Genomic DNA, 126996 nt, shown 5'->3' with positions numbered 1-126996 from the left:
CTGTAACTGATCATATATTTTTCAAAGAAATGCTTTGCCTTGTTCATGCTTCCAAGCATTTGAAAATGTGGGCATTTTTAGTAGTGTGATGCTCAATGGATACTGTTCAGTAAATGTTTTAAGATGAGTATATTATAATTTATAATTAGTATTTACTTAGTTACATCTGACTGTTTTAGTGATTCTTATTTTTACATTCAGGTTATTTTTGTAGTATACTGGCTGCAACTCACAATTATTATTTTTTATAGGAGGATCACCTTGTCCTTGCAGGTGTATTTTCCTCCTCCACCCCTAGCCTTATCTACTTATCTGCAGAACGCTTCTTTCTCTTTGGGGCACACTGCATTCTGACATTTACTTCCTTGATTAACTTAAGAAGACTGAAAACTGAATATTTTGTAAAAAAAAAATTATTAGCAACTTTTTAAAAAATGCTTTCAGACTAGCATAGAGGCGAGGTGATATTAAACTACTTCTGCTATTTGTAGTAACAAGAACTATACCATTGATGCAAATGAGAATTGTCATCATCCTGGATTGGGAACAAACCCCACCCTCTCTGTGGCCTGAAGCTATGATTTACTTTAAAAGTAACCACAGTCATTCAGAGAACCGTCAACTGTGTGAAGGGTCACTTTTAATGTAGCCGTATGTTCAGCCTTCATTTCATGCTTAACTATGTGACCGCACCTGACCTTGATGAAATTATGAGCATAAGAAGACATGATCATGTAACGGCCTACTTTGTTCTGGGAACAGGCCAAACTTTGCGAAAGCAGAGGGATGCTTTGGAGATTTGGCAGGAGAGAAGAACACACACACAAAAAGTGAAATAGGTTAACAAGTGAGAACACAGATATAAGTATGACTGCATAGCAAAGGAAAAAATGTGAGAAAGAGCAAACCAAAAACATTAAGTGAAGCAGCAGACCAGGAGATTCTTTATGAAGCAAAATAAGAACAAAAATGCTAAAAGCTAACCATTGGTGGGGTTCTTTTTCTGCCTGGATGGTAAACTCTTTGTCCTTTTAATTAAAATTTTTTCTTACTGTCACCATTACTAATTGTTCATGGAATGAACTGCTAATATAAATACAGGGTTGTTGGACTGGTAATGCAAATTAATTATACTGTTGTTTTTCATGAGATTTAATGGGTTATTTTTTATTTTTTAGATTTCAAAGATGAAGAAATGGAGAACAAGTAAGCTTATTTTAATGATATTCTTGGAGAATGTGATCATCTTTGCTTATGGATTACTTTTTTTCCCAATAATACGAATGAGAGCTCTTCAACTCTGTTATGTGTTTGCTGTTATTAGGCTTTCCTTAGTTGCAGACTATGGAGATACTTGCTTGCTGATTTCACACGTTCCTCTAAACCATAATGTAGTTGGTTTGCATTGGACAGTGTGTGAATGTAACTACTGTGGCTTATAAACCAACATTTATAGTTTAGCATAATATGTAAAGCCAGCTATTGTGGCTTATTCAAATCCTGTTTAAAATTATGTTTTACTGGAATAAACTGACTCCAGTTAGGATAACATTAGAATTCTTTTCAGAGTCAGACTTCACAGAAAATATAAAAAAATAGGAGGGAAAAGGTTTCAAGGAAAGCAATGCACATCTACCAATATCTGGTAGAAGAACAAGAACTTGGAATATAGCTTCCAGGTATACTTGATATCAATATTTGAAATTTAGGAGGCAAACCTTTTGCCACACAATTGAGAAATGCCCAATTCATTCATTTCATCTAGATACTTTCTCCAGATTCTTCAGATACTGTATTTCTCTGGTTTTATTTACAAGTATAAGGCTAGTAAAGCCAAGATGCTGGCCTGGGTCACCAAATAATATTTATGACTGAGCAGGAATTTAATTCATCTAAGTAATTTAATTCATAGCTGAAATGTAACAAAATTATGGAGGCCCTTTCCCATGCCCTCTCTGTTGCTCCTTCTTCCTGGATGAAGTCCCCCTTTTCTTGCAGGAGAAAGCAGGAACAATTATTCTTAATCTCCTCCTGGCAGGAAAATGTTCTCCTTTTTCTGACTAGAGAGAGAAAGTAAACATAGAACAAGGGTGCTTTGCGTACAGTGATGAAAATTTAGCTTCCCCAAACTTCCATGCCTTAACGCAGGGGTCCTCAAACTTTTTAAACAGGGGGTCAATTCATGGGCCCTCAGGCTGTTGGGGGGCCAGACCAGTTGGGTGGGCATGGCTAGGTGGTCATGTGACTGGGTAGGTGTGACCAATTTAGCAGTCCATTAAACAACACGCACAAATTAAACTTTAATTTGTTATGCTCCTGGGGGTGGAAAGCGGGTTAGTGAAGGGATGTATGTGGCTGCCTGGGGGGGGGGTGTTCTTCTGTTTGCGTGTGTGTGTGTGTGTGTATGTGTTTCTCTCTCTCTCTCTCTCCCCCTCCCTCTCCCTCTCTTATCTCTCTCTGGAGGCTGGGGAGGCCCAAAACAGGCCCTTTTTTGGCCTTGGCCTCCAGAACTACTCTGCCATCCAAAACCGGGCCCAGTTTTGGCTCCTGAGGCTTCTGCATCTCCCATTTTTGGCCTCCTGAGCCTCCAGAAGGTGGGTGGGGCCGGTGGGTAGGTGGGGCTATGTGGGCGGGGCAGCCTCGTGGTCCCTTGCGGGCCAGATTAATGGCTTTGGCAGGCCGTATCCAACCCGCGGGCCATAGTTTGAGGACCCCTGCCTTAAAGGGATGGGTAAATTACCTAAACTGCTTCCCACAATGAAGCACAATAACAATGAAAGCAAGGAAAAGGATTTTATTTTCATTGGTTTATTTACTTGTGACTTTCATAGAGCAAATTTCACTTAATCCTGGTATTAGGATCTGAGATAGACAGATGAGGACAGAGGCCAGGCTGCAACAACTAACCTTTATTAACTTCAATACACAACTGAACTCAACTTCCGAGCTTGCCAGAGAGTTCTGACAAGACCGAGCTCGCACTGACAGCTAAAGGAACCCGGCTGTCAGGGAGGAACCAATAGGCGCGCTTCCCACTTCCCGCTTTTCTTGTTGCCTGCGCCGCAGCCAATCAGAACATTTTCTCTATCCTGGCTGCGGCAGACAGGTCGTAAGGGCGAGGACTTAACACCCCTCAACCCCCGGACCGCGCAAGCGTAGTCGGCTAAATACGCAGGGCGTCGTCGACTCCGCCCCGAGCGCCTCAGTCCTGAGGTCGGGGCGTTCGAGGGAGGAGCTGGAGGCAGGCTCTGAAGAACTACCGGAGGAGGCGTGGATGGAGGAGGAGCTGGACTCTCGGGAACCGGAACCGATGGATTATCAGGTATGTCAGCCGCCGAGAACGCTCCGGTGTTGCGCGGTGATGGGCAGTTGGCAGGGAGTTTTGGGAAGTCGCATGGGTTTGGTGTAAGCGAAGCCTGTGCCGTTGGCAGCTCGATTTGTGGAATTTCATCGGTCTGCGCAGGCAGCTGATGTTGTTGCTGTTGGTTTGCGTCGCCTATTTCTCTGCGCCTTAGTTGATTGATGTGTCGCCTCCAAATCCTTCCATCGGTGAGCTGGACCCTATAAGAGTATGGTCCCGTCAATTGAATGACGTAACCGGGTAGCCACTTTGTTCGCCCTTCAAAGTTTTGGGCGAATATAGGGTCCCCATTAACAAATGCTCGGGCCCCGCTACGGGGTTCTTGGGGCTTCTCTGGCATGTAAGTGGGGTGCAATCGGTCAAGCACAGTCCTTAATCGTCGCCCCATTAGTAATTCTGCGGGGCTTACCTTGGATATCGGGCACGGGGTAGTGTGTTGGGCTAGCAGATACCTGTTTACCTTCTGCTGCCAATTTGAAGTGCCCAGGCGGCCTAAGGCTTCCTTGGCTGACCGTACGGCCCTTTCTGCACGGCCATTAGCCGCCGGATGGAATGGGGCCGTGGGGGCATGCTGGATCCCCCATAATGCCAGGAACTGTAGGAAAGAGGCCGATGTGATTGCCGTTTCAAGGCTGCCACTTGCCGCGGTGTGGGAAGAAGGGCCATCTCGCCCGCGTCTGCCGTGCCGCATTGCGGTTTCTGACCCTCCAGCGGAACCTGCAACCCGTAAGAAGATGACTTGAAGACCGCCTCCGCCGGAAGACTGTTTACCATTGGCCATGCATCGGCGGCCCTCATGGTAATAAGATTTACCTCACAGTAAACCTGGAAGGCTCTCCTTGCAAGATGGAAGTGGACACTGGGTCCTCCAAGTCCTTAATTTCCTGGTCCACCGTCAAACGACTTTTGCCAAATTTCTCAAAATCTCAATTGTGGCCATGCCCCATCACCCTAAAAGATTATCAGGGGGGCGCTATTCCGGTTTTGGGGTGCCGCGACTTCCATATTCGCCATGGGGAGTTCTCGGGGTATCTGCCTCTCATTGTGGTTAGGGGGTGCCTGCCCACTCTTTTGGGGTTGGATTGGTTTGCCGCCCTCAAACTTAATGTCCTAGGGGTCCACTCCACTACCCCCTGTTCTTGGGAAGGCATCACCCGGGAGTTCGCCGATGTCTTCAGTGATCACCTGGGGAGATATACGGGTTCTCCAGTTTCGTTTAACCTGGATCCCAGCATTGCGCCTATCCGTTTGAAGTCGAGAAGGGTGCCCCTCGCATTGAGGCATAAGGTTGACTTGGAGTTGGATAAACTTCTCTCAAGGGGTTATTGAGCCAGTGGATTATTCCCCATGGGAGACCCCTATTGTTCTCTCCCTTAAACAGGACGGCTCACTTAGAATATGTGCAGATTACAAGGGCACGATTAACAAGGCGCTGCAGGCGAACCCATACCCTGTTCCGGTGGTGCAGCATCTGCTCCACTCCTGGGACAGGGCTCTATCTTCGCCAAGCTTGACTTGGCGCAGGCCTACCAGCAGTTGCCGGTGGACGATGCCACGGCGCTGGCACAGACCATTGTTACGCACCGGGGGGCGTTTAAGTGTAACCGACTCCAGTTCGGCGTCAGTGTAGCCCCCGGGTTGTTCCAGTGTTTAATGGAGAGGTTGCTACAAGGGTTAGAGGGCGTCGTCCCTTATTTTGACGACGTCCTCATTTCCGCTGCCGGTCCTGAGGACCTGGCCGCGAAGTTGAGGGCTGTCTTGTCCCGGTTTCGGACCGCTGGCTTGAGGCTTAAGCGGCAGAAGTGTCAGATAGGAGTCTCTCAGGTGGAGTTCCTGGGATTCCTGTTGGACTCTCGGGGGATTCACCCTACCCCTTCGAAGATTGAAGCTATCGTGGGGTCCCTGTCCCCACGAATAAAACGGAGCTCCAGGCCTTTTTGGGGCTCCTAAACTTTTATGCCGTTTTCTTGCCGCATAAAGCCTCCCTTGCGGAGCCCCTGCACAAGTTGCTGTCAGCTAGCACGCCGTGGTGTTGGGGGAAGGAGGCAGCTGCCTCCTTCGAGGCTGTCAAGAGCCTCCTCACCTCTCAGGCAGTTCTTGTCCAGTATGATCCGCGCCTGCCGGTCACTCTGACGTGTGATGCCTCCCCTTTTGGCATTGGCGCGGTCCTGAGCCATGTTCTGCCTGGCGGAGCTGAGGCGCCAATTGCCTATTATTCCAGGACGCTCTCGGCGCCCGAGCGGAATTATAGTCAATTGGACAAAGAGGCTCTTGCGGCCGTGGCAGGAATCAAAAGATTCCACCACTATATTTATGGCCGTTTTTTTTCGCTGATTACAGACCATAAACCGCTCCTTGGCCTGCTGGCCGGGGACAAACAGTCCCCTCAAATCCTATCCCCCAGAATGTCACGCTGGGTGGAGTTTCTGGCCGCCTATAATTACAAACTACTCTATCGGCCGGGGAAGGCGATCGGGCATGCTGATGCCCTGAGCCGGTGCCCTCTACCTACCCCTGTTGTAGACCCAGCACCCGCAGAGCTAGTCTTGCTCATTGATGAGTGGCAGTCCCCAATATCCTCTTCAGATATTGCGCACCACTCTGCCTCAGACCGGATCCTGTCTCAGGTTCTGGACTGGGTGCGCAGGGGGTGGCCAAGGGACCCAGTTCCAGAAGAATTCCTTCCGTTCCGGCGCAGACAACATGAGCTGTCAGCGTTAAAGGGCTGTCTCCTGTGGGGGAATAGGATAGTAGTCCCACAAGAGCTAAGGGGGAGCGTTCTTACGACGCTCCACGAGGCCCACCCGGGCATTGTTAGAATGAAGACTTTGGCCCGTAGTTATGTGTGGTGGCCAAAGGTAGACCAGGACATCGAACGATGTGTGGCTGGGTGTCTGAGCTGCCAGCAATCACGGGCAGCGCCCTCAGCTGTACCCATCAGGGAATGGGAGGCCCCCCACTCACCCTGGTCTCGAATCCACCTGGATTACGCGGGACCATATTTAGGGCAGTCAATTTTGGTGGTAGTTGACGCCTACTCCAAGTGGGTGGAGTTGGCATGCATGTCATCTACCACCGCGGAAGCCACCATTAGGGTGCTAGAACGATTGTTCGTGACCCATGGGCTACCAGACCTTGTGGTTACCGATAACGGGCCACAGTCGCATCGGCACCCTTCCAGATGTTCTTGGCCAAGCATGGCATTCGCCATGCACCAGCGCCGTTCCACCCGGCGAATGGCGAGCAGAACGGGCCGTTAGATCGGCCAAGGAGGCGTTGGGTCGCATGGGACCCACGAATTGGCATGACAAGATCTGCGGTACCTGCTGGCACAACACTCGACACCGTGCCCGGTCACCAACCTCAGCCCAGCCGAGTTACTGATGGGGAGGCGGTTGCGGACGACTCTGGATAGGCTACACCCCAATATGACACAGGCGGGGCCAGACAATTCAATCACAACTAGGGGTTCAAGGAGGGACACCGTGTTTATCCGGAACTTTGGGTCATCACCCAAGTGGGTGCCAGGCACCATTATACAAATAACCGGGCCCTATTCCTACAGGGTCCGGCTGGCCGACGGACATGAGTGGCGCCGCCATATAAATCAACTCAGGCGGCGGACAGCCAGCACGGAGGGGCCCATCTATGACCAGGACTACCCAGGAACATCGGAGCTGGCCGCTCCAGCTACACCTTCCAGGCCACCAGCCCTGGGCGGGAACCACGACCACGCCCGGCCCGTTTGGGAACCCGGCCTTCCGGACTGCAGGCCAGGGAGGGACTCCAACCCTCAAGGCGGATCGATCTCGCCGAGAAACGTACCTGAAGTTTCGAAGTTCCCGCACGGGCCAGGCCTCCTTTAGGGGTGGAGTTGTCGTTCCCAGCAGAAGACTCAGCCACTCCTCCTCCTCCTCCTCCGGCAGCTACCGCCCCTGAACTAAGAAGATCTGGGCGGAGCCGACGGCGGCCTACATACTTGGCTGATTACGCATGCGCGGTCCAGGAGGGGAAGGGTGTAAAGTCCTCAGAGTTACGATGCGTCTCTAGCCTGGCAACAGCCAGGCGTCCGCTGATTGGTTGAGACGCACCACAAGAAAGGCGGGAAATTTGGAGCCCTGTCATTGGTGCAGCCCTTCTGGCAGCCGGTATATAAGAGCTGTCAAGGGTTTTTCTAGTTAGTCAGAGTTCTCTTGTTGTTATCACGTTGCTTAATAAAGTTGTTAAAGCAGTCCCTGACTGGACTCTTCCTGGTATCGGACACCAGACTTAATATCCTGGATTTACCAAGATTAATCTAAACCATGATTTCCAAATCCATTTCCAATGATGGATTCACGTCCTGGTTTGCAGTTCTTAGCAGCAGCCGCCAGTCATTGGGCTTCCTGAGACTGAGGCAAACAAACCAAATTATATCAACCTCTGTTATCCAATGTTATGTTAACTTACTTGAATCAAATTCTATGGGAAGGAATGACGCACATATATATTCAAATGTACACAAAGGTGCCCAGTTCACTCGTAATTGGAGGCTTAAGAGCATCGAATGGGCTGTTGGGACAGGTGCTGTTTATTTCCTGAAGCATCCAGTTCCAGGTGTTGGCCAGCTTCACTTGTGATCTATGGTTATTACTGGCTCCCAGCAAGCAGACAAGTAGTCTGAGCTAATCCCTAAGAGTGGCTGATATGGAGAATGAGTCTTGGCATGAGGGACGACAACAGGAGACTTTATCATGAAAACCCTTGTTGGTTTGTTTAATTCACCAAACTGTATTTACTCAAAATAGCAACTGTGGCTGGGATTAATTTTCAGTTCCGTAAGGTCAAATTGTTTCCCTTCCACGATAAGAGGAAGGAAGAAGTAGGGAGGAATGGAATTGAATGATCTGCTCTGTTCTAATTCACCAAATATTCCTTGCTAAGAGAATAGACATAGTTCATGGCACTTTGGTAATGGGCCCTGAAACATACAAAACAAAGCTGACGATTAAAAAAAAAAAAAAGAGCACAAGCCCAGCACCCAAAGCCGCAGGAAAGTTAGAACTGTGAAAACCTGTTTCCTAATCTTATGAGGCCAACTCTTGTTTAGCATAAAAAAAAATATTCTGCATACGCTCAGGGGAACTAATCTTTATGATCAAGTTTGTGGACTAAATCTTTGTATTGAAAAATAGGCTTTGACTGATTAAATTCAGAATAAATCACAGTGACTTTTAAGAGGGTGACAGCAACTTATCTGATAATAAATCAAAACCTTGTCTGTTTTTATTTGCTCTCAGTTCTAACTTCAGCCATAGAAAATTTTATCTGAAGTAATAACAACTGTGTGGATTTTACAGAACAAATGGGATTTTTCTTGAATCAGGCAGTATTAAAAATGGCTGCTTCACCCTCTAAAAACAAATCTGGTGTGATTCAAAACTTTTGTGTTAGTGTTGGATTTTTCAAAACATTCTGGACTTGCTTCAGTAGATTGCCCAAAACAAATATACCTTTACCTGCTAACAGAAATAAATTTAATTACTGGTAGTTCTATTACATTATAATGTTTACAGCATATAATGTTATAAATATATAATGTTACAGCATAATGGACAGTGAAATGGAATGAATTGCCATTTAACACTATTAACACTCCCTTTCACTTTCTCTAACTAAAAATGTGTAACGATCTTTTTGAACAAGAAAAGCAAACACTAAGCCATGCAAAGATTGGCCTTGGGAAAGCAAGCCATAGAGTGTAAATCCATGATCTAGCATATGGTGGACTAAAACTCTTACGACATATACAATCCCCCTACCTGTTATTTTTTGGGATGGGAGGAGTTGCATCCTATTACATGTAGCTTCTTTAATTCCAAATTTAGTAAATTTCCAACCTGAAATATAAAAATTTACTTAAAATATTATAAGCACTTAGGTCTTATCAATAGGTTGTATTAAGGCAACACTTAATTTTATTATGTTTTGGGAAGTATGTCTCAGTTTTCACTCAGTTCACTTCAATCAGTTCCCTAGATGACTTTGAAAAAAATGTTAAAGATTGTTGAGTCAAAATAATTACTATTTTTCCTCACTATTTTAAATATATATATATATACTGGACATTGCTCACTTCCACCTGCTGCCAGTAATATTAGCTGTAGGTCAGTCGATTCATTTTTCGTCATAGCTTCCTCCGTTTGATTCAGCTTCCTACCCTTGGTGACATGATTCTCATCAGATATTGTAATTGTTTTCATAAGTGATGTCTACATTAGTTTTTTTGCATTTGACAATCTAATATTCAAATTCCCAGTTCCTTGTGCACATTAAAATCTTTTTTACCTGATTTTAAAGTTCTGTTCCACATTAACTTTTCTTCCACATTTCTAGTCTGTCTCTACTTTGGCAATTTTAAGATGTGTGGACTTTAATTCCCAGAATTCCCCAGCCAGCGTATTTGGGAATACTGGGAGCTGAAGTCCATACATCTTAAAATTGTCAAGGTTGAGAAATACCGGTGTAGATAAACAGCCATTCTCGACATTATTTGTAAATATACTGTGTATAAAGAAGCAGAGCCTATGGTCCTGTAAGTATTGTTTCAGTACCTCGGCTTACCCTTGACGATGATCATAATTATTCTCCATCTCTGCTCCAAAGTTTGATCTTTTCTAGCATATTTCACAGGCAAAAGATATTCCCCTTCTACACCTTGTCAATGAGACCAGAGTTCAAACATGATTCCTTGCGTCTTCCTTTTCTGCTGCAATTATAGTTTTCCAACAAAGCTAGTTATCTGGATATCTTAGAGGGTAAATCTGCAACTCAAACAGGCAAGTGTCCTGTAAAGGAAGAACTTTGTACCCTGTGTCCTTTGCCAATCAGAGTGGCCAAATTTTAAAGTTGGTAATGGAAAATCAGCAGTTCCCTAGTAACACATGGACATTTATTTAACTCCCTTGTAAAAGTCAAGCTTTTTAAATGCATTTTAGGTGTTTCTGAATAGGTTACAGAAGAAATGTTTAACCTGAACAAAGAACCTTTTATAAGATGCTTACTTATTGATTCTGAATCTTTTCCTCAACCAAATAATACTTCCTTTAAAAAACTTCGTTGCTCTCTTTGAAGCTTTGTGACAGAAACAAATTAGATATATGTGGCTTAATAATCCTATCTTTAAAAAGCAGGACTATGAGATTTTATATTTAAAAGAAAAATGAGGGTGTGAGGCAGAAGAACAAATCTTTCCAAGACCAAACCTGCCAGGCTGAAAACAATGCTACAAGTTAAAATTGTACAGATGCAGGGAGAGTTTGGCTCATTTTTCTCAAGGTGTCCTGTGTTAGAGGTAACCTTATAAGGACTTTTCTATCATAAGAATGTTGGTGTTTATTTGATCACAGTTTTGACAGATAAAAGGAATTTTTTCCAGGTTCATTGAAATATAGAATAACAGAATAACAGAGTTGGAAGGGACCTTGGAGGTCTTCTAATTCAACCCCCTGCCTAGGCAGGACACCCTACACCACTTCAGACAAGTTATCCAATATCTTCTTAAAAACTTCCAGTATTGGAGCAGTCACAACTTCTGAAGGCAAGTTGTTCCACTTGTCAAGAAATTTCTTCTTAGTTCTAAGTGGCTTCTATCCATGATTAGTTTCCACCCATGGCTTTTTGTCCTGCCCTCGGGTGCTTTGGAGTATAGCTTGACTCCCTTTTCTTTGTGGCAGTCCCTGAGATATTGGAACATTGCTATCATGTCTCCCCTAGTCCTTCTCTTCATTAAACTAGACATACCGAGTTCCTGCAACCGTTCTTCATATGTTTTAGCCTCCAGTCCCCTAATCATCTTTGTTGCTCTTCTCTGCACTCTTTCCAGAGTCTCAACAACTGTTTTACATCGTGGCAACCAAAACTGAATGCAATATTCCAAGTGTGGTCTTACCAAGGCATTATAAAGTGGTATTAATACTTCACGTGATCTTGATTCTATCCCACTTTAACGCAGCCTAGGACTGTGTTGGCTTTTTTGGCAGCTGCTGCACATTGCTGGCTCATAGTTAAATGGTTGCCCACTAGGATTCCAAGATCCCTCTCACAATTACTACTATTGTGCGAGGTATATACTGTACCTGTACATTTTGTTTTCCTTGCCTAAATGTAGAACCTTACTTTTTTCACCATTGATTTCATTTTGTTAGATAGCGCCCAATGTTCAATTCTGTCAAGATCCTTCTGTGTCTTAAGCTTATCTTCCAGAGTGTTGGCTATTCCTGCTAGCTTGGTGTTGTCTGCAAATTTGATGAGTTCCCCATCAATCCCCTCATCCAAATCATTGATGATATTGAAGAGTACTGCACCTAAAACAGAGGTTTGGGATACTCCACTGCATACTTCCCTCCATGTAGATGCAGTTCCATTGAGGACTATAAGTTGAGTGCGATTGGTTAGTCAGTTATGAATCCATCTGGTGGTGATGCTGTCTAACCCACATTTTTCTATTTTATCTAGTAGTAGGTTATGGTCTTCTTCATTAAATGCCTTACTGAAGTCCAAGTAAATTATATCGACAACATTCTACTGTTCCACTAATTGTATCACTTTGTCAAAGAATGCAATAAGATTAGTTTGGCATGATCTGTTTTTGACAAACCAATGTTGGATTTTGGTTATTACTTTGTTTGCTTTTAGGTGTTCGCTGATTCGTTGCTTGATTATATTTTCTAGAATCTTCCCTGGTTTTGAGGTTAGGTTGATAGGTCTGTAGTTTCCTAGATCTGTTTTCCCCCCCCTTTTTTGAAGATGGGAACTATATCAGTGCCCCGGTGTTCCAGGATCTTTGAAAGATATAGTTCAGTAGTTCTGAGATCTCGTCTGCCAGTCCTTTCAGAAACTTGGGTATAGTCCATCCGGTCCTAGTGATTTGAATTCGTCGAGGGTAGACAGGTTTCACTTACCATTTTCTTCCCCATTTTAACTTGTGTTCCTAATCTGTTTTTTGTGATGCTGTTTTTGATAGGTTGGACTATTTTTTCCCTTTGTGTAAAGAAAGATGCAAAAAACAAGTTAAGTAGTCCTGCTTTCTCCCTGTTTCTTATCACCTTCTTGCCACATTCTCCCAGCAATGGACCAATAGACTTTTTTCTTGTTTTTAACATGTTGGAAGAAGCTTTTTTGGTTATTTTTTACTTTTGTCACAAGCCTTTGTTCATTGTGAGCCTTAGTTTTCCTCACTTCATCTTTGCAGCAAATAGCTCGGGCTATTTGTTGATATTCTGCCTTAGTTATGTGTCCCTCTTTCCACTTCTTATACTTGTCCTTTTTGTCTTTCAATTTGTCAGAGTATTCTTTATGCAGCCATGCTGGTTTCATTTGAGAGCTGTTATTTTTCTTCTTCATTGGTATCTTCCCAAAATCCCCAAAGCTTTAACCAAAGACTATCTACTGTTGATCTCACCCCATTCCTAAGAGGTCTGTAAGGGGCGTCCATAAGAGCACCAGCATGCCTACAGTTCCTGTCCTAATGTTCCCTTTGATTGTATCCAGTTCGTATGGTTATTTCATGCTTATACTTATATATATTGTTGTGTTTGACAAATAAAATAATAATAATAATAAATAATAATAATTGTGCTAGACTGGGCTTTTATAATCTCACTTTTCAAAACTTCCCAAACTTCTTGAGTTGTTTTCCCCTTGAGGATTCTCATCTGTGGAATCCTTCCCAAGCTCTCTCTAAATTTATTGAAATTAGCTCTCTTAAAGTCCAAGACTCTAGTTTGACTTTATTCTATTGCTTGTGCTTGCATAATGTTGAATTCCAATATTGCATGATCACATGCCCCCAAGGTTAGGAGGTTGAACACCTTCTATTATTTCATCTCTGTTAATGAGAATTAAGTCCAATATGGCTGATCTACCTTCTCTACTTTTTGGGAAACAAAGTTGTCTGCTAGGTTTGTTAGGAACCTGTTGGATCTTCCATTTGGGATAATAAATGATCTTCAAAACTACAGTCATCTTGATTGAGTAGGTTAATGAGATACTACCAATTGATTTAAGAGGATAACTTATATTCTTTTGTCTGTGGAGAGTCTTAGTCATTAGGTAATAGTTGTCTCAAAGGTGCTTTTTCCCCCCGAAAGGCAACTGGACTGTTTTTTCCTTGAGGAAGAAAAAGAAAATGTTTTGCTTCTCATCCATCTCATTCTAATTCATGAAGCTTCTTGGATGAGAAGTGAAATGTTTTCTTCTACCTCAAGGGGAAAGAAAAGTCCAGCTGCCTTTTGAAGAAGAAAGCACCTTTGAGACATATATTCTTTTGGGGTTCAGGTTTGCCTAAATTTAATATCACTTATAAGTTCTATAAGTTCTAGATTGATGAGACTGAGCTGTGGCTTTTAAAGACTAATAAAAATTAAAACAATATATAAATTGTCTCAAGCTACCCCATCTATGATCATATAGCAGGAGGAAATTCTACGGAACAAGTTTTTACTATTACATTTTTCAGGTTAAGCAGCTTCAATCACATGGCAATGAAAAATATCTTGTTCACAATTGTTTCAGCTTGGATGCCATGATTAAGGCGACCATGTTAGATTTAAGTAACAACTACTGATCTTACCAGTCAATCTAGCAGGAATAATACATAATAATACAAATATGTCCCAATTGGTTATGCTAGACTTTTCAGCAGCTTTGATGCTTGACAACCTACTTGGTATAAGATTCAGGGAGATTTTTTTTTCATGATTCCTACTACTCTTTAGTAAGTTAACTCTAGACAGTAATTTCAAGAGATTCCTTTATACAACTTTGACCATTATTCTTTTTGGACCAGTAGATGCATGTAGAATATTTATTCTTTGTTAACAGATAATAGCTTGTGTATACTGTTGTGACCAAAAAAAAAACAAAAAAAAAACCAAAAACCCAGCATACACACAAAATGTTTGTCTAGAAATCCATTTATGAGAAGATCAACTGGTAAAAGTTATCTTTACCGTTTTATAAAATAGCTCTTGGATTCTCTCTACTACTTACCTTCTTTTTTTTGCACATTGGTTTACTTCCAAATAAAACTGGGCTGCAGCCACTCATATTTATTTTCTAAGAACGCTTTCACAATGTAGGTTGAGCCTACAGGCATTTGTGGAAATACAGATTGTTCCTGAGGTTGCTTCTTTCATTTGCAGATGCTAGCTATTCATTAAAAAAAAGTTAAAAGACTCTAAAAGTAAACAACACCCAGAGAATACCAACAATCCCACAGTTTTACCTAGAGCTACAGTATTGTCTTCTATTGGAGACTCTAAAGCCCAAAAAGATCTAGTGGGACTAGGTACTAAAGGTACTAAAGGAGATGTTGCCAGATGTGCGCACGTTCATATAGAGCATGTTGGAAAGCATATCAAGATCAATATTCTTCATTCTATGTCACGTAGAATATCATTAGTGGATAAAATCCACCAATATCATGGTAGCAAAACTTCTGGAGGTTACATGGAAGGGTAGAACTTGCAATAATTGGGGCAAGGAAAAGGCAAGATGGAACAAAAGTAGTGAGGATCAAGGCGATTGTTTTCCTATTACTAATCACTAAGAAACAGTAGTCCTAATCTGCACTTCTGGCTCATGTTTAATAAGTTGACTAGTAGAGAGGAATGTAGGTAGGATACCCCAATAGGCAAGAATTATGTATAGTTCACAAACTTGGGTGTTCCTAGAAAATCCATTGCTCCATCACTTGTCAGCTGGAATACTGCACTGCAGGGCATTGCCTTTGAACAGCATTTAGAAATTTTAGCTATCCAGAACACTATAGGTAAACTATTAGCCAAAGGTAGTTTTAGAAATATCCAACTTTAGTAAAACAGCTGTATTGGAATCCAGTGAATTTCCAAAGCCAGTATAAAATGCTGCTCTAGGGGCTTAATGTTCTCATAAGAAAATACATATCATCCTAATTGTCTATTTACTAAAGTCTTCTAGAACAGGGGTCTCCAACCTTGGCAACTTTAAGACTTGTGGACTTCAACTCCCAGAGTTCTTCAGCCAGCTTTGCATGTTGGAGGCCCCTGTTCTAGAAGAACTCTTTTGTCAATGTAATTGTTGAGGTTACGAAACAGAAATCTCTCCTAAATTATTCTGCTGCATACTCACCGTGATGACTATAAACTACTTTATAAAACTTTTTCAAAGCTATTCGACCTAACAGTTGACAAAGTTTTTCCATTTTATGTGAACTAGGTTAGGCTACAATTTTATTAACCTGTATTGAATGTATTTATTTATTTAGTTGATGTTGGAGAAAACTCCTGAGAATATTGTGAACAGTGGAGAGAAAAAAACCCAAACCAATGGCCAATAGACCATTGAACAAATCAACCCAGATTTTTTATTCAAGGCAAAAATGACCAAAGTTAAATTATCCTACTTTGGGTACATTATGCAAAAACCCAGTTCCCTGGTAAAGATTGGCAGCATGGTGGTTAGATTTAGTTATTGTGGTGATGGGAGCACCGTTAGGAGACTTGGAAAAACATATTATGGATAGAAAATTATATTGATAATGACTTGATGGCACATAATCAATAAAGTGAATTAATTAGGTAATCCATTCAAATAAACCGATTTGAGCACATCTTTGATGGAATGGCTGAAACCAGTTTATGAAAATAGTCTAGACAAGGTATTTGTAATTTGTTGGTGAATATATCTCTAGTATATGGACATAGCATTTGTTCATAAATCATAAATTTAGAAAGGCTTCCTAAAAATATAGTTTATCCATTAATTAGTATACAGATTTAGTGGGGAGGCTGACTTCTTTTTAAATAAAGGAACTTCAGAACCAGATGGCAGCGTGAATCATTCATCCAGATTATATTTTAGGAACTTGATTGTTATTACTGGGAAGACCCATATTCAAGACCGTGTTCAGCTAAGAAAGCTCACAGGTGACTTTCAATTAGTAACTTTTCCTCAGCCAGGTTTACCTCAAAGACCGTTGTTGGGAGGAATAACACCGGAAATGAAAATGCTATTTGTAGTCTGCCTTCTGCAGTTAAGACAAAATATAAAGATGAAGAAAATAAAAATAAAGTGTTGCTTGTAAATCATGCCTCAGTTATCATCAGTAGCAGTTCTGTGACTTGTTCATTATTTACAAGTCATTGAGTAATTTTTGTAGTTCATTCCTATAAAAATGTGAATAAATAAATAAATAAATAAATATCTGAGTTAATTACCAATCATCCCACACTCCCAAAAAGATACAAATATAAGATTGTAAATAGCAATAGCACTTAGATTTATATACAGCTTCACAGTGCTTTACAGCCCTCTCTAAGCCATTTATAGAGTCAGCATATTGCCTCCAACAATCTGGGTCCTTTTACCAGCCTCGGAAGGATGAAAGCCTGAGTCAACCTTGAGCCGGTCAGAATCAAACTGCCAAACTGCTGGCAGCCAGCAATAAGCAGAAGTAGCCTGCAGTACTGCATTCTAACCACTGTGCTACCACAGCTCTTAAATCAGCATAAGACTTTTTTTTTAACCATTTACCATTTTTATTGAATTATAAAATAAAATAAAATAAGATACAAAATAAAAAAGTAAATAGGGAAGAGGGGGAAGAGAAATGAGAAAGAATAAGAAAAAGAAACACTGACTTCCGACTTTGTTGCAGTAAAATAAGGCATTAATATCAAATCACAACTTTTTGTTTTTTCGTAACAATATGAGCAAGCCATTTTTATTAAGATCTATCAATCTAATAGGTAAAAACGGAAATCAAAGTTTCATTCTTTTCCACTTCAAACACAAAGTTCAGAAGTGGTCTCCATGTGGAAACAAAAGTACTTACATTCTTTTCTGTAATCAAAGTAGTCAATTTTGCCATTTCAGCCAACTCCATCAACTTCTGCAACCATTCATCCATGGTTGGAATCGAAGTGTCCTTCCATTTTTGTGCCTACAATAGTCTTACTGCTGTCAACATATATAGTAACAAAGTTCCAATTTTTTTCTCCAGGTCTTTTTTTATTAGGCCCATAAGAAAAAGTTCTGGTTTCATCTTTATCATTTTCAAAATTTTCTGTATTAAATATGAAACATACTCCAAATTTTTTTTGCTTTAATCATGGATGATAAAAAGTTCCTTCTTTACTTTTACACTTCCAATATTCATTTGACATACCTTTATACCAAGGGTAGGTTCTACTTACCTTTACTACTGATTCACAACAGGAGCATGGGCACTTCTGCACTTATGACATCCGGGCGGGTGGGCAGAGCCTCCCACCACTTATTACTGGTTCACAAGAACCAGACAGAACTGCGAGCAACCTACCACTGCTTTAAACATCTTAGATAACTTAATAAAGTTATTAAATACCAATGATACATCATTTTATAGACATTTTCTTTTAGATTATAATTTAATGTAAATTTTAAACTCTTCATCCACATATTTTCCCATTGTTCAAGCATCACATCATATCTAAAATTCCTTGCCTACTGAATCTTATAATGTTTTACATATTCATTTCCAAATTCAATTTCAATAACATTTTATAGATCTTAGCAATAATATGTTCATCGTTTCCACATTATAAAATTATCAATTCATTTTTAACAAACTCAAATCCATAATACTTTTTATCCGGTTTAAATCTTTCAGTTGTTGATATGTAAACCAATGGCGAACATAACCTTCTGATTCAAGTTTCTTCCCTCGGCTTTAATATTGGGTCACCAGAGTTGAGAGATAAAATTTTATCATACATCAACCAATATGATTTTGTCACCATTTCTTTTCTAAAAAATGGTTTCCTGGGGTGACACCCAAAGAAGCAACTTCATAGAGAACCTTGTTTTATATTTATTCCAAACTCTTAGTATGGCACAAATCAGCATAAAGCTTAATACATTTGCTGAAATAGATTTCAGGCCACAAAAGCAGACGCCTTAATAAATATTTTTGGTTTTGAAGTGCTGCAATATCTTATTTTTATATAATACTGTGCAGAATTTTAAGTTTTGAATAATTGTGAATAGGATTTTTATTCCATTGAAACTAATAATTATAGAAACTAGGCATTTATATATTAAAATTAGAACTTAGAACTAAGGAGAAATTTCCTGATAGTTAGAACAATTAATAAGTGGAACAACTTGCCTGCAGGAGTTGTGAATGCTCCAACACTGGACATTTTAAAGAAAATGTTGGATAACCATCTGTCTGAGATGGTGTAGGGTTTCCTGCCTGGGCAGGGGGTTGGATTAGAAGGCCTCCAAGGTCCCTTCCAACTCTGTTGTTGTTGTTGTTGTTGTTGTTATTATTATAAAATATAATAAATAAGATTATCCAACTTCAAGATTTTAAAAGGGTATGCCTTTAAAACTGCATTTCTTGAATTAAAATATGTTTGTTGCAGTAATAAAAATGTTTAAATGATTTCAAAATGATTTTAAATCAAATTCTTAACTAACCATACTTAGAAACTTGTTGAATGAATATTCAATGAATATTACGAATATTTTTTAGCTATGCTGAAAATTCACATACAAGTAATTCTGCTGTAAAATTATTAAATATCAGTTGAAATATTTATTGTACTCCGCTTAAAACTGCATTCCAGTGAGCCTCAAAATTACTTCAACATTATTCAGTAGGAATAATAGCAATTATAACAAACTTCTTGAAAATTTTCTTGCTTGCCAAAATCAATAGAAAAATATTGAACATCTTTTTGGATATCCCTCTAATTCCCAGGATTGTGACTATAAAGTATACCCTAAAATATATCTTGAAAATCCTTTGCTTTGCACAGAATTCTACAGCCAATGTAGAAATGTAGAATCCGGCCCCTCAGACTTTTCCCGTTTCCCGAGTGGCCAGTATCCTCAGGGCTTGGACCTTCGGCTGATGTTATGCAATGCTAGGTCCGTAGTAAATAAAGCCTCCCTGATTTAAGATCTTATACGGGGGCTGCGGACCTTATGGGCATTTCAGAAACTTGGTTGGGCACTGAAGGAGGGATACCCCTGGTGGAGATGTGCCCACCAGGTTTTCGGGCATTTCATCAGCCGAGGGCCCAAGGTAGGGGTGGAGAGGTGGCGGTGGTTATTAGAGAGAGTCTGGAGCCGATGGAGGCCACTGTTCCTCAGATAGCCGGTTGTGAATCCCTTTACGTAAAGTGGGGGCGTAGGATGCAGGTGGGCTTGTTGATCACGTACCTGGCTCCTTGCTGCGTGGCAACAGCCCTGCCCAAGTTGCTGGAGATGATAGCCGGGATGGCAGTTGATACCCCTAGGCTTATGGTCATGGGGGATTTCAACTTGCCATCAGCCGGTGTGTTGTCAACGGCGGCTCGGGAGTTCATGGCCTCCATGGCGGCCATGGACCTGACCCAACTAATTGACAGCCCCACCCACGTCGGGGGAAGCACACTGGATCTGATTTTTGTCTCTGGACAGTGGTTGAGTGATCTGGAAGTACGAGAATTAGTCACTGAACCTTTGTCATGGTCAGACCACTCTCTCCTTCATCTGAACTTTCGGACCACCGCTCAACACCGCAGGGAGACGGGACCAATACGTTGGTTCCGTCCCAGGCGACTGATGGACCCGGAGAGGTTCCTGATGGAGCTTGGGCTGCTCCCTGGTGATCTGGCCCACAGCTCGGCCGAGGAGCTTGTTGCGACCTGGGAACAGGCCGCGATGGGCGCTTTGGACCGTGTCGTGCCTTTGCGGCTTCTGACCCAGCGTAGGTCTCAACCAGCTCCTTGGTTTTCCGAGGAGCTGAGGGAGATGAAGCGCGGAGAAGATGCCTAGAGAGCGCTTGGAGGTCCAGCCGTTCTGAAGCTGACCGTACACTAGTTAGGTCTTTTACTCAGACCTATCTAGTGGCATTGAGGGAGGCCAAGCGGGCCTATGTCTCTACCCTCATTGCATCAGCAGAGAACCGCCCAGCCTCCTTGTTTAGGGTGACTCGCTCCCTCCTTCACCAGGAGGGGTGCGATGATCCCTTACAGGGTTGCGCTGAGGATTTCAGCAGGTATCTGTTTCACAAAATCGCTCAGCTTCAGGACAGTTTGGACCAAAATTGGGTAGTTTCGGGCGAGGTGACGGAGGCTAGTCTTGTTGAGACCATCTGGGAGGAGTTTGATCCTGTGGCTCCCGAGGACATGGACAGGTTGCTGGGGCAACTGAATGTTTATTGGACCCATGTCCCTCCTGGTTGGTGCTGGCCACCCGGGAGGTTACACGAGGCTGGCTCCAGGGATTGTCAATGCTTCTTTAAGGGAGGGTGTTGTTCCCACCGCCTTCCTCAAGAAGCCCTCCCTGGACCCAGCTGTTTTGGGCAACTACCGTCCACTCTCCAATCTTCGCTTTGTGGCGAAGGTTGTTGAGAGTGTGGTGGCACATCAGTTACCCCAGTACCTGGATGAATCTGTCTATCTAGACCCGTTCCAGTCCGGTTTCCAACCCGGGTACAGCACGGAGAAAGCTTTGGTCGCATTGGTGGATGACCTCTGGAAGGCCCGGGATAGGGGTTATTCCTCTGCCCTGGTTCTCCTAGATCTCTCAGCGGCTTTTGATACCATCGACCATGGTATCCTGCTGCAGCGGTTGGGGGGATTGGGAGTGGGAGGCTCCGTGTTTCGGTGGTTCTCGTCCTATCTCTCCGACCGATCGCAGACGGTGTTGGCAGGGGGGGCAGAGATCGACCTCGAGGCGCCTCCTTTGTGCTGTCTCGGTGTTTGGAGGCTGTGCGGGTCTGGATGGGGAGAAACAGGCTCAAGCTCAACCCCTTCAAGACTGAGTGGCTGTGGATGCCGGCATCTCGGTACAGCCAGCTGCAACCGCGGCTGACTGTTGGGGACGAATCATTGGCCCCAATGGAGAGGGTGCGCAACCTGGATGGACGGTTGTCTTTTGAAGATCATTTGGCAGCCGTCTCCAGGAGGGCTTTTTACCAGGTCCGCCTGGTCCGCCAGTTGCGCCCCTTTCTAGACAGGGATGCCTTATGCATGGTCACTCACGCCCTCGTCACTTCTCACCTGGACTACTGCAATGCTGTCTACATGGGGCTCCCTTGAGGTGCACCCGGAGACTTCAGTTGGTCCAGAATGCAGCCGTGCGGATGATAGAGGGAGCCACTCATGGCTCCCATATAACACCGATCCTGCGCAGGCTGCACTGGCTACCTGTGGTTTTCCGGGTGCACTTCAAGATGTTGGTTACCACCTTTAAAGCACTCCATGGCATAGGACCGGGATATCTTTGGGACCGCCTTCTGTTACCACATGCCTCCCATCGACTGGTACGCTCCCATAGAGAGGGTCTTCTCAGGGTGCCGTCAGCCAAACAGTGTAGGCTGGCGACCCCCAGGGGAGAGCCTTCTCTGTGGGGGCACCTACCCTCTGGAATGAGCTTCCCCCAGGACTTCGACAACTTCCTGACCTCTGGACCTTTCGCCGCGAGCTGAAGACATATCTGTTCTTCCGAGCAGGACTGGCTTAATAGGGTTTTAATTGGATTTTACTGGGGTTTATTTTATATTATGTATTTTATTTTAAATTTAGGCCATATTGAATAAGTTTTTTAATAGTGTTTTTATTGTAATATATTGTATTGTTTTATCTGGCTGTTCACCGCCCTGAGTCCTTCGGGAGAAGGGTGATATAAAAATTAAATTATTATTATTATTATTATTATTATTATTATTATTATTATTATTATTATTATTATTATTATTATTATTATTATTATTATTATTATTATTATTATTATTATTAATGAAGACCTACCTACCTGATATGCTTGCTTGCTTATTTATTTATTTGTCACAACAGTATATATAAGCATAAGCATGAAATAACTATACGATATATAAGCATAAATATAATCATAAGTATGTAATAACTATATGAAATTGGATACAATCAAAGGGAACATTAGGACAGGAAAGATGGGAACATTGGTGCTCTTATGCACGCCCCTTACAGACCTCTTAGGAATGGGGTGAGGTCAATAGTAGATAGTTTTTGGTTAAAGCTTTGGGGATTTGGGGAAGAGACCACAGAGTCTGGTAGTGCATTCCAGGCATTAACAACTGTGTTTCTGAAGTCATATTTTCTGCAGTCAAGATTGGAGCAGTTCACATGAAGCTTAAATCTATCATGTGCTCGTGTATTGTTGTGATTGAAGCTGAAGTAGTCTTCAACAGGAAGGACGTTGTAACAGGTTATTCTATGAGTTAAACTCAGGTCCTGTCGAAGGTGGTGGAGTTCTAAATTTTCTAAACCCAGGATTTCAAATCTGGTGGCATAAGGCATTTTGTTGTAATCAGAGGAGTGGAGAACTCTTCTTGTAAAGTATTTCTGGACACATTCAATTGTATTGATGTCAGAAATGTGGTATGGGTTCCAAACAGTCGAGCTGTATTCAAGAATTGGTCTAGCAAATGTTTTATATGCTCTGGTTAGTAGTGTAGTGTTTCTGGAGAAGAAGATTAAGTTTACAACTTTTAAAGTCTGTTTTTCGATGTAGTTGCAGTGAGTGTTGGCACTTAGATCATTTGATATGAAAACTCCAAGGTCTTTGAACGAGGTGAGGGTCATCTACAAGGTAATGTCCATTGAGCTTGTATTTAGTGTTCAGATTCTTTTTTCCAATGTGTAAGAGCATTTGCTGGTTGAGATTTGGAGTTGCCAAGTTTTAGATCATTCCGACACAAAGTCAAGGTCTTTTTGAAGGGTAACTGTATTGTTGCTAGTGTTAAATAGTTTAACATCTTCAGTGAAGAGAACACAATTACTTATAATATGGTCCCAGAGATCATTAATGTATAATATGAAGAGTGTTGGTCCAAGAACGCTGCCTTGGGGAACGTCGCTATTGACAGGAACTGGATTTGATAGGGCACTGCGTATTTTGGCCACTTGTTGTCTGTTCGACAGGAACGCTGTTATCCATTGTGGAGGAGTCTAGAGATGGCATAGAATTTTAGTTTTAGGAGAAGTTTGAATGCACCACTGAGTCAAAAGCTTTACAGAAGTCTATGTAAATTGCATCTATTGCTTTGCCTTGATCAAGGTTTGTATTCCATATGTTTTTGCAGTGCAAAAGTTGTAAATTACAGGATAGTTTTTTTCTGAAACCAAATTGTTTATTAGAGATCTGTTTCTCTAATAAACTGTAATAAACTACTTCTGCAGATCTGTAATTATATCTTTTTTCTATATCTTTTAGCAAAAAATAATTGCAGATATAGGCTCAAATTGGAGCTGCATTTGGAACAAGTTAGACCTATATATGGGTAGTGGAGGGGATTGTATATTTTTCTTGGGTTTGAAGGTCATCAATCTTCCGCATGGGTTGCAGCCTTACATAACATAAAGAAACTCTGGGAGATGAATTGTGGACCCTGCATGAGGACACCACAGAAATGTGTTTCTTGGCATCAGGATACATATAGTCAACTTTTTAAGGTTTGCCAGAACCAGTCATAAAAGTTGTATTAGAGAGGTACAAGGCATATTTTAGTCTGGAGCGGTATAGGATCTCCTGCCACGGGCCGAGGGTTATACTGGAAGACCTCTAAGGTACCCTCCAACTCTATTATTCTATATTCTCTGTCCTACTCAGTGGGTTGCTAGTATAGGTCCTCCTTTAGACCTGAAAATATGTGGTTAAGTGGACAATTAAAACAATTTAGTTGGAAAAAAGATACTCCTTAAATCCGGCTTGTTCTACCCATGGGCCACATGCAGCCTGGACAGCTAGTAATGTGACCCCCAAGATCATAAAAATTTAACATTATGATGTGATTTTATATACATTAATACATTATATACATTATATACATATATAATACATGTATATTATATCTTTTATAGGTGACCCAAGACAATTCTTCTTTACACAGTGTGGCCCAGACAGGCCAAAAGGTCAAACACCCATTCCCTAAATAATATTCCTTCTTCTAAGAATTCCACCCTGAGTTCTTTATGTATAAATAGAGCCAAGAGATAGACTGGGTAGAAAAAGCTCCATCATATTCATGAACATTCTAACCTTAGGGATTGGAATGATCTTCCATCTGTTACTTCCATCCAGAACTGGATGCAGTAATGAGTATTCCAACTATCTCACTAGTACAGCATAAAGTGCTATAATTTAACGTGATCTTGAAAGCATGCCTCTGTTGATGCAACCCAGGACTGCACTGGCTTTTTTGACAGCTGCATCACACTGCTGGTTCATACTTATGTGATAGTCAACTAGGATACCAAGATTCCTCTCACAGTTACTGCTATTGAGCTAGATACCACCTATTTTATATCTGTGCATTTGGTTTTCCTTGCCTATGTGTAACACCTTAATTTGCTCAGCACTGAATTTTGTTGAATAGTGCCTGTTGTTCATGTTCATCAGGATCCTGAATCTTAAGTCTATTTTCTAAAGTTTTAGCTGTTACTCCAACTTGATGTTATCTGCAAATTTGATAAGTTCCACTTCTGTCCCCTCAGCTAGAACATTTATGAAAATGTTAAACAACACTAGGCTTAAGACAGAAAGCAGAAGACAGAAAGAAGGCATACTTTCTTCCATGTAGATGTAGTTCCATTGAGAACATATTGAGTGTAGTTGGTCAGCCAGTTCTGAACCCATCTGATGTTGATGCTGTCTATCCCACATTTTTCTATTTTACAAAGAAGTAGGCTGTGGTCTACTTTGTCAAATGCCTTACTGAAACCTAAATAAACTATGTCCACTAATTTAGTTACTTAGTCAATGAAAGCAGTAAGTTTTGTCTGGAATGACCTGTTTTTGATGAACCTATGCTGACTTCTAGTAATCATTTTGACTGTTTCTGTGCATTGCTTGATTATCTTTTTCAGGATTTTTCCAGGTATTGATGTCAGGCTGATTGATCTGGATTTGCTAATGTTTAATGATAGATACAAGCTTCTTGTAGTGTTTCAGTATCTTGTCTAGTTCATGTGTATTTACCGATAAAAGTAGAGAAGATTCCTTTAAGAACTGCTGCCTAAGCTATTCTGTCTTTCTATATGCCCTCATAGTTTTCACTCCCTCTGAAGAGTGCCAGAAACCACAGGCAAAAAAACCCCAAAACCAGATCCCTTTCCTCAGACTTCTGAAGTGAACAGGAGTCAATCTGTTTGAAGTGCAGAGACAGCCTCAAGGTAATGAGCCCATCCCATTTGCCTTTAAAATGGGACTGGCACTGTATTTTATAGGAAATATGGTGGTAACATGATAATAAATACCTTCCGGGCTTAATCTGAGTTCAGTTCTAGAACTGGTTTCCAACAAAAACAGCCCTAGAACATGTGAATTATCCTTGTGCACATGAAGAACAGATTTCCTTTATGGGAAATGTAGATTCCTGTTCTTTGCAGATGCAGAATAAAGGTTGGCATCTAGAAGGATTTTTTTTCCAGTGCATTGAACAGGGACAATGCCCTTTTCTCATTAATGATTTCAATATTTAACTTCACTAAACAAAATAGTAAACTTTGTCCAGTAAGACCAAGGAGAGGACCTCATCTGCAACTGCAGTTTTCCCCATAATGAAGGAACAGCACTTTGCCCTGCTGTCAAAATACTGACAACTGATTTGACTAGAAACTTATATAGATTTTTTGCTGAAAAAAGAAGAAATGATCACTTATGGATTTAAAGAATTAGAAAGAACCGAGTTAAATGAGTGGCTGAAGGGACTTGTATAATATCTAAAGGGAGGAGATATTATAAGACTGTAACTATCTGTTGAAAAGAAGGTCAGAAATCATTTACTTAACCTTAGCTTTTTCCTACTTCTTTTTTATTTCTTGCACTTTTTCCTTTCCTTCCTTTTTATTTGTCTTTTATTCTATGGAAATTACTTATTAAGTATAAAACCACTTTTAAAAACTTTGAAATTAAATAACAATTGTTTATGTATGTCAAATAAATTTGGGGATATAGGCATTTCTGAAGATGTAAGGTCAACTAACTGTATTTGTGATTTATATATTCTGGCTAGCTGACTGACTAGGGAGAATGATACAGATCTCCCTGGAGAAAATGTAGTTCCCAGAAGTTTTAAAGAGACTTCATATGTGCACCCAAATATACAGTATACACCAATTTACCTTAATCCTACTTAACAGGTTAGAAGTTGGTGTGTTTGAGTACACATGTGAAGTCTTTTTAAAATATTAAACTAGTTTCTATTATGCCATTCTTTCAGCAAATGCTAAGAAAGCTTTGCAGATTCTTTTTTTTTTTGGGTAGAGGAAAGAGATGGTTTTAGACTCAAGTTTTAGGATCTAGACAGTTTTGTCTAGTGTTTGGTGGATGAACATTTTGAAGGCCTGAACAAATACAGCATATCTCTATTTATATGTGAACCTCTCTGGCTTTTCATACTGTTGACTAACAAATCAACATCTTGATTATTGACATCCCTCAGACTTCCTTCCTTCCTTCCTTCTTCCTATATACCTATGCTATCTAATATGAGAATGTTTATATATGAGATAAAACTTGATTGTGGAAAAATTTAACTTAATGTTGAAGTCTTAAGGTATATATGCAAATTTATTTCCCAGCTTAAGATAATTGCATTGTTTTCATAAAGTTAGGGTTTTTTTTCAGTTACATCCCTTGTGTTATTTAGGGAGGTAAGGCGCTGCTTATAGATTGATACTTCAATCCTACCTGTGGAGATACTGGCTACATAGAGCTAAAAATGATCATAAATTTAAATCCAACCAACACGGAATGGGTAGTTTCTTAAAAACCCAGGAAATCAATTTGGGGATTTTTCTGAAGCTAACATCTGATCTCAGCTGTAGCCAGCAGTGCCTTATAAATATCATTAAATAAATTCAAGTATCTTTGGAATTATCTATAGTTCTGTTGCATTAATTATATTCATTAATGGAAAGTACAAATTTGTAAATTCCACTTACGTCAAGCCTGGATTAGGGTAATATACTTTGCATGAAGCTGTCTTAAAAATATCTGCAAATTACAAATGTAATAAAGAATTCCCTCACCAAAATCATTACACTGGTACTAAATTGTTTTTTTGGCTCAGTTCAAAAAACTTATGGTGATGAAATTTTGAAAAAGCAAATGGGTTATAGCATAACAACTTGAAAGAGACATTTTCATACAGGGCTGCAAAGTAAATGAGTTAGTTTTTAGAGGCCTTCTTGGATATTCCAACAATCTCAGATACTGGAAATTGAGATTAAGTAGAAAATCCTTGAATATCTTGGAAATTAATTAAAGTTTCAATTCAATTCAAAATAGAACTGGAAGGAATCTTAGAGGTCTTCTAGTCCCCTGATCAAGCAGGAGACCCTATACCAGGGGTGTCCAAACTTGGTCCCTTTAAGACTTGTGGACTTCAACTCCCAGAGTTCCTCAGCCAGCTTTGCTGGCTGAGGGACTCTGGGAGTTGAAGTCCACAAGTCTTAAAGGGACCAAGTTTGGACACCCCTGCCCTATACCATTTCAAACAAGTGGCTGTCTAGCCTCTTCTTAAAAACCTCCAGTGATGACACACCTACAACTTCTGAAGGCAAGCTGTTCCTCTTAGGAAGTTTCTCCTTAATTCCAGGTTGTTTCTCTCCTTGACTAATTTCCATCTATTGTTTGTTGTCCTGTCCTCTGGTGCTTTGGAAAATAAGTTGACTCTTTCTTCTTTGTGGCAGCCCCTCAAATATTGGAATGCTGATATCATGTCACCCCAATCCTTTTTTTCCTAGACTAGTCATACCCAGTTCCTGCAACCATTCTTCATATGTTTTAGTCTCCAGGCTCTTAATCAACTTAGTTGCTTTTTTCTGTACTTTTTCCAATGTCTTAATATCTTTTTTTTAATGTGGTGACCAAAATTGGATGCATATTCCAGGTGTGGTCTTACTAAGCTTTTATAAAGTGGTACTTATACGTAACATGATTTTGATTCTATCCTCTATTTATAACTAAGAATTGTATTAGCTTTTTTGGCCGCTGTCACATACTGCTGGCTCATATGTAAGTGATCATCCACTAGGACTTCAAGGTCCCTCTCATAGTTACTGTTTTTGAGCCAGGTTTCATCTAATTTGTACTTATATCTATGGTTTTCCTGCCTGTATAAAATCTTCCTTTTCTCCACATTAAATTTCATGTTGTTGAATAGGGCCCATTGTTCAAGTCTGTCAATATATTTTTGGATCCTGAGTTTGTCTTCTGGGGTGTGGCTATTCCTGTCAGTTTAGTGTCATCTGTAAATTTGATGAGTTTCTCTACTATTCCGTCATTTAAGTTATTTATGAAGATATTGAAGAGTTATGGGCCTAAGATGGAATTTTGTAGTACCTCACTGCTTCCTTCCTTCCATGTAGATGTAGTATCATTAAGCACTACTTGTTGAGTATGGTTTGTTACCCAGTTACAAATCCATTGTGATGCAGTCTATCCCACATTTTTATAGCTTACCAAAAAGTAGGTTGTGGTCTACTTTGTTGAATGCCTTACTAAATGTAGGTATATTAGATCCACATGATAGCTGTGTTCCAATATCTCAGGGGTTGCCACAAAGAAGAGGGAGTCGGGCTGTTCTCCTAAGCACCTGAGGGTAGAACAAGAAGCAATGGGTGGAAACTGATCAAAGAAAGAAGCAACTTAGAACTAAGGAGAAATTTCCTGACAGTTAGAACAATTAATAAGTGGAACGACTTGCTTGCAGAAGTTGTGAATGCTCCAACACTGGAAATGTTTAAGAAAATGTTGGATAACCATCTGACTGAGATGGTGTAGGGTTCCTGCCTAGGCAGGGGGTTGGACTAGAAGGCCTCCAAGGTCCCTTCCAACTCTGTTGTTATGTTATGTTATGTTAGTCTACTAATTTAATTACTGTGTCAAAGAATGAAATAAGGTTGGTTTGGCATGATACGTTTTTAACAAACCTGTGGTGGCTTCTAGTTATAACTTCATTTGTAAGGTCCTATCTCAATCATATTGTCATTAATAGCAGTTTGGGAAGGCATGCTTGCAATTTTAGGATATTTTAAACACTTGTTTAGGGTTTTTCTCCCCTGGGGAGGTGAGATAGGGATATTTTGATTGCCATTATATCACAGTTTTCTTGGCTATTTCAGATCTGAATTTTTAATATTAGTTTGTAAACTGGCACAAATATTAGTTTGTGAACTGTGTAAATATAGGGGGATAGGAATGTTTAAAATTAGTTTAAAATGAGGACCCAGATTGTTGGGGGGGCAATAAGTTGACTTTGTAAATATACAAATAGAATGAGACTATTGCCTTACACACTGTAAGCCGCCCTGAGTCTTTGGAGAAGGGCGGGATATAAATGTAAATAAATAAATTTAAAAAAAATTATAATAGCAGAATGAAAAATAGTAAATAGTAAACTATTAAGTAAAATAGTAAAACAATAATAATATTTAATAAACCCTTGCTCTGAAGGACAAACATTTATTTCTTAAAAGGAAAGTAGGGCTTCCCAATTTAAAGTCATCCCAGGCCATAAAGAGATTAGGAAAGGGTTAACCAAATACGGAAGGAATTAACACAGCTACTGTCAGACTATGTTCCCCATCATTTGTGCTGCAGTGTGCCATAATCTTGAGAGGGAGAGGAATTGGAGGGGGGGGGCTGGCTAAGACTGCTGTTTGAAAAAAGGGGGGAAATGGGGAAAGACCAGCATGAACAGGAAGCAGATGTGTGAACCAGTTTCATCCAGCCATTTGAAGGACTTTTGGGTGCTCCCAGGTCCATTCCCAGGACCTGGGAATGGAATGTTGAGAATGACACTTCTCAAAATGTCCTATTCTCATAACATTCAGCTACCATCCTGAGGAAAACTGATAAACTGTTCAAAGGAGAGAAGGCTAAGAGTTCGAAATAATGTAGCACTTTGTACGGGTTTTCTTTAGATTTGGCCTTGTTTTCGCTGCATCCAGTTATCTCTAGTAAAAAAGTCTTATGACCTTCTGATGGAGCCAAGCATCATTCTTTCCTAGAGACGCAGCTAGAACAGCTACATAGACTTGCAGAAAATCTAGAGTCATGCTTGATTCCTGTTACTATTGCATAAAAGAAGTTTTTGTCCTCTGTAGTACCCTGTGACTCAGCATCTTAATGTACATCATAACTTTCCATGTATTTATTCTATAGTACTAGATTGTTCTGGCAGTGGGAGAACTAGATCACATAGAGGGAGAGGGAGTACTACAATAGTAAAAACAATAAAGATATCAAGTACATTAATTAATACATCAATGGTTTCAAAAATAAATTCAGGAGTCTTTTCTTTAGGATACACATATTTATTTCAAATGACATGATCTCAAATTCAAGTGCTTGTGGGCCAATGTGGATCATTTTTATCCAGAAAAACATTTTGACAATTCTGTCATTTACTGAAAGGAAAACAGATATTTCAAACAACAAATTTGGTTCATTTTAAAATCTATTGACCAGTTTAAATCATACAGGCACACATTCACAAACCATACAGGGCAAATCCATGAAATAGGATACTTCTGAGTTTGAAACGCTAAGGAAATGTTGGCTAATCCCATATTTCCACTTTAGTACTATTTGTCTCCTAAGAATTTGTTTCAAAAGATTAAATGGTCTAGTGGTGGAGGTGAACAGGGTATAATTGGCAAAAAATGTTCTTCTCACATTCTGCCAGTAGAGACCTAGTTGGGATCAAAGATGCTCTTTCATTTATGGAAGAATAAGCCAGAATCTAAGATGTTATAACTCCCCCCACCCCATGAAGTGTATTTCCACACAAGGGGAAATGTGAATATTGCCTGTTGAAAATATCCTATCCCGATAACATATCATTTTAAATTATGCCTGTTCACACAGCAACATTCCACAAGAGATTTATTAACGATCCTTCTACTGAAAGCTTATACATAAAATCTAATGTTTTTTAAAAAATTAAACATCTCTTAACTATATTAAAACTCTCAGTTAAATTCAGTATAAGCCCTGAAAAAATAAAGAAACAAAAAGGGGAAAAAATGACATACAATATCCTTGATATGTAACGGAGAAAGATGTTTCATAAACAACTTTTTCTATTAGGTCTTCAAGTTAATCTCATAATAACTGGAGCATCTTTAATAAGCCATGGTTTTTCTTTTGGTTCCTGGAATACTCTACATACTTGCTTTATTGGTGAGATATATTATACCTTCTTCCAAAACCAGCCCCAGGCAGTTACTTCTGGTTAGAAGATTCTGAGATTCTGTTACAAAACAAAAGAAAGATTTTAACGCAGAGAAATTCTTATACAGGAAATCCTTATTTAGCAATCATAATTAGGGCAGGCAATTTGGTCATTAAGCAAATAATTGCAAAGTAAAAGAGCAGTTGTAGTTTTTTTTTAAATTTATTTACATTTATATCCCGCCCTTCTCCGAAGACTCAGGGCGGCTTACAATGTATAAGGCAATAGTCTCATTCTATTTGTATATTTACAAAGTCAACTTATTGCCCCCCCAACAATCTGGGTCCTCATTTTACCTACCTTATAAAGGATGGAAGGCTGAGTCAACCTCGGGCCGGGCTAAGTTATGATCTTATTTCAATTTTCGTTTGCTTTATAAATTTGCAGACCATAAATGTGAGATTGATTGTAAAGTTACTCTTTCATCACCATTGTAACTGTGAATGGTTGCTAAATGAAGCACTTGTTTTCTTTCCAACAAGTGAGGATTACCTGTACATATGTACAATGTATTCAGAAAGTATTCAAACTCTCTTCACTTTTGTCAATTTTGTTATGCTGCAGCCTGATTTTACAAATGTTGAAAATAATCTTTTCTCATTAACCTACACTCATTATCATATAATGGCATAAAACAGAATTTTAGAAATATCTGTAAATTTATTAAAAAGAAAAAACTGAAAAATAACATTGGAATTCAGACCATTGTAAAAATACTCTGGTGCCATGATCATTGCTGACATGTTTCTAAACCTTGATTGGAGTCCACCTGTGGTAAATTAAATTGATTGGAAATGATTTGGAAAGGCACATACTTCTCTATAGAAGGCATCACAGCTGACAATGCATACTGCAGCAGAGCAAAAGCCATGAGGTCAAAGGAACTGCCTGCATAGCTGAGGCAGGATTATTTCTGTTGCACTGAAGGTTCCTAAGAGCACAATTCCTAAGAGGCCTCCGTCACTCTTCATATTATACATTAATGATCTCTGTGACCATTTTACAAGTAATTGTGTTCTCTTTGCTGACGATGTCAAACTATTTAACACCACCAACAATACAGCTATCCTCCAAAAAGACCTGGACTTTTTATCTGAATGGTCTAAAACTTGACAACTCCAAATCTCAACCAACAAATGCTCAGTCTTACATATTGTAAAAAAGAACCCAAACACTAAGTATAAGCTTGATGGACATTACCTTACTGATGACTCCCACCCTGTTAAAGATCTTGGAGTTTTCATATCAAATGATCTAAGTGCCAAAGCCCACTGTAAACTACATCACAAAAAAGGCTTTAAAAGTTGTAAACCTAATCTTGCATAGCTTCTTCTCCAAAAACACTACACTACTAACCAGAGCATATAAAACATTTGCTAGACCAATTCTTGAATACAGCTCGACTGTTTGGAACCCATACCACATATCTGACATCAATATAATTGAACGTGTCCAGAAATATTTTACAAGAAGAGTACTCCACTCCTCCGAATATAACAAAATGCCTTATGCCACCAGACTTGAAATCCTGGGTTTAGAAAATTTAGAACTACGCCACCTTCGACATGACCTGAGTTTAACTCATAGAATCATCTATTACAATGTCCTTCCTATCAAAGACTGCTTCAGCTTCAATTGCAACAATACACGAGCACACAATAGATTTAAGCTTCATGTTAAACGCTCCAATATTGATTGCAGAAAATATGACTTCAGTAACAGAATTGTTAATGCTTGGAATACACTATCTGACTCTGTGGTCTCTTCCCAAAATCCCAAAAGCTTCAACCAAAAACTATCTACCATTGACCTCACCCCATTCCTAAGAAGTCTGTAAGGGGCATGCATAAGAGCACAAGCATGCCTATCGTTCCTGTCCTATTGTTTTCCTTCGTTGTATGCAATTAATAAAGTTATTACATACTCATATTCATATATATGCTTATATATTGTATAATTATTTCATGCTTATGCTTATATATACACTGTGTGACATAAATAAATAAATAAATAAATAAATAAATAAATAAATAAATAAATAAATAAATAAATCTCAGCTGGAAGAGGTTTGGCACAATCAGGACTTTTCCAAAAGCTGGTCACCTGGTCAAACTGAGGAAGCGAGGGAGAAGGGTCTTAATAAGAGAGGTGATCAAGAACCTGATGGTCACTCTGAGCTCCAGAGATCCTGTGTGGAGATGGGACAGATTTCCAGTAAGATAATCATCATTGCCGCTCTCCACTGCTCTAGGCTTTATAGCCAAGTGGCTAGACAAAAGCCTCTCTTCAGTGCAAAACACACGTAAGCCCACTTGGAGTTTGCAGAACAAAAAAAAATCACCTGAAGGACTCTGTGAGGAACAAGATTCTCTGGTCTGATGAAATCAAGATTGAACTGTTTGGCTTCAATTCTAAATGTTATGTCCGGAAGAAACCAGTCACCCTCATCACCTGCCCAACATCATCTCAATAGTGAAGCATGATGGCAGCGGAAGCATCATGCTGTGGGGGTGTTTTTCAGAAGCAGGGACTGGAAGACTGGACAGGACTGAGGGAAAGCTGAATGGAGCAAAGTATAGGGATATCCTCAATGAAAACCTGTTCCACCGCGCTCAGGACCTTAGATTGGACCGAGGTTCACTTTCCAACATGACAACGATCCTAAGCACACAGGATGTAGCTTGGGGGCAACCAAAAACTTTGCTTCAACCAAAAACTCTCTACTATTGACCTCACCTCAAAAACTCTCTACTATTGACCTCACCCCATTCCTAAGAGGTCCGTAAGGGGCATGCATAAGAGCACAAACATGCCTACCGTTCCTGTCCTCTTGTTTTCTTTCGTTACATCCAATTAATATAGTTATTACATACTCATACTTATATATATGCTTATATATTGTATAGTTATTTCATGCTTATGCTTATATATACAGTGTGACAAAACAAACAAACAAACAAACAAACAAACAAACAAACAAACTAGCTCTGTGAATGTCCTAGAATGGCCCGGCCAGAGCCTTGACTTGAACTCTATTGAAATCTCTGGAAGGACCTGAAAATGGCTGTCCACTGACAGTCGTCATCCAACCTGACTGAGCTTGGGAGGATTTGCAAGGAAGAATGGCAGAAAATCCCCTAATCCAGGTGTGCAAAGCTTGTCGGGTCATACTCCAAAAGACCAGAGACTGCAATTGCTGTTAAAAGTACTTCAACAAAGTACTGAGTGAAGGGTCTGAATATTTCAGTTTTTTTCTTTTACATAAATTTACAGACGTTTCAAAAATTCTGTTTTCCTTTTGTCATGGGGTACTCATTGTAGATTAATGAGGGAAAAATTGAATTTCAACAACAGTAGAATCAGGCTGCAGCATAACAAAATTGACAAAGGGGGTCTGAATACTTTCTGAATGCACTGGAAGTCCAGTGCACAAGGATTCCTTGTGTCTTCCAAATGGAAAGAACAAACCTTCAAATGACTGAACCATTTGGTTTTAGATCTTTGCAGATGGACTGCTTCCAGCACTACTAATCAAATCCATTGCATACCTCCCCCAGTTTGTGTTTGGTCTCTAACTGTATATCTTAATAAAAAATTAATTACCTTGTTAGAGATTACTTTGTGGAAAAATACTTCAGGCTTAATCTGGAATCATCCTGTAATTTATCAAGAGGTTGAAAGGAGCTGAAGAGGTTCATAAAGTTGTCCTGTCTTTCTTTTGGGTGTGCAGCTTTCTGATAAGTCTGTCAATGATATCTCTTCCACCACAGCCCTTTTTTTACTCATCTTGTAGTGTAATCAACCACCACAGCTGTAGATGTGACTTCATTGCACAAAATAGGCTCCCCTAAAGCTAAACGGGGCCTTTTTCATTGTTTTGCAGCCCTCTTGATGGCCAATTCTTTAGATGTATCAGGAAAGTGGATTGGCAGAAGAGTTTTTAACAGCCTTACCCCAAAGGGCAGGAAAGTTCTCTGCCAAAACCCCACCCCAACGAAATCAGCTTTCATCACACAGCTAGGGGAGAAATGTGGTTTGTAACTGGATTCACATCTGTTTCCCTATGCAGAAGGTTCAACATCTCTCCACTTTGAAATATATTAAAAACAGAATAAGCACAATAATTAAACATAAGCCTATTAGTCATGTATGAAAAATAAGGTTAGAAACCTACTAATCTCTCCAGCCTGCTATCCAGTGTGAGACCATTCTTATTTTCATGAGTATCAATGTGCAGGAGGAAGCAAACTTGCTTTTGCAGAGAGGTTCTCTCTCTCTCCCTCTCCCTCTCCCTCCCTCCTTCTGTCCCTCCCCCTCCCCCTCTCAGTCAGTCTGTCTGTACACCTCCTGCTTGTGCTCGTGGTTAAGAAGGGAAGATTTTGGAGTCTATCTGCCTGCAAGTGAGGGAAAAACTCAATAGCGAAGAGGCAGGAGCAATGCAATTGTAGAGTTGAATTTCATATGAAGTGGCTGCAGGTTTAGCAAATATTTATTAAATGTACCTGGAAGGTTAAGAATAGAGGAATACTATCATTTATAGTAAATTAAAAGACTGAGGAAATATAAACTTGTGGAACTCTCAAAATAGGAGTAGTAAACAGGATTGAAATAAAAGATGGTTGTGAGCCCCTTTATCTTATCCTCTATCAGCTGTTTCCTCATGAGGCAGATTGTTTAATTAAGAATTAGAATTTCAGTCAAAGAGAGCAAGGGCAGATGGAGAAGGTGATTTTGGCAGGAATGCAAAGCCCAAAGGCAGGGCTAAGCCAGGGCGTGTTGGAAAGACACGCAAGGACCTTGAGTGCATGTTAAAGATTTACTGCTCAAGGTCAGTGAGATATGGAAGGAGGGAGCTCTTGCTTGGTAAAAAGAATAAGAAGACCCACTTCAAATGCTGCCCAAGGCAGTGCTGTTCCCACAGTATAAGGGGAGGAACTAAACCTGAGGAAAAAATAGCCTAAGGGTCACAAGAACTTGGGTAGAAATTTGATTTCTATAGAAGCTTCAGCTACAGAAAGCCAAAGTTTGAAGAATCTACTTCTGAACATCTGTATAGTTGGGTTAACTGCCTTACTTTCCCACACCCCATACTTTAGCTCTAGGAAATGTCATCAGACTTCCAAGTTGTATTGTAGTATGACATCCATCATACAACATATATATGTATGTATGTATATGTATGTATACATATACATAGATATATGTATATGTATATATATACACATACATACTCTCTGTATCTATGTATATATATACACATACATACAGAGAGAAAAATAGCCAGTGGCAAGTATCATCTATGTACAGTTCCTTTTTTATTTTAAGTTTGTTGTTTGAACTTAGCCATGTTATTTGTAAGCAGTGATTCATGGTTTATCATAAAGTATAATTCTCATAGTTTCACCACAAAACTATGACAATGTATGCAGAGGAGTAGCTAGTTCATAAGTGGCATCATTCAGAGAAAATACATGGAACTGTTACTAATCAGAATGCCTTGTTCCTCAAACATGTGGTGATGCATTAAAAATCAAATTGGAAACTGCTAGGAAAGAGCCACTCTTCTCAAATTATCTATCTATCTAGATAATTAATTAAATCACTGCATCACTTTTTTATCTGCTATTCTGTTTGTTTCATAAAGGCTGGTAACATACCAACCTGTCTGAACATAAATTTTGTAAGAAATGTCAACAATCATCATGTAATTAATTGGATGCTTTTCCCGTGGGGATGAGCAGTTGGGGCTTTAGAGGCTAAGTTGTACTTAAAAAGACAATGTAAAATTTCAGTGGGCTGAAATGCAATAATTGAAAGAGGAAAATGGATAGCATGTAGTCAGTAATGTCTATTACCACTTTTACAGTCCATCAGAATGGTTCATAGTCCATCAGAGTGGGTCATAGTTCTTCTTTGGGCTTGAAATAATGATTTTATTATTGCGGCATCTCCATGGTCTCATGATCAAAATTCAGACGCTTGGAAATTAATTCATATTTATAATGCATGATAGCATCATGTGATCACCTTTTGCAGCCTTCTGACAAGCAATGGGGGAAGCCAGGTTCACTTAACAACCATGTTACTAATTTAAATTGCAGTTATTCACCTTAACCAATTTAGCAAGAGAGGTAATGAAATGGGGCAAAATTCACTTAACAAATGAAGCAACATTGTTGCTCATTTAGCAACAGAAATTTTGGGCCCAATTGTGGTGATAAATCGAGGACTACCTGTATTGAGTAAATTTATATAGATAGATTTGTAGAGAGAGATTTTCTCCATGGTGATCTATCCTCACCTGATCTTTCATACTCATTACTGCTGTAGTCTATTCATTTTGTGTAATGGACTGTGAGCAATGGTTTGATAAACCATTCTTAGTCCAAAGCAGGAATATAATTTAAATAAGTACCGTATATACTCGAATATAAGCCGATCCGAGTATAAGCCGAGGTCCCCAATTTTACCCCAAAAACTGGGGTAAACTGGGGACTCGAGTATAAGCCGAGGGTGGGAAATGAGGCACCTACCGGTTGGGGAAACCCTCCCTCCCTCAGCTGAGAAGGCTGGCGGCTCCCCGCCCGCCTCTCACTGCACCGCAGGGCTTCAGTCCGTAAAATGTGAAAAAGAAAAAAAAAAACCTCGAGTATAAGCCGATATACTGAGTATAAGCCGAGGGCTTAAAAAAAAAACTCGAGTATAAGCCGTATATACTCGAGTATAAGCCGAGGCTTAAAAAACAAACTCGAGTATAAGCCGTATAGACCCGAGTATAAGCCGAGGGGACGTTTTTCAGCACAAAAAATGTGCTGAAAAACTCGGCTTATACTCGAGTATATACGGTACTTCAGAATTGACCTTCTCTAGTTCTCTGGAATGCAAAGGCAGACAGGGAGAAAGTGTTTTCAGTTTTAAAAGAATAATAATTTTTGTTTCGTAATTTGTTAAATTGTTTGTTAATTTGTTAAATTGTTTATTCATTTGTGCCTTAGATGAGAACTCTGGCTTGTTTTGTTTTCTTGGCTGCCCTTGTATTGCAGAAGTCTTCTCCAACACCAAATTTCAAAGGCATCAATACTCTTCCTACCTTGCTTCTTCAAAGTCCAACTTTTGCTTCCATGGCTTGCGTTATTCTGATCTTTGTAGCTATAGACACATTCCAACATTTTAATGTTTTTTCCTAGGCCTTCTTGGCTGTTCTACCAACTGTTAGTGTGTGGCATATATTTTGACTACGTATTTCTTTATTGTTAATGGTTGATTCTAAAAGGTGAAAGGTAGCTATCTTTTTGATATCTTCCTTTTGTTAGTTCTAAGGATGGTTATTCTACCTATTGTAATGTTGATCTTTATATTTAATTTTAATATTTTAATCCTATTTTTTTCTTTGTGCTCCTTGACTTTTATTAATACAGTTTATAGAGTAGTGTCATCAGTATAGTATTGTTGATATTTCTTCCTTTTATTTAAAATCATGCCCATTTTCTTTCAATCCAGCTTCTCTTAATATATATTCAGTCAGTTGTTTGAATACGATAGTATATGATATGATAATGATAGTATACAGTTTTGCCACACAGCTTTCTCAACCCCGGAGTCAGTCTGTTTTACTATGTTCTATCTGTATTCTGATTTCCTGTTCTGCATATAGGCTTCTCATGAGGACAAGGGATGTTCTGGAGTTCCCATTTTTGAGCATATTCCACATCTTGATGTGATTTACACAATCAAGGACCTTTCTATAATCAGTGAAGTACATATTGACCTCTTTTTGATATTCTTTTGCTTTCTCAATTTTCTAGCATGCCAGCTTGAACATCAGCACTTTTTTTCTCCATGTAGGATTTTAATCTGCATTGGATAATCCTAAGGATTATTTTGCTAGCAAGTGAAATTAACAATATTGTTTTTTGTTTTTTTTAATTTGAATTTATATCCCGCCCTTCTCCGAAGACTCAGGGTGGCTAACACTGTGTTAAGCAATAGCCTTCATCCATTTGTATATTATATACAAAGTCAACTTTTATTGCCCCCAACAATCTGGGTCCTCATTTTATCTACCTTATAAAGGATGGAAGGCTGAGTCAACCTTGGGCCTGGTGGGACTTGAACTTGCAGTAATTGCAAGCAGCTGTGTTAATAAGAGACAGACTTAGTCTGCTTGTTTGATAGTTTGTACACTTTATTTTCTTTTTTAGTGCTGGAATTTAAATTTTCCTATTTCAATCAATGGAACTACATTGTTCATAAAATCTGCTGCCATAGTTTGATTATTGCCTCATTGTGAGATGGGTGGCAAACAAATTTAGGCAGGCAGGCAGGCAGGCAGTAGTTTACTTAGAAGCTTGACTGATTCTTCTTCTGTGACTTGCCATATTTTGGTGGGTATTCCACCATTTCCTGTAGGGTTGTGACTTTGTAATTATTGGAGCGCTGGCCTAACTTTATCTTTTAGTACTACAGTTTCTTGTAATAGGGAATATCCTTTATCTTGGATTTTAATATCTCTGCCATACAGAATTTAGTTATACTCTTTTACCCCCTTTGAATCGGTTATTGTCTGTCTAATGGCATCCTTTGGCAAATCAATTTGAGGTTGGAACCTCATTCTGAATTTAGAGTTCTTTTGAAAGACTTTCTTTGTTTTTCTATGACTGTTTCTAATGCATTTACAGATGTTGTTGAAATATTGTTTCTTATCTCTTCTAATAGTTGTCTAAAATTTCTTTCTTGAGATGTTTGTCCTTAGTTTTGGCTTCTCTTCTCTTCTTGGAAATTTCCATGATTTTTCTGAAATCCAGTTTGCTTCCTTCTCTTTCTTCATTTTTGGCAGTCTCTTTTCCCATACATTCTTAATAACATCATGCCATAATTCCTCTGATTCTCTTATAGTGAGCTTCAGAACTTCAAAGTGATTCCTGGTGTTCTCCTTGGAAAAAAGATATGTATATGTTCAAGATGGTTTTGTGGAAATTGGCCTTCTTCTTTAGCTTACATTGGAGCTTGAACATGAGTAATTTATGATCTGTTCCATAGTTAGTACCTGGCCATGTCTTTGATGCTATAATTGAACACTTCTTCTACCTTTAAGGTAGAAACTAGGAAACTGAGTAGAAGTCCTGCCTTAGACATTAAAACCATCTGAGTGACTTTGGGTCATCACTCTTTTTCAGCCCACCATACTTCATGGGATTGTTGTTGTCGGGAAAATAGAAGGAGGAAGTATTGGGTATAGTCACTGTCTTGAATTAGTTATAAAAATAAAGACAAGGTTAAATATAAATATGACTATAAAAGGAAAGGTAAAGGAGTCCCTGCAGATTTTATTCTGCTAGTCTTTGACAACTGTGGGGGCAGTGTTCATCTCTGTTTCAAGGCCATTGAGCCAGTGTTGTCTGAAGAAATGACTTGTCATGTGGCCAGCATGGCATCACAGAACACTGTTACCTTCCCACTGAGGTGGTACCTATTTATCTACTTGCATTTGCATGCTTTTGAACTGCTCGGTGGGGAAGAGCTGGTGCAAGGACAGGAGCTTATCCCTTCCTGTCTCAAATACACACACTCAAACATATTCTTTGTATGTATCAGGGGTGGTATTCACTTACTTTCGCTACCAGTTCGCAAATGTGAGAGCGCGTGCATCATTCGCATGCCCCACCTCCACGCATGCGCAGGACCTTCCGCGCATGCACAGAACATCAAAAATGGGACGTGATTACATCTGGGTGGATGAGCAGAGCCTCCCGCCACTGCTGCTACCAGTTTTTATTTTATTTATTTATTTATTTATTTTTTATTTATTTATTTTTCGCATTTTTATACCGCCCTATCTCCCAAGGGACTCAGGGCGGTTTACAGCCAAATAAAAATACATATAAATACAGAATAAAACCACAATTAAAAAACTTATTAGATAAGGCCGAATATTTAAAATAGAAATACAAATACTAAAACCCCATTAAAAACCAAATTCAAAATTTAAACATTCTAATCCAGTCCTGCACAAATAAATAGATGTGTCTTAAGCTCGCGGCGGAAGGTTCGAAGGTCGGGAAGTTGGTGAAGTCCTGGGGGAAGTTCGTTCCAGAGGGTGGGAGCCCCCACAGAAAAGGCCCTTCCCCTGGGTGTCGCCAGTCGGCACTGCCTGGCTGACGGCACCCTGAGGAGTCCCTCCCTGTGAGAGTGCACAAGTCGGTGGGAGGCAATCGGTGGCAGCAGACGGTCCCGTAAATAACCCGGCCCTATGCCATGGAGCGCTTTGAAGATAATTACCAAAACCTTGAAGCGCACCCGGAAGGCCACAGGTAGCCAGTGCAGTCTGCGCAGGAGAGGTGTCACATGGGAGCCACGAGGGGCTCCCTCTATCACCCGCGCAGCCGCATTCTGAACTAACTGGAGTCTCCGGGTGCTCTTCAAGGGGAGCCCCATGTAGAGAGCATTGCAGTAATCCAGACGAGATGTCACAAGAGCGTGAGTGACCGTGCATAGGGCATCCCGGTCTAGAAAGGGGCGCAACTGGCGAACCAGGCGAACCTGGTAAAAGGCTCTCCTGGCGACGGCCGTCAAGTGGTCTTCAAAAGACAGCCGTCCATCCAGGAGGACGCCCAAGTTGCGCACCCTCTCCATTGGGGCCAATGACTCGCCCCCAACAGTCAGCCGCGGCTGCAGCTGACTGTACCGGGATGCCGGCATCCACAGCCACTCTGTCTTGGAGGGATTGAGCTTGAGCCTGTTTCTCCCCATCCAGACCCGTACGGCTTCCAGGCACTGGGACAGCACTTCAATAGCTTCGTTGGGGTGGGCCGGTGTGGAAAAGTACAGCTGAGTGTCATCAGCGTACAGCTGGTACCTCACACCGAAGCCACTGATGATCTCACCCAGCGGCTTCATATAGATGTTCACCCAAACCAGATAGAGCCGGCTGAATATCACCACTGGTATGTATGTACGTACGTACGTACGTATGTATGTATGTATGTATGTATGTATGTATGTATTGGATTAAATGCTCCCAGTTCCAACCAGATCTCATGATCCGGTAGCGATCGTGGTCAACACCCGCCATCCGGGTGTCATTACTTCCTGGTTTTAACCAGGAAGTAATGTGTATTTTGCGTATGCACAGAAGGTCTGCACGCACATGTGATACGTGTGAATGAAGCAAGCGCACACATGTGGCATGTAAACTTCCAAGCCGGTAAGGAAGGTACGTTTATTTCACCCCTGGTATGCATGTATACTTACATACTGTATTCTGCTATAGAGTAGCAGATACACCCATAGGTATATGGACAAAAACTCCTCAATTCCATTGGTAGACTCTGGTAGACTCATGAAAATCTAGTCATTATATGACGTAAAACATGAATGCCCTTTTAAGGCTGTCAGTTTATATGGCTGTCTATCATTCAGTTGTTTATGTTAAAGCTATGATTCCCAAAGTGGACTCTGTGACACTCTCAGCACAAATGCTTAGGATGCCATGGAATATTTTAATTTTTCAAAAGAAACAGAGAAATAGTTAGACACTGCATGAATTAACCTAGTATTGCTGTTTCCCTCGGTTTCTGTTAATCCTGCAGTTCTCAAACTGTGCACTGTGTTCAATTTTTGTGAAATGAGAAAGTTTGGGTTAAAGGCTAAGCCTAATATGAATAATTCCCAAGCTGTTCAATAGTGTATTTTGAAACTGTTAAGCTTTTTCTATGAATAAGTAACTTTTGACAGTGTCAGAGTTCTCAGTCTTGGGTCCTGAATGCTGCATACAAGGGGAATATTGTCTTTATGGTTTCCTGATGGACAATTAGTGAAACATTGTTCTTTGCATTCATTGCAAAGGAATTATCATGTTTGCAGAGACAGGTGGGTGTTATAGGACTGTGGGCACCCATATCAGGTGTTATTGGGGCTCGATGAAGGAACTAATAACCTACAGAACTAAGCATCTCTTTTGAGATATATATTACTGGCAACTGGAATTTCTAAGTAAGAAGGATTATGGAATTCTTTGTTCCAGTTGGTCATTTCTTGGACAGTTATAGTTTTTTTTTATAACTTTGGCTCTTGGTAATTTGTGAATCAAGTTTGGAATGCAAGACAGTCAGTCGTCTGTTTCTGATGTTTTCTTCTTTTCCTTTAAAGTTTTAACTGTGTGTGAAATTGCAGCAGTAGAGATCAGCATTCTGTTATCAAGAATGCACATCAGAAATCTTTGTAATTTCAAAATCATTTATTGGAAACTATGGGACAGAGAGGTGTTTTTTTTAAAAAAACATGTGTTTACTTATTTTTTCCACCCAGCTGGCTTTCACACAGGAAATTATTCTTTATTTATCATATATATCAGAAGAATTACTCTGCAAGAAATAACTTTGTCATAAATTTGGCTGCACAATTCTAATATTAGCATTTAACACAAATCAAACGCAGATTTCATAATCAGTATAATTTTAGATGAATTTAAGACACAGAGTACAGAATATTAAATATATGAAATAAATATTGTATATATTTTTCTATACATTTTTATAATTCATAAATAAAAGACTTAAATTGCACAATATTATGTTATTTATCTAGGTATGAACTTAGGCTCAGATTGATAAAGATCAATCCTGTTAATTTGAAAGAACTTACTCACCTCCACATGGAATGTTTAACCTCAACCTCTTATTCATTTATTATGCTGTGTATAAAGATTCCAAATTCATAATTGATAGTATTAATTGGAAACATTTAATCAACCTGCTTTTTAACAGCTTATTGGTAAAAAGTGAACAATTTTACTTATTATTATTATTATTATTATTATTATTATTATTATTATTATTATTATTATTATTATTATTATTTTATTGCTTTTATATTAGATGTTTATCCCTGTAAGCCACCTGGAGTCACTGAGAGTGAGTTGTTGGTCACATTAATTTTTAAATAAATAAATTACACCAGACCAGCACCATCTTGTGGTCTCTTTAAATAATGGCACTTACTTTTATATGTTTTATCATCAGGGCAGCTTTGGAATTTACCCTTCATATTTTTATACAATATAACTGTTAGATAATAAGGGCTTTATACTTATTTATTTATTTATTTAATTAGTTTGTCAAACATGTACAAGATAGCAGGTATAAATATGAACATGGACATGAACGAAGGAATGAATACAAATAAATGGGGACAGTAGGACAGGGATAGTAGGCATGCCCCCTTTATGCCCCCTCTTAGGAATGGGGTGAGGTCCACGGTAGACTGTTTAAGCTGTGAGGGTTTGAGGCAGGGGTGAAATGCTCCCGGTTCAGACCGAATCGCCTGATCCTGTAGCGATGGCGGCGGGAGGTTCAGAGAACCAGTAGCAAAAATCCCTGCCCCTCTGCATGCCCAGCTGAGCCATGCAATCATCAGAGGGTTTTTTTTAAACTTTTAAAAGCATTTTTTCTTCAGCCGAAAAAAATGCTTTTATAAGTTAAAAAAAAAAAGCCTCTGATGATCGTGTGGCTAAGCTGGGATCATCATACCCTTTTAAAAGCATTTTTTCTACAACCTCTTCAGCTGAAGAGGTTGTAAAAATGCTTTTAAAAGGCTCTGGTGAACCCAGCTGAGTTGCCTGCTCACCAGAGCCTTTTAAAAGCATTTTTACAACCTCTTCGCCAAAGAGGTTGTAGAAAACATTCTTTGGCGAAGAGATTGTAAAAATGCTTTTAAAAGGCTCCTTGGACGATCCCAGCTGAGTTGCCTGATCATCAGAGGCTTTTCTTTTCTTTTAAAGGAAAATGCTTTTAAAAGAAAAGAAAAGCCGCTGACAATCAGGAGGTTGTAGAAAAAATGCTTTGAAAAGTAAAAAAAAAAAAAAGTTGGCCATGCCTACCTAGTCACATTACCCCTCACTGCACCAAGCCAGGCCCACAGAACCGGTAGTAACAAATTTTACATTTCATCGCTGGTTTGAGGATCTAACAACTGAGTGGGGTAGAGCATTCCAGGTGTTGACCACTCGGTTGCTGAAGTCGTATTTTCTGCAATTGAGTTTGAATCAGTTTACCTTTAGTTGTTTAATTTTTTTTATTTCTTTTTGTCACAACAGTATACACAAACAATTGTCATAGATAAAACAACATATTTTGAAGAAAATGTACATATATGTAAAAAAAATATGCATCAACTATATCAATTTGATATGATGAAGGGAACAATAGGACAGGAACAGTAGGCACTTATTATTATTATTAAACAATTATTCAATTATTTGCCTTTGTATTATTGAGGTTGAAGCTGAAGAAGTCGTTGACAGGTAAGATGTTATAGCAGACAATTTTAGGTACTATGTTTAGATCAGACAATTTCAGGTTGTTCAAGCCCAAAATTTGAAACCTGGTGGCATAAAGCATTCTATTGCAAGTAGAGGAGTAGAGTACTCTTCTTGTGAAATACCTCTGCACCCGCTCAATTGTATTAATGTCCGATATACAGTGTGTATTCCAGGCAGATGAGATGTATTTGAGAATTGGTCTGGCAAAGGTTTTGTACGCCTTAGTTAGCAATATAGAGTTACCAGAGAAGAAGCTTCACAAAATCAGATTAACAATTCTTAATGCCTTTTTGGTAATGCTGCAGTGTTTGTAATTAGTTACAGTGAGCTCTGGGGCTTAGATCATTTGAGATGAATACTCCTAGGTCCTTGACAGGGTGAGGGTTGTCTACAAGGTCATTTCCGCCCAACGTATATTTGGTGTTCTGATTTTTATTGCTAATTTGAAGGTCAGAGCATTTATTAGTTGAGATTTGGAGTTGCCAATTGCACAACCATTCTGACACATAGTCGAGGTCGCTTTGTAAAGCAGCAGCATTGTCAGTGGTGTTAAATAATTTTACGTCATCAGCGAAGAGGACGCAGCTGTTTTTAATGTGATTGCATAGGTCGTTGATGTAAAGCAGAAAGAGTATGGGTCCTAGAATGCTCCTTGGGGCGTTGTTAACACCACTGTTAACTGGTGCCGGATTTGATAGGGTCTTCCCTATTTTGACTACTTGTTACCTGTTTGACAGGAATGGGGCTATCCATTTGTGTAGGGATCCAGAAATGCCTTATTCAACTGTTAAGTTTTGACAGTAGTTTGTCATGCACCACTGAATCAAAGGCTTTGCAGAAGTCTATGTAGATTGTATCTATTGCTTTATCCTGGTCAAGATGTGTGGTCCAAATGTTTCTGCAGTGTAGGAGTTGCAGATTACAGGACAATTTTTTCTTGAAACCAAACCACTTGTTAGAAAGCAGGATGTTTATCTCTAAGTGGAGGGTAATGGATTATAATTGATTCCATGTCTTTACAGGTGATGCAACACAAAGAGATTGGTCTGTCATTTTCTACTAGACTAGGGTGTCTTTTTAAAGATAGGTATGACCATGGCTAATGACCATAGGTCGGGCAATGAGCTGGTTCTGAAAGATACCTTGTAGATTGTGCATAGAGGTTCAGCTATGGCAGTGGCAAGTTTTTTTAAGAAGTAGGCACATAATCCATCAGGGCCAATAGATAGAGATGACTTTACGTTATGTAGTGCCATTTCAACATTATCTACTGTAAAGTCAATGTGCAGTAAATCGTTACAATTAGTTATGGTGCGATTAGGAAATGTGGAGTGGCAGCAATTGCTGTCGACAAAGACTGAACTGAAGAACATATTGAAGAGGTTGGCCTTAACAGCTTTATTGTTACAGTCTTCCCTGTTAGGCCCTTTTAGGGGTGGAATAGTTTTCGAGTCTAAGTTTGGCATTTACGAAATAGTAGAAGGCTCTGGTGGATTTTGAGTGTAACAGCTCTTCCTCCTTGCAATGGTGGTTGGTACATTCTACCTTTATCTGGTGGCATAGGGCTTTATAGCAGTTTTTAAAGTTAAAGTTTTGTTTTCTTGTCAAAGAGATTTTTTCTTGAATTGTAGCTTTCTTATTGTTATGGGTAATTTTTTGGGGGGGGGGCTTTAGGGGTTCTTATTGGTACATATAGGTTAATGACTCTATTGACATTGAGTAAAAAAGTGTTATAATGGTCTTCTGCAGTATTACAAACTGTGAACAGAAGGTGCCAATTGAGATGTGAAGTCAGCAACTATGAAATCATAGTTGGCTTTTTTAAAGTTGTAATTTGGGGTCCCATCATTATGACCCTTTTTGTGAGGACCTAAAATGAGACAAAAATCAATCATGCTATGGTCACTGTTGGAAAAAGGTTCTTTAACTTGTAGGCTATAAATTGAGTTTAAACTATTGCAGAAGATGAAATCTAAGCAGTTATTGAGCCTGGTGCTGTTCATTACCAACTGATCCAGCCCCAGAATTGTAACAGCATTGTACAGGGTTGCATGTATAGGTTCGATTGTACATTCATTTAGAGTCCAATTAATAAGAGGCAAACTGAGGTCACCAAGAAAGATAAGGGGGTGCGAGCAAGAAGCTGCCCACGTTAGTAGTGCAATTAGCTTTTTCGTATGACCAAGGTCGTAATCAGGGGCTCTGTAACATAACAAGAAATGAACTATGCTATTTAGGGACAGTTAGCAGACAATGGTCTCAGGAAAAGCAAGCTCTGTGTGACTTTAATCTTTTTCAGATTTAGGGACTTTTTTTATAGAAGATAGCAACACCACCCCCTCTACGGTTTTCATGGTCACACCGGAAAACGTGATAGTTACTTACTGTGATAATGGAATCTGGAAAGGATACATTCAACCATATCTCGCAGACAAAAATAAGGTCAAGTAGGGCCACATTTAATAGCAGGAGGAATTTGGGTATTTTGTTTGCAAGGCTTCTCGTGTTAAGTAGCTTGCATTTAAGGTTTGTAGGGGTGGACCTGGAGGAAGTTGGGGGCGTGCATGCCTACTTTTGGTTTTTTTGGGGGGGGCGGTTGTTGGGCCGCTGGCCGCTGATTTTGCATTTGATGCAGTCAGTGTGGTAGTCTATGTACAGGTCAGGCTCTCCTTAGTCCTGGTGTCTTTTGAGCTCCAAGCAGAGCTTGCAAGTGCAGGCATGTTGTAGTATGAACAGGTCAGGCCACGAACGAAGTTTCTTATGGTTTGTGCAGCTTTTGGCGAGTGAGTTTATTGTATTGTGTTTGCTGGTTTCGGTCTTGCAAACAATTCTGCAGAAGTGGGGCCACCGAGCCGTCACTGTTCTTGAGCTCAGGGCCATCACAGGAAACGTCAATGATTTCATTGGGGGAGATGGTTGATGCCTGGAAGTTGTTGATGATGTTAAGAACCTTTGTGATGCCATCAGATTTGTTGGTGTCCATCAGTCCAAATAAGATAGCTTTGGGATGCTTCTGTTCACGTTCAGTTGCATCTTTGACAAGAATGGAAATGTTACTCAGAGGTTTACTGGTTTCTTGCAGCTGGGGTAGTTGGGTTGGGATAAGATTTCGGGATGTTGGAGCTTCGCTTTTCTTTGTTATTTCTTTTTCTTCGAGGGATGCTAATAGTGCTTCTATGGTGTCAACCCGTTCAAGTAGAATAATAGATTTGTCCAGTCTGGGCTTGCATGATGAGCAGAATAGTGGAAACGCAAACTGGGAGGTTTTAACTGAAGGTGATTGTAGAAACTGGGCTACGCCTTTGGTTAACCTCAAGCACTTGTGGTGAGCATACGTGTCGCATCGGGAGCACTTCATGGTACTCTCATCCTCCTTGAATGCTTCTGTACAGATGAAGCACACACAGGAATCGTGTGGGTCATAATCTTTTTGGGTGGGGGTTTGGCAGTAGAGTATTTGCGTGGCATGGTAGATTTGCTGTGAAGGCACTGGTGCGGTCAGTGAGGAAGTTTCTTAAAAAAATTAAATTATTTATTTATTTTGTGCACTCACCATGGCGTTTTTTGCAGGTTTGCAGAGTTGCACCTCTTGTATGCTGGATTGAACTGGGCAGCCAGATGGTAGAATTCCCTTCTTCCCTGATTGACTCACGTGCTCATGTGCATGTGCAGCCTTTGGGAGCTTCGCCTTTGGTCTTAGGGAGATTGACCTCCCTTCGTTGTGGCTAGCCTGGCTTGCTCCCTGCTCTCCCTGGCTTCTCTGCTTTACAGTGGCTATTGGATAGTCTAGTCCCGTGATGACGAACCTATGGCACGCGTGCCAGAAGTGGCATGCAGCACCCTCTCTGTGAGCAAGCAAGCTGTTGCCCCAGTTCAGCTCTGTCACACATCTGCGTGCGCCTGCCTTTGGCCAGCTGGTCTTCAGGTCACTTATCATGCATGCACTGGGGGTGGGGCATGTGCAGGGAATCACATGTGCATGCGGGGGACTGCATAAGCATTGCATTTTGGGCACGCACATGCGGATTCATGCCTGCGCATGCACACTTTGGGCACTTGGTCCAGAAAAGGTTAGCCATGACTGGTCTAGCCGCTTATTTATTTATTTAAGTTGTGGGGGTTCTCCGGCTCGCTCTGGCTTTCCTTATTGAATACTTCCTGTGGGGAATTAGTGATCTGTCTATCAGCTTCCCAAATATCTTGTCTTCTCCTTAAATACTTAACTGTTTATCACTGCTAAAATTAGCCTACTTTTCAAGCAAAGAAAAAAGGTTAAACATCTAGTCACACTTATACAGTAAAGTCTACAGCTGGGAAGTTACACTACTGAAAATTTAAAGTGTTTTTTGTCATTTAGCTCTCATCAGTTAGCCATACTCTCTTGGGATTTGAATCCAGACTACTTGCATATTAGGGAGATGCATTATTAACCTCTAAGCCATGGGGTTTAAATCCCACAAGGGTATCGCTAACTGATGAGAGCTAAATATCTTAAAATAGATCTTTACTAATCTCCTTTTATTTCTTTGTCTGTAAAACATAAATTCAACACAAAAATAGTTATTTGCAAAAGTGACTGCCTGTGAAGGCTCTAGGATTGGGGCTGAAAGGTGAAAACAGAAGCAGGATGCTCGGTCCCATAATTGGATAAACCAGGTTGCCCTGACAAAAAAACGTGAAGACACAAAGAGATTCTGGGAGAGGAGATTTGAGATAGTAGTGGGTTCCACTTACCTTTGCTACCGGTTTGGAATTGGGAGCGCATGTGCAGAGCATCCGTGATGACATCCAGGTGGGTGGGCAGAGCCTCCCACCATCGCTACTACTGGTTTGCCTGAACTGGGGTGAACTGGTAGAAACCCATCACTGATTTGAGACCCAAGATATTCCATCCTAAGTCTCAGCCATTGTGCTTGAACTTGGCACTTTCAAATAGTTTATGAAAAATTGATGCTTTCAGATGATTTTTGAAAAACTTTCTAAATTGTGTATTAAGTATATTTAATTTGCTACATTTCATATAGTTTGATTCTTCAGTAAACCAGAATGCAGCACAACCATTCTGTAACTATGAGATCCAGTCTCAATGTAATACCTGTTTGTTCCATTCTAATTTTTCCTAGGCTTATATTGTTTGCAATGAAATGCCTTCTTCAGTTCTGATGTATTAGATCAGTGGTAGTCAACCTGGTCCCTACTGCCCACTAGTGGGCGTTCCAGCTTTCCAGGGGTTTTGTCTGATACTGAAGCACTTTCCTTTTCCTTTAATTTAATTGACTTTGAAAAAAAATCATAGCATTATTTAAAAGCATTTTCATTAGGTTTTCATAAAATTCCCCGTGACAATTTAAATTTCTGAAAGTATACTATTTATATCGCCTGGGCATAAGTTTAGTTCACGTTTTTTTTTAATTTGCATTTATATCCCACCCTTCTCCGAAGACTCAGGGCGGCTTACACTATGTCAAGCAATAGTCTTCATCCATTTGTATATTATATACAAAGTCAACTTATTGCCCCCAATAGTCTGGGTCCTCATTTTATCTGCCTTATAAAGGATGGAAGGCTGAGTCAACCTTGGGCCTGGTGGGACTTGAACCTGCAGTAATTGCAAGCAGCTGCTGTTAATAACAGACTGCATTAGTCTGTTGAGCCACCAGAGGCATTACATAAGTGAAACTAAATGGCGCTATAGTGCGACTGCAAACAAAAGAGCCAAGTCCAAGAATAGCTCGTGCATCTTCCCCCGAACCAGTGGACGCTTAGAAAATTTTACTATTAACAGAGATACAAAAGTGGGCAGTAGGTATAAAAATGTTGACTACTGTATTAGATGTATTCTGATGTTAGTGGAGCACCAACATATTTGATGCTGTATCCATAACAGCTTAGTCCCAGTACTTTCTGGCAAGTTTTTTTTGCCTCCAGGAAACTCCTATTTTATATGCTTATTCGTCCATCCATCCACAGACTCCCATGTCATGGTAATTGAAAATAATTCAGTTGGCAACAGTAAAGCCTTTCATCTCAGCTCTGGAATGCTGTCAGGAACAAGATTGGGAAACTACTATTCTATCTCAGGCCAAATTCAGAGGAATTTTATTTATCTGTATAAAAGCCTTATATGGTTGCCCATTTTTAAGAAATACAATTGGAGTGGCTCGTAACAGAAGCTATACAGAAGTTATTTCATACAGAAATAACATAAATAACAAAAAGCATTACAAATAAAAACAAAAATCTGGCACTACAGCCTATCTTCTTCAGTGCAGCCAACATAACTCCAAGCTCCAACCTTATCCCATCTCAGCCCTTTGGGAAATTTAAAACAATTCAGGAGCCACCTACAAATAAACACCCCTTCCATATGGATGCTGCCTTGAAAATGCCAGTAAGTATAATGATCAGACCAGCTGCCTACCTGCCTGCTCCCTGTTTTTAATTTTTTTCTATTTCCTTGGCCCTGAAGTCACACATTTTGGAACCACCACCAAATGACAGATATGAGCAATAAAAGCAATGATCAGGAGCATATGTGTACAGCCCCTTTTGGCATACCATTGAATCTTCAATTGGAAAAAGCATTCTCTCAGTACCAGACACATTTAAATCATATCTAGTTCATTCTCTATTGGGATGTATTTAAAAGTTATTTGAAATATTCCATTGATGTAAAATGCACAGACCAGAATTTGATTGGAATCTTATACATTTATTTTATAATTGGCTTTCCAGTATTGACACTAAAAGCCTACTTTGGAAGGTTTTTTTCCTGCTCCGTGAGTTGTCCATTATTAGACTCCTCATTTATTATCCAGATATATATCACATTGCTATTGAAAGCTGGACTAATTGGGATATGGGCTAAAGATCATATGACTGCAGCACTGCAAGTTGTTAAAACTTTTTTCTGCAACAGGTTCAATCTCTAAATCATTTTAGCAAACCTTGGCCCCTCCTATCCACAAACTATATTCTACAAAATTAGTTTCTGTCACCAGTTGTTGCCATCTCCTCAGAACCAATAAATGGGTTGGCCTATTTCACTACTTTTTCCCCACAACTTAAGCTGCAAAGGGTGGTACTAGCCAGGGGTGTTATCTACTTACTTTCCCTACCGGTTTGGAAGTGCGCGCTCCATGTGCGTGCATCACATACAATTTTGGACCCTCTGTGCATGCGCAAAATCTTCTGTGCATTTGCAGAGGGTCAAAAACCGGTTAGTTTTGTGTTAAAACCAGGAAGTAACATCATCCAGGCAGGTGGTGGACCTTTGTGCTGCTGCCGCTACCAGTTCACCAAACCATATTCCACCGCTGCTACCGGTTAGCCTGGACTGGTGCGAACTGGTAGCACTTCAGGCCTGGGACTGGCAATATAATTAGTTGAAGAACTATGATATTTCTGACTATTTATGCAACAGATATACATTTGTCTGCTGTTTCTCAGTTGTGAATCTTAAGCTATTGGCTGAATAGCTATAATGTTGTGGAACTATTTTATTGATTACATTTGAAGCCAGGTGAAAGCATTTAGGACCAGGAAAAACTGAAAAACCAATGGATTAAATATTTTTAGACCTACTCAATAGGACATCCACAGTTGATCAAGCTGTCCTATGGCAGATTCTTCAGCTGCCAGTTTTGGATGCTCTAGACATGCCTTCCTCTACTGAAATCAAGAAAGCATAGATGAATTTAAATAAGCAACAGGGCAGGATGGCATCCTAAGCCCCTCACTGTGGCTGTCAAACATAAGAAGCAAATCAGACTACAGAAACAACAGTATCTCACTGAGGTCCATCATAGGCAAGTACAGACTTGTCACTTTTTCAGAAAGAAACCTCCCAGAGGTGTAGGTGGCTTTTGGCCAGAATGGATATTTGCAATGTTATTTCCCATAAGGTAAATTCAGGAGAAGTGCATGAAGTAGAACAAACCTCTTTACTCTGTTTTCATTGACCTTTCAAAGGCATTTGCCCCTGTAAACAGGGAGGCTCTCTGGGTCATTCTGAGCCGTTATGGAAGAAATTCATGAAATTGATTCATGACAGAATGGACATATGTTTTTTATAATAGTAATAAATCAGCTGCATTTGCCATTTCATGGGATAAAACAGGGTTGTGTGCCTAGCCCCAGTCCTATTCCATCTGTTCTTTGCTTGGATGTTACGTGCTATCCAGGATCTGAAGGAGAGCGCTACTTTAGGTACCAACTGGACAGTTCTCTCTGATCTTTGATGCTCGAACAAAGTCCCTCATATAGTTATTCAGGAAACCCTCTTTGATGATGACTTTCTACTTCAGATGCAAAGACAGTGATTTCTGTAATATTGAACGAATTTTCAGATGTTGCTATGCTCTTTGGCCTATCAGTTTGAACAAGACTTTATCGGTCCATTCCAAATTCCAAACCCATAGGACCAAAAATCACTGTTGATGACATTCAGCTGACAAATGTTTCAAATATTTGGGAAGCATCATCTTGAGTGATGGGTCTCTGGACAAATAAATTGACTCCAGGATCAGCAAGGGGAGCCAGGATGGATATGTAGATGAGTGCTCAAACAACACATCTGTATCTTCCCAAATGTGAATGTCTACAGAACTGTGATTATCCCTTCTCTCCTATATGGATCTGAATCCTGAACTCTGTCAACTAGGCATATCAAACAACTCTAGAAATTTCTCTCTGAAATAGAGAGCTATGTGCTTTCTGCTCCATCCTTGGCATTTGTTGGCATGTCTCCAATCTGAAGGTCTTGGATCGTACCTGGTCCATCAGCATTGTGTCCCCGATTATTTGGGTTAGGTGGCTGGGAAACATCATTAGAATGGATGACCATTGTATACCTTGCCAGTTGGTGTGTAGTGTATCAAAATCTGGAAAGAGCTGCTTAGACAGACCATGGCAACGCTACAAAATTGTTATGAAAGAAATTGTATTTCACTGTGACATTCCGCTAAGAACACTAGAAACTGCCACTGCTGAAAAGAACCTGTGGTGGTACCCTATGAAGCCTCCACTGATTTTGAAGACAGCTGCTGCCAAAATCTGATACAAACCATGAATAGCATCACAGAGAAACATCCAGTTACTGCAACAACGGACTTCTAGTGCCCCCCTCGAACTATTCTGTACTTCCAAACAAGAACTACGAGGCTCCTCCATGCCCAAGATGAATTATACAACAGCGTGTCTTCTTCAAACCTGAAAAATCATTATATCTATTTGATGCCAGATGAAAGCATTCAGATTGCTTGAGTTTAAATAAATGTATTTTATCTGGTTGTATAATATTTGTAATCTAAATGCTAGTGGAGTGCTGAGGATTCCACAGCAATTTAGCTAGATAATTTGTTTGGTAAATTATAACTGATGTTAATAATAGCAAAAGCTATTAATGACCTTGTCTAAAAAACAGTTTCAGCATTCTCCAATTTCGCAATACTATGGTCCCTTATGATGAAAATTTAATTTGGGCAACATCCCTTGATTGCTAATTATTTCATTGTAGTTAGTAATACTTTGAAATCTGGGCTTGATAACCATGTCTGAGCCAACATTTTTAAAAAGTTGGAACTCTCTTCTGAGTTGCACATGATTCTCCCAGAAGATTCCAACATATAATTTGAGAACCTCTGCACTAAATCACATCACAATTTAATAGAGATAGTCCTTGTTATATCAGTATGAAAAAGTAATTTTTTGAGCAATCCTCACATTTGCAATCTTCACAGTTCTGGAAAGGAAAGGAAAGCTTAACATCATAAGCACAGCTGCAGTTTCACTTAGTGACTGCTTTGCTTAATGACTAAATTGCTAGTCCCAATTATGATGGCTAAACCAGGACTACCTATATTGTCCAAACATAGATCTCTGGAATTAAGTTTCTTAACAAAAAACCTGTTCTATGGCTTACATTAAGCATGACTTAAAAGTCATGATTAAATAATTCTAGTCCTCCTTCGAAAATGAAGGAGGTATAAGAGCATTCATTAATTTGTAATGCTGTAATTAGTAGTTTTGCTGGCTCCATTTTGTTCTCATCCTATGAAGTTCTTCTTTGAAATCAAAGAGAGTGGAAGAAGTGGAATCTCCCCTTATGTCAATTTTTATGGTCTTCATATCAGTCTACAACAGTTTTTCAAATTGTTTTTGAGAGCAGGGAGAAGGAATAGAATTATTTAAAAAAATAATAACAGAGTTGGAAGGGACCTTGGAGATCTTCTAGTCCAACCCCCTGCCCAGGTAGGAAACCCTACACCATTTCAGACAAATGGTTATCCAACATTTTCTTAAAAATTTCCAGTGTTGGAGCATTTACAACTTCTGCAGGCAAGTTGTTCCACTGATTAATTGTTCAGGAAATTTCTCCTTAGTTCTAAGTTGCATCTCTCCTTGATTAGTTTCCACCCATTGCTTCTTGTTCTACCCTCAGGGGCTTTGGAGAATAGTTTGACTCTCTCTTCTTTGTGGCAACCCCTGAGATATTGGAACACTGCTATCATGTCTCCCCCAGTCCTTCTTTTCAATAAACTAGGCATACCCAGTTCTTGCAACCATTCTTCACATGTTTTAGCCTCCAGTCCCCTAATCATCTTTGTTGTTCTTCTCTGCACTCTTTCTAGAGTCTTCACATCTTTTTTATTAACACTTCACATGATCTATCTTGATTCTATCCCTCTGTTTATGCAGCCCAGAACTGTGTTGGCTTTTTTGGCAGCTGCTGCACACTGCTGGCTCATATCTAAATGGTTGTCCACTAGGACTCCAAGATCCCGCTCACAGTTACTACTATTGAGCAAGGTACCACATATCCGGTACCTGTGCATTTTGTTTTTTTGGCCAAAATGTAGAACCTTACTTTTTTCACTGTTGAATTTCATTTTGTTAGATAGCGCCCAATCTTCTAGTCTGTCAAGATCTTTCTGTATCTTGAGCCTATCTTCTGGAGTGTTGGCTATTCCTGCCAGCTTGGTGTCATCTGCAAAGATTCACCCAACAGTAAAATTAATAGAATATTGACTAAAAGAAAGGAAATCGATAAACATTCATCTCTCTTTGCTAGTCATTTCAAGCCTGTTCAGTAAAGAATGCTGTAATACAATAGTAGTAAATATTAAACGTAGGACTACCATATCTGAACTGCAAAATCCAGACAACCACTAGATGGAAGCAGAGATCTAAAAACTATGCAGTTTTTATTTCCATTTAATGGTACAATGATACAATTTTGCAACCCAAGTATGCCTGTCCTGGTTAAATTATACTTAGTGTGTTCAGTAAATAAGCGACTAGATAAATGGGCAAGATGCATAAATTCATTCAAAAGCTTAGAACATCACAATGCTAGAAAGAATTGCATGAGGATTTGTTTGTGTTCCATGCAAATACATTTCTTGAAAGGTTGCACAACTGATTTGAAGACATTTTTACAGAAAGTCACAGTCCTCCTACAGGTCACAGTAACCATCCAAAGGATTAATATAATACCATAATACTTCATTTATTAATTTTATTAGAACTACTATCATCATCTTGAATATTCCCTGAGCTTTTTTGTAGTTTCTAGAGATTTACAAAAAACAAAAAGGTAACTGCTATATATGCATGTTTTATCCCCCCCCCACTTTTTTTTATGAGCAGAGTTTTCAAAGTACAGTGATGAATTAGGTACCTGAAGATGTCCCATCTCTGCATGGGGTTTATGATGCTTTCAGAAGGATACTTTTGAATCCTGCTGCTGCTTTAGGCATACCCTGCTCCTTTTGGGTGAGTGTGTTGTTGCAACACATTCACAAAGAGGGGCAGGCCTTGCAATACAATGCTGCAGCAAACCCTCCTTTGGCTAATCCTTGTGAATGCCACTAGAAGTTTGTTTATCTGATTAAAGCACATTTTTCAAATTCACAAGGTAATTATAAATAAAAGATGCAAGATTGATTTCCCTTTTTAAAAACTCCTCTTAAAAACATCAAAATGGCAGAAATTAGGAAAGCTTTATTTTTAAGATCTAAGGATATTAGTATTCAAATTATTAATATTGTCATAGTATAGTATTATAGTTTTTCATGAAAAATAGGTTATATGCTCTATCATCATATTCTAGTTTAAAGTAAAAAAATACCCTAGAAACTTGTTTTTAAAGTAAGAAATTATTAGATTATTCTAGTTCTAATAATCTATGGATATTTTTCTCAACATTCAATGGGTCCAGAAAACAGCCTATCCTTGCATATCTCTTTTATTTTCAATAGCCATACAAAGATTTAGGAAAGCTCTGGTAATTTAACCGAAAAGCCTCTTATCATTTATGCTCTCAACAAATAAAGAGAAAATATCTGTATGTGATGAGTCAGAACTCTACCATACAGTATTGACTGAAATGTATGTTGGAAGGAAGAGGTCTGAAGTAATGTGGCAGAGCTGGGACAACAATATTCCCAATAGCCAGGATAGCTATGAAAGCCAGTTACTCTTCTCTGAGTAGCAATGTTCTTGCTACAATTTTCTCTTTTTCCCCTCTTTCAAAGCTTTTGTGGAAAGACAGACTAGAGCTCCATAGTCACAGACCTAATTAAATATTTGCCAGAAGGATGAATCCTTTATGATGTGAATAGGAGGCAAGCATCTAAGATAGATAAGAGACCTATATTTATAATTCTCTTTCTCAACATTCATGGATGTTATCTAAGGACAACATGGCAGCTAAAGGCCAAGATTCAAAAGGCCGCTGCCTGAGGAAGAAACTTTCTTGCCTTGGAACAGTTTTCTATCATGTGCCATTTGGTTTTCAAGAAGTAAAATTCTTATAAAACTATATACCATATATATATTTTATTCAACAATGTTCAAATGTGGCTGAAGAAAAAGAGGCAAATTGAACAGTCACCCCATGCCAGTTGAAATCTACACTTCTACTCCATGTCTCTATCACAATTAAACTTTGAGCTTCTGATGGAAAATCTGATCAAGTAAACTTTTCCATACTTGCTATGCTTTTAGATTTAAGCAATCTACAATTCAAACACAATCTATGTGACAATATACACTGTAATTTACCATTATTAATTTATTAGATTTCTATGCCATCCATCTCCCCTACAAGGTGACTCTGGGCGGCTTACAACAGGTGAAAAATAATTAAAAGATTAAAATGAATCAACATAAAAATATTATTAAGAACTGTGCCTATAAGAGTCAGATGGGACAGAAATGAGAGCTTCTCCTCAGCCGCTTTCAACAGTGAGTGCCCCCACCCCCACCCCAGGCCAGCTGGCAAAAGCCAGGTTTTCATATCCTTCCGGAGGGGGCAGTTCTCCTCTCTGATGGAAGAATGTTCCACAGGGATGGGACCAAAGCAGGAAAAGCTCTTCTTCATCCTGCCTGCTTCAATGTTAGCAGATGTGACCTGTAGCAGGCCACCTCTGCTGCCACAAGTTCCATCAGGGAAAGGCGACTCCTCAGATACCCTGGACCCATGCCGTGTAGGGTTTTAAAGGTAACGACCAAGACCTTGCTTTGTGAATTCATCTCTTTCCATCTGCATGAGCTCTGAATTCCTTACTGGAAAGTCATGCTTGATTAACTAATTCTCTAATTGACTAATTATCAATATTATTCCTCATTTGGTGAGATGTCCTATCTATTAGCTTTGAAGCCAAGGAAAGGTCCATGAAATTCAAATAATCTTTTGACAAATCCAGAGGTTTATCAAATACTACCTTCACTATAGTCTGTCAGTTAATTATTTTCCTAATGGCTACTTAATGCTGTTATCCATAGGCAGCCTAGGGAAAATACAACTGATTCAGTTTTGAACATATCTAAAACAAACTCATGAAAATAAGTTAATTTTGCAATCCTATCGATCCTTTGTATCATACCCTGATCTAAGCAACACATCAAATACATTCCTAAAAATTGCAGCCACTTCAAAGTGATCCTAAGAGTTGCACAAAAATATCTGAAGAACACAATTTGACTGCAGAAGAAATAGTTTTTCAATACAGTTTTCTTGGCTTTTTTAATTTTAGAAATGTGATTAAAATGAAAGATTTCATTTCATAATGAACTTGCAGGACATCGATGCTAAAAAAATCTAGGGGAAATGCCCATCTTCTAGACAAGATGCTGAGTGTGGAAAGATGAAACTAGACTGAATACAGAGTTACTTCTGAATAACGGATTGCCCTCTCTTCTTCATAAATATCAAAAATGAAGAAATATAGTTCACTCAACTTTTTGTTTCTGGAAACAATGCTACTCCATTAGGCGGCAGCCAACCTCCACTTAGTCCTGACATGAAACTAACAATAACATGGGGATGGGTGTGGGAGAGAAGAATTGAAGGTCCCCTTGGTGTGAGAAAAGCACACACAGAGATAAACCAACATAGAGGACTTTTCTGTAAACACAGTATAGTTCAATTAGTCCAAAGTCTTTAACGCCTCATTCTGCTGTGGATAGCACAGTCTACGTGGCTTTCTGCCCAACTGGAGAGAGTACTGCATTTTTGATCCCCCAAATTATCCCCAAATCATTGCTGCAAGCAGCAGGGTTTGCTGTCTGCTTCAATCTGGAAGGCCAAACTCAAGAGCCAATAGCTATTTTATGAACACAAAGAACATTCTGATTCCTCCATAAATCTATTCAAATCGTCATAGCGCAATAAGAGGCAGAAGCTGCAGAGAGAAGAAAATGGAGTCAAACGCTGAACCATCAAGATACAATTTGCGGTTTCAGCCTTCAATGCAAGGAAACCAGAGCAGAGAGAAATTCTTTAACCCAGAACACCTTTGTACAGTCATATTAGGAAGCCAAAGCAGAATCTGCATTAGAAGAATTTGACGCCCCGCCCATCATTCAGAGTGAATATTTCAGCCTTATGTTCCTGTTGTAAAGCCTGCAGAGCTCGGAGGAGTACTAATTCTTCCAAACCATGGAATTCTATAAGAGAATAAAAAACATCCTTGGTTGAGAGAAAGTCATCCATGATTTATATACAAGATAATACAAAAATCTGGTTGGGGACAGAATTGGTGGCAACTTACCTAGCAATACAGAAAATGAGGAAAAGGTATCTTACTAGAGCTCTGAATTTGCATGTTATAAATACAGGACCATGTTCCCTGTATTTGCATGGAATGCAATATTCAAATAATTCTTTTAAATAACTAACATTATCAAGAAAGGCTTGATATTCTATGAGCAATGCCAGACAAAGTTCACAAAAATTTTATTCAGTCATGCTGAGCTATTCTTGCGTAAGGCTCATCGCCCCAAATTAGGACAGCATAACTAATTCAGTTATTTAATATTTAGGCCAAAAGAATTTACTTTCCAACCACATATTATGAGATATTCACCACTATTGAAAATTTACTTGCTTTGGTATAAGAATGTTAGATATAAAATATAGAAAAGGAATACCTTTGGATGACCTGTGGCAGAAACAGTCCATTTATTTGTTTGAATTTATATGGCCACCCATCTCAAAAGAAGTTATTCTGGGTGATATACAGCAAAAAAAAGAGTCTAAAAACATACTTGTATTTAAAAAAAACATAGAAGATTTAAACATATATTCATTCATCCATGTTATTCTTGACTTTCAGTTAATTCCGTACCATTGATCACTTATTGTTAGGGATCAGCCCTGGGAGTTGGGGGTGGGTGGCATGTACTAGTTCTCCCCTTTCTTCTGGGGCTGGCTCCAGTCAGTGTTGATAGAGAATGAAAATCTAGCTCCCTATGAGGTGCTACAGGATTTGGCACTCTCTCCTCCTGTTTAACATCTGCATGAAGCCACTGGATGACGCAAACGGTTTTAGATATCAGCACTTAGCTTTATATTTCTACTCCGGGTCTGAGTGAAGCTATGGAAGTTCCTGCCTAAATGTCTAGGGGCCAAAGGGGCCTGGTGGGAAAGCTCAACTCAAGCAAAACTAAGCGGATTTGGGGTTGTGGACCTTCTAGTCCAAGACCCTCCATTTTTAGTTCTGGATGGGATGGCACAGCTTCAGGTAGAACCACTGCCCGATCATCCTGAACTAACAGGTCCTGCTCAAAAAACAAGTGACAGTTACAAAAGTGCTAGCACTTTTGCACACTGGACATGGGCAATTAATGGTACTGGGTATTTGAGCACATCTGACACTATTGTTCCACAAGTTGCACTGTTTACAGTCTGGGTGCAATTCAAGGTGGTGGTTCTTAAGTTTAAAGCCCTGTATAGCTTAGGGCTGGGCTACTTACAGAACCATCTCTATCCAGTAGTTTCTATCTATCCTATCTATCTGGCAGAAGGGGTGTGCTGTACTGTTGGCCGAAGATGTTGGCTGGTTGGGCTAATAGGGAGAGCCTTTTCTGTTGTGACCCTTGTCCACTGGAATATAACCCACCTGGAGATTAGGCTGGCCCTAACCCTGCTAGCCTATTATTAGACTTTGAAGATCTGATTCTGTGCTCAAGCCTGAGGCTTTGAGTCTGTAATGGAACCCATCTCCTGGTTCTGTTGAGATCTTTTTAAATGATTCTCCAGCTTCTGTGAGTTTTAGTCTTTATTTTGTATCTGCATATATTTTCTATTTATTTAATACAAATATAAGTTGTGAGGTACCCAGAGTTTTGTACTTGATATGAACAGCCATATAAGTCAACTGAGACAAAGAAGTGAGTCCTTGTTGCTTGTATCCTTACGATTTACATTGATATTGTTTCCTGATTGCTTATTTGTACCCTATGACTATCATTAAATGATGTACTTTATGATTCTTGACAAACGTATCTTTTCTTTTATGTACACTGAGAGCATATGCACCAAGACAGATTCCTTGTGTGTCCAATCACATTTGGCCAATAAAAATTCTATTCTTTTCTGTTCTGTTCTCCTGGACTCTCATTTTCTGCTCTAAGGGCAGAAGGCCACTGTTGCCACGACAGCCTATTCAGCTTCATAAGTAATCCTACTTTTTAGGATTACATAAGTAGGTAGATTGTTGCAAAACAAGCTTAGAAATTTCAGATAGTTCTCAAATTCTTTTTCTTTTTTCATTACTTAGCATAGCACAAATGGAACCAAATCAAAGGCATGCTGATTGATCTGGAACACAGTCAAAATAATGACCCCTATGCCCTGATGTTTCACTGATAAATGGAAACAAATTAATCAGAGAAATATTGAGGGCATGAATTCAGTTTTTAAGAATTAAAATCCAATTACATTTAGAAAATATGAAGTATATACTCTGCTGTTGTGAAAACTGTTTCTCTCTCTTCTATTTAATATAAGTTAAAATAACTTTTAAAAATTCAGCAGGGAAAGAATGTGGACAGCAAGAAAGGTTCTCTGGATTAAAAATGAGGCAAAGAAATACAAACAATTTATCTCTCTTTCGACACCATCATATACCACTATAATGGGAAATGTACTAGGTGAAAGTTACCTTCTTCCTCTGTATCCTCGCCATTGGATAACTCATACAGTGTGAAAACCGAGTTTGTCAATCCATTCTTCAAAACCTGAAAACAGGGAGGGGGCAGATGGAGAAACGCAACACTTGATCTTTGATATCATTGAGTTTTATATTCCAAGCTTTTTCTCCCCTGCTAAGGATATTCACAACAATTAAATATAAATAAAACATGGAAATATATAACAAACATTTGTAAGAAATAGACTATTACATCTTGCTAATAAAATATAGCAAAAAAGCTGAAAAACAATTAAAGCAACTGAAAAGGTCAAGTGCAAGGAAGCCTCCTTAGAAAACCTTTTTAGAGTCGGGAACACCAATAAAAAAGCCTTTTTATCATCTGTCATCAGTCTGACTTCTGAAGACATGGCTTTGGGAGAAGAATTTCAGACATCAGTCTCATTTAGACAGACTCAGGTGGATAAAAGCTATTGATCTGCTTTTTGGATTCCTATCCATGTATTGTTTTAAAAGATAAACTTTAGCATTATGAAATAAAGACAAGTTTCCTGTGAAATGATTAACAACTTGACAACTAGGTTTAACATTAAAAAAGATAATATTGAAGATTAACAAAACTTCACATTTGGTGGACTCGTAAGGATATAAAGGCCTTTTGGATAAAAATTTGGTGGATCTTACAAAATGTTTTGAAAAAGAAGATAAAGTTCCTGCCACAATTTTTTTTTGTTGGGAATTATTACGGATTGTACAGTAATTGAGACTAAATTGATTTTAAATCTAATAACAGCAGCAAGATTACTAATAGGACAATACTGGAAGAAAAAAGAAGTACCTACAATAGAAGAATGGATATTGAAGGTTGCCAATTTGGCTGAGATGGCGAAGATAACAGCCTTTTTGAAAGACAATACGCAAGAAAGATACTTAAAGGAATGGAAAAAATGGATTGACTATATTCAACGTAGATATCAGACTAAGAGTTATCAGACTGTTTTTGAATGATTATGATGTATTATTTTTGATTGTTTTCGGGGGAAGTTAGGAATTGATGATTGTAGGGGTATAATTAAATTGGGGTGAAAATTTTTTAGCATATGTTTGTTTTATTTTTAACTATACCTTGTGTTCGTTCCGGGAAGTCGGGGGGGGGGAGGGGGGTTGGGGGGGAAAAATTTTTGTAAAACTTTTTGAATAAAAAAAAAAAAAAAGATTAACAAAACTATTCATGAAAAATAATATAAAGTTTGCTTATTATGATTACAGGTATTTTGTACTTTCACAGCTACACAAAATTGTTCCAGGAACTCCACACCCTGGTCATCTAAATTTTCTTTTAAAAATATGACAAAAGGCAGAAGACGTTTGTGTTGTGATGGTGGAGATATGATAGAAAAGAACTGTGGGCTCCTGCTGAAATTCAGATTCTGGGAAGAGAGAAAGGAACCGTTTCAAGGTATCTTTACAAAACTATTTTCTACAAAAGTTTTAATTAATTTTGCATTGTTACCCCAAAAAATATTGCTCTTACCCATTGGTAAATTAGTTTGCCCCATTCCTCTGGACATCGCCACAGGATAAGAAAGCTAGACTTGTTCTTGTCAAGCCATTCAAGATTCCCTGGAAGAGAAACATAAAATATCTCTATTATTAATTTCTGTTAAAAACATTACTTTTTTTTACAGAAACAATGGATTCAGCCCTAGCTATCCCAGCAGCCTGACTTACTTCTAGATAAGTCTTAAGACTGCATGTCTTGTCACATCCACTTTGATGTTAATCTTAATGAAAGGAGATATGTATATTTACAGTATATTTATGGTATATTTACGATTAGAGAGGCATGTTACTCTCAAACCTACCTTTTTTCCTGAGCTCCTCTAACACAACAAGGATGGATTCCAATGAGAGTTTTCCTGTTCCATAGTTAAGAAAATATTAAGCACAGGATAAAATGTGATAAACTATTTAACTCAAAGGGAATTCAAGATTTGGGATTGCAAGGTTCAAAATATTAATGAAGCATTATGTAGCCTCAAACAATCAAATCACCATGCTTCTGATGCAGCACATACTTTAATCCTCCCATCAATTGTATCGTGCAGCTAATAACTATGAATACTATTTGGCCATAGAATGAGAAGGAATGAATAGAATATTTATGCAGCCCAGAATTTTGACTGTATAAGCACAATAAGAAGCTGGCAGCAGTTGTAATTAAACTTGATGATATAAGATTTTGATAATAAAATTATTATCTAAAATTCTATGGAAAATTCCTATTAGAAAAAAGTTTTTTAAAAATTACAGGAACATCAGAAAATTTGGTAATCAATATCTTACAAAACCAAATCTAAAAGCACTGCAATGGAAAATTATTTTCTAGTGAATATTGTAAAGCTGTTATACTTTTTAGAGTGTCAGTTAAACTAAAACTAAATTATAGAAAAAATGCTATACAAAACTCTTCATCAAAGGAAGACATTCTGTTTTCTTTTCCAAGCCACCAATATCTTGGCAACAATAAGCATCACCTGAGCATTTTGTTTTTAACACAGCTTCAGGGAAATCAATATCAAGGCATTCTATGTGATTTCAGAGCAGAAAATGGCATTTTAAAATAGAGATTAAAATCCAAACATCTTTAGAAATTAAGAACTTATTTTCCTCAGCAGAACTAAAAAAAACTTGTATTATCCTAACTTAAAATAAAGTGGTTTACCTAAAAAACATAATTATTTTAGAAGGCAAATCTATTCTATATACTTTTCACAAATCATGTAATCCTACATCCAGGACCACACCAATAGCATACTCAGTTAATGCTACAATCTCATATTGCTTCAAACTTGAACTTTTCATTGATAAAGAGGCCAACACTTTTATCACCAGGAGTTGGATTAATTTCTTGTCACATCACCAAGGCTAGTCAGACAGATTCGCGATAGTAGAGGAAGGATACGTTGCAATTTCCAATTGTTGAACAATGGACTCTCTTGAGCCTCTGGAACAGTCATAGTATAGAGCTTGTTGAGGCGGCAATATGAGAGCACTAAGGAACACCATGCTGTCAGCTGTTTTTGCCTTGTATCCACATTGGGCTGCAACCTAAAACACAAAAAGGAAACAGATGTACTATAAAAGAAACTGTCATCTCAGAAGCTCAATAATTTTAACTGCCAAATCAGAATCAAGAAGTAGAACTTCCAGAATCATACCCCAAGTCTTGGCACTTTACTGAAGATAGCTAAAGTTGACTTAAGATATGATTAAAATACAATAAATCATCCAACAAGAAATCATCCAAATTAGTCCTGTTATTTTAAACACCCCCACAGTTGAAGTTTCCATAATTGCCAACAAAACTACACATTCTTTATGATTTTTCCAAACTTCCATAAGATAATTTATCAATTTGCTTTACAATTTTAGTGAGATTGTCCAGAGTCAAATAATTTAAACCAACCCAGTTTTTATATCTGTCCTATTATTTTTCTTTTCTTCTTCCTATATATATATATATGCTTATACCTCCTTATATTTACTCATATATGTGTTTATATACTATATAATCTTTTTGTATGATACCTACATATATTATTGTGACAAAATAAAATAAATAAATAAAATAAAAATAAATAAAATATATGCATGGTTGCCAGTTTAATCTGCCTATGACATTTTTGCAGCCATTATCACCCAAATATTATCAGGGATCCAACAGTCTGACTGGAAATAGTACACCAAAGCTACCTAGAAAATGTCCTTCAAATAAAAAAAAAAAGGAAAACAGTGTCAGCAACCATTGGTGTTATCAGTTCAGATAAGGACTTGGTGAGCAAGAATTATTTTATTACTTCCTTTTGGCAGGTTTTTACTGTTTCCCCAACTGATTGATTGTAGCAATCAAAGAATGGTGGCAAAAGGCTTCTCCGATTTAGCATCTATTTGAGGCAGGTGCTGAAGCCAAAGAATTTATAATTTTCATCTGTTTTTCTTATCTCTTCTGCTCTGAGAATATTCTTGTTCTCTGGATTTCCTGCTGAGTCCAGTTCCCTTTTATTTTTCATTTTGTTTTTAGCTCCAAAGCCCCAACTTTCTTTCCAAATCTTTTATTTTGTTACTTTATCACTCCCTTTTTCTGATTTTTTCTTTTTCTTTTATGACAAGTGTATCTTTGGTCAATGAAATGTCTAGTTAACATAATCAGTGCCCAGGTAGCTTAATCTTTCTCATGCCATGATGTTCCCAGGTAGCTGATTGTTTCTCACAATTTCATGTTCTTCCCTTCTACTATTTGGCAGATAATTACAACCTCATATTACCCTATAATCTATATCCTATAACAATTATTTAATATTCTCCCTATTTACTGTCCTCTTTCCAGGTAGCATTTCTGCATCATTGTATCATTCAAATTCTATCTACTATGTAGAAGAGACAAGATAGTAGGGAAGTACTAGCAGGAGAGAGATCTGTTTTATTGGCATTTCTTCTCCTTAGAAAATATATGCTTCTTCCTCGTAACTAAAACTTTGGTTCTTGCTATATTCACTTCCATCTCCCACATTGATTCTGAAACTCTCCTCTTTGAGTGCACCTCAATCTTCACTGCTGTATTCAAAGTTTTGCTATCAAACTTTCATCAATTGAGATCAGAGGCAGTCCTGCAAAATCCCAAACGGGCTTCTTATTCAAATCCATTATTTGCTTTCATATTTAAAATTCCATAGGTTTCCTCCTATCTTATTTCATGCAGTTTTTCTCACTATACAAAACATATTCTTCCAAATCCTTACCCTCTATCAGTTCCATCCATTCTTTGTGATCTCCTATGCCTAAAATCCTCTTAAAAATCTTAGTGACACCTTTGTTTCTTTAAATGTTTCCTTGAAATCTAAATTTCTTCAAAAGCTTTGACATAATCTAGTCTTCTTACTCCCAACACTAGCTATGTTTTAAGTACCCACAGTTGCATTTCCCCAATATATCCTATACAGTCCTTTGTCTTTTCATTCAACAGTCTACTTGACTGTTTCAAGTTTAGATCCTTGAGGAAAGGAGGTTTTTTGGGGGGGAGGGGGGGAAGGATTTCGTATGAAATGCACTACACTGAAGACACTATTAACAACTCATATATTCCATTTTGAGTGCAATAATCCTAATTTTGTTTCGAATTAGATTATAGAATTATTAGATTTGTTTCGAATTAAGATTATTGCGTTAATCAAATTAGTGTTTGTCTTTATGCGTTTATCAATACACGGATGGGAAACCTGATACCGTGTAGCTGTTGAACAACTCTCAATACTTTTCATCACTGCTGGTTATGCTATTTTGAGTTATAGATCAGCTCTGGGGGTGGGGGAGTCACTCGGTGAGCCGATTTATTATTACAATTAATGGCAGGGATACGAAGTTTTCTCCAGAAATCTCGAGATTCAAACTCTCCTAATAGTGTTATTTTTCTTGGGGGGGGGGAAGAGAGGGGGGATCCGAGCGGAGGGGGATCCGAGCGGAGCAAGACGAGAGAAGAAGACCAGAAGCAACAGCCGTAGATCGTCTTGCTCCGCTCGGAACAGGGCAAGAGGGGGACTTTCTACGGAAACCGGGGCTCCGATGGGGCGCCTCCAACACCTGCACCCCACACCGTGCCTCGAAGAACGAGCTCCTTAATCTCGGGGACATGTAGGATGGGGAAGACCCGGGACTCACGTAAAGAATGGCGGGAAACTGTACTGCCAGGGCCACTCGAAACTCATCATCGCCGCTGAGACCGAACGGAACCTCCGCCTTGGAGGACTAACTTCTGGTCCGTCCTACAAATAACTCCACCTCCCTTCCTGCTCGGAAGGGAACCCTTTAAAGGGATCCAAAAATAATGCAACTCCAGGACAAGTCAATAGATCTATACCAAATGAGGGCTTCCGGTTAGGGTTGTGTAAGGCTGAAATTTTTGTTTGGGACTTGTTTTGGAAGAGAGGTTGCAAGTCCGTGGAGCGCACAGCTTGTAATCAAGCAGCGGCTGTTGCATTTAAATGGCTGGGAGCGCTGGAACGTTTTCTAACCGGTGTGATTTCTTTCGGTATACTCTATTCTTTCTCTTCTGTAATTTGGTGAGAGGCGCCCCGCCTGCATTCCCAAAGCAAAAACAAAAACAAAACCTGACTTGAATGAAGAGTGCATATTAAGATTTCATTAAACCTTATTTGCAAAAAGCTCCATAGCAACGTCAGTCCCAGACTGGTTGGTTGGTTGGTTTGCTTTTGCACTCGCGCGGAGCTGAACGTTCTTTTCCAATGGCGAAGCTGTCGGGAGATGTCTGTGAACGCGTTCTGTATTAATCCTTTCTGTCACAATCAGAATCCTCAAGTACAGACTCGTCTTTCTCTCTTTTGGACTCCACTTCCCGGGAGTCAAAAAAAGAAAGAAAGAAAGAAAAACACCGTCTACAGATCAGTAAGGAATAATAGAAACTGGGAAGAGCAATTGAAATATCTGAGGTCCATTTAAATCAGCTTAATCTGCACGTGACAAGACCTCCAAGTAAATCGCGGACTGGATGCTGAAAGGAATGGGTTATAGAATTTAGAATAGAATAGAATAGAATAGAATAGAATAGAATAGAATAGAATAGAATAGAATTTTACTGGCCAAGTGTGATTGGACACACAAGGAATTTGTCTTGGTGCATATGCTCTCAGTGTACATAAAAGAAAAGATAGGTTCATCAAGTATCGTATATCATCAGGTATCTTATACAGTATACAAGCAAACTTTCCACTGAACAGAATGTAAGAAGAATACATTAATGTATAGCCTATTACTCGAAGATGTCTGTATTACTGATATGGGCAAAGTCCACTTCATTGTACCGTACAATACACTGAGGAAAAATAGAATATAGAGATTTCAAGTAAGTTATTTATAATAGGTATTTCTGATACATAATGACTAAGGTTGCCACAGAGTGATGTATTGGATTTACAGCATGGATTGTAAATTATTTTTGTTCATATGGCTTTCTCTAACTATGGCTCTGTGGCTGCTCAGATAGATATTAGCCTCTGCTACAAGAGTATACATATCAAATAGAAGAGCAGAGAAAATTTAGAATTTAGAGCATATTTTCATGATAAGCACGATAAGCATACTGTCATTTTTGCATACTGTCATTTTTTGTAACTCTAGAAATTGGATAGCTTTTATCTCCCTATATTAATATGACAGGCACAATTATCATGAATAGCCCTATTGTCTTGTGTGGAAAAAGCAAAAGGGCTAAGATTCTATCATGTTGATAATAGCAATTAGAAACCCTTAAACTTAATTCCATTTCCCAATTGAAAATGTCATTTGATAGGCAAAATAAATGAATGGAAACTTTTCCGCCTTGTGTGTGTGTGTGTAGAATATATGTATATTCTATTACTGCAATCACAGTTCATTGTTTAGGATTTTTTTCCCTGTGTATTATGTTTTTTGCTACCAACTTTTTAAAATCATCATGCCTATTTATTATTAGTTAATCACATTTATATGGCTGCCCATAAAATATATTCCTGCACTTGTCCTGACTTGCAACTTTGCAATCATAATCAAACCCAGGTAACACCAGTCTTTTCTCTTGCTCCCCTTATTGATTGCCTATTGTTTAAAAAAAACAGCTTGAATTCATAATTGGGCATAGTAATGTAGTATTTTCCCCTTTTAGCTGCTATCGAAACACACCTTGAAACTTTACCAAATCTGTAATGTTTTGCTATATATCATCCTAGAGGATAAGTTAAGGCTTTTATGGCTGTTACGGATGAAGTATTTGGAGGGTATTGGAAGCTGTAGGTGTGTTTCCCTTGTTGCATCAGCCATAGCTGATCATCATTGCAGCCATTTTCTCTTTCCTTTTGCTCTCCCCATTAACACACTGTTTTCTGAATCCCTTTCATATTCATCATCTCTCTTGTCTGTTGTTTATAGCAACAACATCTTTCCCAATTTCCAACAAAATAAATAATTGTCCAATATTTTATTTGAAACTTTTGTTTTGTTTTGTGTTATATAAGAAGATATATTTACCACGATGTAAAAAAGATGCTGAGACTCTAGAAAGAGTGCAGAGAAGAGCAACAAATTCTGATTAGGGGACTGGAGACTAAAACATATGAAGAACGATTGCAGGAACTGGGTATGTCTAGTTTAATGAAAAGAAGGACTAGGGGAGACATGATAGTAGTGTTCCAATATCTCAGGGGTTGCCACAGAGAAATGGGAGTTGGGCTGTTCTCCAAAGCACCTGAGAGTAGAACAAGAAGCAATGGGTGGAAACTGATCAAGGAAAGAAGCAACTTAGAACTAAGGAGAAATTTCCTGACAGTTAGAACAATTAATAAGTGGAATGACTTGCCTGCAGAAGTTGTGAATGTTCCAACACTGGAAGTTTTTAAGAAAACGTTGGATAACCATCTGTCTGAGATGATGTAGGGTTTCCTGCCTGGGTTGGACTAGAAGGCTTCCAAAGTCCCTTCCAACTCTGTTGTTGTTGTTGTTGTTGTTGTTGTTATTATTATTACTACTACCTTCTGCGCACAAATTCCAGTCGTGCTTTTTATAATTTTGTGAATAACAAACTTAATGTCTTAATGTCTTGAGATCCATCCCACCACTAAAAGAATCTAACGGCAAAGAAAATAATGACGAAAGTTAAAGCAAACCTCTTTAACACATTCTTCGGCTCAGTCTTTGTCAACAGCAATGGCTCAAACCCGAAATTTCCCAACCACACCAACAACGACCTAACTCATATAGATTTCACTGAAGAAAATGTTGAAAAAGCTCTTCGCAATTTAAAACCATCCCTATCTATAGGACCTGATGGACTATGTGCATACTTCTTAAAAAAGCTTTCCACTTATATAGCAGAACCCTAAGCATAATCTTTGAAAAAGCCTTCACGACCGGTTCCCTTCCCAAACTTTGGTCTCTAGCCACGGTCATCCCTGTCTTCAAAAAAGGAGACCCCAGCTTATTTGAAAATTACAGACCAATCTCTCTATGCTGCGTTACCTGTAAAGCTATGGAATCCATCATCAACCAATACATTACCCTCCACCTAGAAACAAATAACCTACTCTCTAATAAACAATTTGGTTTCAGAAAACAATTATCATGTAACTTACAACTTCTTCACTGCAAAAACATATGGACTACAAATACAAGGCAAAACAATAGATGCAATTTACATAGATTTCTGTAAAGCTTTTGACTCAGTGGTACACGACAAGCTTCTCTTCAAACTAAAATCCTATGGCATCTCCGGACCCCTCCACAATTGGATAACAGCATTCCTGTCAAACAGACAACAAGTGGTCAAAATAGGCAGTGCCCTATCAAATCCTGTTCCTGCTCCTGTCAACAGCAGCATTCCCCAAGGCAGTGTTCTTGAACCAACACTCTTCATATTATACATTAATGATCTCTGTGACCATATTAAAAGTAATTGTGTTCTCTTCGCTGGCGATGTCAAACTATTTAACCCAACCAACAATATAGCTACTCGACGGACATTATTTTACAGATGACCCCCACCTTGTCAAAGACCTTGGAGTCTTCATATCCAATGACCTAAGTGCCAAAGCCCACTGCAACTACATCGCAAAAAAGGCATTAAGAGTTGTAAACCTAATCTTACGTAGCAGCTTCTCCAGAAACACTACACAACTAACCAGAGCATATAACACATTTGCTAGACCAATTCTTGAATACAGCTTACCTGTCTGGAACCCATACCTCATTTTGGACATTACTACAATTGAATGTGTCAAGAAATATTTTACAAGAAGAGTTCTCCACTCCTCTGAATACAACAAAATAACTTATGCCACCAGACTTGAAATCCTGGGTTTAGAAAACTTAGAACTCCGCCTCCTTCGACATGACCTGAGTTTAACTCATAGAACCATCTATTGCAATGTCCTTCCTGTTGAAGACTACTTCAGCTTCTATCACAATAATACAAGAGCAAACAATAGATTTAAACTTAATGTTAACCGCTTCAATCTTGATTGCAGAAAATATGACTTCAGTAACAGAGTTGTTAGTGCCTGGAATGCACTACCTGACTCTGTGGTCTCTTCCCAAAATCCACAAAACTTCAACCAAAAACTGTCTACTATTGACCTCACCCCATTCCTAAGAGGTCTATAAGGGGTGTGCATAAGAGCACAAAAACATAACATAACATAATGCACAAATAGCACAAATGTGCCTACCATTCCTGTCCTACTGTTTCCTTTCATTATATCCAATTTATATAGTTATTACATGCTTATACTCATATATATGCTTATATGTTATATAGTTGCTTCATGCTTATGCTTATGTACGCTGTTTGACAAATAAAATAAATAAATAAATAAATAAATAAAAATTTAAAAAAAATAACAAAGGCTTACAATGTATCTTTAACTTTAGATGTAGTTCTTCCATAACTTTTAGCCTTCTCAAGTAGTAGAGTGATTAAACTGATACGCCTAAGTGTGAGGAAAATCATGAAAAAGGCAGCGCTTCAACAGTAACACTCAAGCTTAAGGTGTGTGTGATTTAGAATGAATTATCAAAAATCACAGGATTAGGAAAGGCTTGTTGGTCTAAAACAGGGCTGTCAAACTCCTGGCCCTTGGGCCGGATGCGTCATGCACTGGCCATGCCGATGCCTGGTTTAGCGAAAGGGGAAAAAGTCCTGATACGTCATGTGATGCCGCTATGATGATGTGAGTTTGACACCCCTCATCTAAGGCAATAAAGTATCACAGAAGGGTATTATTTTAACTAAGAAAAATGATCTAGTGCAGACACTGATTTTATCATATATGGCATTAAATAAAAGTGTTCTGAAATAACTACGGTCTATGGTTTTTCATCATATAAGAAAAAGAGAAAGAAAGCAGTGAAGGAGAATGTCTGGGAATCAGAAAAGGCATGTAAGTCTGAGTTGGCCAATGATCTCACCCCTTATGGATGATTTGACTGAATTACTGAAAGAGTGGTTTGTGAAATGTATCAGATTTTACATAACATGAATGTTGTGAACTGCTATCAGCTTGAAGGAAAAATATAATTTAAAAGCGTTATAGTTAAGTAGGCTTTCAATCTATCTTACACATGAATTACAATGTCATGAAACATAGTAGAATAAAGATATTATGAGATGTTTGTGTAGTTAGATATAAGAATTAAGAACTGATTAGATTCATCTTGAATTTTGTGTTGGAGCAGATCACATATCTTGACAGCCAATTGTTCATATGGCTTCATTTTTTTAGCTTGAAGATATGGGAAAGGTTTGTGGAGAGATGTGGGCCATCACTTGCTTTCTTTTGCTCCTCTGGCTGATTAAATCAGCCATGGCAGGACTGGATCCATGTTTACAATTGATTTCTTGAATGCAGTAAGTGAGTCAATCTGAAGGAGAGAATTACAAGAACCTTTATTTTTTTAAAAAAATTCTTGGAATAATTGTGACATTATAGCCCTCTTTCAAATATCCCATTCCCAAGTAAGACAATTGAGAAGGTGATAGTCTCATAGGTCCAGATAGCAATAGCACTCAGCACTTAGACTTATATACCACTTGACAGGGCTTTACAGTCCTTTCTAAGTTGGTATAGAAAGTCAGCACCAACCCACCCTTCTAGAGAATGAAATATTTTGGGAAATATTAAAAAGGCAGAATATTTCCCCTAAAGAAAATATGGGGGAAAATCTTAAGGGAGGCAGAAACTAGCCTCAATCTGCCTGTCCCAAGCAGAAACAGAGGACGTTAGCTTTTAGAAATACAGATTTGGTAATCCGTTCAGAAAGACTGGGTCAGACAGAAACTCCAGATAAGCAACACAATTAGTCAAGCCAAAGATTACTTCAGACAACATCTAGGATTGGCATTTCTCCTTTTGTCTATAAAGCCAACCATGACTCCATATGAATCAGACAACAGCCTTTAGAATATTAAAGGACATGTTTTTGCACAGGAACAGGAAGCACAAAGAAGGCATAAAAGCCTACCCACTCTCAACTCCATTTTGTCAGCTGTCCCAGAATCACATGCTGTGTGTGTGTGTTGGTTCTGTTCACCAATGAACAGAATCTTTCTTTTCAATCAGCCTTGGAACTGGAACTGGATTTTTTCCTTCCAACAGAGGTTTACAAAGTCAGATGAACTACGACATAAAGCACTTGGATGAAACTGATATCTACAGTCAATTGAATTAGGGGCTCACCCAGGTTCTAGTATTGAGATTGCTTTGGCTGCCTTGGTGAATGACCAACCTTGAAAACTAGGTTGGTAGAGTGTGAACATCCTAGAGTAGAGTAGTAGAGTTTAGCTGGAAACACTCATGTCGTTTCAGTCCTTTCTATCCAAATTGTCCAGAAGGTGGTGCTATGAGACTGCAATTGAAATACAAATCTTACAACAGTTAAACAAATATTAGATATTAGACCAGTAATTGAAATAATAATATCCTCTGCCCTGCCCCAGCAGGTAGTACAGGGTTATGTTAATTTCAGGCTCAAAATTTATAAACTTTTAAGTGTTTCTTATTAATGCCAAACTCAAACTTTTAACAGAATAACAGAACAAGTTCACTTCCTCCTCTTTGTGACAGCCCCTTGCATATTTTAATACTGCTGTCATATTACCCTTAGTCTTTTTTTCATTAGAGTAGACATTTCCAATTCCTACAAGGTACTCTCCTTCATCAAAAGAATTTACACTTGCTGTACCTCTCACAATACTTAACAACACAGTATCAACAGTAGAAACCTTCAAGTCTAAATAAAAAAGTCTAAAAAGTCTAAATAAACAAATCTCTAGGTTCTATCATATCGCAAGATCTAAAATGGACAGTTAACATCAAAAACATCATCAAAAAAGGACAACAAAGACTGTTCTTTCTGCGCCAACTCAGAAAGCTCAAACTGCCCAAAGAGCTACTGATCCAGTTCTACAGCGGAATTATTGAGTCTGTCATTTGCACCTCTATAACTGTCTGGTTGGTTCTGCAACCCAACAAGAAAGACACAGACTTCAGAGGATAATTAGAACTGCAGAAAAAATAATTGCTACCAACCTGCCTTCCATTGAGGACTTGTATACTGCATGAATCAAGAAGAGGGCCGTGAAAATATTTACATCCTGAACATAAACTGTTTCAACTCCTACCATCAAAATGACACTATAGAGCATTGCACATTAGAACAACTAGACACAAGAACAGTTTTTTCCCGAAGGCCATCACTCTGCTAAACAAATAATTCCCTCAATGCTGTCAAACTATTTACTAAATCTACACTACTATTAATCTTCTCATCGTTTCCACTTATGACTGTATGACTGTAAACTTTTTGTTGCTATCCTTAAGAGTTAAATTGCAACCTATGACCATCATTTGTGTTGTAAATGTTGTACCTTTGATGAAGGTATTTTTTTCTTTCTTTTTCTTTTATGTACACTGGGAGCATATGCACCAAAATAAATTCCTTGTGTGTCCAATCACACTTGGCCAATAAATTCTATTCTATTCTATTCTATTCTATTCTATTCTATTCTATTCTATTCTATTCTATTCTATTCTATTCTATCTCAGTGGCCTTCAGAGCTATCGAAGTGGTATCATTCTGAGTAGTAGAGTTGAGCTGGAAGCACTCATGTCGTTTCAGTCCTTTCTGTCCAAATTGTCCAGAAGGTGGTGCTATGAGACTGCAATTGAAATACAAATCTTACAACAGTTAAACAAATATTAGATATTAGACCAATAATTGAAATAATAATATCCTCTGCCCTGCCCCAGCAGGTAGTACAGGGTTATGTTAATTTCAGGCTCAAAATTTATAAACTTTTAAGTGTTTCTTATTAATCCCAAACTCAAACTTTTAACAGAATAACAGAACAAGTTCACCTCCTCTTCTTTGTGACAGCCCCTTGCATATTTTAATACTGCTATCATGTTACCCTTAGTCGTGTTTTTTTTTCATTAGAGTAGACATTTCCAATTCCTACAAGGTACTCTCCTTCATCAAAAGAATTTAAACTTGCTGTACCTCTCACAGTACTTAACAACACAGTATCAACAGTAGAAACCTTCAAATTTCTAGGTTCTATCATATCGCAAGATCTAAAATGGACAGTTAACATCAAAAATATCATCAAAAAAGGACAACAAAGACTGTTCTTTCTGCACCAACTCAGAAAGCTCAAACTGCCCAAGGAGCTACTGATCCAGTTCTACAGCGGAATTATTGAGTCTGTCATTTGCTATGACATAAAGCACTTGGATGAAACTGATATCTACAGTCAATTGAATTAGGGGCTCACCCAGGTTCTAGTATTGAGATTGCTTTGGCTGCCTTGGTGAATGACGAACCTTGAAAACTAGGTTGGTAGAGTGTGAACATCCTAGAGTAGAGTAGTAGAGTTTAGCTGGAAACACTCATGTCGTTTCAGTCGTTTCTATCCAAATTGTCCAGAAGGTGGTGCTATGAGACTGCAATTGAAATACAAATCTTACAACAGTTAAACAAATATTAGATATTAGACCAGTAATTGAAATAATAATATCCTCTGCCCTGCCCCAGCAGGTAGTACAGGGTTATGTTAATTTCAGGCTCAAAATTTATAAACTTTTAAGTGTTTCTTATTAATGCCAAACTCAAACTTTTAACAGAATAACAGAACAAGTTCGCCTCCTCTTCTTTGTGACAGCCCCTTGCATATTGGAATACTGCTATCATGTTACCCTTAGTCGTTTTTTTTTTCATTAGAGTAGACATTTCCAATTCCTACAAGGTACTCTCCTTCATCAAAAGAATTTAAACTTGCTGTACCTCTCACAATACTTAACAACACAGTATCAACAGTAGAAACCTTCAAATTTCTAGGTTCTATCATATCGCAAGATCTAAAACGGACAGTTAACATCAAAAACATCATCAAAAAAGGACAACAAAGACTGTTCTTTCTGCACCAACTCAGAAAGCTCAAACTGCCCAAGGAGCTACTGATCCAGTTCTACAGCGGAATTATTGAGTCTGTCATTTGCTACGACATAAAGCACTTGGATGAAACTGATATCTACAGTCAATTGAATTAGGGGCTCACCCAGGTTCTAGTATTGAGATTGCTTTGGCTGCCTTGGTGAATGACCAACCTTGAAAACTAGGTTGGTAGAGTGTGAACATCCTAGAGTAAAGTAGTAGAGTTGAGCTGGAAGCACTCATGTCGTTTCAGTCCTTTCTGTCCAAATTGTCCAGAAGGTGGTGCTATGAGACTGCAATTGAAATACAAATCTTACAACAGTTAAACAAATATTAGATATTAGACCAGTAATTGAAATAATAATATCCTCTGCCCTGCCCCAGCAGGTAGTACAGGGTTATGTTAATTTCAGGCTCAAAATTTATAAACTTTTAAGTGTTTCTTATAATGCCAAACTCAAACTTTTAACAGAATAACAGAACAAGTTCACCTCCTCTTCTTTGTGACAGCCCCTTGCATATTTTAATACTGCTGTCATGTTACCCTTAGTCTTTTTTTCATTAGAGTAGACATTTCCAATTCCTACAAAGTACTCTCCTTCATCAAAAGAATTTACACTTGCTGTACCTCTCACAATACTTAACAACACAGTATCAACAGTAGAAACCTTCAAGTCTAAATAAAAAAGTCTAAAAAGTCTAAATAAACAAATCTCTAGGTTCTATCATATCGCAAGATCTAAAATGGACAGTTAACATCAAAAACATCATTAAAAATGGACAACAAAGACTGTTCTTTCTGCGCCAACTCAGAAACCTCAAACTGCCCAAAGAGCTACTGATCCAGTTCTACAGCGGAATTATTGAGTCTGTCATTTGCACCTCTGTAACTGTCTGGTTCGGTTCTGCAACCCAACAAGAAAGACACAGACTTCAGAGGATAATTAGAACTGCAGAAAAAATAATTGCTACCAACCTGCCTTCCATTGAGGACCTGTATACAGCACGAATCAAGAAGAGGGCCGTGAAAATATTTACATCCTGGACATAAACTGTTTCAACTCCTACCATCAAAACGACACTATAGAGCATTGCACATTAGAACAACTAGACACAAGAACAGTTTTTTCCCAAAGGCCATCACTCTGCTAAACAAATAATTCCCTCAATGCTGTCAAACTATTTACTAAATCTACACTACTATTAATCTTCTCATCGTTTCCACTTATGACTGTATGACTGTAACTTTTTGTTGCTATCCTTAAGGGTTAAATTGCAACCTATGACCATCATTTGTGTTGTAAATGTTGTACCTTTGATGAAGGTATTTTTTCTTTTTTTTTCTTTTTCTTTTATGTACACTGGGAGCATATGCACCAAAACAAATTCCTTGGCCAATAAATTCTATTCTATTCTATTCTATTCTATCTCAGTGGCCTTCAGTGCTATCGAAGTGGTATCATTCTGAGTAGTAGAGTTTAGCTGGAAACACTCATGTCGTTTCAGTCCTTTCTATCCAAATTGTCCAGAAGGTGGTGCTATGAGACTGCAATTGAAATACAAATCTTACAACAGTTAAACAAATATTAGATATTAGACCAGTAATTGAAATAATAATATCCTCTGCCCTGCCCCAGCAGGTAGTACAGGGTTATGTTAATTTCAGGCTCAAAATTTATAAACTTTTAAGTGTTTCTTATTAATGCCAAACTCAAACTTTTAACAGAATAACAGAACAAGTTCACCTCCTCTTCTTTGTGACAGCCCCTTGCATATTGGAATACTGCTATCATGTTACCCTTAGTCGTTTTTTTTTTCATTAGAGTAGACATTTCCAATTCCTACAAGGTACTCTACTTCATCAAAAGAATTTAAACTTGCTGTACCTCTCACAATACTTAACAACACAGTATCAACAGTAGAAACCTTCAAATTTCTAGGTTCTATCATATCGCAAGATCTAAAATGGACAGTTAACATCAAAAACATCATCAAAAAAGGACAACAAAGACTGTTCTTTCTGCGCCAACTCAGAAAGCTCAAACTGCCCAAGGAGCTACTGATCCAGTTCTACAGCGGAATTATTGAGTCTGTCATTTGCTACGACATAAAGCACTTGGATGAAACTGATATCTACAGTCAATTGAATTAGGGGCTCACCCAGGTTCTAGTATTGAGATTGCTTTGGCTGCCTTGGTGAATGACCAACCTTGAAAACTAGGTTGGTAGAGTGTGAACATCCTAGAGTAGAGTAGTAGAGTTGAGCTGGAAGCACTCATGTCGTTTCAGTCCTTTCTGTCCAAATTGTCCAGAAGGTGGTGCTATGAGACTGCAATTGAAATACAAATCTTACAACAGTTAAACAAATATTAGATATTAGACCAGTAATTGAAATAATAATATCCTCTGCCCTGCCCCAGCAGGTAGTACAGGGTTATGTTAATTTCAGGCTCAAAATTTATAAACTTTTAAGTGTTTCTTATAATGCCAAACTCAAACTTTTAACAGAATAACAGAACAAGTTCACCTCCTCTTCTTTGTGACAGCCCCTTGCATATTTTAATACTGCTGTCATGTTACCCTTAGTCTTTTTTTCATTAGAGTAGACATTTCCAATTCCTACAAAGTACTCTCCTTCATCAAAAGAATTTACACTTGCTGTACCTCTCACAATACTTAACACAGTATCAACAGTAGAAACCTTCAAGTCTAAATAAAAAAGTCTAAAAAGTCTAAATAAACAAATCTCTAGGTTCTATCATATCGCAAGATCTAAAATGGACAGTTAACATCAAAAACATCATTAAAAATGGACAACAAAGACTGTTCTTTCTGCGCCAACTCAGAAACCTCAAACTGCCCAAAGAGCTACTGATCCAGTTCTACAGCGGAATTATTGAGTCTGTCATTTGCACCTCTGTAACTGTCTGGTTCGGTACTGCAACCCAACAAGAAAGACACAGACTTCAGAGGATAATTAGAACTGCAGAAAAAATAATTGCTACCAACCTGCCTTCCATTGAGGACCTGTATACAGCACGAATCAAGAAGAGGGCCGTGAAAATATTTACATCCTGGACATAAACTGTTTCAACTCCTACCATCAAAATGACACTATAGAGCATTGCACATTAGAACAACTAGACACAAGAACAGTTTTTTCCCAAAGGCCATCACTCTGCTAAACAAATAATTCCCTCAATGCTGTCAAACTATTTACTAAATCTACACTACTATTAATCTTCTCATCGTTTCCACTTATGACTATATGACTGTAACTTTTTGTTGCTATCCTTAAGAGTTAAATTGCAACATTTATGTTGTAAATGTTGTACCTTTGATGAAGGTATTTTTTTCTTTTTTTCTTTTTCTTTTATGTACACTGGGAGCATATGCACCAAAACAAATTCCTTGTGTGTCCAATCACACTTGGCCAATAAATTCTATTCTATTCTATTCTATTCTATTCTATTCTATTCTATTCTATTCTATTCTATTCTATTCTATTCTATTCTATCTCAGTGGCCTTCAGTGCTATCAAAGTGGTATCATTCTGAGTAGTAGAGTTGAGCTGGAAGCACTCATGTCGTTTCAGTCCTTTCTGTCCAAATTGTCCAGAAGGTGGTGCTATGAGACTGCAATTGAAATACAAATCTTACAACAGTTAAACAAATATTAGATATTAGAGCAGTAATTGAAATAATAATATCCTCTGCCCTGCCCCAACAGGTAGTACAGGGTTATGTTAATTTCTGGCTCAAAATTTATAAACTTTTAAGTGTTTCTTATTAATGCCAAACTCAGACTTTTAACAGAATATCAGAACAAGTTCACCTCCTCTCTTTGTGACATCCCCTTGCATATTGGAATAGTGCTGTCATGTTACCCTTAGTCTTTTTTTTCATTAGAGTAGACATTTCCAATTCCTACAAGGTACTCTCCTTCGTCAAAAGAATTTACACTTGCTTGCAGAAATAACCTTAAAATTCCTGTTTATCTCTCAGAAGGGATAAAATGCTAAAATCATGAACCCTAATGAAGGAGTTTTACCCAGACATTACCTACTCGAAGGGTCATTACACTCATGGATAGAACTAATACTTTCCAATTTCGGCTTCACTGAATTTCCAATAATTTTCTTTTTCTTTTTAATCATGAAAAAAATATTTGTTTTTCTGATTTGGAAGTTGACTTCATGGACCACAATAATGCTGTCTTTCCTAAGAGAATAATGAAGAAAGTATCATATCTATTGAGCCACCAATTTGTTTATTGATGAGAATTTAGAACATAAGCTTCTAACCTTCCATCCTCCAACAATGCCATATGTGCCTTTTTCCTAATCAACTTTTTTTTAAGCCAGAGCCACCAACTAAGCCTTATGACTGAGCGTGGTTTCAACCTGGAACTTCTATCCTTACTCTAATTATTGTATATTTCAGGATCATCACTGAATATAAGCAATATTTATATCGGGGCGCTGCCAGGAAGAAGATTTCAGCCTATTTCCCAAAGCATCAGAAGAAAAAGCAAGAAGCAATGGATTGGAAACTAACCAAGAAGAGAAACAAGCTAAAAATAAGGAGAACTTTCCTGACAGTGAGAACAATCAACCAGTGGAACAGCTTGCCTTCAGAACTTGTGGGTGCTCCATTACTGGAGGCTTATAAAAAGAGACTGGACAGCCATTTGTTTAAAATGGTATAGGGTCTTCTATTTGATCAGAGGGTTGCACTAAAAGATCATCAAGGTTCCTTCCAGATCTGTTATTCTGTATTTTCTACATTATTTATACTGGGGAACTACTTCTAATTTGCTAGTAGCTCTCTTCAAGCATTGTCCAAATACCTGATAGGGGAAGGAATTCTGCATACCAGGCCTCCTTCTGTGTTTTAATCAAAGTTTGACAAAATAAGATGAAAACCATTCTTTTATGAACAGGCAATAACAATCTGCACAAACCAAAGTCTGTGAACATTCAGTGCTCTTGTGTTGTTCTGGATCCTTGATGCAAGGCAGATATTTCCTAAGGAAGGTGCCTATCCCATCAACCTGGGTAGAAGAGCTGAGAACTTCCTGTGGCCCTTCAAATGTTGCTAAATTGCCACTAACAACTACTCCACCCAACATGTCCAATAGTAAGAGATGCAAGGAAGAGGTTATTGTATTGGGAGGCCACAATATTTTCTCCATAATAGAAATGCTAAAACTATGAGGGAGAATTGTCCCTTATGCTTAGTCTACGATGCTGTACACATTTAGAAACATATGGTCTTTATGTTGGTGTCATTTTGGATAGATGCATGATGACCAGAGAACCATCTCAGTCATACCCATTCCTTAAAAATTAAAAAAAAAAGAAAAAAGATAATCCAGGCTGTACTTACAGATTGGGCCTCTGTGGCTCAGACTGGTAAGACAGTCTGTTATTATCACAGCTGCTTGCAATTACTGTAGGTTCTAGTCCCACCAGGCCCAAAGTTGACTCAGCCTTCCATCCTTGATAAGGTAGGTAAAATGAGGACCCAGATTGTTGGGGGCAATAAGTTGACTTTGTATATAAATATACAAATAGGATGAAGACTATTGCTAACATAGTGTAAGCTGCCCTGAGTCTTCGGAGAAGGGTGGGATATAAATGCAAATAAAAAAAAAAACCTGAAACTTACACTTATCTGATCAGGAATAGACAAAAACCCTTTTGATTTTTGGAAAGCTAAAAAAAATATGAATCAAAACTAAACTGGGGCTTACCAGGTGTGGTAGTTCAGCTGGTGCTCTTTGCACTAGTAGTTGGGCTAATTAAGGGGTCTCCAACCTTAGTCACTTTAAGGCTTGTGGACTTCAACTCCCAGAGTTCCTCAGCCAGCTTTGCTGGCTGAGGAACTCTAGGAGTTGAAGTCCACAAACCTTAAAGTAACTAAGGCTGGAGACCCCTGGATTAATGGAAGTTCTTGGTTGCTCCTGTTCTTGTGACAGTTGTGGTACCTGTGGCAGTAGGAGTGCCTCACTTTGATATACTGAAATGTGTGGGTTCAGTGGCGCTACTCATTTCTAAATTATGGGTTCCTTTGGTGCTGCCATTTTCTGTGGGACTACAAGTTTGATCTGTGGGATAATCTGTGGGATCAATGACTGTACTTCCCTCGTTGTTGGTGAGGCCTGTATCTGTAGTGCTGCTCTAGGTTTGTCTTGGAGAAGAAGTCATGAAAATCGTGTTTGTAATAACATTGGTGATGGTATAGGTTGATTTTATTTATTCTCTCTATATCAGGGGTCTTCAACCATGGCAACTTTAAGACTTGTGGACTTCAAATCCCAGAGTTCCTCAGCCAGGTTTGGGAGTTGAAGTCCACAAGTCTTTTTTTTTTATTGAAAAAGTTTTACAAGATTTTTTCCCCCATACATCCCCCTCCTCCCAACCCTAACCCTTCCCCTCCCTCCTCCCTCCTCCCCCCCCCCCGATTTCCCAGAGCAAATACAGGGTATCGTATCTAACAATCATAAACTAAAATATGCTAATTAACATAAAATCCCATCCCTCTTCTTGAACCTCAACTCCCCTTTCCATAAAAAAAGAAGAAAAAGGAAAATATTAATACTAATACAATTACCTTCTATTCATTTAAAAGCTATTTAGTATTTTGTTATTTCAATCTCTATTATAAATATCTTTCAAAAATAATCTTTCAAATATGCTGATAATTCTACCTTCTCATCTAAGTCCATTAAGTTTAAAGTCCAATCTTCTGTAATAAACAGTATCCCATCTTCCAATGTTATAATATCAACATTTATTCTGCAGTATACCTTATAATCCATCATATTTATATATCCATCATACATAATAATAAATATCATCTTTCCTTATATAAATTTAACATTTGCCTCATATTCTTCCCCATATTCCCCGTACCATAAATTTCTAAACAATTTACACCCCATTTATCATACAATCTATAACTTCTTTCTACTTTTTATATTCAGAAATATCGCTTATAATTTACCCTATCCCATGAAAGGAAAGTATTTTCATTTGAAAATATTACTTCTTTACTCCTTGCTCTTTATGTTTAATAGTTATAATCATACTTTGATCCTTCCCTACGGCTTTCTGTGTTTCTTCTCCCAAATTTACAGCCCCCAATTTTAGGTTGTATTTGTTTTGCTTCCTTTTCCCCTTTTTTAAGCATTCCCACCTCTCCTTTCATCTTAACTTCTAACAGTGCCAAACTTCCAACCTTCAATACTTTAGTATAAAAATGTCTTGCTTTAAAAACTGTATTAAGACAATATTTCCCTCCTTTATAGTTTACTGTTAATCCAGCTGGTACATTCCATCTGTACTGTATCTGGAGATTTCTAAGCTGATCCACCAAAAAAGCATATTCTTTTCTATTTCTTAACATTTTAGGAGGAATTTCTTTCAATACCAATACCTCTTGTCCCAATATTTGAATTTTATTTCTATAAGAAACTTGTGAAATTTCATTCCTAATCTTCCTAGATGTAAAATAAATTACTACATCTCTTGGCAAATGTCTCTGCTTCGCAACCCATGAATTAAAACGGTAATTTTTTTCAATTTGGATTTCAAAGTCCACTGGTTCCTGTCCAATCAACTGTGCAAAAGCCTCTGCAAAAATCTTTTTTATGTCCTCTCGTTTATTTTCTTTCAAACCTCTTACTCTCAATGCAAATTCCGTAACTCTCTAGAGCACCTCTATTTTATTTTTTAAGTCCAAATTAACTTGATTAATTTCTTCAACTCTATCATCCGACTGCTTTATATTCTTCTCCTTGATCTGAAGTTCCTCTATTTTGCTTTTTAAGTTCGAATTAACTTGATCCATCTCTTCCACTTTTTCATCCAATTGTTTTGTGTATTCAACCAAGTCTTAAATGCTGCCATCACTTCTTCTCTTATCTCTTCATCCTCAGCTGCAACAAAGTCTTTAATTTTCAATATTTTCTCCTCAATTTCCTTAATTTTTTTATCCCGAACAGAAATTTGAGCCTTCAGAAATTCCTTCAGCTCCTCTTGTAATTTATGTAGTTGAACTAACAGCACTCCAACTTCCTTGAAAACAGCAGGCTGTATTTGTACAGAAGCCATCTTACTTTAATTTTATAATTTGAAACAAAGTCAAAGTCTTCTTGTAAGCACAGTATTTAAATTAAATAAGTCAGTTGTATAATCCTTCCAGCTTTCATTATATTTTCTTCATATAAACGTAAAATCCAGCAAGTTTAAGCAAAGTTATAAACTGTAACAGTGTTAATAAACACCTCTTTGACTTTCACTTTCACGCCCATTATACTCAGACACCATTTCCTTTCTTCTCAAACGGAATCCACAAACGGGGTTGAGGTCTGGTACTTACATCTGCCTTGCCTCCTGACATTGCTCTCTCGGGTTAAGTCAGAAATCCATTTAAACTCAATATTGGTCACAGATGTGGTCGCGGCATTTTGCTCTGCCAAAAAAGACAGAGGCGTCCTGGATCCGGAGCTCTTCGGGTTCCCAAGGGATCTCTCCCCTTCAAGCCTCCAGGATCATTCCTGGTGCTGTTGGGGGGGCTCTACCTCCACCCAATCGCTTACCTTTCCCTCTTCACCCGAGAGAAAGGTTTCCAAGCCGCTAGACAGCTGATTTTTGTTGTTTTAGCGGCTCTACACGATCCAGGGCTGGCGGTCTAAAAAGACCATCCTCAACAACCAGCGGAGCCACAGGAAGTCAAAAGTCCACAAGTCTTAAAGTTGCCAAGATTGGAAACTCCTGCTCTATATTACTTCTTTAATCTCAAAGGGTTGGGAAATCCTGACTGTGATGTGGGTTAGGGAAAAAATTACAAGCCAGAAGAGGATCTACTGGCTGTCTCTTCCTGCTTTATCCTCTGTATTCCCCAAAGAAGACAAAGAAGTATAAGAAAGTTGAATAATTCATGATTTTGCTGTCTGAAATGAAACATTAAATGGTGTTTCTTCTCTATTCAGGTTAGGAGGCATAATGCCCACAGCTACAATATCAAGCAGAAAATCCTGTCACGTCCTGATAGTAAAATAAACTATTTTTCATTATAACTAACACCTTTTGCATGGTAATAGGACTATCCAAGATGGCCTCCTATCTTCTTTGATATCAAGTCATATTTAGAAACTGGAAACAACAATGAAGGACTTTGGACAATAATTTAAAACAACTTTCAGAAATTAAATGAGGGTTGCGGTTTCTTAATTTTGATGTCATGCGCATTGAATATTTTAAAAAGTTATGTGATTTTGTAGAGAGAATATATTTTTAGTTAGCTTATATTTGTGTTGCTGCTCTTAAGGTAAATTGGCATTATTATCCAATTATATAGAAATTAAAGATAGACAACTTCTTCACAATTCCTTTGTTGGATAAATATTTTCTGTACAATATAGTTTGAGCTATCCAATAATATCCATCCACAGTTCCAGGAAAGTGAGTCTTAGCTTTCCCTCATTAGAAAAAACACTCTCATGACAGTAAGAGTCAATATAGATAAATATTAAAGAAAAATGGGGTATGAATGACACCTTATATTTATCCAGTACAAGGAGGTTGTCTCAGCCTTTGATTTTCTATCTTCCAAGGTTCTTCTTGATCCCAATCCAGGCACTGAATGGGTAAAAATAGTGAATAGAACAAAGAATAATAGAGTTGGAAGGGACCTCAGAAGTCTTTTAGTTCAACCCCCTGTTCAAGCAGCAGATCCAGTAGTGGGTTTCAATTTTTTTTACTACCGGTTCTGTGGGCATGGCATGGCTTGTGGGGCATGGCTTGGTGGGCGTGGCAGGGGAAGGATACTGTAAAATCTCCTTTTCTTCCCAATCAGCTGGGACTTGGGAAGCAGAGAATAGATGGGATCGGGGCCAGTCAGAATTTTTACAACCGGTTCTCTGAACTACTCAAAATTTCTGCTACCAGTTCTCCAGAACTGATCAGAACCTGATGAAACCCCCTTCTGAGCAGATCATATATCATTTCAGAGAAATGGTTGTCCAATCTTATTTTGAAAGCTTCCAATGATAGAGCACACACAACTTCTGAAGGGAAGTTGTTCCATTGGTTGATTGCTCTCACGATTAGGAAATTTCTCCTTAGTTCTACGTTGCTTCTGTCCTTGGTTAGTTTCCATCCATTGTCTCTCATCCTGCCTTTTGTTGCTTTGGAAAATAGCTTGACCCCCTTCATCTTCGTAGAAGCCTCTTCAAATATTGGAACAGTGCTATCATGTCACCCTCTTTTCCTTCTTTTCATTAGATTAGACATACCCAATTACTATAACAATTCTTCATATGTTTTAGCCTCCATGTCTTACCCTTACCCTTTGGTAACTTGGCTAGCGTTTTCTTTTTCCGTAAAGACAGATATGAAGTATGGATTAAGCAGTTCTGCTTTCTCTCTACTGCCTCTTACTTCTTTGCCATTTTCTCCCTGAGCAGCTATAATGGCTATAAATCTGCTTCCCCTCTACTACAAAATGCCTCCTCCGTCTCTCCACTTGCTGTTCCTTTCCCCAAGATCTTGAAGCCTGGCAAAAATCCTTCTCCTGCTCAACCTGCAGGGTTGATGGTTGGGGCACTGGAGGGGAAGCCAGTTTAGGCTATTCATAATTGATAGTTGCCTTCTGGACTTGGAGAGGGTAATCTGCCTGTCTGAGTATCCAGCAGCATAGCTAAACAAATTGGGGATAAATCCGGCTAGATCACCAGACCAAAGGCAACACTCTGCCCCCCAATTAGACTGGGGAAACAAACAAATTGTGGCACTTAGTGAAATCTACCATCCTCCTCACTTGTCCTCCTTGTGCTGCTGGGGTTGTTTTGGCTAAGAGTGCTGCAGAAGTTGTTTCAAAGAAAGGATCTGTGGGCAAACCCCATCTGGAAGGACTGACTTAGGAACAAGCCCCAATTCCCACAGGCTGCATGACTGCTTCTGGTGCTGCAACAGAAGAGTTCCTCTCACTGGCATTTTGGCGTCCACATGTGCCAATCAGTCTGAGCTAAGACACGCTATCTCTGGGGGAACATTGGTGAGGGAGGGAAGGAGAGGTATGCCTCCTGCTTTCCTGGCTGGTGAGGGCCACAGACGACGCTCAGGCACCACTGTTGGCATTCCCGGCAGACACCTACCTTTGACCACTGCTGGCACAAACTTTGTCTGAACTGTGTCAGGGCCCAGGGACTTCTTGCCTTGCTTGCTGGTTCCAGCCCACTGCCCTCTGCCTGCTTGCTTGCCATGGGCTGCATAGCCTACAGGACCTGGGAGATCAGCACTGCTGCTCCTGCTGCTGCCAGTCCATGCTGCTCAGAACTTCCCTCTGGGAATGCTGCCCTGTCTTGCCCTATTAGCCACAGGCCCCTTTCTCTGCCACCTGCTATTGCGGCAGGGCCTCTGTTGAGTCAGGCATGGAGGACCTCGTGGGCCCAGCAAGTGGATGGAGGCTCAGCGGAGCATGAAGTCCAGGGACTTGCCAGGCATAATCAGCTAGCAGATTAGGGGCTGATGTTTCTTCTGGTGGGGTGCTGAGTTTTCCGTAAGTCCAGTTAGGGCTGACCAATCCATGCTAATTCCTCTGCGTAGATCCAGGCACACCCACCCACTTGCTGTCCCATCTATGCCCACCAGCCATGCCAACCCATCCACACTGACCCACCCACACCAACCCAGTCACACCCACCAGCTATGTCTACCTGTTCGCACCCATCTGGCTACAATGAATTATCCTGAACTCACAACTGGGGCTATATATAAAAAAGTTCTTGTGCCTTTTTGCTTTTTGTTGAAACAGTTCTCCTGCTTCAGACTGTTTCTATGGTATCCTGCTCTAAGTTGTTCTTCTTTGCCTGCATTTTAACCTCTGGCTTGTTTCTTTGTATCATATATATTAGAATTCAGTGGCTTCAAATCTGGCACTTAACAATTCTCTGTCCAAGGAAAATTAAAAACACCATACACGCTTAGTTTTAATTGCTTTCTGTCCAAATATTTCCCTTACCATCTACTAACAAAAGGCTTATAATATAATAATAAATTTTCTCAGATTCTCTTAGAGGATAGCATTTGAAGTTCTTTTATTTATATAAAATTGCTTAAATATTAGGTTTAGATTTTAAACTCTCATCCTATATAGCTATATAATTAGGTATGTTTATTCCTGCCATAACTTTAGTTCTCCCCATTTTTATTGGGAACATATGAATTTCTCATTAAAAAAATTACTGTAATTTCTTCATAATAACCAATTCCTCAATATCATACATTAAATTTCCGCTAGAAGAAAACCTGCAGTTTCCTTAAAACTAACAATCATTGCTACAAATTAATTTTTCTTCAAAGAATGTTATGACTGATGAGTTCTTTAAAAATAGGTTTTATTCATGTTTCACATTACTTAACTTTCATGTATCATCATCATCATCATCATCATCATCATCATCATCATCATCTTAGCCATTGTCTGTCCACTGTAGGATGAAGCCTCTTCCACATGTTTCCAATCTATATGGTCCTGAGCTTCCTTTTGACAATTGGGCTCGCAATACTTGCTGATATCGTCGATCCATCTTGTTTTAGGTCTCTTTCACGGACACTTTTTATCAAGTGGGATCCATTCTATGACTGCCTTGGTACACCTGTCATCAGTTCTTCTTGCTATGTGACCAGCCCATTTCCATTTCAATTCTTTCACTCTCTTAATAATATAGTATACTTTCATTTGTTCTCTAATCCATGTATAGGTCTTTCTAGCTGATCTTGTAAAACCAAGCATGTGTAATTATATTACGCCATAAACATTGCCAGTTTTTATTTTTAATTGTTTTATTCCTATATACATAAAGGTAAAGGTAAAGTTTCCCCTCGCACATACATGCTAATCATTCCTGACTCTAGGGGGCGGTGCTCATCTCCGTTTCAAAGCCGAAGAGCCAGTGCTGTCCGAAGATGTCTCCATGATCATGTGGCTGGCATGACTAAACGCCAAAGGCGCACGGAACACTTTTACCTTCCCACCAAAGGTGGTGCCTATTTTTCTATTTGCATTTTTTACATGCTTTCGAACTGCTAGGTTGGCAGAAGCTGGGACAAGTAATGGGAGCTCACCCTGTTATGCGACACTAAGGATTCGAACCGCTGAACTGCCAACTTTTCGATTGACAAACTCAGCCTCTTGCCCACTAAGCCACCGCGTCCCTTCCTATATACCAGGGGTAGTCAACCTTTTTATACCTACCACCCACTTTTGTATCCCTGTTAGTAGTAAAATTTTCTAACCCCCCACCAGTTCCACAGTAATGCACCGTGTATCGTCGTCTGCACATGTCTCTTGCTATTCATGGATTGGGTTTGGGGGTGGGGAGGCTCCAGCTACCAGTTCTGCTTGTCTGTTACAGCTGGGTGGTGTGGAAGGAAATGTGTGAGCTATTCTGGGACGAAGCTCTTTTGTTTGCGGTCGCACTATAGCGCCATTTAGTTTCACTTACATAATGTGAACTAAACTTATGCGCGGGCGATACAAATAGTATATTTTCAGAAATTTAAATTGTCATGGGGAATTTTATGAAAACCTAATGAAAATGTTTTTAAATAATGCTATGAAAATTTTTTAAAAAGTCAATTAAATTAAAAAAAAGGAAAGTGCTTCAGGATTGGACAAAACCCTACTGTTCACCATGAAAGCTGGAACGCCCACAAGTGGGCGGTAGGGACCAGGTTGACTACCACTGCTATATACATACAGTAAATTAAATTACAAATATGTGTTTATTTATTTATTTATTTTGTCACACAGTATATGTAAGCATAAGCATGAAATAACTATACAGTATATAAGCATATATGTAAGTATGAGTATGTAATAACTATATTAATTGGATATAACGAAAGGAAACAATAGGCACGTTTGTGCTCTTATGCACGCCCCTTACAGACCTCTTAGGAATGGGGTGAGGTCAATAGTAGACAGTTTTTGGTTGAAGCTTTTGGGATTTTGGGAAGAGACCACAGAGTCAGGTAATGTATTCCAAGCATTAACAACTCTGTTACTATGTGTGTATAATAATAATATAATTAATATAATTATATAATATAATAATATTATATTATATAATATAATAATAAAATAATTGGGTTAATAAATAAGTATCTATGTGAATATTATACCTTAAATACATGAAGTTAATTATGTAGGATTTTTGAGGTTTTAAAAATAAATTATATATTCCACAGTTTCAGAGCCAGATTCGGAACAATCAGATTTTTATTGATGTTGCAGTTTATTTGCCAAGACATTTTTGTTAGCTCTGAAAAACAGGCATAAACTTGCTGGTTGAGGAGGATGGGAATTACAGCCCAACATTACAGCTGAATACAACATCTATTTGGGAAGGTTTAGCTGGAACATAGACAATTTTGGTAACCTTCTTCAAAAGTTATTAATCTTCCGCCCATCCATCACCATGAAGATATATTGATTGCTAAATTTATCTTTCCAAAAGAATTGAAAAAGTATGAGACAAGTTGGGTTCAGTTTAAAGTTTTTCTCAAAGTGAAAAAGAATTATTTATATTCTTTTTAATTGTTCTTATTTTTATCATGTAGTAAAGATAAGCAACCAATAAATTTGATAAATGAATTAAATATTTTTAGTCAATCAATTTTGCTTTGTTTTGCCTAGCAAATTTAGATCTGCTAATCTAAATTATGATAATACAGTATGTATCTGTTGACAATTTACAATTTACAATCACAATTGAGCCCAAAATTTCTGTTGCTAAGCAAATCTGATGTTGTGAATTTTGCCTCATTTTATGATCCTTCTTGCCACACTTGTTAAATGGATCATTACAATTGTTAAGTTAGTAATATAATTAAGTGAATCTTGCTTCCCCATTAATTGTGCTTATCAGAAGGACATAAAAGGTGATCACATGACCTAGGACATTGCAACTATCGTAAATATGAATCAATTGCTAGATATCTGAATTTTGATCATAAGACTACAGAGATGTTGCAATGGTCATAAGTGTGAAAACCACCCATAAGGCATTTTTCAGTGCCATTCTAACTTCAGTCACTAAGTCAACTGTCAAGGATTATCTTTACATTTTATATACGATATAATCTATAATAGAATATAGTGCTTTTACATGAAATGTAATACAGTAATTTTTTACAGAAAAAATGCTATCATGATTTTTCATGTAAACAATTTTGATCATTCTTAACTGGTTCTTTTATGTAATAGTCAATCTTTTGCTTATTAAAAGACTTAATAGAATTAAATTAATTAATTACATTAATTAAAAATAATTAAACTTAAGAAATAAGGTAATTGGGAATATAGGTGTTCTTATATTCTTATAGCACATCAGTTTTTGGTAAATATTTGAGACAATTGTTAAGAAGCTAATTGTTCATCTCAGATACTGAAGAAAAAGATGCAGACTGTGTCTCAGTAGAAAATTGGTAGTTAGCTGCTATTGTTGGTTTCTGGAAATACAGTTGCAAAACAGAAATATATATTTAATTCTAATGTCTATGAGAAAGAAGAATTTGTTTGAAACCAGGCTTGTTCTTTTAAATCATATGACAGCAATATATAACTACATTATTAGACCCACCATACCTGGATAGTGAAAAAGAGAATCAGACTTTTCTGCATCTGTTTGCTGATCTCTTGTGATCATCTGCAATTCTGCAATCCAGGTACTTTGCTTAGCTAGGTAATAGTCAAATTTCATAAGACACGGAAAAATACTTATCTCTCTCCCTCTGTCTGTATGTGTGCGTGTATGTGTAGAAGGCCATTAGCATCAGCAAAGGCTTTGAGGAAAGACCTCTGCCGCCATAAACGGAGGCCCAGAAGGACACTCACATTTCTCCCAGCCTCCATTCTTGGCAGCAAAGGCTTTTTGCAAAGATGCCAAAAGGCTTTGCAAACAGAGGGAAAACTCTGATGTTTCAAATCTTCTCTCTGTTTGCAAAGCCTTTTGGTGCAGATCTTATCCAGGCCTCCGTTTGCAGAGAACAGAGGCCTAAAGTACCATGAGATCATGCAAGATTAGTAGCGTGACAGCGCGTGCTACAGTTCTCATGTGATCTTGCAGAACTTTAGGCTTCCATTCTCTGCGAACGCACCAAAGATCTGAACCACTAAAGCAGGCCAAGAAACCGAAGGCTCCCTAGATCTTTGCAAGGTGAGTATCCACAGGATACTCCGCGCTGGCCGGGAATCCTCCCTTGGAAGAAATGGCGGGAAAGGGCGCCAACCTTTGCCGGTGCGAACAGCCATGCTGTACACTGCCCGGAGCATTAGGCTAGCAGGAGGAGGAGGAGCGGCGGCAGCAGACCATTCACACTGGCAGTTTGGTGCAGGAGGCTTTCCAGGTTCAAAATAGGCCCTAGGGGGGCATGTGCGGGTGGTGCACACATGGGAATGCGTGCATGCACAGTGTGGAGTGCATGTGTGGGGGTGGTCATGTGCATATGCGCAGGTGGGGCACGCATTGTGGGTGCACGCTATTGCACGCACACACACTTTTGGCATGCAACCAGAAAAAGGTTCACCATCACTGGCCTATAAATTAATGCTTAAAGTTTAGGGAACAAACAGGATGAATTTGAAATACTAGTATGCGAGGGCAAATATGATATATCGTATTTTTCGGAGTATAAGACGCACTGGAGTATAAGATACAACTTAGTTTTTGGGTAGAAAAATAAGAAAAAAGCTGATTGGTAGGTAGATTGGCTTCCCAGAATACCCCCAATCAGCTGTTCCCAGAGGTGAATTTTAGCAACAGGTTCCTTGGTTGTGAGCTCTGTGCCTTGCTTTTTGGGGGGCTTTTTTTCTGCCTCTGAAACTCTGTTTCAGAAAATACTTTTTTCTGCCTCTGAAAGCCTCCAAAACAGAACTACAGAAAAAAAAAGCCTCTGAAGCTCCGTTTGGGGCTTTTTTTCTAACCTCCTTGAAGCTCCATTAGGGGCTTTTTTTCTGAAGTTCTGTTCCTGATGCTTTTTTCAGCCTCTGAAACCTCCATCTGAGAAGCTGGGCAGGGCTACATTCGGAGTATAAGACACACCCATTTTCACCCTCTTTTTTGGGGGAAAAAGGTGCGTGTTATACTCTGAAAAATATGGTAGTTGCCATTACAGAAACTTAGTGGGATGAAACTCATGACTGGAATGTACTAATAGGAGAAAACAAACTATTCAAAAGAAACAGACCTAACAAAAGAGGAGTTTTGTGCATACGCAATTGCATCAGTCATGGGTTGCTACCGGTTCACCCCAGATTGAGCAAACCAGTAATGGTGGTGGTAGGAGACTCCGTCCACCTGCCCGGATGCTTATGCGCATACACAAAAGCGTTGCACACGCGCAAGCACGCCCACGAGCAAACCGGTAGCGATGGGTTTTGAAAGCCACCCCTGAGTTCCTTATATGTTAGAGATCACCTCCTCACTACAGAGATGCACACAACAAAGGATGAAAGCCTTCTGGAATGCATATGGATCAACATAAAAGGAAAAAAATGACATTGCCATAAGTGTATACTATAGGCCACTCAACCAAGCAGAAGAAATAAATGAACTTTTTGCTGATCAGTTAACTAACATATGTAGGAAACACACCACATAATAAGGATCTAATTAAATCTAATTATTTTCAGAACTGAAAAATTATAATGGCAGATGTCTTAAAACAGAAAAGATTAACGCTGTCTTTTGGTTAGGATGAATTGTAGCTATTAAAATTAGGCTGCAATTAAGGCTCATTTTTGTCTTTGACATGATTCCAATCAAAATTGAAAATCAGGATTCAACCCTGGCCAAGCAAATTCTATTCTACACACTCGGCATATTTCATAAACCTATATGCTTTGATCCTTATTCCAGATTAGAACACATACACTATCTGCTTTCTTTTGGAAAAATGCATTCAGTTATACATACCTGTATTGAAGTATCTACTGAGCTGAAAGATGGTTTGAGGATTTTATTTTGTTTTTGATGTTCTAAAGAAAAATCCAAAGCAATATAAAATGATCTACTGGTTGTAAGCATGAAACCCCCTTCATCCCAATAATGGTCTTTCTGAATACATAAATAACAGTTTCTTGCATCAAAGCTTTGAATCGTTGCTTTGGGGAGCCAGTTGTGACTCTCAACAGGCTAAATTTCTGTGTTTGCCACTAATTCATCTCCTTTGTGACAGAATAAATAATTACCACTCCAGGATGAAATTGCTGGTTTATTTATGGCAATCAGGCCTGCAGATGGTATCCACTCTTCTTCTGTTTCTTTTTCATACCAGACTTCAGCATCATCAAACCATCTACAAGAAAAAAACATACATCATTGGAATAAACAAGCATTGAAATCATGAGTTTTTTTCTACTTTGGGCTGCCAGCTCTGTGGTTCATTAGTAGTGGTAGCCTTTTCATCTCTTAAATAACCCAAAATAACCATTGCCCCCATATATTGCTCTGAAAACTTTTAGGTATTCTAAATTATTAAAGCATCCTCCGTCAGATAGACCTTGGTCCATTTTTGATCTTACTACTATGCACCCATAATCTTCTTACCTGTTCTTAGATTTCTTCTGCTTGCCTCTGATGAGGATCATAGTCTGGATGCTACTGACCACAAAGAGCAAAGCCAGGGCAAGACCAAGGCTCAGGGCAGTTTTTTGGACACGTGTTTGGCAGTAACTATCCAGGTACCAGAATATATCCGCATTATTGCAACTATGGAAAAGAGAAAAATTGATTAAGGCTACCCACTTCAGAAAGTTATGGGTAGCTCCCAAAAGCAAAACTTTATTGAAAAATTATAAAATTAAAATAATTAAACATGAAAACATAGAAGTCAAATAATATAATACCAATAGACATCAAACCACAATTTTCAGATTCTGTGCTGATGTCAAGTTTCTGCAACCTATCTTCTGGTGTCTTAGTAAGGAGGGATCCATCTTAACTTCTCAAGATAGGAAAGTAGAATTCTAGAATTAGGATAGTTATGGCAAAAAGCTTCCAGCTTTTCTGTCTGTACCTAGGCCATCTGGAGAGATCAACTCAAACCAGATATATTTCCATAGAGTTCATAGGTTGGGAAAAGTCTGCTTTGAGAAAATAGGCTTGCAAAGATTGAGTAACCAAACCATAAACTGTTTTGTAGGTATCCAGAAATTCTATATTGAATATATTTTGATAATTACATTATAACAGCTTTAGCATGAAATTTATGGAAAATGTGGGATTCTACAGCCAGAAAAATTTAGGAAGGTGGAAAAGTACCCTATTAGAACTAGTAACTGATGAAGATTTAAGTAGTTGGTGGGCTGATGAATCTAAGGATTCCTTCAATACTCCTCCTCCTTCTGTTTACTTACATGCAGTGGGGGCCATTTTCAGAGAGACGGCAAACACCATTGAAGCAGTTCAAGGAATCATTGAAGCCACTGGCACATCTTGAGACACAGCGCACAGTACCATTCATTTTGTGGGGATAATAGTAGTCTGCATACTTTACACCAATAATATTTTTACAGGAGTCTGGGGGGAAAAAAAGAGGTGCTAAATATATAGTGAACTATGGGCAACAAACTGTACTGCAATAAACTATGAGCTTGTGACTGAAATGCAGCAAATTTGCTCAAGCATAGCAAAGCCATCCTGTTCCCGTACCAACTGCCCCATGTACAGTACAAAAGCAGTTTTGAAAAATATCCTCCCGTGGTAGAAAATAAAAGATAGTAAGATGAACAAGAATGAGTTGTCATTACAATGAAACTACAATTTGAGACAGAGAGAGAGAGAGGGAGAGAGAGAGAGAAAGAGAATTGAGATGATTGTAAGAACTGAAAGAATTTATAGGTAGCCCAGCTGTGCAAGGAAGCACTAAAATTCTAGTACAAAACAGATCTGGGGACTGAAAACTCATCTTTTTCATCTTTCTTTGGGGTCTTCCTTGTATTCTTCTAACCACAGCATAAATGTGTCCTTATATAGAATTTCTTTAGCTTTTTTTTCTTTCAGTTTCTGTGCTATTTATAGTACAGTACAGTATAGTATTTATTGATGACCAAGTTGAGTTTTAACTAAAAAAAATGCCTTTTTATATTTTCTTCATCCTTGTTCCTCGACCTTGAATTTCCACTTTATTTTTCCATTGTTGTTCAAATACTTCCTCAATATTTCTGGACTTTCTCCACTTGTTAAGAAATACTTAATCATTATAGTGTTTTTTTTCTATTCCCAGTCCACTGCGATTAAACTTGCCCTGTGAATGAGTGAGTGAGTGAGTGGTTGAGTGAGCAATTTCCAAGGATTTGGTCTGGTGAGTCCTCTTGGCCTGCCACAATTGAGTTATGGCACTGACATTACAAGTTGACATAAAATAATTTGATGAGATGGATTGATTTGATTGGTGGATTGCATCTATATATATCAACAAAGCTTCTAGGAACTTTCATTTAAGTATGAAAAGCCAGCAGTTCAGATATCTTTGGTACCTTTAGCAATTATACATTTAAAATGTGGATTGAATAATTTCATAATTTGGAAATATAAAGCATAGTCCCAATAATCTTGACATATCTACCCAACTATTTACTGAAACTTACCGTTAAATGAAAAAGTTGAATTAAGAATTGGGTTAGGTAAAGAAAAAAAGCACAGTTTTGGTCCTGGAAAAAAAAAATTGTATGAATTAATTATCCAGGGTGATTGTATATCTGTATATTTCCTTCAAGATATGTCTGTATTAAAAACATTGTGATATTAAATAGGATCCCCCACACCAAAATAATTATCCGTTTGAAGCAATCTAGGGAAGAATAAATCATCAAATGATATGTCAGACATTCATCAGTGTCTAAGTTTAAGATTTTAAAAAGTCTTCTGTTGCCTGACAAGAGCCCCCAGTTTCGCAGGCTTCAATCATTTACCTGGCTATCTTTGTAGCTGCACAGTCAACCATTTAGTCGCTTCAAAACTAAATGTATATCCTTGTTCATTGCACTGTGAGGCTACCAATGAATACAAGTCTCCTCGTCTGACCACTCGCTTGCGTTCTTGCAGTCTGGTGGTTAGCTTCCTCCCTGTCCTAAATTGTCACACACTATATGGCAGGGTGAGAACCCACTTTACAAGGCCAACTATTTGGGATACCTTGCCATACATTAAAAACATTTCAGAAGCAGTAGAAATCTGCAAGTGTATAGTGACCAGACGTCCCACTTTTGGTGGGACAGTCCCTTTTTTAAAAATTTGTCCCGCGTCCTGCGGCGTTCTGAAAAAGTCCCAATTGAGACTTCCTGTGAAGCCAAGGGAAGAGGGCTCCGAGGGATGGAGGGATGAAGGGAGGAGGGCAACCTGGAGAGTCCCCCTCTTGCAAGAGAAAGGAGCCGGCAGAAGGGAGGCAGCGTCTCACTCTGAGCAAAGGGAGAGAGAGATCTTTTTTTGGGGAGGGGGGGTTGAGGGTGGCCACACTTGTCTTACGCTGCCTTTGACCACTGCGTTGTAGAAGGGAAGGGAGGCAAAGCCGCGAAAAGTTTATTAGACTGCAACGACGTCAGCACGTTCTTAGTTGTTGTTTTTGGTTGTTGTCAACTTGTGGAACAAGGAAGGGCGCTGACTTTGCGTTTGGCGGGGCGGGGAGAACTGGGCGCTGCTGTAAAGGGACCGTCAAGCATAGTTAGGCAGTTCAGATTTAAGAAGTTTCGAGACAGAGATATCTGTAGGCAGGGCCAACTCTTGGGATCACATACATATACCTGTATTTAGCTTTAAGCAGTGATGGGATTCAAGTAATTTAACAACCGGTTCTCTGCTCTAATGATTTCTTCCAACAACCAGTTTGCCAAACTGCTCAGAAAGTTAACAACCAGTTCTCCCGAAGTGGTGCGAACTGGCTGAATCCCACCACTGGATTTAAGGCTACCAGATGATGGATGATGGATGGATGGGTGGGTGGGTGGGTGGGTTGATGGAAGGATTGGTAGACAGACTGACAGACTGACTGACAGACAGATACTGACAGATGATAAGATTGACAGATGACAAATTTGACAGATTAGAGAGAGAGAGAGAGACAGACAGACAGACAGAAGATGGATGAATGGATGGATAGATAGATAGATAGATAGATAGATGATAGAAAGATAGATAGACAGAAACAGACAAAGAAGATGGATGGATAGATGATAGAAAGAGAGATAGATAGATGATTGTTAGGCAGACATATGATAGATAGAAAGATAGATAGCAAGATAGATAGATAGATAGATAGATAATAGAAAGATAGAAAGATAGATAGATGATAGATAATAGATAGAAAGATAGATAGAAAGATAGATAGAAAGATAGGTGATAGATAGATAGACAAACAGACAGACAGACAGACAGAAACAGACACAGACACAGACACAGACAGATAGAAGATGGATGGATGGATGGATGGATGGATGGATACAAATTGAGGCTAGGAGAGGCCAGGCACCCTAACCTTTGACGTGAGTGACATCAAGTTGGCCACACCCACCCAGTCACATGACCACCAAGCCACACCCACCAAACAAGCCACACCCACAGAACTCAACAGGCTAATGCAGTCTGTTATTAACAGCAGCTGCTTGCAATTACTGCAGGTTCAAGTCCCACCAGGCCCAAGGTTGACTCAGCCTTCCATCCTTTATAAAGTAGGTAAAATGAGGACCCAGATTGTTGGGGGCAATAAGTTGACTTTGTATATAATATACAAATGGATGAAGACTATTGCTTGACATAGTGTAAGCCGCCCTGAGTCTTCGGAGAAGGGCGGGATATAAATGCAAAAAAAAATAAAAAAAATTAGAACTCCCCCTGCCCTCCCGGTCAATGGTGTCCCACTTTACCAATGTTAAAATCTGGTCACTATATGCAAGTGGGCTCTCACTCTGTCCAGAGGCTACCATATCAGGACAAATTATACGTTGCAAAGATCTCTTGGAGGTGAGATACACTAATGTAATCTACTAGATCCCCTGCATGGATTGCCCCTGTGACTATGTAGGACAGACAGGAAGGAAGTTAACCACTGCAAGAATACAAGTGAGCGGTCAGACAAGGATGCAAAACTCATTGATAGCCTCACATTGCAATGAACAATGACCTATATTCAAGTTCAAAGCTACTAAGATTGTTGGCCATGCAGCTACAAAGATAGCCAGGTAAATGATTGAAGTTTGGGAAACGGGCCCTTGTCAGTCAACAGAAGTACTGATTTATCACCAGCTTTTCAGGTACTTAAGAGCCAAGAGTTTTTCAGCCCAAGGAAACAACAGCCGTTCTCATGCCATCAACATACCAATCAACTAACCAGTAAAGGGAAGTTCGTTGAGGATGGGCTCCATCATAAATCCGAAGGTTTGGAAGAGTAAATCTCTGGTCCCAGTGACTGACCAGATTGGATCCTGCAACATTATTCTGGGACACTTACATTTGCCTTCATTCAGGCAAAAAAAAAGATGTATTTGCCGCCATCTAGTGGCTATTTTGAGATTTGCCACAAAGATATAATAATAATAATATCAGAGTTGGAAGGGACCTTGGAGGTCTTCTAGTCCAACCCCCTGCCCAGGCAGGAAACCCTACACCATTTCAGACAAATGGCCATCCAAGATTTTCTTTAAAATTTCCAGTGTTGGAGCATTTACAACTTCTGCAGGCAAGTTGTTCCACTGATTAATTGTTCTAACTCTCAGGAAATTCCTCCTTAGTTCTAGGTTGCTTCTCTCCTTGATTAGTTTCCACCCATTGCTTCTTGTTCTACCCTCAGGTGCTTTGGAGAATAGTTTGACTCCCTCTTCTTTGTGGCAACCTCTGAGATATTGGAACACTGCTATCATGTCTCCCCTAGTCCTTCTTTTCATTAAACTAGGCATACCGAGTTCCTGCAACCGTTCCTCATGTGTTTTAGCCTCCAGTCCCCTAATCATCTTTGTTGCTCTTCTCTGCACTCTTTCTAGAGTCTCCACATCTTTTTTACATGGCTATCCCCCATTATTAAATTTTGTGACAAGGGGGAAGCCATTCAAAGGACGTTTGTTCCTGCAGAAAAAAAAGTGGCTCATTCTAAAAACACTCTAGTCTAAAAGAAGAAGTAGCCAGGAATCTTGCTTATTTGTCAGTCAAAGAAAATCACGTTCAAGGAGAAGAGCTTACCAAGCTAGACCATACCTGAATCTTGGACACACTCGCCATCAGTATGGATGTCTGCCAAGGATTGACTCACTTCCTCTGTAATATCCTCCATCCGCTGCTTGATCTTTTCCTCATTATTCTCTATTTGTACTTGGAAGATGACTTTATGTTCCACAATAATGCTGCCACGCCTAAGAGAACAATGAAGGAAGAGCAATTCCTCAGGTGCTGAACTACCCTTTATTGCTCCATGAAGATATCCTACAGACTGTTATAACCCCACCCTTTTCCTCATCAAATGCAAAATGAACAAGGACTTCTACTCCATTTAATCCACACAACAATTTTCCAAGAGAGCTTAAAATAAAAGTTCAAGACTAGGCCAAAGTTTCCCTGGCAGCTTCATAACTGAGTGGGATTTCAACCTGAACTTTAGTCCAATTCTAACTGCTTTAACTTGCAAAAACATTTTTCATCCCCCTCAGATGTTTCCTGGAACACACGGTCACTGAAAGGATATATAAGACATGCTCAGGCCCTGGTCTATCCACATTGTTAAAAAAAGAAATCTGAAGAGGAGTTACTTAAACCAAAAAAGAGGATCCACAATGGGAGAAAAGTTCTTCTCCTATTCAAGTTCACTCGATGGCTCATCATCCCAAAGCCTAAATTAGTCTCTTTTAGACACCCACCTCATTCGTAAGATTTCCACATCAAGGTATCCAGGTACAGCATCATAAACACGTCTCATCTACAAGGTAGAAAAAGTAAAAGAAAGCTTTCATAAACAAAGAAACCTATGCTAGGAAGGAGACTTGAATCAGAAGCAAGCCTCCTAAAGCATTGAGTATGTGGTCTGTGCTATGTCTTGTCTAATTCTCTATCTGAAGAAAGCTGAAAATCCAAGAAGCAAATTTCTGATTGGGGAGAAGTCGCTTCCTTGGTATGAATTAGGAGTGCTGGCCTTGGTTAAAGAAGACTGTAAGACTCCGCACTGAATATGGTAAAAGCACTGAATATGGTAAAAGCCGGTGAAAACAGCAATGAACAGCTGTTCCCGGCTTCAATTTCCCTCTCTGGTTGAAAGAAAGAGAAAGAGCAAGGGGGGGAATAGTGGTAGATTCCCCTAGGGGCTTTGTTTTTGTTATGCAAAGTCCCGAAAGGTCGAATCCCTTTTAATCCTCTCTTAATCTCCAGTATTCACTGCGATCCTGCAAAAGCAGGAAAAGAGGAAGGTGCTTGTGGATTTCTAAAAGCAAACGGAAGAAGCAACAATTATTGGTTTGCAAGTATTTTTGATTTCCTGACTTCCACCTAAAAAGAGAATTCCCCCCCCCTTCTTTTAATTGTTTAAAATGGCGTCTGAGAGCAACTGAAAGCAGAGTGATACATCAAAGGGAGCCTTGTTGTGGAATCGAAACTGAATGGAGATTTTATCTTATTGTGTTGGACTGTGGATTGTTGGATTATATTACGTTGTTTAAGTATTTTACAAGGGGATTCTCAGCAGGAATTTTGTCATGAAGGTTCTTTCAGAAGAATGGATTCGTGACTTTATACAGGATTACACAGAAAGTATGTATTTAATTATTCAAAAATACGAATTGATAAAAAATGGGGACGTTTTTGATCAGAGCTTGGAGGAGATTAACCAGTGCAACCACTTGGAAAATGGAATGGAGGAGATACAAACAAAAGTGGATAAATATGAAGATATGATCGTGAATAAACAATAAACAAGTTGATGTAAAGAAGTTTTCTTTAAATAGTTTGGATGAAATGCCTGAATTTGTGCTACAGGAGGCTGTCTCCCGAACTGAAAAAACAGGGTTAATGTTTTCCAAGAGTTCTCTTTTTGGACTGATGGAATATACGGCAGTAATTTGAGGATTCCTGGACATAAGGAACTACTAGGAAATATGGTGACTGACTTTTCAAAAGGAGTAATGAAGGAAAGACAGAGATTAATGCATCAAAAAAAATGGCAAGAGACAAAAGTATTATCCTTGAAACAAGGTTTTCTTGAAATATTAATAGACAAAAATATTAGTGTCCCGGAAAGACAATTTGTGAGGAAGATCTGGAAGAAATGGGTTGATTATATGTTTTATATCTATCATAAAAGACTAGATATTTGGATCTATACTGGATTTTGATGAGGAAGGACTAAAGTTGAATAGATATTGTAATTTTCTGTATTGAAATTTTATAATATGTTGCACTGAATTTTAAATAGAATATTCTCAAAAGATCTTATGTAAGAAAGACCCGGGGGGAAAATTATATGGTTATAGAAGCTATAAGGGAGATATTTTTTTGAATTGGATTGGATTTTTATGCTTTAGTTGGTTTTAAATACTTTAGGATTAATTTGTTCTATTGATTTATATATTTTATTACTGTTAACTGTTAATTTTTTATTTTTTTATTTGTTATTTATTTTCTGAATGATTTTGGTTATGTTAGGAGGAAGTCAGAGCTAGAGGGGAAAATTGGTATAATAGTTTTGGGGAAAAATTTTCTTAGCATATGTTTGTTTTATTTTTAACTATACCTTGTGCTTGTTCGGGAAGTCAGGGAGGGAGGGGGGAGGGTATTAGTGAAGGGAGGGAGTTGGGGGGAAAGGGGGGGATTTTTTTTTTTGTAAAACTTTTTGAATAAAAAAGAAGAAGAAGAAGAAGACTGTAAGATACATTACATTGAAATGGTAACATTGATCAGATGTAGGCTATTTCCTTGATCCAATCTTACCTGATATTTAAACTGAGCCCGAATTTCCTGAGAATAGCTAGAGCTTAAGTCTTCCAGAGAGTTATTGTACTCTTTGTTAGTAACCTTCACCTGAGCTTCGATATTAACGGTCACAGATACTAAAAGAGAGGGAAAGAAATATTCATATGAACCTCAACAAATTATTTCCCTGCAGTGCAAAGGAATTCTAAAATGTGATAGGCAAGATGTATTCCCATTCTCCAACACGGTTTCAAATGCCTAAATCCAAAGATCCTCAACTGGTTTGAAAACTCATTTTTGCTTTACTTATACATTTTTAAATTCAGAATACTGCTGGAAGGGACCTTGGACGTCTTTGAGCTCAAGCAGGAGACCCTATACCATTTCAGACAAATGACTGTCCAGTCTCTTCTTACAAACTTCGAGTGATGAAGTACCCACAACTTCTGAAGGCAACCTGTTCTGCTGGTTAATTGTTCTCACCGTTAAGAAGTTTCTCCTTAATTCCAGGTTGTTTCTCTCCTTGATTAATTTCCAACCATTATTTCTTGTCCTGCCCTCTGGTGCTTTGGAAAATAAGTTGACCTCCTCTTCTTTATGGCAGCCCCTCAAATACTGGAATATTGCTATCATGCCACCCCTAGTCCTTTTTTTCTCTAGATCAGGGGTCCCAATCCCCAATCCATGGACCTTCAGCAGGCCACAAACAAATAAAGCCCATCAGTTGGATGCAAGCAGCATGTGAAACCATTTATTTTATTTATTTATTTGTCAATAATGTATAAGATAACAGGTAAACGTATAAACATAATTTGGATACATGAAAAGAGTAAGTAAAAGGAATATTAGGACAGGGATGGTAGGCATGCAGGTCTGCAGAAAAACCTCCCTCCACAGAACGAGTCCCTGCTACCCAAAAAGTTGGGGGCCAGTGCTCTAGACTAGCCATACCCAAACCTTGCAATTATTCTTCATACGTTTTGTCTCCAAACCTTAGAATCGTCTTAGTTGCTCTTCTCTGCACTTTTTCCAAAGTCTCTTTTTATAATGTGGTGACCAAAACTGGATGCAGTATTCCAGATGTGATCTTATTAAGGTTTTATAAAACAGTGCTAATACTTCATGATTCTATGCCTCTGTTTATACAACCAAGGATTGTATTAGATTTTTTGGCTGCTGCCATACACTGCTGGCTTGTATTTTAGGTGATCGTGTACTAGGACTCCAAGGTCCATCTCACAGTTACTGTTTTTGAGCCAGGTTTCACCTAAACTTTACTTGTACCTTTGGTTTTTCCTGCCTAGGTGTAAAATCTTGCTTTTCTCCCCTTTAAATTCCATTTTGTTGGATAGGGCCCATTGTTCAAGTCTGTCAAGAACCTTTTTGATTCTGAGTTTCTGGGGTGTTGGCTATTCCCGTCAGTTTAGTGTAATCTGCAAATTTGATGAGTTCCCCTTCTATTCCCTCATATAAATCATTTATGAAAATGTTGAAGACTACTTGGCTTAAGACAGAACCTTGTGGTACCCCACTGCTTCCCACCTGCCCTGTAGATGTAGTACCATTAAGGCTTACTTGTTGAATAACGTTTGCTTATGGTTATAAATCCATCTGGTAGTGATCCTGCCTATTTCACATTATTCTAGTTTACTGAGAAGTAGGTTATGGTCTACTTTTTTGAATGTCTTACTGAAATCTAAGTATACTATGCAGTAGTGATGAATATCTGTAGCTCAGGTGTAGGATGAGGGTAGAGGTTCGTTCTCCGAACTTGTCAGTTGGTTTCTGAATGTTTCATTACCAGTCTAGGTAACATCTTCAGCAGAATTTAGGGGATGTCAGTGTTGGTGTTCTACTTATAAAGCTTTAGTGTGATCAGTAGGTCTTGTGATGGGGAGGTAACGTCAGGTGAGGATCATGTCAGATCAGGGTCTTGTGATAGGTTAGGTGTGGGTGACATCAGGTAAGACTAAGTATACTATAAGTATACTATGACCACAGCATTTTGTTGGTCTAATAATTTAGTCACTTTGTCAAAGAATGAAATAAGATTGGTAGCAATCTCCAAATCTCACCTCCATAATAATAATAATAATAACAACAACAACAACAACAACAACAACAGCAGCAGCAGCAGCAGCAACAACAACAACAACAACAACAGAGTTGGAAGGGACCTTGGAGGCCTTCTACTCCAACCCCTTGCCCAGGCAGGAAACCTTACACCATCTCAGACAGGTGGTTATCCAATATTTTCTTAAATTTTCCATAGAATTCATCCATAGATGAAGAAACTTTATTCAGCACAGAACTGGGATATTTTCTCAGTTATTCATGAGAGTTCTTAGCCATTTGGGGGAAAACATTAGCTCCAAATTAATCACTTTGGCTTGGAGCTGGCATACCTATAGGCCTCTGTGAACCATCTTTCGCAGAACCTGGAAGGAACCGGGAACGGAGAACTATCTATTTCCCAACAGGTTCCCTGTTTAAATGCACTATAAAGGAGCTTGTATTAAGCCACATTTCTTCCATATGCAATCTCCTTATTCTAATATGATAATCCAACATATCTGGAAGCAAGAATTTGTTTTAGGCTGGCATCAGGAAAAAGTCATCACGCTCTCCCTGGTTGTACTTACATTCAGGGAGTTGAATTGCATCCAAGAGGAATTCGCACTTGGGTCCATAGAAGAAATCCTCATTACAGAGGCATTTGATTCCATCATAGGTTCCACCGTTCTGGCATACCTCTGGAACAGAGAAGTCCCCTTATACAGATCTAATTTGAAAGTTACAATCAATGCAGCAATTTACATAGAAATATAGTTCTTTTTCACAGTATGCGTGTATAAAAAATAAACAACACAGCAGATAAATGAAGTGAGCTTACAAGCGTTCATATGACGCCAAATTGCTCCTCACTCTTTCAGCCTCTAACGTGTCGTTAGCTGACAGGAAGAATGGGGAGGCTGATCATTTTTAAGCAATGAAGTGGAAAATGAAATCAATGCAATTAAGAAATTTTTTGTTTTAAAAAAAGAAGTTTTTGCCTTTTTTCATTAGAAAAACATTCTCTTCATCGTTTAACATTGTTAAATGTTTGTTGATCTTCTGAATCAGTACTGACCTTCCTTTCTTAATATTCCTAATACTACAATGCGATTATTCCAATACGTACAAAGATCTTAATCATTAACAGTTGTCTCCAGAGGAACATTGGAGAGGAAGTTCTGCATAACAGCCTCCTTCAAACCAAAATTTGGCAAGACCAGACTAAAATCAATTCTGTGAATATAAAATAATCTGCACAAACCCATTAATGATTGCTGATCCCTTACTTTAGAACTTTGCTCAAGGCAGCCATGTCTCAAAGGAGGTGCCCATCCTCCTAATCTCTCAGAACAGATGGGAGCTTCCTGTGGACTTTCAGCTGCTGCTGAGAGATCACTCTCAGCTACCCCCGGCAGGATCCCCAGTAGTAAGAGATCAAAGAGTAGTCACTAAATCGGGAAAGTCAGAAATATCATTCACAGATAATGGAAGAAGAATCACCTCATATGATTATGATTCTCTCACAGGCACACTTCCAAGGGATTATGTCAATGGTATGATTTGATAGAAATGTGATGAAAAAGTGGCTAATCTCATTCATACTCATTTGGCCTAAATTGGCCTAAATTGAGTCCACTCTAAAAAAATATTTTTTTAGAACATCCAGACTTTGGATTCAGACCAAAGGTCACCATAGTTTGATCACAAGAAAAGAAAAAATGTAATGAATTTTGCAAAGATTAAAATAGGAATGACCAAACATATACACGAAATGAAAACTGATACTCACCACTTGTGGTAGTTTTAGTAGTACTCTTCACAGTAGTAGTTTTGGTAGTGGAAGGGCTGGTAGTGGTAGTGGAAGGCTTGGTAGTAATCTTGGCAGTAATTAACTTGGTAGTCGCCTTGGCAGGAGTAGTTGCGTTCATGGAAGGACCGGGAGTCACCTTGGCAGGAGTAGTTGCGTTCATGGAAGGACCGGGAGTCACCTTGGCAGGAGTAGTTGCGTTCATGGAAGGACCGGGAGTCACCTTGGCAGGAGTAGTTGCGTTCATGGAAGGACCGGGAGTCGCCTTGGCAGGAGTAGTTGCGTTCATGCAAGGACCGGGAGTCGCCTCGGCAGGAGTAGTTGCGTTCATGGAAGGACCGGGAGTCACCTTGGCAGGAGTGGTTGCATTCATGGAAGGACCGGGAGTCGCCTCGGCAGGAGTAGTTGCGTTCATGGAAGGACCGGGAGTCGCCTCGGCAGGAGTAGTTGCGTTCATGGAAGGACCGGGAGTCGCCTTGGCAGAAGTAGTTGCGTTCATGGAAGGACCGGGAGTCACCTTGGCAGGAGTAGTTGCGTTCATGCAAGGACCGGGAGTCGCCTTGGCAGGAGTAGTTGTGTTCATGGAAGGACCGGGAGTCGCCTTGGCAGGAGTAGTTGCGTTCATGGAAGGACTGGGAGTCAACTTGGCAGGAGTAGTTGCGTTCATGGAAGGACTGGCTGTGACCTTGGCAGGAGTGGTTGCGTTCATGGAAGGTCCAGGAGTCACCTTGGCAGGAGTAGTTGCGTTCATGGAAGGACCGGGAGTCACCTTGGCAGGAGTAGTTGCGTTCATGGAAGGACTGGCAGTCACCTTGGCAGGAGTAGTTGCGTTCATGGAAGGACCAGGAGTCACCTTGGCAGGCGTAGTTGCATTCATGGAAGGCCCGGGAGTCACCTTAGCAGGAGTAGTTGCGTTCATGGAAGGGTTGGCTGTGACCTTGGCAGGAGTGGTTGCGTTCATGGAAGGTCCAGGAGTCACCTTGGCAGGAGTAGTTGCGTTCATGGAAGGACCGGGAGTCACCTTGGCAGGAGTAGTTGCGTTCATGGAAGGACTGGCAGTCACCTTGGCAGGAGTAGTTGCGTTCATGGAAGGACCAGGAGTCACCTTGGCAGGCGTAGTTGCGTTCATGGAAGGCCCGGGAGTCACCTTAGCAGGAGTAGTTGCGTTCATGGAAGGGCTGGCTGTGACCTTGGCAGGAGTAGTTGCGTTCATGGAAGGGCTGGTAGTCGCCTTGGCAGGAGTAGTTGCGTTCATGGAAGGACCGGGAGTCACCTTGGCAGGAGTAGTTGCGTTCATGGAAGGACCGGGAGTCGCCTTGGCAGGAGTAGTTGCATTCATCGAAGGACCGGGAGTCGCCTTGGCAGGAGTAGTTGCATTCATCGAAGGTCCAGGAGTCACCTTGGCAGGAGTAGTTGCGTTCATGGAAGGACCGGGAGTCACCTTGGCAGGAGTAGTTGCGTTCATGGAAGGACTGGCAGTCACCTTGGCAGGAGTAGTTGCGTTCATGGAAGGACCAGGAGTCACCTTGGCAGGCGTAGTTGCGTTCATGGAAGGCCCGGGAGTCACCTTGGCAGGAGTAGTTGCGTTCATGGAAGGGCTGGCTGTGACCTTGGCAGGAGTACTTGCGTTCATGGAAGGCCTGGTAGTCGCCTTGGCAGGAGTAGTTGCGTTCATGGAAGGGCTGGCTGTGGCGTTGGCAGGAGTAGTTGCGTTCATGGAAGGACCGGGAGTCGTCTTGGCAGGAGTAGTTGCGTTCATGGAAGGGCTGGCTGTGACCTTGGCAGGAGTTGTTGTGTTCATGGAAGGGCTGGCAGTCGCCTTGGCAGGAGTAGTTGCCTTCATGGAAGGACTGGGAGTCGCCTTGGCAGGAGTACTTGCATTCATGGAAGGACTGGGTGTCGCCTTGGCAGGAGTAGTTGCGTTCATGGAAGGGCTGGCAGTCACCTTGGCAGGAGTGGTTGCGTTCATGGAAGGACCGGGAGTCGCCTTGGCAGGAATAGTTGCGTTCATCGAAGGACCGGGAGTCATCTTGGCAGGAGTAGTTGCATTCATGGAAGGACCGGGAGTCATCTTGGCAGGAGTAGTTGCGTTCATGGAGGGACCGGGAGTCACCTTGGCAGGAGTGGTTGCGTTCATGGAAGGTCCGGGAGTCACCTTGGCAGGAGTAGTTGCGTTCATGGAAGGACCGGGAGTCGCCTTGGCAGGAGTAGTTGCGTTCATGGAAGGACCGGGAGTCGCCTTGGCAGGAGTAGTTGCATTCATGGAAGGGCTGGCAGTCGCCTTGGCAGGAGTAGTTGCGTTCATGGAAGGGCTGGCAGTCACCTTGGAAGAAGTAGTTGCGTTCATGGAAGGGCTGGCAGTCACCTTGGCAGGAGTAGTTGCGTTCATGGAAGGGCTGGCTGTGGCCTTGGCAGGAGTAGTTGCATTCATGGAAGGACTGGGAGTCGTCTTGGCAGGAGTAGTTGCGTTCATGGAAGGGCTGGCTGTGACCTTGGCAGGAGTTGTTGCGTTCATGGAAGGGCTGACAGTCGCCTTGGCAGGAGTTGTTGAGTTCATGGAAGGGCTGGCAGTCGCCTTGGCAGGAGTAGTTGCGTTCATGGAAGGGCCGGCAGTCACCTTGGCAGGAGTAGTTGCGTTCATGGAAGGGCTGGCTGTGGCCTTGGCAGGAGTAGTTGCATTCATGGAAGGACCGGGAGTCGCCTTGGCAGGAGTAGTTGCGTTCATGGAAGGGCTGGCAGTCGCCTTGGCAGGAGTACTTGCATTCATGGAAGGACTGGGTGTCGCCTTGGCAGGAGTAGTTGCGTTCATGGAAGGGCTGGCTGTGTCATTGGCAGGAGTAGTTGCGTTCATAGAAAGACTGGGAGTCGCCTTGGCAGGAGTTGTTGCATTCATGGAAGGGCTGGCAGTCGCCTTGGCAGGAGTAGTTGCGTTCATGGAAGGGCTGGCAGTCACCTTGGTAGGAGTAGTTGCGTTCATGGAAGGACCGGGAGTCGCCTTGGCAGGAGTACTTGCGATCATGGAAGGACCGGGAGTCGCCTTGGCAGGAGTACTTGCGATCATGGAAGGACTGGCAGTCGCCTTGGCAGGAGTACTTGCGTTCATGGAAGGACTGGTAGTAATCTTGGCAGGAGTAGTTTCGTTAAAGGAAGGACTGGTAGTACCCTTGGCAGTAGTAGTTTTGCTAATGGAAGGACTGGTGATAATCTTGGCAGTAGTAGTTTCATTAATGGAAGGACTAGTAGTAACCTTGGCAGTAGTAGTTTTGATAATCGAAGGGCTACTAGTACTATTGGAAGTAGTAGTTTTTAAGGGAGTGTGCGTTTCATTCAAGGGAACACTTGTGGAAGCTATGCTTGCAGTGGCTTCCTTCGTTGTGCTGGGCTCTGCTGAGGGCCTTTGTGAGGATGCAGAGTTGTGGGCTGCAGTGGAGGGAGAGGTGAAGAAAGCTGCCTTTGTGGTGACATTGCTGAAGGCGCTGCTGGTATGGTATGAAGAAGTGTAGGATTGCTCGGAGAGGGTCCCTGTCAAAGCTGTGCTTCCAGCGACCTCATTCCCTGTGGGGCTGGGCATGGTTGGTGAGACCTGTGCTTCTGCCGAGGGAGTACTTGCGGATGCGGGTTTTGAAGTGGCATCAGTTGCTGTGCCAGTGGCATTTTCTGGTGCGCTGTGCGCTGTCGCAGAACTGAGTGTCTCGGAGGAGAGAGTACTTGTGTATGGGGTGGTTTCAGAGGAATTATTCATGGTGGTATCGGCCTGGGAGGGGAGACTCTGTGTTAAACCCGAAGGAGAAGTTGTAAGCTGAGGCTAGAGTCCCATTGTTCCCGGCATGCTGAATGTTGTGAAGCTCGTTGTCCCGGGAGGGTACTTGGGAAATCACATCTGCGGTCCCATCGCTGAGGCTGGTACTGATCTGCGTCGACCTGCTGCCACTTGATGTACGGGTATCTCCTTCCCTGAGAGTGAGGTCGATGCTGCTTGAGGCTGACATCAGTTATGGTGCTGCTGGCTTCATGGAAGGGCTTGGTTTTTCTTGGGAGGGTGTTCTTGTTGGAGCTGGAGTTGCAGTGACAGGAATTCCTGTGGTGTTACCATTTTCTGTGGGGGTACGAGTTTGATCTGCGGGAGAATCTGTGCGATCAATGACCGTACTTCCCTCGTTGTCGGTGAGGCCTGTATTTGCGGTGCTGCTCGGTGTTTCACCTGGAGGAGAAGTCATGAAAGCTGTGGTTGTATTGACATTGGTAACGGTGGGGCTGCTATAGGTTGGGAAGCCTGGGGTTTCTGCAGTTAAAGGTCTTGGGGAAGGTGTGCTAGGATTGATATCACTCGTGGTGGCGCTGGGGGCTTTTTCAGAAGTGCGCATTTCACCGGAGACAGCACTCATGGACGCTGTGCTCATCACGTTGCTCGATGATGCTGAGCGGCTGAGATCTGTATCCGAGCTGGATGTTTCTCGGCCGGCAGATGTTGTACTCGTGATGGTGGTGGAGAAATCGGTTAAGGTTCTAGTGGAATCCGATGAGGAGGTATGACTTTCAGGTGAGAGGGATGTAGTTAAAGCCACGTCGATGGTGCTATCTGTCCCAGTGCTGTCGAGCGTGGTCAGGGAGGTGTGCGTTTCCCACAAGGGAGTGTTTCCGGAATGGGTTGTGGTAGCCACATGAGCCGTTGTGGAACTCGTTTGGGTTAAATGGCTGTGCGCCGTTGCGGGGCTGCGTGTCTCCACTGAGGATGTCCGGATGGTAGCCAGGGTGGTACCGATATCGTTTCCTGTGGGATTCGAACTTGGTGGAGGGCTGTCAGTTTCCTCTAAAGGAGCAGTGGTTGAAGCTGTGTGTCTACTGGCTTGAATCCCGGTGGTCCTGAGCGATGTTGAGGGAGTGTGTGTTTCATCCAAGGGAACACTTGTGGAAGCTATGCTTGCAGTGGCTTCCTTCGTTGTGCTGGGCTCTGCTGAGGGCCTTTGTGAGGATGCAGAGTTGTGGGCTGCAGTGGAGGGAGAGGTGAAGAAAGCTGCCTTTGTGGTGACATTGCTGAAGGCGCTGCTGGTATGGTATGAAGAAGTGTAGGATTGCTCGGAGAGGGTCCCTGTCAAAGCTGTGCTTCCAGCGACCTCATTCCCTGTGGGGCTGGGCATGGTTGGTGAGACCTGTGCTTCTGCCGAGGGAGTACTTGCGGATGCGGGTTTTGAAGTGGCATCAGTTGCTGTGCCAGTGGCATTTTCTGGTGCGCTGTGCGCTGTCGCAGAACTGAGTGTCTCGGAGGAGAGAGTACTTGTGTATGGGGTGGTTTCAGAGGAATTATTCATGGTGGTATCGGCCTGGGAGGGGAGACTCTGTGTTAAACCCGAAGGAGAAGTTGTAAAAGCTGAGGCTAGAGTCCCATTGTTCCCCGGCATGCTGAATGTTGTGAAGCTCTGCGTTGTCCCGGGAGGGTACTTGGGAAATCACATCTGCGGTCCCATCGCTGAGGCTGGTACTGATCTGCGCCGACCTGCTGCCACTTGATGTACGGGTATCTCCTTCCCTGAGAGTGAGGTCGATGCTGCTTGAGGGCTGACATCAGTTATGGTGCTGCTGGCTTCATGGAAGGGCTTGGTTTTTCTTGGGAGGGTGTTCTTGTTGGAGCTGGAGTTGCAGTGACAGGAATTCCTGTGGTGTTACCATTTTCTGTGGGGTACGAGTTTGATCTGCGGAGAATCTGTGCGATCAATGACCGTATTTCCTCGTTGTCGGTGAGGCCTGTATTTGCGGTGCTGCTCGGTGTTTCACCTGGAGGAGAAGTCATGAAAGCTGTGGTTGTATTGACATTGGTAACGGTGGGGCTGCTATAGGTTGGGAAGCCTGGGGTTTCTGCAGTTAAAGGTCTTGGGGAAGGTGTGCTAGGATTGATATCACTCGTGGTGGCGCTGGGGGCTTTTTCAGAAGTGCGCATTTCACCGGAGACAGCACTCATGGACGCTGTGCTCATCACGTTGCTCGATGATGCTGAGCGGCTGAGATCTGTATCCGAGCTGGATGTTTCTCGGCCGGCAGATGTTGTACTCGTGATGGTGGTGGAGAAATCGGTTAAGGTTCTAGTGGAATCCGATGAGGAGGTATGACTTTCAGGTGAGAGGGATGTAGTTAAAGCCACGTCGATGGTGCTATCTGTCCCAGTGCTGTCGAGCGTGGTCAGGGAGGTGTGCGTTTCCCACAAGGGAGTGTTTCCGGAATGGGTTGTGGTAGCCACATGAGCCGTTGTGGAACTCGTTTGGGTTAAATGGCTGTGCGCCGTTGCGGGGCTGCGTGTCTCCACTGAGGTTGTCCGGATGGTAGCCAGGGTGGTACCGATATCGTTTCCTGTGGGATTCGAACTTGGTGGAGGGCTGTCAGTTTCCTCTAAAGGAGCAGTGGTTGAAGCTGTGTGTCTACTGGCTTGAATCCCGGTGGTCCTGAGCGATGTTGAGGGAGTGTGTGTTTCATCCAAGGGAACACTTGTGGAAGCTATGCTTGCAGTGGCTTCCTTCGTTGTGCTGGGCTCTGCTGAGGGCCTTTGTGAGGATGCAGAGTTGTGGGCTGCAGTGGAGGGAGAGGTGAAGAAAGCTGCCTTTGTGGTGACATTGCTGAAGGCGCTGCTGGTATGGTATGAAGAAGTGTAGGATTGCTCGGAGAGGGTCCCTGTCAAAGCTGTGCTTCCAGCGACCTCATTCCCTGTGGGGCTGGGCATGGTTGGTGAGACCTGTGCTTCTGCCGAGAGAGTACTTGCGGATGCGGGTTTTGAAGTGGCATCAGTTGCTGTGCCAGTGGCATTTTCTGGTGCGCTGTGCGCTGTCGCAGAACTGAGTGTCTCGGAGGAGAGAGTACTTGTGTATGGGGTGGTTTCAGAGGAATTATTCATGGTGGTATCGGCCTGGGAGGGGAGACTCTGTGTTAAACCCGAAGGAGAAGTTGTAAGCTGAGGCTAGAGTCCCATTGTTCCCGGCATGCTGAATGTTGTGAAGCTCTGCGTTGTCCCGGGAGGGTACTTGGGAAATCACGTCCTGCGGTCCCATCGCTGAGGCTGGTCCTGATCTGCGCCGACCTGCTGCCACTTGATGTACGGGTATCTCCTTCCCTGAGAGTGAGGTCGATGCTGCTTGAGGGCTGACATCAGTTATGGTGCTGCTGGCTTCCGGAAGGGCTTGGTTTTTCTTGGGAGGGTGTTCTTGTTGGAGCTGGAGTTGCAGTGACAGGAGTTCCTGTGGTGTTACCATTTTCTGTGGGGTACGAGTTTGATCTGCGGAGAATCTGTGCGATCAATGACCGTACTTCCTCGTTGTCGGTGAGGCCTGTATTTGCGGTGCTGCTCGGTGTTTCACCTGGAGGAGAAGTCATGAAAGCTGTGGTTGTATTGACATTGGTAACGTGGGGCTGCGATAGGTTGGGAAGCCTGGGGTTTCTGCAGTTAAAGGTCTTGGGGAAGGTGTGCTAGGATTGATATCACTCGTGGTGGCGCTGGGGGCTTTTTCAGAAGTGCGCATTTCACCGGAGACAGCACTCGTGGACGCTGTGCTCATCACGTTGCTCGATGATGCTGAGCGGCTGAGATCTGTATCCGAGCTGGATGTTTCTCGGCCGGCAGATGTTGTACTCGTGATGGTGGTGGAGAAATCGGTTAAGGTTCTAGTGGAATCCGATGAGGAGGTATGACTTTCAGGTGAGAGGGATGTAGTTAAAGCCACGTCGATGGTGCTATCTGTCCCAGTGCTGTCGAGCGTGGTCAGGGAGGTGTGCGTTTCCCACAAGGGAGTGTTTCCGGAATGGGTTGTGGTAGCCACATGAGCCGTTGTGGAACTCGTTTGGGTTAAATGGCTGTGCGCCGTTGCGGGGCTGCGTGTCTCCACTGAGGTTGTCCGGATGGTAGCCAGGGTGGTACCGATATCGTTTCCTGTGGGATTCGAACTTGGTGGAGGGCTGTCAGTTTCCTCTAAAGGAGCAGTGGTTGAAGCTGTGTGTCTACTGGCTTGAATCCCGGTGGTCCTGAGCGATGTTGAGGGAGTGTGTGTTTCATCCAAGGGAACACTTGTGGAAGCTATGCTTGCAGTGGCTTCCTTCGTTGTGCTGGGCTCTGCTGAGGGCCTTTGTGAGGATGCAGAGTTGTGGGCTGCAGTGGAGGGAGAGGTGAAAGCTGCCTTTGTGGTGACATTGCTGAAGGCGCTGCTGGTATGGTATGAAGAAGTGTAGGATTGCTCGGAGAGGGTCCCTGTCAAGCTGTGCTTCCAGCGACCTCATTCCTGTGGGGCTGGGCATGGTTGGTGAGACCTGTGCTTCTGCCGAGAGTACTTGGATGCGGGTTTTGAAGTGGCATCAGTTGCTGTGCCAGTGGCATTTTCTGGTGCGCTGTGCGCTGTCGCAGAACTGAGTGTCTCGGAGGAGAGAGTACTTGTGTATGGGGTGGTTTCAGAGGAATTATTCATGGTGGTATCAGCCTGGGAGGGGAGACTCTGTGTTAAACCCGAAGGAGAAGTTGTAAAAGCTGAGGCTAGAGTCCCATTGTTCCCCAGCATGCTGAATGTTGTGAAGCTCTGCGTTGTCCCGGGGAGGGTACTTGGGGAAATCACGTCTGCGGTCCCATCGCTGAGGCTGGTCCTGATCTGCGTCGACCTGCTGCCACTTGATGTACGGGTATCTCCTTCCCCTGAGAGTGAGGTCGATGCTGCTTGAGGGCTGACATCAGTTATGGTGCTGCTGGCTTCCGTGGAAAGGCTTGGTTTTTCTTGGGAGGGTGTTCTTGTTGGAGCTGGAGTTGCAGTGACAGGAGTTCCTGTGGTGCTACCATTTTCTGTGGGGGTACGAGTTTGATCTGCGGGAGAATCTGTGTGATCAATGACCGTACTTCCCTCGTTGTCAGTGAGGCCTGTATTTGCGGTGCTGCTCGGTGTTTCACCTGGAGAAGAAGTCATGAAAGCTGTGGTTGTATTGACATTGGTAACGGTGGGGCTGCTATAGGTTGGGAAGCCTGGGGTTTCTGCAGTTAAAGGTGTTGGGGAAGGTGTGCTAGGATTGATATCACTCGTGGTGGCGCTGGGAGCTTTTTCAGAAGTGCGCATTTCACCGGAGACAGCACTCGTGGACGCTGTGCTCATCACGTTGCTCGATGATGCTGAGCGGCTGAGATCTGTATCCGAGCTGGATGTTTCTCGGCCGGCAGATGTTGTACTCGTGATGGTGGTGGAGAAATCGGTTAAGGTTCTAGTGGAATCCGATGAGGAGGTATGACTTTCAGGTGAGAGGGATGTAGTTAAAGCCACGTCGATGGTGCTATCTGTCCCAGTGCTGTCGAGCGTGGTCAGGGAGGTGTGCGTTTCCCACAAGGGAGTGTTTCCGGAATGGGTTGTGGTAGCCACATGAGCCGTTGTGGAACTCGTTTGAGTTAAATGGCTGTGCGCCGTTGCGGGGCTGCGTGTCTCCACTGAGGTTGTCCGGATGGTAGCCAGGTGGTACCGATATCGCTTCCTGTGGGATTCGAACTTGGTGGAGGCTGTCAGTTTCCTCTAAAGGAGCAGTGGTTGAAGCTGTGTATCTACTGGCTTGAATCGGTGGTCCAGAGCGATGTTGAGGGAGTGTGTGTTTCATCCAAGGGAACACTTGTGGAAGCTATGCTTGCAGTGGCTTCCCTCGTTGTTGTGCTGGGCTCTGCTGAGGGCCTTTGTGAGGATGCAGAGTTGTGGGCTGCAGTGGAGGGAGAGGTGAAGAAAGCTGCCTTTGTGGTGACATTGCTGAAGGCGCTGCTGGTATGGTATGAAGAAGTGTAGGATTGCTCGGAGAGGGTCCCTGTCAAAGCTGTGCTTCCAGCGACCTCATTCCCTGTGGGGCTGGGCATGGTTGGTGAGACCTGTGCTTCTGCCGAGGGAGTACTTGCGGATGCGGGTTTTGAAGTGGCATCAGTTGCTGTGCCAGTGGCATTTTCTGGTGCGCTGTGCGCTGTCGCAGAACTGAGTGTCTCGGAGGAGAGAGTACTTGTGTATGGGGTGGTTTCAGAGGAATTATTCATGGTGGTATCGGCCTGGGAGGGGAGACTCTGTGTTAAACCCGAAGGAGAAGTTGTAAAAGCTGAGGCTAGAGTCCCATTGTTCCCCGGCATGCTGAATGTTGTGAAGCTCTGCGTTGTCCCGGGGAGGGTACTTGGGGAAATCACGTCTGCGGTCCCATCGCTGAGGCTGGTACTGATCTGCGTCGACCTGCTGCCACTTGATGTACGGGTATCTCCTTCCCCTGAGAGTGAGGTCGATGCTGCTTGAGGGCTGACATCAGTTATGGTGCTGCTGGCTTCCGCGGAAGGGCTTGGTTTTTCTTGGGAGGGTGTTCTTGTTGGAGCTGGAGTTGCAGTGACAGGAGTTCCTGTGGTGTTACCATTTTCTGTGGGGGTACGAGTTTGATCTGCGGGAGAATCTGTGCGATCAATGACCGTACTTCCCTCGTTGTCGGTGAGGCCTGTATTTGCGGTGCTGCTCGGTGTTTCACCTGGAGGAGAAGTCATGAAAGCTGTGGTTGTATTGACATTGGTAACGGTGGGGCTGCTATAGGTTGGGAAGCCTGGGGTTTCTGCAGTTAAAGGTCTTGGGGAAGGTGTGCTAGGATTGATATCACTCGTGGTGGCGCTGGGGGCTTTTTCAGAAGTGCGCATTTCACCGGAGACAGCACTCGTGGACGCTGTGCTCATCACGTTGCTCGATGATGCTGAGCGGCTGAGATCTGTATCCGAGCTGGATGTTTCTCGGCCGGCAGATGTTGTACTCGTGATGGTGGTGGAGAAATCGGTTAAGGTTCTAGTGGAATCCGATGAGGAGGTATGACTTTCAGGTGAGAGGGATGTAGTTAAAGCCACGTCGATGGTGCTATCTGTCCCAGTGCTGTCGAGCGTGGTCAGGGAGGTGTGCGTTTCCCACAAGGGAGTGTTTCCGGAATGGGTTGTGGTAGCCACATGAGCCGTTGTGGAACTCGTTTGAGTTAAATGGCTGTGCGCCGTTGCGGGGCTGCGTGTCTCCACTGAGGTTGTCCGGATGGTAGCCAGGGTGGTACCGATATCGTTTCCTGTGGGATTCGAACTTGGTGGAGGGCTGTCGGTTTCCTCTGAAGGAGCAGTGGTTGAAGCTGTGTATCTACTGGCTTGAATCCCGGTGGTCCTGAGCGATGTTGAGGGAGTGTGTGTTTCATCCAAGGGAACACTTGTGGAAGCTATGCTTGCAGTGGCTTCCCTCGTTGTTGTGCTGGGCTCTGCTGAGGGCCTTTGTGAGGATGCAGAGTTGTGGGCTGCAGTGGAGGGAGAGGTGAAGAAAGCTGCCTTTGTGGTGACATTGCTGAAGGCGCTGCTGGTATGGTATGAAGAAGTGTAGGATTGCTCGGAGAGGGTCCCTGTCAAAGCTGTGCTTCCAGCGACCTCATTCCCTGTGGGGCTGGGCATGGTTGGTGAGACCTGTGCTTCTGCCGAGGGAGTACTTGCGGATGCGGGTTTTGAAGTGGCATCAGTTGCTGTGCCAGTGGCATTTTCTGGTGCGCTGTGCGCTGTCGCAGAACTGAGTGTCTCGGAGGAGAGAGTACTTGTGTATGGGGTGGTTTCAGAGGAATTATTCATGGTGGTATCGGCCTGGGAGGGGAGACTCTGTGTTAAACCCGAAGGAGAAGTTGTAAAAGCTGAGGCTAGAGTCCCATTGTTCCCCGGCATGCTGAATGTTGTGAAGCTCTGCGTTGTCCCGGGGAGGGTACTTGGGGAAATCACGTCTGCGGTCCCATCGCTGAGGCTGGTACTGATCTGCGTCGACCTGCTGCCACTTGATGTACGGGTATCTCCTTCCCCTGAGAGTGAAGTCGATGCTGCTTGAGGGCTGACATCAGTTATGGTGCTGCTGGCTTCCGCGGAAGGGCTTGGTTTTTCTTGGGAGGGTGTTCTTGTTGGAGCTGGAGTTGCAGTGACAGGAGTTCCTGTGATGCTACCGTTTTCTGTGGGGGTACGAGTTTGATCTGTGGGAGAATCTGTGTGATCAATGACCGTACTTCCCTCGTTGTCGGTGAGGCCTGTATTTGCGGTGCTGCTCGGTGTTTCACCTGGAGGAGAAGTCATGAAAGCTGTGGTTGTATTGACATTGGTAACGGTGGGGCTGCGATAGGTTGGGAAGCCTGGGGTTTCTGCAGTTAAAGGTCTTGGGGAAGGTGTGCTAGGATTGATATCACTCGTGGTGGCGCTGGGGGCTTTTTCAGAAGTGCGCATTTCACCGGAGACAGCACTCGTGGACGCTGTGCTCGTCACGTTGCTCGGTGATGCTGAGCGGCTGTGATCTGTATCCGAGCTGGATGTTTCTCGGCCGGCAGATGTTGTACTCGTGATGGTGGTGGAGAAATCGGTTAAGGTTCTAGTGGAATCCGATGAGGAGGTATGACTTTCAGGTGAGAGGGATGTAGTTAAAGCCACGTCGATGGTGCTATCTGTCCCAGTGCTGTCGAGCGTGGTCAGGGAGGTGTGCGTTTCCCACAAGGGAGTGTTTCCGGAATGGGTTGTGGTAGCCACATGAGCCGTTGTGGAACTCGTTTGGGTTAAATGGCTGTGCGCCGTTGCGGGGCTGCGTGTCTCCACTGAGGTTGTCCGGATGGTAGCCAGGGTGGTACCGATATCGTTTCCTGTGGGATTCGAACTTGGTGGAGGGCTGTCGGTTTCCTCTGAAGGAGCAGTGGTTGAAGCTGTGTGTCTACTGGCTTGAATCCCGGTGGTCCTGAGCGATGTTGAGGGAGTGTGTGTTTCATCCAAGGGAACACTTGTGGAAGCTATGCTTGCAGTGGCTTCCCTCGTTGTTGTGCTGGGCTCTGCTGAGGGCCTTTGTGAGGATGCAGAGTTGTGGGCTGCAGTGGAGGGAGAGGTGAAGAAAGCTGCCTTTGTGGTGACATTGCTGAAGGCGCTGCTGGTATGGTATGAAGAAGTGTAGGATTGCTCGGAGAGGGTCCCTGTCAAAGCTGTGCTTCCAGCGACCTCATTCCCTGTGGGGCTGGGCATGGTTGGTGAGACCTGTGCTTCTGCCGAGGGAGTACTTGCGGATGCGGGTTTTGAAGTGGCATCAGTTGCTGTGCCAGTGGCATTTTCTGGTGCGCTGTGCGCTGTCGCAGAACTGAGTGTCTCGGAGGAGAGAGTACTTGTGTATGGGGTGGTTTCAGAGGAATTATTCATGGTGGTATCGGCCTGGGAGGAGACTCTGTGTTAAACCCGAAGGAGAAGTTGTAAAAGCTGAGGCTAGAGTCCCATTGTTCCCGGCATGCTGAATGTTGTGAAGCTCTGCGTTGTCCCGGGAGGGTACTTGGGAAATCACGTCTGCGGTCCCATCGCTGAGGCTGGTACTGATCTGCGTCGACCTGCTGCCACTTGATGTACGGGTATCTCCTTCCCTGAGTGAGGTTGATGCTGCTTGAGGGCTGACATCAGTTATGGTGCTGCTGGCTTCCGCGGAAGGGCTTGGTTTTTCTTGGGAGGGTGTTCTTGTTGGAGCTGGAGTTGCAGTGACAGGAGTTCCTGTGGTGTTACCATTTTCTGTGGGGGTACGAGTTTGATCTGCGGGAGAATCTGTGCGATCAATGACCGTACTTCCCTCGTTGTCGGTGAGGCCTGTATTTGCAGTGCTGCTCGATGTTTCACCTGGAGGAGAAGTCATGAAAGCTGTGGTTGTATTGACATTGGTAACGGTGGGGCTGCTATAGGTTGGGAAGCCTGGGGTTTCTGCAGTTAAAGGTCTTGGGGAAGGTGTGCTAGGATTGATATCACTTGTGGTGGCGCTGGGGGCTTTTTCAGAAGTGCGCATTTCACCGGAGACAGCACTCGTGGACGCTGTGCTCGTCACGTTGCTCGGTGATGCTGAGCGGCTGAGATCTGTATCCGAGCTGGATGTTTCTCGGCCGGCAGATGTTGTACTCGTGATGGTGGTGGAGAAATCGGTTAAGGTTCTAGTGGAATCCGATGAGGAGGTATGACTTTCAGGTGAGAGGGATGTAGTTAAAGCCACGTCGATGGTGCTATCTGTCCCAGTGCTGTCGAGCGTGGTCAGGGAGGTGTGCGTTTCCCACAAGGGAGTGTTTCCGGAATGGGTTGTGGTAGCCACATGAGCCGTTGTGGAACTCGTTTGGGTTAAATGGCTGTGCGCCGTTGTGGGCCTGCGTGTCTCCACTGAGGTTGTCCGGATGGTAGCCAGGGTGTTACCGATATCGTTCCCTGTGGGATTCGAACTTGGTGGAGGGCTGTCGGTTTCCTCTGAAGGAGCAGTGGTTGAAGCTGTGTGTCTACTGGCTTGAATCCCGGTGGTCCTGAGCGATGTTGAGGGAGTGTGCGTTTCATCCAAGGGAACACTTATGGAAGCTATGCTTGCAGTGGCTTCCCTCGTTGTTGTGCTGGGCTCTGCTGAGGGCCTTTGTGAGGATTCAGAGTTGTGGGCTGCAGTGGAGGGAGAGGTGAAGAAAGCTGCCTTTGTGGTGACATTACTGAAGGCGCTGCTGGTATGGTATGAAGAAGTGTAGGATTGCTCGGAGAGGGTCCCTGTCAAAGCTGTGCTTCCAGCGACCTCATTCCCTGTGGGGCTGGGCATGGTTGGTGAGACCTGTGCTTCTGCCGAGGGAGTACTTGCGGATGCGGGTTTTGAAGTGGCATCAGTTGCTGTGCCAGTGGCATTTTCTGGTGCGATGTGCGCTGTCGCAGAACTGAGTGTCTCGGAGGAGAGAGTACTTGTGTATGGGGTGGTTTCAGGGGAATTATTTATGGTGGTATCGGCCTGGGAGGGGAGACTCTGTGTTAAACCCGAAGGAGAAGTTGTAAAAGCTGAGGCTAGAGTCCCATTGTTCTCCGGCATGCTGAATGTTGTGAAGCTCTGCGTTGTCCCGGGGAGGGTACTTGGGGAAATCACGTCTGCGGTCCCATCGCTGAGGCTGGTACTGATCTGCGTCGACCTGCTGCCACTTGATGTACGGGTATCTCCTTCCCCTGAGAGTGAGGTCGATGCTGCTTGAGGGCTGACATCAATTATGGTGCTGCTGGCTTCCGCGGAAGGGCTTGGTTTTTCTTGGGAGGGTGTTCTTGTTGGAGCTAGAGTTGCAGTGACAGGGGTTCCTGTGGTGCTACCGTTTTCTGTGGGGGTAGGAGTTTGATCTGCGGAAGAATCTGTGCGATCAATGACCGTACTTCCCTCGTTGTCGGTGAGGCCTGTATTTGCGGTGCTGCTCGGTGTTTCACCTGGAGGAGAAGTCATGAAAGCTGTGGTTGTATTGACATTGGTGAGGTCCCTGTCAAAGCTGGTATGGTATGAAGAAGTGTAGGATTGCTCGGAGAAGGTCCCTGTCAAAGCTGTGCTTCCAGTGACCTCATTCCCTGTGGAGCTGGGCATGGTTGATGAGACCTGTGCTTCTGCAGGGGAAGAAATGTATTAGATTTGTTGTTACCTGAGAGGTTATTATAGGTTTCATTTATTTGTCAGTTCTGAGTTGTTATTTTATAGGGAAGTTTTTCAGCTTCCAGGGTTATTATGGCAAGATGGTTAGACATATAAATCTAATTCTATACATAAACTTTAAATAGGATTCTAGTGAAATATATGTCGGGGCTAGAAGAAAAACTGATTTCCATGACTGTTTGATCAACAATAGTTCTACTGCTTATTGCTATGCAAAGATGTGCACATTTCAAAACAGAGTGAAGATTTTTATTCTCCCTCATTCTTATTGTTGCAGTTGTAGTAGGGACTGTACAAACTCACTAGCAAGACTGAAAAAAAGATAGAATAATCCAAATTGTTTATAAGAAATGTATCCAAAATTTGTACTGATGATCAGGATATAGTTTCTGAAGCCATACATAGACCTTCAAACCAGAGCATGGTGGCATGCATGCAAATATTCTTCATTGCACACTGATGAAATACACATGCAACAGTCTATGCACTATTACCCAAGAGCAACTCAGTTGGCCAAGATGCCCCCTATAATTCTTAATCTGTGATTCATTTGGACTCCATAAAGTAATCTACATTTTATTATCTTTATTAATGTCTCTGCTAGATACACCAGAATATTTCTTATGAAATGGAGACATGAGATGCTGGAGAAATTCCAAAGATTGTGGTATCATAAGTAATATATTTCATTGTAAATTCATGATCTCAACTGAGAATGGAAGATAGTTCATGATAAAAAAAAAAGTAAGGATAGGTCATTAGCTTTTTTCCAGGCCTTTGGTATTTCCCTAGTGCTCCAGGATCTTTGAAAAACATGGTTCAATGATTCTGAGATCACATCTACCAGCTCCTTCAGGACCAAATCAGGGGTGAAATGTTTCAGTTCAGACTGGATCGGCCTATCAAGTAGCAATGGCAGTGGGTGGTTCAGAGAACTAGAAGCAAAAATCCCTGGCCCCCTTCCCATGCCCACCCAATGCCCAGTTGCCTGCTTCCTCTCTTGCCGCTTCTTTTAAAAAATGCTTTTAAAAGGTTAAAAAAAAAAGCCTCTGACAATCCCAGCTGAGCTGCGTGATTGTCAGACCCTTTTTTTTTTAGTTTTAAAACCATTTTTAAAAGTTTGTTAAAAAATGCTTTTAAAAGAAAAAAAGATTTGTGTGCCACAGCAGATCACCCACTCCCACCCCAGGCGCTGTTCTACTTACACCATGCCTCCTTTTGGCATGTACTGTGCGCGCATGTGCATCTTGCATTTGGTGCATGGTGCGCACTGCAAATGCGCATGCACAGCATGCATGCGCAGCCAGCAAACCGGTAGTAAAGTGGTTCAGATTTCACCACTGGACCAGATGGATTACATCCCAGAGTTCTGAAGGAGCTCACTGATCTCAAAACCATTGAATCATATTTTCCAAAGATCTTGGAACTACCAGAGGACTGGAAAAGTGCAGATGTGGCTCCTACCCAGAGGTGGGCTGCTACCGGTTTGCACCGGTTCTCCCGAACCAGATGTTAATTTTCTGGGCAGTTTGGAGAACCGGTTGTTGAAAGAAAACTTTTCCCACTTTACAGGGTTAATCCTGCAAGAGCGGCAGGAAAGAAACATTCTGGTATGCCTGTATTTCTAGCCTAATCCTTATCTCTTTTTTTTTTTATTAAAAACGTTTTATTTTAACATTCATATCCAATAACATATTTAATAGAATAGAATAGAATAGAATTTTATTGGCCAAGTGTGATTGGACACACAAGGAATTTGTCTTGGTGCATATGCTCTCAGTGTACATAAAAGAAAAGATACGTTCATCAAGGTACAACATTTACAACACAATTGATGATCAATATATCAATATAAATCATAAGGATTGCCAGCAACAAGTTATAGTCATACAGTCATAAGTGGAAAGAGATTGGTGATGGGAACTATGAAACGATTAATAGTAGTGCAGATTCAGTAAATAGTCTGACAGTGTTGAGGGAATTATTTGTTTAGCAGAGTGATGGCCTTCGGGAAAAAACTGTTCTTGTGTCTAGTTGTTCTGGTGTGCAGTGCTCTATAGCGTCGTTTTGAGGGTAGGAGTTGAAACAGTTTATGTCCAGGATGCGAGGGATCTGCAAATATTTTCACGGCCCTCTTCTTGATTCGTGCAGTATACAGGTCCTCAATGGAAGGCAAGTTGGTAGCAATTATTTTTTAATTTAGTGTACCCTCATATACAATTAATCAGACCTGCCCGGTCACCACCCCCTTCCTTTAACTCTCTTCCCTTCTCTACCTTCTTCTACTTTCCACGCCATCCTCCCCTTCTCTTAT

General features: G+C 40.7%; 2 protein-coding genes across 6 annotated transcripts; both read right to left on the bottom strand.

Annotated features, from left to right (window-relative positions):
• Window positions 1-30573: 30573 nt before the first annotated feature.
• VPS25 (vacuolar protein sorting 25 homolog) lies at window positions 30574-69258 on the bottom strand. 5 transcript variants are annotated; one of them, XM_058180355.1, is made up of 7 exons: window positions 69114-69258; window positions 66361-66506; window positions 65261-65314; window positions 64930-65018; window positions 63408-63483; window positions 56825-56944; window positions 30574-31658 (listed from the first exon to the last, which is right to left on the bottom strand). In XM_058180355.1, exons 1-7 carry the CDS (start codon window positions 69161-69163, stop codon window positions 31570-31572), a joined length of 624 nt encoding a protein of 207 aa, XP_058036338.1. In that variant the 5' UTR covers window positions 69164-69258; the 3' UTR covers window positions 30574-31569. The 5 variants fall into 5 exon arrangements, with proteins under 5 accessions (XP_058036338.1, XP_058036337.1, XP_058036339.1 ...); XM_058180356.1 differs by lacking the exon at window positions 30574-31658 and adding an exon at window positions 51512-53628; XM_058180354.1 differs by lacking the exon at window positions 30574-31658 and having other exon boundaries at window positions 45915-56944.
• Window positions 69259-113237: 43979 nt separating this feature from the next.
• LOC131198198 (serine-rich adhesin for platelets-like) lies at window positions 113238-124616 on the bottom strand. Its single transcript, XM_058182697.1, has 8 exons — window positions 122550-124616; window positions 118874-122434; window positions 117529-118760; window positions 116711-117426; window positions 116536-116585; window positions 114927-116152; window positions 114685-114772; window positions 113238-114566 (listed from the first exon to the last, which is right to left on the bottom strand). Exons 1-8 carry the CDS (start codon window positions 124614-124616, stop codon window positions 113238-113240), a joined length of 10269 nt encoding a protein of 3422 aa, XP_058038680.1.
• Window positions 124617-126996: the final 2380 nt, after the last annotated feature.

The sequence above is a fragment of the Ahaetulla prasina genome, chromosome 4, assembly GCF_028640845.1.
Source record: "Ahaetulla prasina isolate Xishuangbanna chromosome 4, ASM2864084v1, whole genome shotgun sequence".
NCBI classification, from domain to species: Eukaryota; Metazoa; Chordata; class Lepidosauria; order Squamata; family Colubridae; genus Ahaetulla; species Ahaetulla prasina.
Note: the sequence above shows the minus strand (reverse complement) of the source record. Positions and strands in the feature narration are given on the sequence as shown.

Coding starts and splice junctions, on each gene's coding strand:
- VPS25 (XM_058180354.1), bottom strand. CDS start 69,163: ATGATGAGTTTCGAGTGGCCCTGGCAGTACAGTTTCCCGCCATTCTTT. Junction 65,019..65,260: donor AGAGGAGCTCAGGAAAAAAG/GTAGGTTTGAGA, acceptor TTTCTCTTCCAG/GGAATCTTGAATGGCTTGAC. Junction 63,484..64,929: donor GCAAACTAATTTACCAATGG/GTAAGAGCAATA, acceptor CCCTGTTTTCAG/GTTTTGAAGAATGGATTGAC.
- LOC131198198 (XM_058182697.1), bottom strand. CDS start 124,616: ATGCCCAGCTCCACAGGGAATGAGGTCACTGGAAGCACAGCTTTGACA. Junction 118,761..118,873: donor CAACAACGAGGGAAGCCACT/GCAAGCATAGCT, acceptor CTGCTCCTTTAG/AGGAAACTGACAGCCTCCAC. Junction 114,567..114,684: donor CCGCAGATGTGATTTCCCAA/GTACCCTCCCGG, acceptor CTCCCCTCCCAG/GCCGATACCACCATGAATAA.